Source organism: Syzygium oleosum, unplaced genomic scaffold (assembly GCF_021117445.2).
Source record: "Syzygium oleosum isolate NSW1041296 unplaced genomic scaffold, Sole_v2.1 Sole_v2.15, whole genome shotgun sequence".
In the NCBI taxonomy this organism is placed as follows: Eukaryota; Viridiplantae; Streptophyta; class Magnoliopsida; order Myrtales; family Myrtaceae; genus Syzygium; species Syzygium oleosum.
In genome coordinates, this window is record NW_026607499.1 from 5313501 (window position 1) to 5453939 (window position 140439).

Below are 140439 nucleotides of genomic sequence, written 5' to 3' on the forward strand. Positions count from 1 at the left end.
TTGCATGTATTTGCAGTGAGGATTAGTCGAATCGAATATTATGATACCTTATGTCATATAAGAAGAAAGGAAGGGGTCTTAGCTACGTATTACTAATGTTCAATTCATAAGGGATATTTATTTTTATTTTTTTGAAAATGAAAATGTATATTGATATCAAAAAGATTATTTAACTGAACTTCCGAAATGTCAATTTTTGGGTAGTTCTTTCGATTGGGATTTGATTCTTAATGCGAAAAAGTAAATCCGGACTATACTTTTTAAGGTTTTTTAAGGTTTGTTGCAACTCAATCTCAACTTAACTTGGTTTTCAGCGTGCCATCCTAATTTAAAAGGCTACTTTGGTGAATATCGGAACGCGAAATGTGAATTCACCGATAGAATGACAGTTCACTTTTTCGCCTTCAAATGAGAAATAATTCATTAACAAAAAAAAAACAAAACAAAATATTACATTGAAAATGTGACGAAATTATTGGCTGTGACTCTTACATGCAATAAAATGTCATTCACACCAGAATTTACTCGGTACTACGGGCCCTAAATATCTAGATTCGACTGCGCAAGAACCTGTGATTAATGATCAAGCCAAATGGATGAGATTATTTGAGTGATTATTGGGGACAAACGGGGTTAACATAGCCCTTGCGATTTGTAAACCTTCTCTCTCATTGGCTAAAGGGCCAAAGTCCAGCTTTGGGCTTTGCAAAGTAGGAGTCCATGTATGCCCAATTTGCTTTGCAAAAGCCCAGCCAAGTTGGGCTTCTGGACTATATTTGAATTATGGTAAGACGGGTTACAGGTATTTAGCTCGTCAAGGATTTGGGTTATGTGATTTGCTTGTGTGACTAGGGTTGGTTTGGGAGACAGAGTGTCTGTTGTTCTTTTGGTTCGAGCCATAACTTCTCGCTAGGGGTAAGAAAAAGGAATTGCCCGACCAGACCGAACCTGTCGGTTCTGGACGGTTTTCGGGATCGCCGGTCCGGTTCTTGATTCCATAAAATTGGAACCGGTTGATTTCGGTCTGATTCCTAATTCCAGAGGTGGAACTGCCCATCCGGACCACCCGGACTACACCGATCGGTTCCAAGTTTTTGGATGGGAACCGGACCGCTCGAGAACCGATTACCCCTACTTCTTGCTCTTGTTCTTTTGCAGAAAGGACCAATCGGCTATGTACAAATCTTGGGTGACAACTAACATGAACCAGATCAAACAATATCTTCGACCCAGCATCACCGGGTCAAAACTTTAAAGGACCGTTCAACCTGATATGAGCTCTATGAATGCGAAATGAGTGAATCATTTAGTCGAAGGTGTTAGAAAAGGCAAATATTAATACGTTCAGATTATAGCACGCCTCAAAAATGGAGTTCAAGATGTCAAATTATCAAAGTCACGTTTCTCCATCAAAGAATGATTGGGGTGGCGGTCCATTTCAAGGACATGCTCGCACGAGTCATGACCATGTTGCACACATGTTCAATCCTATTACTTGTAGGATGTCGGTACCTCCAATTATCTTAAACCCTATTGCCATTATTCTTGTACTATTAATGCATATGGACATGGATCATACCTATCTAGGGATAAATTAAGAGGGTCATTTCCTTAGACCTAATTCCCAAAAAAAAGCACCAATTTTTCCTTAAGTGACAATTCTGGCCCGAACTTTTTTTTGTCTCATAGAAAATCACAAACTTTCACTTAAATCCCAAATATGGCCCGAACAATTTGAAAATTTCACATCAGGGGAGCCAGATTTGAGACTCGAGTAAAAGTTGGTATTTTTTATTGAAACAAAAAAAGTTCGGACAAAATTGTTACTCAAGGTAAAATTGATGTTTTTTTTTTAATTGGCCCCATTTCCTTATGATAACTCAATCGAATCAATAAACTAATGAATAGTTAGGACACAGGTCATCATAAACCTACATATTAATCTTTTCATTCTGGCACAGTTATAACATAGCTTAACCTCTTTTTTTTTTGGTATAAAACCGAGACACAAAATACTTTCTCATATTGCAAACATAAATTAAGTTTTATTTATTTATTTTCTGAATATTGGGGAATTATGTGTCTGCTAGATAATGTAAACGCTCACGTCGGCATGTAATATTCTAGAATATAATTGACCATGGTTGATAACATATAAAATCCTACTTGGGAACGTGTAACATTTATCATCACGAATTTGTTGTTTGTATACACTTTGGATCTTTAGTTGTTCATAGAGAATCGAATGACGAGTGCAAATATATTATAAATAAGGCAAACAAAAAGGGGTTAGAGATGAAGTTCGCCTAATAATAATAATAATAATAATAATAACAATAATAGATTGAACCAAGCCAATGAAACTGAAGACTCAATATTGTACTGTTTAGGTAACTAGAACCAAAGTTAGGCTCCGTTCGTTTGGCGGAAAATATTCTCCCGGAAAATATTTTCCGGGTTTTCCGGTGTTCGGGGGGCGGAAAACGTTTTCCGTGGAAAAATATTTTCCTTCCCCACCTTACAAAATAGCTTAAGTCTACGGAAAATGACTTCCGCTTCTTCAAAAGCGGAAATCATTTTGCCGGAGCTTCTTCCTCTTCTTCTTCACTAAGGTCGCCGGCCGCCGCCGCCGCCGCCGGTCGCCGGCCGCCGGTGCGGTCGCCCGCTGGGCTGCCGGCCGCCGGTCGCCGACAGCCCGCCGCCGCCGCCGCCGGACACCGGACGTTGGCCGTCGGTCGCCGGCCGCCGCTGCTTGCCGCCGCCGGTCGCGGTCGCCGGCCGCAGACGCCGCCACCCGCCGCCGGTCGCCAGCGAAAAATATTTTCGGAAACTTTTTCATATTGGTCGCCGAACACCGGAAAATTATGTTCCGGGAAAATATTTTCCAGGAAAATGACTTCCGGAAAAATATTTTCCAAAAGGAGAATATTTTCCGCCAAACGAACGGAGCCTTAGTGTACAAATTGATTCTGAACCTGGCCTAACGCCGTGGTTAGAATTTATTAGTTTTTGGACTCGAATGCATGCAATAAGGATGTTAACATTCTTTGCGAAATGTGATTTTCAATACTTGTTTAGTTATAGAAGTAAAATTTATCAACCAACCTCACACCATAAATCATTCGGGTGTCAAACTAGGAATCCCTCTCATGTATTCGAGTTAAATGTATAGGGGTAAGTATATTAAAAGTCTTAAAACTTGTCATAAAAGTGCGATTGAGTTCTAAAATTTGTAAAAAGTGCAATCAAATCCTAAAACTTATCAAATTGGTGCGATCAAGTCATTCCGTTTAGTCCGTGAAATTTGACTAATGAAAAATGCTGATGTGTTTTTTTTTTAATATTTTCTCTCTTCTACGTGACGTTAAGATTAACTTAAGCATTAAGACGACATTGTTTTGATCAAAATCTCATTTTTAATCTAAATTTTAGGTAAATTAGATTTAAAAAATGTAAAAGAAAACTAAAAGTTTTTTTTTAAAAGAAAAAAATATAGGTGGCGGACCTTCCGCATGTTGTCACCGCCCCAAATCAAGGAGAGGGCCACGACCCTCTCTCGATTTTGGTGAGAGCCAGCATGGCCTTGCCTATGATGGGTGAGGGTCGCGAGCCCTCGTTGAGGCGCTGGTGATCCTGCCGGGCATCACTAATGACCCACCAGCAATGATCCTGCTAGCCATTGCCGGTGGGGTGGTGGCACCTCAGCGAGGGCCCGGTGGCCCTCGCCCCGGTTTGGGCGTGGCTTGCCAGCCCTCACCCAAACCATGGCGAGGGCCGGCGACCCTCCGCCAGATCTAGGAGAGGGTCGCCACCCTCTCCCGGTTTTGGCAAGGGCCACCAAGCCCTCGACGAGGGTCACTGGCCCTCGCTGAGGCGCTAGTGACCCCGTCGACCATGGTCGTCGGCCCACCGGCTATGGGGCGGCGGCCACAGGCGAGAGGGAGGACTGCCTCCTCTTATTTTTTTTCTTTTTCTTTTTAACTTTAGCTTTTTTTAGTTTATTTTTTATGGAAAAAAAAACATGAAAGGAAAATAGAAAGATAAAAAATAAAAAAATTAAAAGACGAAAATGCCTTTGACTCAAGTGAGGTTAGGCTTTTTATTGAGATTGAGATAGCCACTTCAAACCTTTATTTGAAACAAGGTTCACTTCAGGTCCTTATTTGAGAAAATGATAGCACTTCAGGTACTTATTTAAAATAACATCCACTTCAGACCCTTATTTGAAAAAATGATAGCACTTCATGTCCTTATTTGGAATTTTTCCTTGATGAGGAGAATATAGAGTTTATAATTGCTTAAGTGTTTTTTAGTCCCCAATTGCACCCAAAGCAAATCAAAAGTGTGATCTCACAATCTCATAGAGAATTGACTAAGAAAACTCATGAAGAGAAAATCTGTTACTCACCTCGTTTGTTCTGTTGTATATGTTATCATAGTAGAATTTCATATATGTATATAGGTAAAATAGGAAACCCTTTTTATGAACCTACTCAAACTACGAAATCTACTCAAAATCGAGACATATTCTCGACCAGATAGTACTTCCTTTATATACTTATGACCATTGAGATTAATAAACAAGAGTAATAACAGCGTGCACAAAAAAGCACACTTAATATGAATGCACAAAAATCCATGACAATAGTGAAATTTGGCATAAGAAAGACCTGTTAAGATAGACGGAAGTTGTAACTCAGTCTCGTCCTATTTATCCATAAAGTTAGTTTGTGAGGTCAACGAATAAAATCATTTATATGAATTAGATGCACGAAATATGTAGAACTCTCTATATATACCATCATTTTGGCCACCTACACTAGGGTTTTGGTTCTCATTCTTACGTGGTACCCTGAGAATGATGAGATCTTTCACGGACGGACTATGTCCAAATTCCACTTCATCAAGAACTATTATCATTAATTTTGATTGCCATTTGCAGTGGGTGCCATCTGAGCAGCTTTGGATACTCTCTCACAAGAATTAAATATTAAATCAGCGTTATCACCCACTTCGCTGTTTTAGCTGGATGGTCATCCAGAAATCCTAGTAATCAAGTTTGCTAAATCACCCATCAATTATTTCTTACTTAATGTTAGAATATTCAAAGTTAAATCACCCCCATCATCTAATAATTTAAGCTTTTACTACAGTTGAATGTGGTCTTACAAAATCTTTCATAGTATCATAGCAAAACTTTCCGAGTTCAATTCTTCCATGGCCCCTTAGGGCCTGTTTGGTAACCGGCCAAATAATGTATGATTCTATTCTTTTGTTCCAGGAAATAAAAAAAGAACATAAATCCGTTTGGTAAATTTTTTGTTCCCAGGCACAAATTTATTCTCAGAATCAATTTTGAAATAGAATCAATAATAAAAAAAGAGGTTGATTCTTGATTCTGAGAACAAGAATAAAAAATGAAAAGAAATTTTTTTCTTCTTCTTCTTCTTCTTCTTTCTTGGCCTGTGGCCGATGAGGGCGAGGGCTGGACCCTCATGGCATGGGCGAGGGCCGCCCTTGCCCAAGCCGCCCTCGCTGGATCTAGCGAGGGCTGGACCCTCGCGGCCTGGGCGAGAGTCGCCCTCGCCGGACCCTCGCCCAGGTCGCGAGGGCGGCCCTCACCCAAGCCACAAGCCACCCTCGCTCAGGCCGCGAGAGTCCAGCCCTTGCCCTTGCCGGCGAGGGCAGCGACGCCCTCGTTGGCCCTGGCCTGTGGATGTTCACCGGCACCGGCGACCTAGCCATGGGCCAAGGAAGGAGAAGAAGAAAAAAAGAAAAGAAAAAAAAAAGAAAAATTCGCAGTTACCAAACGCATTTATATTCTTTTTCTATTTCAGGAATAGAAATTTTGGGCAGTTATCAAACGCTTTCAAATGCTTAGAAATGGTTTCCGGGAATGGAATAAAAACAATCATTTCTGAGAAAAAATTGTTTCCGGAAACAAAATGATTATCAAACGCACCCTTATTTGGCTCCCGTACTATATATTTTCGTGCTGAGTCTTAATTCAAAATTCAACGTTCGAGTGAGAAATAAGTATACTTTAAATATTAAATCATTATTTTGTCTAATAACATTGGACCCACGGAAATCTTTCACTAGATGCGGTATTTTGGTGAATCTATCTTAGGTCGCTAGCATATTCTCATCTTGATTGGTAGGAACATCCTCTCACGTCTTTCTTTCAAATCAAGTAATCAGTGTCCAAATTTTGTACTTGAAAACATCGTTAGCGTTGCATTACCAGATGATTTACCCACCTGATTAATTAACAGGTCAGATATATAGCCACACATTTCACACGAATATGAACCTCGAACAATGAAAAACATGTTCTTCATGCCACAGAACGACTCAAAGTCCTTTTCAAGATAGAAAGTGTAGGAAAGAATTTGATCAATCATCGTTGGCAATGTAGACATCAATTAATCATGTAATTCACATTTTCTTAATTTTGATAGTGATTTGCGCTCACACTGCTATACTAAGGTAATGATTAATTGCATTCTCCACGTGCGCCTTTTTGCATGGTCTCCCTTCTGCCATGTTCATATTGTCTTTCCTGGTTGAACATTAATTTGTTTTTATGTTCCTAGATTCACTGTTAATGAACTTTGACTTCGTCATTTGCGTTCAATTTCGGTCGGCCACACGAGTAAATAAATAAATAAGTAGAAAAAAGAAGAAGACATTTTTCGAGATACATCTCCTGATAATTATTTAAACTGTGACTCGAAATTGTTGCTTCAAAAGCGGGAATCCCTTTCACTCTCTGTCTCTCTCTCTCTCTCTCTCTCTCTCTCTCTCTCTCTCTCTCTAGGCATTGCTGGGTTTGGTTTGCACCTTTTTGTTTAATTCACTAATTAATTAATTAATTTAATTTGTTTAATTAATTCATGATTGCCCTAGTCTACTAGGGGAGCACATTGCCCTTGAGTTGACAAATGAATTCTCGATCACGTGAAAGTGATAGATTAATTTGTTCTTTTTGGGTTAATCATGTGTGTTTTTTTCCTAATTTAATATTCCCATCTTTTATGCATATTAATCCCGTTCACGTCGATGACTGGGTATCCAAAAAATCCTGATGTAATTTGCTTCGTAAATGGTTACTTTTAATGGATAATAACACAAACAGTTCCTGAATTTTGGCCCAATGTGCAATTTGATCCATTAACTTTTAATTTATCCAATGTAGTTCCTGAACTTTTAATTTATTCAATGTGGTCCCTAGACTTTTGGTACATATTCAATTTAGTCAATGGACTATATAAAAATATACAATATCCTAGAACTTGAATTAATGGAAGGACTAAATTGAACATTTTCATATACTTCAGGAACTAAATTGAACATGTACTAAAAGTCCAGGGACCGCATTGAACATTAGGCTAAAATTCGGGGACTATATCGAACAAATTAAAAGTTCAGTCATCTAATTATACATTGGGCCAAAATTCAGATATTATTTGTGTCATTTTTCCTACGCGTAAACATATCCTCCAATTATAACGTGGTCCCTTGGGTCATCTGTCCTTCTTTCTTTGTTAATGTTTCCATTTCTTTCCTCTTTTCTTTTGCTAGAAGTTAATAATGTTTCCAATGTCAGTCGTGCACTTTCCAATCGATTCTGTCTTTCTAGCTTGTCCAGAAAAGCAGAATACAACTTACTGTCCTCAGATGGAGAATTTAATAGGGGATATTATAATGTCGTAATCAAGCATCTAAAGATGTACAACCACTAAAAGATACAGGAGATTTCATTTCATTAATTTAACAGATTAAATATAGTATGTGCGGATGACGTCATTCGTAATTATTTGTGAATAATTTTGTCCTACATAACTCACGTGGCCTACTTTGAATTCTTTTCTCTTTTTTAAACTTATTTGATATGATGAGAATCTCAACATACCATATATAACTATAGAAAACGGCGCAATTGGGCAATGTGGTTTGAAATTGTGCAAAACCAATGTCAAATTGGCATTCAAGTTGAGTTTTATGATGAAAAAGAAGAGAAAGAAATAGTCAAATTTTGATTGCGAAGCATGTTAAGAGAGAAGTCATTTGACAATCCAGCCCATTTAACTTTATTTTTGCTGGATCAACTAGGGTTTTGTGGAGCTAGGCATCTGAGTCTTAGCATTTCTTATGATTATCCGTATTGGCAGGTTAGAAAGTCTTAGCTGGAGTTGTTAGAAAGCGAAAGCATAGCATACCTCTACCATATCTTTTTTTTTTTTTTTTGTCAATACTCCTCGTTCGATATAAGTCTGAGTCCTACATGGGAGACACAGAATCGATTCAAAATCACGTCTGACAAAGTAATGAGATCACACAAAAATAATTCGAAGATCAACATAGTAACAACACAACGTGCTGTCAAGATTATATTTTTCCAATAAGAACCCGTGTTCAATCCGTGAAAAACATGCCTCTCGCCATTTGTACAGAAAATAAGGTCGTGTATGAAACGCTGAAATCAGATGAAGAGCCAATGCTTTGTAACATCACTCGTATCATTTTTGCAACTGTAGAGTAATTTGCAATAATACAATGTTGGCACATTCTCTAATAGTTTAAATTATTAAGAAAAAGGGTTAATTTAACTTGGTATCGGAGCATATGTTAATGGTTCTTATCCTAGCACTCCCTCTCGATTTTTTCCTGCTTGTTATTCCTTTTTTTCTGATCAGCCATTATCCGTATAATTTGCTTCCATTCACAACCGTTCTTACGCGTGTAAGGACCGGCTTACAAGTGATCATTGTTGGCCCGTTCCCTACCAGTTTAAGTTGATTAGAAAAACGGTTCAGTCCAATTATAACGAGGAAACCTATCCAAATAACTTCATTGACTAGATAAAAACGCGAGCTATCGGAGTGGGTGTGTGACTAAACAAATTCATAAACCATCTTTTTAAGGATCCAAGTTGGAATCCCATAAAAAAAATTTGTATTTATGACGTATATTCGCATCACAAAACCATGTGACTAACTAGTAACAAGATAATATGGCTCCGTTTGTTTCGCAGAGAATAAATGATTTGGAAAACATTTTCTTTAAAAATGATTACTTATATCTCTTAAAATAATTAGTCGATGATTAATATTTTCATTCTCGATAACAATCTATGTCTAAATATTTTTGTAGACGATGAAAATATTATTTATTCATCCATTTTTATAAGCGGCATAATGGATCATTTTTAGGAAATTATTATCTAAAATTATTTATTTTCCGTGAAACAAATGAATCCTAAACGTGTCATTTTTTTTAGACCAAGAAACATACCAGTCTTTACCAAGGCAAACTAAAAGTCGATCATAAGTTGGTGGTACAAGTTGGACTTAACTTTGCCAACATAACCTAATTAGCAAGTGATGTTGTGCCTAACTTAATGGTGGACGCTTTATTCTATTTTACTAGATTATATGTATGTGAATTCAATTAAATAGCTTTCTAATGAGTTTAAAAGTCGACTACATGCATATTTTTGAAGGATTGACTTCTCTGCACCATCGGGAAACCTCCTTAGCGATGTGGCTCTTCAAATCAATTCAAATGATAGGAATACAACTTTTACCTAATGGAGCATCCCCGAACATTCTTTCCCCCAACAGATACAACAAACTCATTTAAGAATTCAATTTATCTGATAAATGGTCAATCAACACACTTGCGTGAAGATGGAACACTTTCCATAGAGCGACTATAGATTTGTAACAGTTATGTTATAGTATTTAAATATTAAATCATGCATTCATTCTAACAGCTTAAGTTTTTAAAACAGCTGGCAATGATCCCACAAAATATCATATGATATCAGAGCAAGATGTCCAAAGTTCAAATTTTTTCAGGGCGTTATTTGTCTCCCCAATTACATATTTGCACGCTTTAGATTTGGGTCAAAGTTCAGCTTAATCGTGAGGAAGAGCGTTAGAATGTTTAAATATTGAATCACACCTTCATCTAATCTATAATGCATAACATGAGACTTTGTCTAATGTAGATTTTAGATTAATTTCAACTCCTATAATATGAGTTCTCCACTTTTTGTCATAACCCATTTTTAACCAATGTAAAGTGCAAAGTATAAACTACTCCCACTACTCCCACCAGGATTGATATTCAAGATATACTACACTAGTGTTGTTTTTTGTTGTCCGGCGGATCGGTGTCATTATCTTTGAATGAACCTCACCGATCACCTTAAATTAATTACATAAGTCATTGCACTTAATTTCATTATTTTTTCGTACTTTAGTATTGTTTGATCAAGTGGTCGCATCAGATCGATTTTCTTGACCACATCAAGTTGGGCATATCTATCTAAACCTGTACGGGTGATCAAAAAGGAAAAAAATACGTGATTGATTAATATAGCAATTAAAGCATATAATGAGAGCGAATCAAATGAGGTACTGCCATTTCTGGTGATCTGCTCCTCCTGAAATCGCTCACACGTGTGTTGTCCCGCATTCCCATTTGCCAGATTTTCCTTCATTTTAATTTCTTGATGCATTAAACACTCTGGACCCACGTCCTCATCATCGAATTGTCACACCTAATCCTGCTCCCTCTTCTCAATAATGATCACTTTAACAAAACATAATAAAAACATTGTTTTTTTTTGTTTTTTTGGAGCATCATTTCAACTTGGCAAGTAATCCATGCCCATATTGTTGTCTTTCGAAGAAGTTTCGTAAGGTTTTACCAAGTCCATCCGCAACTCGGGTAAGCTCTCTTTGTTCGATTTTTATTTTGTCCCGGAAGATCATTTTTCAAGAGCAATATGAATAAAAAAAATGTTATTATGCACGCGATAAGGATTTACTTTTGGAATAGATGTAAGTAGTTGCAATTTTTTAATTTGGAAGGGCGTACATATTACGACTGTGTAATCAGATTGTTTATACCCGGGAACCAAATCGGACTGCCCTAAAAGCCGATTCAGTTCCAGATTCCCGTTGGAATCGGTTCGGTTCCCGATTTTAAGTGAAGAACCACTTAAGAATCGGGCAGACCGGATTGAATTTGGAACCTGTTCCTTAAAGCCTAAAAACCCTAATTTTTCGCTTGACAACTTTTTCTCAATCTTTCTCTCTTTTCCGTTCTCTTCAACTTCACTCAAGCACTTCTCTACTCTCTCTCTCTCTCTCTTTCTCACTCGCAACTCACCCCCCTCCTCGCTCGCTTGTAGCTTACCCTTGCTCATTCCTGACTCACCTTTGTTCGCTCGCTATTGTTTATCTTTCACATTGAACCGCTTTGTTGCTATATTATTTTGCTGTAAAAAATGAAACAAAAAAAGAAACACGGTTCTCGGATAGACCTTAGAACCGAACCGGAAAAACAAGATATATTTTAGATTCGGTTCCAGGACAAACATGGTAGGTTTCAGGTTCTAAAACCTGAGAACTGATTCTAACAGGGTAGGTTTTAGGTTCCAGATCTATAACCTATTCACGTCGAAACCGATCACCCCTAATATATATCAACATCTTGGCATCACATGTGTGATTTGTGAATAAATTCACATAAAATAAACATTTTTGCTTGACTAAAGAATGTTATTTGGCCTAAGGAACCGCTTGGACCGGGAACCGCTTGGACCGGGAACCGCTCGAACCTGACCGAACTGGCCGGTTTTAGGTAGTTCCATGGAACACCAGTTTGGTTCCCAATTCCATAAAATTGGAACCGATGTATTGCAGTCCAATTCCTAATTTTAGGTGTAGAACTATCCGCCAAAACCATCCGGACCGGACTAATTTTTTAAAAAAAATTTTAATTTCTTAAAAATCTGTAAATAAAAAAAATCCTCTCATATATCTTCCATTTCACAAAGGAAAGCCCTTCAAGGTTTGAACGAATATGTTTACTTATATACGTGAGTAAGATGACAAGAACAAATCAAAACACATAACAGTAATTGCTTATTCCAATCAAATTTTGCCACAAATTGAAAAAATCTTTGTAAAACCTATAATGTTACACGTAACTCATTTATTATATTTTTGTCTTGAATATTAAGGACAATAAAAAAATAATTGAACATGCCACCTCCAGGAATCGGATCGAACTAGTCAATCCAATCTAGTTCCAAGGGCCACCGATCTAGTTTTCGATTCTCGATTCTTGGACGAGAACATATCACTCCAAGTTTAGCCATTTTTCTCACTGTCTAAGAGAAACTTTTGATACCTTTTGTTTTCTTCTCTCCTCTTGATATCCGTACATATAACTTTCCAGCCCACTATATGCTGGTCATCACAAGGTACTCAAAATGGGGGTGATAGTGATTCTCCAAATAAAAGGTGTGATACCCCTGTGATTTGAACTTGTTTTGCCCATCCATCCGATGGTCAGAAAGAAACATGTACTTAATAATTAGAATACTTTCCCATTTTTGTCAGAAACGTGTCCGCAAGCGGCTGATTTCATATTTTGATTCTTATTCAGCAACCCAAAAAGCAAAAGAAGATTGTACTTTGTTATGAGGATTTGCAGTTTGAAGCAGAAAAGAGTGCAACGATATCTAGAACTAATGTGAGAACCATAAATCAAGAAGCAGATATATTTATTGACTCTCATTTCTTTAGTGGGACCAAAAGAAATGTGTGAAATCCAAAATTTGAATCTGCCCCAAGTCTATTTCAGCATAAAATGACATATTTTGATTTTCTACATGTGAATATGATGTGGGTTTCGACCAGCCCCCCAAATGTACAGTTCCAAAAGAAAAATATTAAACCTTTATTTTAATAAGCAGCAAACACTGACGTTATTTCTTGAGTCACATCTGTCTATCAAAAAGCACAAAATCTTGGAGCCTCAGGCCCATCAAAGATCTCATCATGCTCAAAATAAACATATCCGCAGCATCCCAATTATAAAAGAGAGAACATCTCACGAGAGAGAGAGAGAGAGGGAGAGGAGCTTCCCAAACATGAGTTATTTTACTACTACGATCCCATTTGACCAAACTGATGAGTTCTTCCAATGCCCTTCTTTTGATTCCCACCAACAACATCACCAAGTTGATGACTATGATGATATCCTATGCCAACTTTCTTCTCCTCCAGATGGGAACTTCTTCATGGGCGAGACGCTCGATGATCATGACCGACAGGGTAATAAAATGTCTTCTGCGTTCGATAAATCCATGGCTGGCGTAAAGCCTAATGTCAACACCAACAAGAACAAGAAAGTCATACACAGAGATATTGAGAGGCAAAGGAGGCAAGAAATGGCTACCCTTTATGGATCTCTAAGGAAACAACTCCCAATTGAATTTCTTAAGGTTAATTCTCCTGTACTCATTTTTACGCATTCTTTTGTTAAAGTTTGTGCAATACAGCAATCTCTGCTGGCTTTTGTGTGGAATTATACTGCCTTTTAATGGGATATAACACTTCTTGCAGGGAAAGAGATCTATTTCTGATCACATTCATGAGACAGTCAACTTCATAAGGCATATGCAGAACAAGATCCAAGCGCTAAGTGACAAGAGAGATGAGCTGAAGGGACTGTCTGATTCGGGTGCTCCTACAGATGCACCTGAATGTTCAAGAAATGCTTGCTCTCGGGATGACACTGTGATGGTCCAGCCTTGCATGGCAGGAGTCGAAATTCTCATAAACACCGCCTCGCAACAAGGGCTCCCTCTATCTAGAGCATTTAAAGCATTGTCCGAAGAAGGAGTAAATGTGATCAGCTGCAATTCGATGCAAGTGAGCGACAGGATTCTTCACTCCATCAAAGCCGAGGTACCTGTGAGCCCCGAGAATAATCCCTCAAAGATTTTGCTAATGCATATAATGCCAATCTTTTTAGGGTGTCATTTGGATTTTCTTTTTAACCACTAATTGATGAAACTGCTATGCTATATTGGGGTTATTTGTGCAGGTAACCAATGGAGGAAATAGCAATATGTCTGAGCTGCAACAAAAATTGATGAAGTTAACAACTTGATTGTTCTCAGATTGGACAGGAATCTTAGTTTTGTGAACCTTTCCTCTGGATGACATGAATCTTAAGTATGTCTTCATATCCTTCAAGTCCTTCTTCCAGGCAATTTTGGCCAGGAATTGGTAATGTTGGCGACGGTGCTTTATTAGAATATGTGAATGTAATAAATTAATTATTGCACATTCTTGGTGTACTCTATTGAGAAACGAGTGACGTTGCTGTGCTGAGTTGTCTTTCGCGTACATTTTGCCTGCCTATCACTTTGAATCATCATACACCATATGTCCGGAGTCGTGATTTTCATTGGTGGTATATAAAAGTTAATTAACATGGTCGTGGTATATGATAGTGCATCTGATAGGTAGAAGATATATATATGATCCTCCGCATGCATCTGATCTTAATTAGGATTTATATACATGCGAATGATTAGGATTGAAACACTATTTTGCTGAGTACTTCATTAGGTTTTGAATATTGGGCAAATGTAGCATTCACGGATTCTACTTCCTTCTTTTCAGCTGATTGAAACTGACAAACAGAAACAATTCAAGCAGGGAAGCATATATTCATGATATCTGATCTTATCGATCACATACATGCATAAGCATTAATATTTACTTGTTTAGGTCCATCAACTACTTAGGATAAATGAGTTTGTGTGCTGGAAATGCATGCTAAGACTTTGATTTTGGGTAGGCTTTTTCTTAGAGAGAGAGAGAGAGAGAGAGATTTTTCCTATTAACTCTTAAGCAGTGTACATCACTTGCAAAGGACATGTCCTCGTGATATGTCCTTTCGTATTGTAGTAGTTGATTTTATCTATTAGCATGGCAAATCTTTTACACAAGCATATCTTGGTAGAGGAATTGAAACAATCTTTCCACTGGGTTGAAAGAATCCATGTGCATCATCAGAACCTGGAATCGGTATATACTGAACTTGTAGTCGCCGAAAAAGTATGTTTACTTTTCCTTGTTGGCCGTCTCAATTTCGACTATTATGTGAATATTCTAAGATAATGCTAGGTATAGTAAAGATTGGGGAAATGTTTGTTTGCAAAACCTGAACAAAAAACATCCAGTAAAAGCCAAAGAAGAGACCGTGGTTAGTGAGCTGAGTTTACGCTCGTTGCGAATAGAATTTGGTGTTCACTGAGAGAAGGACTGTGTCAATGGAAGGTCGACTTTTTGATATTATTGCTGCAATAAGAGGGTATGTACATAAAAAATGTTCTTATTGGTTATTTGCGAAAGCGTGTGTGCAAGTGTGTGTGAAATATAACAAGGAACAAAGGCCATATGAGAGTGGATGCAATGAAGCACAAGGGAACAAAAATAAAAGGCTTTTATTAGTTGGTAATACAATTGAAGGAGAGGTTTTCCTTGTTTTTCTGATACTAGTTAGACGTCCACTAAGCCCTATATATATAGAAGAATTTCACCGACTTCAAGCACAACATTTTTTACTTTTCCACCGCTACTTCTTGACCAACTGAGACAGCTGCCCAACAACTAGACATTCGGTAACTTTTCTTTGCCTAAGACTCCTACAGTTGGCTTTTCTTGCTTCCCACGTGTAGAACTAGAGACATCAACACAAAATTAGTGAACTCCGGTCACTACTTTTGCCGCCCAAGCACTAGATTTTTTTTTTCAGGTTTTTTCTAGGAAATTGGATCAACATTTTAACACTCCTCCTTGATCCAATTTCGCGATACTCCAAGCATCCTTGGTAACATCTCGAACTTGGCTGGCAGTAGTGCTTTAGTGAATATGTCCGCGACTTGATCTTCGATCTTGCGATATTTGAGCTCGATTTCTCCATTATTTTGCACTCCATGGATGAAGTGATATTTGATCTCTATATGTTTGGTTGAAGACAGGATTTTTTGATATTGCGATCGCGGACTTGTTGTCGCAAAATATCGGAGTTGATTCTGTCTATGCTTCTCCAATGTCTTCTAGAATTCTTCGAAGCCATATTGCTTGACTAGTGGTCGTAGAAGCCGCGATGTATTCAGCTTCAACAGTAGATTGTGCCATTGAGTCTTGTTTTTTAGATGCCCAAGAGAATATTTCGGAGCCCAGTGTGAATGCATAGCCAATGGTGCTTATCCTATCGTCAGCTGATCTTGCCCGGTCACTGTCGGTGTAGCCAATAAGCTTAGCCGTTGCATTTGGCCGATACCAAATGCCATAATCTGTCGTTCCTCATAAGTATCTTAAAATTCTCTTGGCAGCTCCAAAGTGAATTTGACTCGGACTCTACATGAATCGTGATAGTAGACTTGTCGCGTACATGATGTCCAGTCGTGTAGCAGTGAGATATAATAGACTACCAATCATAATTCTGTAGAGGGAGGCGTCGGCTTTTTATGCTCCATCTTCCTTTAATAGTTTCTCATTTGTCACGAGCGGCGTCACAATTATTTTGCAATTATCCTTTCGCCATGAGCCTTGCTATATGCTTATGGATTGATCCACCTGCATTGAGCTTTGTCTTGTAAACCTGCTTGACGCCAATGATCTCTTTGTCTTTAGGGAAGTCGATGAGCTCCCATGTTTCATTCTTCTCTATCATCTTGATTTCTTCCTCCATGGCCTTAATCCAAACTTCTTGTTTGGCAGCCTCTTCATAGTTCTCGAGTTCTACAGCTGCAAAGTTGCATGTTTCATAGACTTTTCTAAGAGATTTTATCTTAGAATAGGAGATTCTGGAGTAGATTCTTCCTGCATCACTCTTGGAGAGGATGGTGGTGTTACATCGTGAGTGGTGGTATTCGGCACTTCACCTTCTTTTTGTGAGGTTGACTCTTCACGTGTTGACGGTATGTCTGGTAAGGTGACATACCTCTTCTCGATCTTTTATTCCTCCCAGTTCCAAGTAGTATTTTCGTCAAACTCGATGTCTCGACTAATCATCACCTTCTTAGTTTTTAGGTTGTAAACCCGATAGCATTTTGATTGGTCGCTATAGCCGAGAAAGATTCCTTTTTCGGTCTTCTCATCAAGCTTGCTTCTTTTTTGAGTAGGAATGTGGACGTAGCATATACAGCCGAACACCTTGAGATGCTTCACTGAAGGCTTTCGTCCGCTCCATGCTTCAATTGGAGTTTTATTTTGAACTGCTCTAGTTGAACACATGTTTAAGAGGTACACAGCCATATAGACTGCTTTTGCTCAGAACAAATTGGGAATGCCTTTCTCCTTTAGCATAGACCTTACTATCTCCATGACGGTTCTATTTTTTCTTTCTACTACTCCATTTTACTCTGAGGCGAAGCCAACAGTTAGTTGATGATGAACTCCTTTGTCTTCATAGAATTTATTAAACTCCCTGGAGTTGTATTCCATGCCTCTGTCACTCCTCAGTACTTTGATTCTGCGGCCACTTTGATTCTCAATGTGGTCCTTGAATTTTCTGAAAATAGAGAATACCTTCGATATTTCTCGAAGAAAGTAGAGCCAAGTCATTCTTGTATAGTCATCGATGAATAGGATGAAATATTTATTCTGACTGGGTGTGGGGGTCCACATTGGACCACACACATCCGTATGCACTAGCTCCAATGGCTTCTTAGCTCTCCATACACCAGATGGGAAGGACTGTCTTTGTTGTTTTACAAGCAGATAGCCTTCACAAACATCTGAAATTTCTGAAATAGTCGGAAAATCTCTTATAATATTTTTCTGATGGAGAACTTTTAACCCAGCAAAGTTGAAGTAGCCAAATCTCCGATGCCATAGCCATGAATCATCAAGTTGAGCTTTCATGGCTATATCTCTGATATATTTCCATCGAATAGGAACATTCCTATTCTCCATTTTAACAGAGGCAATGATATTTTTGTATTTATCATAGATAATGCGTGCATCTCCTCTAAAGTTTAGAGAATATCCACTTTGTATCATTTGGCCCACGCTCAAGAGATTTTGTGCAAGACTGGGGACTAGATATACATTTATATTTTGGGCCTTTATTTGTTTCAATAGCAATAGTGCCCTTTCCTTTGACATCGACTGATGCACCGTTGCCCAATTTCACTTGGGATTTCACCGACGTATCAATATCGGTGAATATAGATTCATCCCCCGTCATATGATTGCTACACCCACTATCAATGTACCACATATCATTTTGCTTGTCATTTGCCGCTTGGCCTACGTAGAATGTGTTGTCTTCACTTTCTCTTTCTTCATCATAATTGGCTCAATTATTTGTTTTCGAGCGACAATACTTTTCTACGTGGCCATATCTTTTACAAAAGCAGCATTGTGGTTTATTTTTAAACCAGCAATCTTTCTCCAAATGATTAGTGTTCTTGCAAATTCCACAAGGTGGATATTTTTCCTTTTGAGTAGTTTCTCCTCCTCTTCTATTTTTCCATGAGCCCCTTCCACCATTTTTAGATTGATGAGACCGCATGTTCATTTTAGACCGAAACGCACTTTCAACTTAATCTTCATCTTGTGCCATCATTCTTTTCTCATGTGCTTTTAGACAGCCAATCAATTCACTTATTGACAGGGTCGTAAAATCTTTAGATCCTTCTATAGTTGTCACAATAGGATTGTACTTTCTAGTAAGTGACACTAGTATTTTTTCTATTACCCTTTGATCAGTGATTTCATCTCCATAGGCTCTTATTTGATTAACTAGTTCTTTTAATTTTCTACAGTATTTTTAAACGGTCTTATTTACTTTCATTTTAGAATTCTCAAATTTTCTTCTCAGAGTTCGATACCAACCAAAGACGTGGCTCTGATACCACTATTGGTTATTTGCGGAAGCGTGTGTGCAAGTGTGTGTGAAATATAACAAGGAACAAAGGCTATATGAGAGTGGATGCAATGAAGCACAAGGGAACAAAAATAAAAGGCTTTTATTAGTTGGTAATACAATCGAAGGAGGAGAGGTTTTCCTTGTTTTTCTGATACTAATTAGACGTCCACTTATATAGAAGAATTTCACCGACTTCAAGCACAATATTTTTGACTTTTCCACCGCTACTTCTTGACCAACTTAGACAGCTGCCCAACAACTAGACATTCGGTAACTTTTCTTTGCCTAAGACTTCTACAGCTGGCTTTTCTTGCTTCCCACGTGTAGAACTAGAGACTTCTACACAAAATTAGTGAACTCCGGTCGCTACTTTTGCCCCAAGCACTAGATTTTTTTTTTTTTCAGGATTTTTATAGGAAATTGGATCAACATTTTAACAGTTCTAAATTTTCTTCACTGAGCAGTTTTCCGAGGAAGCGCTTGCACACGGGTGTGCAGACATACAATTTTAGGGTTAGAACTAGGGGTGTCAGAACCGAACCGAAAAACCGAATCGAGATACGAACCGAACCGAAAATTTCGTGCATTTCTGTTCGGTTTTGGTTTCGGTTCGGATCATCAAAATAAATCAATTTTTCTTTTCGGTTCGGTTTGGATCGGTTTGGATCGAACCGAACTAAAATAAATACTTCGGTTTAGGGCTATGTTGCCCTCTCTCTCCCCTTCTCTCTCCCCTCTCCTCTCTCTCTCTGCTTAATGAACTTGAAACCGAAAACTGATCCGAACCAAATCGATTTTTCGGTTCGGTTCCAATTCGGTTCGGTTCAAATTCAGTTCGGTTCAAGGAGGCACCCTTAATGGTTCAATTCGGTTCAGTTTTCTTGAAAAACGGAACCGAACCGAACCATTTACACCCCTAGTTAGAACTGTCCTGATCTCCTTCAATTTTTAAACATACAGAATGATGTGAGCCTCCTGTGTTCCTTCTGCATCTAAACCTAGACTGTAGATAAATAATGTTCTCTTACTACTTGTTAGTACCAAATTATCGTTCAGCGTGGTTAAGATGTACAGTCAAAACTATAAGGGCTCAGATCCTTCTTTGTCCATGTTTATATGCACGATTTGCATTAGGTGCTCAATCCATGGAGTTTAGAGAGTACAGCTGCATGAAGGATGTAGAGTTGATATAGGGTAGCATCTTTTTCTTTTCCTTCCAGCCATTTTTCAAAAGAAATTTTAGAATAATTCATTTATAGACACTCCACGGAAAAGTTTATTTCTTCACAAGGCAATACTATGGCAATGCGATCTATGTGCATTGTCAACCCTCCGACTCGATCACATTCCTTGCAATGCATTGTATCAACCTGAGTAATGTCTTAGGGTAGTTCTTACTAGCATTCCGGTGATCGGATTTTGTGGACTCAAGTTGCCCTCTTGGCTTTGATTCAGTGGGCAGACGGTCATTATACATGCAAAGCTGTTCGTGGTGTCCCATCAACTCAATATTAATTTCAATTGACAGCTGATCATATCCCTCCCTCCCCTCTTCTATGCATATAGCTTTTCGTGGCTTCTGGGTAGTCCCCAACTATATAATTTCATTATTTTAGAAAGATAAGCAATACACACAGACATGCACCAGCTCTATCCAGTCATTGCATGCCCGTTTCAACCTGTCATCATTTAATATATGATGATGATTGAATGATATTAAAACTCCTGGTTCGAACTTCCAGATTTCAGGAAAAGATCATGTATCTACATCACTGGCTGTGGCTGGCCCGTGGATGGGCTCGAAATGTGGAAGCTGCAAGAATTAATTTATGTGATGATTTCATTTTCTCATGGATTACCATATCTTTAGTGGGCCTTATCTAGCTTGACCAGTCTTCCCTTCTTGATTAGCTAGGGCTCGATCACGCACACTCGACAACGTGACAGATGTGGTCTCACTTTCGATTTCTCGTACATCCGCTACCTCTATATATATAATTTTCAAGTACAAGTCTAAGTTCACCGTTCTGATTCGTTCTAAGACAGATCATAAACTTTTACATTCTGATCCTTAACATTGATATCGTTAAATTCTTGGTTTGTTTTTTGACACTTTAAATTTTTACGAAAAATGATTTGTCTAATATGGTATCAGAGCATAGTAAATCGATGATTCAAATTTCGGCACTTCCTCTCAATTTTTTGCATCCTGTTATGCTACCTGTTTTTCTTGTTCCTTGATTATCTCGTTGATGTGTTACGTCTACATCGTATCTTACCTGCGATATGCTATACATACATAGTAGTCCCATTTCGCAACTGCTTAGAGAACATTTTTTTTCTGAAAGACGGTTTGAATAACATGTACATGGCTTGAATAACAGATAGAAACGATTATGTATGCTGTTAGTAAGTGAGATGGCCCCCCCAACTGCTTCAAAAAGTGGCTGTATCCGCTTTTGCTAGGGCACCACCACCTCCACAGCGAAAGAACCTTGAATTAATTGATGCATCATGGTTGTCGCAGATATGTCTCCTAAGGCATTTCTCCGAGCGATATGACCACCCTTTATATCGATTGTTTGGCAACCACCAGACACGACGTGCCCAGAATCAGAAGCGCAGGCGTTGCATCCGTCTTGTTATTCGGATAAGAACATGATCCGTTTGTCCATGCTTGCTTGATTTTCTGTCTCTTGCTCTCTTGTCGAGACATTATCTCCAAGCAAGATCCACCTTCATACCTTCTTGACACGATATGAAATGGTGTTGAGGTTGTCCCACATCAATTGTCAAAGTGGTTGAAAAGGGATTTGTTAAAGCACGTATTGATGCTAGGTATACAATAAGGAGGGATGGCTAGCAAATCCAAGTCTAAGTATCCACCCAACATGATACATAGGTTATTCAGCAACATGGATGAAATATATAAAAAAAACCATGCACTTGTCACTTATTTGTTTAAGGAAAATGGAATCAGGTCGACGTGGAGTTAATGTCCAAGTTTCATGTTTGATACTGATTGCTGATGTGTGACGTAGGCTTCCACGTGTCTTTGATTAGACGAAACCTAAGTGTGTTTTAAAAAAAGCACATAGAGTATGTCAAATTGGCCCAATAATAAGTACCGCTAGTAGGATCAAAGTAAAGGTTAAGAAAAAGGGTGCGTGGCCTGTTGATATCGCACATCCTTTCATCTTCTCACGATGGATTGGGGCTTCAGTTCCAGATGGAGGAGAGAAATTTGGTCCGCTGACCACAGGCTTTCTTTCTTTTGTTCTTTTAACAAGTAAAAAGATTGGTGGAGAAGGGTGATCGGCACCACTATTCCATTTGGGCCTTATCATAAAGTTTCTACCTTGTTACACAAAATTTGGCTTGAGTTATGACTACTTCATTCATCAACGTTATATGAATCGATCATCGAATCTCAATTCACGCGACAAAAATCAGGTTGGTGCCACTGCTCTGCGAACCATAGGTTTAGGGTATCCAAACAAGAAAGACAATAAAAACAAATAAATTCTCGTACTTCATTTGTTTCGCTAAAAATGAATGATTTGAAAAATATTATTCTAAAAATAATCGCTTGCATTGCTTGAAATAATTAATCGATGAAAAATATTTTCATTATCGATAACCATTTGTCTAAACATTTATATAAGCGATAAAAATATTTTTCATTCATTCATTTTTGTAAGTGATACAAACGATCATTTTAGGGAAAATGTATTCCGAATCATTCATTATTAACGAAAGAAATAGAGTCTAGATTACATGCGATTTTCATAATGCACTAATTACGCAACGAGAAAGATAGCACGTTGAAAATGGCAAAAAAAATTGGGAGGGGGGGGGGGGGGCGGGTGTGGTCGGGTCTATTGATGTTGTTACAAGAGGAATGAGAAAAAAGGAGAGACCGGGAACCGGACCGGTTCCCAATCGGTCTTTTTTTTTTTGTAATGGCTAAAGGAGAAGATTAAGAGAATATTTTTCAGGATGATTTTCATTGCTGTATATCAGTGGTATTTATAGTACATGTATAAGAATGGCAATAACTAAAAATATGGAGAAAATCTCAACTAATTAACAGCTATCTACAACAATGAGAAGGCTGAAATTATGAAGGATAATTTGAAATTTGAATTTTAAACTGATTCTCTTATACGCCCCCTCAAAATGGAGTTTCCGTCGGAAACGCCGATCTTGACTTGAAGTGTTTGCACGCACTGTTTTGATTGTGGCTTGGTAAGGATGTCCGCTAGTTGGTCATGTGTGGAAATGTGAGGGACTCTCAATTATCCATCTTTTACGAGCTCACGAATGAAGTGGTAATCAATTGCAATGTGCTTCATGCGAGAGTGGAAGACCGGATTGGCACACACATAAGTAGCCCCAATATTGTCACAGTATATCGTGGGTGTTTCAAGTGAGTGTATGCCCAATTCGGTGAGCAAGTTTTGAACCCAAAGTAATTCCGATGAGGTAGCGGCAACTGCTCTATATTCGGCTTCTGTTGATGATTGGGCAACGGACCGCTGTTTGCGGGAGCTCCAAGAGATAGGATTGGCGCCAAGATAAACAATGAAGCCGGATGTGGAAGTCCTGTCATCATAATCACCAGTCCAATCTGCATCGGAATAAGCATGTAAAATGGGCTTTGTATCTCGCCCCAAGTGAAGCCCATGGAATAGGGTACCTTTAAGATATCGAAGAAGGCATTTGGTGGCAGACCAATGATGTAATGTTGGCTTGTGCATGAACTGAGATAATTTGTTGACAACGAACGAAATATCGGGACGAGTGATTAGGAGGTATTGAAGGGCACCGACGAGGCTCCGAAATTCAGTTGCGGATATGTACCCCGAATTATCATGAAGTGTAAGTGTATTACCGGTTGCCATTGGAGACCCAAGATCCTTTGCTTCGGCCATTTTATGCTTTTCGAGTAGATCCTGTATGTATTTATGTTGCGAGAGTAAAAGACCCTTCTTTGTGGGAAGTACTTTGATTCCAAGGAAATAGCCTAAGGTCCCCAAATCTTTGACCAAAAAACGCTTGGATAATGTTGCAATGAAATCATTAAAAAACCGAGTGTTGTTGCCCGTAATGACAAGATCATCAACATATACCAAGAAATATGCCTCTATGCCATTGTGTGAGTAGATAAAAAGGGAGCTACCGGTCTTGGAATTATTAAATGAATTGGCTATTAGAAATGTACTTAACTCGTTATACCAGGCACGAGGAGCTTGTTTGAGCCCATAAATAGCTTTCCTGAGTTTGCACACATGGTCGGGTTTTGCGGGGTCTTTGAAACCAGGAGGTTGTGCCATAAACACTTCATCTTATAGTATTCCTTGCAAAGACGCGTTGTTTACATCCATTTGGCGTAGTGTCCAATTTCGAGTGAGTGCCAGAGTGAGAATGATGCGGATTGTTGTAGGTTTGACAACTGAGCTAAAGGTTTCTTGGAAGTCAATTCCCGGTCTTTGGTGAAATCCTTTGGCGACAAGACGCGCCTTGTATCTCTCGATTCTACCGTCGGATCAACGCTTGATCCTGTAGACCCACCTACAACCAACAATATTCATGGAAGAATTCTTTGGGGTTAGTTCCCAAGTTCCATTTCTAATTAAGGCATTGATTTCCTCGGACATAGCGGAGCACTATTAGGGATCACTCAAAGCTTGAGTAAGTCCACTTGGTTCATAGGTTTGAGATAGAGGATGTTTTGTGGTGAGTGTATGTATTTGTTTAGTCTTGAAAATGTTGTTTTGAGAGCGTGTGGTCATGTTATGAGTGCGGGTTTGGCAGATTTGGGGGTGGTTCGGTTAAGAGTGTGGAGCTAGTTGGTGAGACATTAGTTCCGGTGGAGATGCTGCTAGTTGGGTGGTGGTTGTTACTTGGTGAGCTCTAAGGTGTGACGTTGGTGGTACATGCATCAAATAGAGGTATGTGTGCGGTGTTAGAGGAGAGATCACTTACTGAGTTATCTGGTGGGTTGGCCGGCAGAACTTGCGTATCAGCTGGGTTACTAGAAAGAGTCCTTGTCACGACTGATGGCGTGTTCGAAGCAGGAGCAATATATGGCACAATGGGCGACTGAAGAAGAGGAGTTTTGACCGAGAATGAGGGGGAGGACTTCGGTAAGTTCAAAGAAGGGTATGGGAAGACGGTTTCATCAAAGACAACGTGACGTGAGAGAAATATTTTTTTGGTAGTAGAATCAAAACATTTGCACACACTTTGAGTTAAAGAATAACCAAGAAAAATACATGGGTGGGAGCGTGGTAAAAGCTTATTTTTTGTGTATAGCCGAAGCCATAGGTAGTAGAGGCATCCAAAAATTCGAAGTTTTAGGTAGTTCGGGGGTTTGCCGAAGAGGCGATGATATGGAGATTGAAGATTAATGAATCTGTAGGTAGGCGATTTATAAGATATGTGGCGGTTTGGAAGGCGTAGGTCCAAAAAGTGGGGGTAGGCCGGCTTTGTGTAGTAGAGTTAATCCGGTTTCGACGATGTGTATGTTGTGGGGTGTATAGAGGTGTGGTTAGATGTGAAATTTCGTGTTTTGCTAAAAATGGTTTGAGTTTAATGAATTCCCCACCCCCATCAAAATAAAGAGTTCGTATTTTTTGTTGAAATTATTTTTCGACAAGTGTTTTGAATTGTTCAAAAATAGGTGCAACATCGGATTTGTTGTGGATGGGACAAAACCAAATATAACGAATGAAATTGTCAATACAAATAACATAATAACGGAAACCATCAATAGATAAAATAGATGCCGAACCCCAAACGTCCATGTACAATAAGTCAAGTGGATGTCTACCTTCAAAAGTAGAAGAGTGAAATGGTAGTTTATGACTTTTATTGCAACGACAAGAAGTACATGGTAACTTATTTCCTAGACTAGACTCATTTGATGACGGAAGTGAAAAATGCTTAATGGTATGATGTAAAATATGGATGGATGGATGACCTAATCTATTGTGCCATGTAGTTGCTCGTGTCCGCTCACCAACCAAAGCTGTGTGTGAGACATGTGGCTGCCAAGAGGATGGCGGCAAACGATAAACGCCGTCTCTAAGTTCCCCTCGAAGTAGAGTCACCCCCGTGCGAAGTTCCTTTACCAAAAAATGAGAGACAAAGAATTCAATCGAGACTCGGTTAGTACGAAAAAATTGTGAAACCGAAGTTAAATTTTTGGTTATGTGAGGAGTGCGTAAAACATTAGCCAATTGAAAGGAAGTATATAGGTAATTTAATGTGGTAGAACCAATGTGAGTGATACTCAAACCTGAGCCATCGCCAATGACTATCTCATTCGGACCTTCATACTCGCTATGCAGAGATAAATTAGCAAGATCACTTGTAACATGATGTGAGGCTCCCGAATCAATCAACCAACCCGCTTCTCGGGTTGAACTTGGGCCGGCTACAACATTTGCAACCGGAGCACGGACTGTGTCTCGAATACGGAAACAATTTTTGGCGGAGTGTCCCACACTATCACAGTATTGAAAAACGGGCCGAGAGCTATTTTGCCGTAGAGACCTTGAGTCACTGCTTCTATGATCTCTCCGACGGTCTGAATTGCGGGTGCCAAGGGAATTTCTGGAGTCTCCGGCAGGTTGTCCAGAATGTCTAGAACTGTTCCATCGACATAGGGCTCTCGGACCTCGAGCCTTCCGAGTGCTAAAATTGGCTGTTACCGGCAGGACTTCAGCTGCTGTTTTTTCATGTTGAAGGAACATTTCATGGGCGACTAATTTGTCGTAAAGTTCCTCGAAAGTGATTGTGTGTTCACGAGCATGAATTGCTGCTGCGATTTCATGGTATTCCGGTCCTAATACCCGGAGAGCATGGATGACAAGGTCATCATCATGGAGAGGTGAATCAATCATTGCCAACTCGTCTACAATAGATTTTAGTTGTTGTAAAAAATCAGAAAAAGAACGAGAGTTGCGTTTAACCGTTGATAATTGGTCCTTGAGATGCAAGACACGAGATCGAAAATTTGCTTGCGTAAAGTGTTGTAAGTTTGTTCCATGCACTTTGAGATGTTGCACAAGAGGCAATAAGGAGAATGATGGCTTCGGAAGTGGAAGCAAAAATCCCGTTGAGCAAGAGTTGATTTTGTCTAATCCAACGAAAATAGGCGGCATTTGGGACTATTTGATTGCCGCAAGTGATCTCTTCCGGTGGGCAAGGACGTGTTCCATCAAGGTCATATCTGACTAGCAAGGACATGAATTGAGCCCTCCAAGAAGCATAGTTGATGGAAGTCAGCTTCATGGGAAGTTGCGCACCAGTAGAGATTGCAATGAGTCCTGTTGAAGTGGTTGCAGGAATTTCGGGGAGGATTGTTTCGGAAGTAGAGTTTGTGGCAGTCATTGTTTCAGAAGTAGAGTTTGTGGCAGCCATGGCTAGGAGCAGACACGGGATGAGAGAGGCTCTTAAGAGCAGATATGCTCTGATACCATAAAGGAGAAGATTAAGAGAATAATTTCCAGGATGATTTTCATTGATGTATATCAATGATATTTATAGTACATGTACAAGGATGGCAACAACTAAAAATATGGAGAAAATCTCAACTAATTGACAGCTATCTACAATAATGAGAAGGCTGAAATTATGGAGGATAATTTAAAATTTGAATTTTAAATTGATTCTCTTATAATGGCCATACGGAGAGGAGGAATAAAGGTCCCTCCTGACTTCCTAACATTGAACGAAATTGTTAATCAAGACGTGAAGAGTTTGCTAATGATGTTGCAATGTCTCGCCACCAATGCCTAACCATCTGGGCCTATAAATCAGAAACCAATATTTCCGAAAGTCTCTATGCTCAACGCTAAGAGGGACCAACATAGAGCGACTTGACTTAATTTGGCCATCACCTACTCAAGCCATCGGCGTTGCTCACTTGTTCGGCTCTTCTCTAATACACATTGATGCCATATTCACATTTTATTAGTTTTTTTAAAGAAATAAAAAAAAAAAATATGTAGTCAGTCCGGTCCGATCTATCCGGTTCTCCTTTGGAACCAGGAACCGGACCACCCAAACCCCGGTTTCACTTTTAGGAATCGGAAATTGGACTGACACTCTCGATAACCGAACCATACCGGCCAATCTGGTCCGGTCCGGGCGGTTTCCGGTTTAGGCGATCTGTTTTACACACCCCTAATCGAAACAGCTACAGCGAATTCATGATGCTAGTTAAGGCCCGGCCAATTGAGGATCCAAATGCCTTCTTCTCGTGGAACAAACGGATCGGCCTATTTAGCCCGTTTAAGCCCCAAGGGTCTTTTGTTTGTGTGTTGGGTCGTTGACTTGAACAAGAATGGCAATTCTGAATCCCATCTTCTCGACCTGACAATCCGTGGCATTTCCTCTCATTTCGTATTAATCTGCCTAAACTATTCAAAATCACATCAAATCATGTTGACTCCGATTCAGCACTCTAGAACTGATGAATTCGGATTGTCCATCTGGAATACATGTTACCCTCGATATTCTATGCCAGAACCGTATTAGATAATGACTTATTTGGATGACTTCTCTTTCCCTCGTCAACGAACGTAAATGTTATATGATTGTCACTTGTCACTTGAAACTAAGTCATGATTTTGGGATGTGACCTTCGAACTTGACTTACTAAGGAGCTACTCATTACAAAATAAAAAGTATATGATAATCCGAATAATTTTGCTTCGGAGATATACCGCCCGTCTAATTCATCTAGTATTTCGGTTCATTATACGGTGGAATATTACCTAATTTGAATTTACGTGTTAATATACCGATTTATTTGGACTTTTATGCCTAAAAGATTTATCTCTAGTTATAAAAAAAGGGGGGTAAAGCGGATGAAGATATCATCGCAATTAGGGATGATTGGTTCCCAGGGCGGTCCTGTTCCCACCCAGAAACTGGACTGGTGAGACCGGTTCCTCGTTCTCTGGAACTGGGAACCGGACTATCTGGTCCTAGAGCTAGATCGGACCGACCGATCCGGTTCCCAGTAAGGTAAATGGAACCGGTGGCTCCCCCACCATCGTCACTAGTGGAGCACCTCTCATGCTTCCAAGCCGAGCCACTCCTTTCAACATTGCTCATGGTCGTCTTACTCATTGCCCGTCCAGATCTAGCCTTGTCCGTGACTCACAAGGCAGCTCATCCACATATTTGGCAAGCCTAGACGATGGAGGAGTGGCTCAGCTTGGACGAGCCACTAGTCCAGCCGTGGAGTTGTGCCTCCAAATATAGCCTGCGAACTTTTAGATGGTGGGTCATCCATGGTTGCGAGCAACAAGGAAGAGGGCTCGGCTTGGACACACGAGCTTGGACGACTACGCCAGTGACTTCGTTGGTCCAGATGTGGAGTCTGCAAACTTCCAGATCTGGAGCTGGCGACGACGGCTCCTCCACGGCTGCAAGCAACGATGGAGAGGACGGAAGGGGTGGCTCAACGACGGAAAGGGCTCGGCCTAAACGATTGCACCGGCGATTTCGCCGGTCCAAATGTGGAGTTTGTGAACTTCCAAATCTCAAGCTGGCAACAACGACTCCTCCATGGCCGCGAGCGACGACGGAGAGGACGGAAAGAGTAGCTCGGCTTGGACGAGCGACGCTAGGGATGACTGTGGATGAACAGATTTCTCTGGGCAATGAAGCGAAGAAACTATCTATCTAGACAAGAAGGCAGGATGGGAATAGCGAGTAAGAGCTTTTAAATTTATAAGAAATGAAAAATAATAATTGGTTTGGGTGGTCCTTATGGGCAATTTCACCCTTAAAATCGGGAACCAAATCGAAATTCATCATTTTTTATGGAATCGAAAATCGGACTAATGACCTTTGGAACCACCAAAATGAATCAGTCCAGTCCAATCGGGACGGTTCCTTTTTCTCCCTTAGGTCGCGGTTTGGACTTTAGAGGACATGGAAGATTCTTCCAAAGGGTCATTAGATTCGACAGGAGGACGCCCGCCCAGCTCAACCTCGGGCCATCATTGTCGCGGAGTTTTGCACCGGTCACAGTCTCACGCCGCCGACCGATTTCACTCTCCCACCCACCCACCCACGGACCCCTTTGGCAAAAACACAAATGTCTTCCCTGCCCGAACCCGGCACCGAACCCGGGTCGGGCCGTCCCGACGTCCTCGTCCACCGCTTCCGATCCTTCGATCTCCCCTTCCACGCCTCCCTCAACGACCACTTCACCATCCTCGACCCGTGGACGGACTCGCCGCCGGACGAGCCCGCCCACGCCTTCCTCGCCCGCCGCGCCGGCCGCGCCCGCGCCCTCGTCTGCGTGGGCCCCACCACCCTCCCCGCCGACACCCTCCGCCTCCTCCCCTCCCTCCGGGTCGTCATCGGCACCAGCGCCGGCGTCGACCACATCGACCTCCGCGAGTGCCGCCGGCGCGGCATCGCCGTCACCAACGCCGGCGCCGCCTTCGCCGAGGACGTCGCCGACTATGCCGTCGCGCTCCTGCTCGACGTCCTCAGGCGGATATCGGCGGCCGACCGGTACCTCAAGGAGGGCTTGTGGTTGAAGAGTGGAAATTACCCGCTTGGATCCAAGGTGAGCACCGGTTCTGTCGGGCAAATTTTCTCTCTGGGTACTTTTTTGTTGGTTGGTATCGATTGAAAGCTTTCATTTTTGGGTGTATTTTGAGGTTGTCATAAGTATTGGCTGTTCAACATACTATCTCGTGTTGAATCTTTAGGAAGAGAGTGAGGTAGTTGAAGCCAGTTCATTCAATCCTGTTCTATTTGTTCTCCTGATTTTCTTTGGTGTTCAAGCAGTGAATTCAGCTACGTAGTTGAAGATGCACGAAAAAGATAGTGTTTGTCTGCGTTCCATCAAGTACATATGGACCAGTATTGCGGTTCGGATGCTGCTTGGGAACATATATGTTGTCGATGAAGGCGAGTGTAGATTGCCGTCGGGCAGTCTAGTTGTGTGCCTAATTTAGTCTAGTAGCGCGAGTTTACGCAATAGATTTGGTTACTCTGGTGGAAGGGTTTTGCTTGAAATTGGCTGGTTAATGGGAAGTTGAATTTGTTGAAGTAAGTAACTAGGTGTGTTTAGTTTTCATACTATGATCCGCTATAATGTTTGTACTTCTAATGTAGAATTCAGGGGCACTGGCCATGAGCTAATGCAGTGACGAAATATTCATGGAAGAAGATCCTCTGTGGCGATGAAGAGGATACTAGTTGATGATCAGTCTGAGCCAGAGAGCTTTAACACTCTTATTACTGAAAATAAGCTGTTGAACGCTGGCTATTTTACTACTATGGATCTTATTGTTAGGTCTGATGCTGAGTCGAGAGGTTAGTCAGGGTGTCTGTGATTTGTTGTATTCTTGAATGCTTTTATCGCTCGATTAGATAGTATGTACATCTGTGGTACTTTCCTTTTAGGAAGTTGATCTACATGCAACTGGAGATGTAGTGTTAAATGTAACCAACAGGAGGTCAAATTCATGAGCATGAGAACAGAAATTTGGCCACTGGTTCTTCTAAATGAAGATTCGGGTGGTTATGTGAAGATTTTATGATGAGTATTGCTGAAAAGCGTCCCATCTCTGGTCATTGAGTAGTAAATTCGCTGCTGTTTTCTGAGGATGTCGAATCTAAACATTGAGACTGAGTCTTACCTTCGCTTACAGTTTCTTTTCAACTCTACCGTGCCTTTCTAGTTATGTCTTGTACAAGTGAAACTGATTCTTCCAGCTGCATTTTACGTTTCATGAATATTTACTTTTTAAGATGCTGAGTGGATTATGACTGTGCTTGTATTGTTACAGTTAGGAGGAAAGCGAGTGGGAATTGTGGGACTGGGAAACATCGGTTCCCAAGTCGCCAAAAGGCTACAGCCCTTCGGCTGCGACATTGCCTACAACTCGAGAAGCAAGAAGCCATCATTTCCGTTTCCTTACCACGCAACCGTCCACGATCTCGCCGCCAATTCTGATGTCCTCGTCTTGTGCTGTGCGCTAACAGAAGAAACCCACCACGTGATCAACAGAGAGGTCATGACCGTTCTGGGAGATCGAGGGGTCATAATCAACGTGGGGCGAGGCAGTCTCATTGACGAGAATGAGCTCGTGCAGTTTCTGGTGCGAGGAGAGCTCGGCGGTGCGGGCCTCGACGTGTTTGAAGACGAACCGAACGTGCCGAAAGAGCTGTTCGGTCTGGACAGCGTGGTGTTATCTCCGCACCGCGCTGTCATCACTCCGGAGTCGTTCGAGGCAATGCGGGAGCTCACCGTATCGAACCTGAAGGCTTTCTTCGTGAACGAGCCCTTGTCATGCCTCGTCAGGCTCGAGTAACAAGGAGGCGGCAGCCCATTCTCATGGGTGAAGAGATGTTTGATTCATAGGTTCCACAGTCTCTCATTTGTACTGCTTTTAGGGGGGGAAAAGAATAAAGCAGCATGAGCTGTATCAACGTTTTGTTGAACAGCAACATCTCTCAGATGATTCTTGGGAATGTTTGGAGGGGGGAAAATTGCTTCCTGGCCCTCGTACTTTTGGGTCAATCCCCCTCTATCTGATTAGTGTCAGAATCCTATCTCAATCAGCCCCCACAGTTGTAAAATTATCTCAATCTGGTCCCTTTGAACCAACGGCTGTTTAAAATTATTGAGGTTTGCCTCAGTGGCCATCTTTCCTACTTGAGAAGGAGGAGGTGGGGAGTCTGATTCTCCACTTTCAAAGGAGTTAGGGATGTGGACGTTTAGTTTCAGATATGGTTTTCGACTCCTAAACTCTGCAAGGAGACAGTGCAAAAATCTGAAAGTAAGTTGGAAAGTGAGTTGAAAATTAAAGTTGAACAGATAAAAAAAAAAAACTAAACGGTCTTTTTGAATTCTCATATGACAATTTGAGCAGGGCATAGTGAGTTAATTCGATTTTCCATGGAATGATATGCACTAATGTTTATAATATAATACAAATCCGACTTAATTACTTTCATTGTTGGCGATAATATAATTTGATTATTTATATGGAAATGCTCTTGGTGGTTATATCTTTTGGTGAAATTACTGTTGTTCTTATTTTTTTCTCTTTTGATTTGTTTGCACGCAATGTCGTTTTCTAGTTAAATTCAAACGGAAAAATGTTAAAAACAAATGACGAGCCGGCTGACGTAAAAAGTCCCCTTTGGTCTTTGACAGCTGTGATAGCAACATCATATATTATTATCCTATTAAATTTAATAATATTAATGACAATAAAAATCCAACATCAACCATGAAAACTACAAGTACAGTCGAATCCGAAAGAGCTATAGTCTAAGGGATAACGACACGAACAATTCTCTAACTTTGGCCAAATGTGTAATGTGATTCCTGAATTTGTTCAATGTGATCCATGAACTTTAACTCAATATACAATATCATCCCTGAATTTTTAATTTATTCAATGTGGTCCATAGATTATAGGTACATATTCAATTTAGTCCCCGAATTATATGGAAGTATTCGATGTTATCCTTCTATTAATTCAAGTTCAGAAATAATATCGAACATTTTCATACCGTTCAGAAATTAAAAATTTAAAACTTACATTCAATAAATTAAAAATTTATAGATGATGAGGTCACATCAAATAAATTTAAAATTTAAAAAATATATTATAAATTAAGTCAAAATTCAACCGAAAGTCCAATAAATTTGCGGCGATGGGTACGAGTCGCGTTTCTTCAATGCGATCATCGCCCCTCGATTCTCACGTCCCACCACCATCAGTCGGTCAACGATCCAACGATGGACACCAACTCGCCCCAGAACGACGCCGTCCTCCTCCCCCAAGTCCTCCTCCTCCGCCCCTCCGCCCTCGCCCTCCCCTTCGCCGCCCGCCTCCGGCCTCACTTCCGCCTCCTCGACCCGCTCGACTCGCCGGAGCCCGCCCACTCCTTCCTCTCCCTCCGCTGCCGCTCAGTCCGGGCCGTCGTCTCCTTCTTCACCCCCTTCCTCCCCGTCAGCGCCGGCACCCTGGACCTCCTCCCGTCCCTCGAGCTCGTCGTCGTCTCCAGCGCGGGGCTCGAGCACGTGGACCTCCCGTACTGCCGCCAGCGGGGGATCGCCGTCACGAACGCCAGCGCCGCGTTCCGCGAGGACGGGGCGGACTACGCGGTCGCGATGCTGATCGACGTGATGAGGCGGGTCTCGCACGGCGACCGGTTCGTCCGGGCCGGGTCGTGGCCGGTGCAGAGGGAGTTCCCCCTCGGTTTCAAGGTCGGTCAGCTTTATTCATCGTTAATCATTCCGGTGATGTTGGGCTGAATACCAAGTTCGTAGTTTTTGGAGATTTGCAAAGTGGTCCCTGTAAACTTTAGTTTTAGCAATTCTAGTCCTGCACTTTCCAACACGCTTTCAAGATGTGAAAAATGGTACTTTGCTCGATTTGGAAATAGTTAGCTCGCTAAGTTGCATAGTAATTAACATAGTGACTAACAAGACCCTGGTCGAAATCTCGTATCTTGTTAAGGATATGTTCGGATTCGGCATCATACTTATGAAAGAGTGGCTGAAATTAAAATACATTATGGGCTAGAGAACTGTTTCGTGATATCGATAGGAACATTAATCGAGCGATCTAATCAAGATATTGTTCGTCACTTTGGTGGTTTGGACATGATTAGATGAGCAGACTGCCGGGTAGCGCCTGTTTAAGGCGAGTTAATCGGGATTCAACGGATGTGAGGGGGGATAAGTTAGAGAAAGTTTGAGATTTTTATCACATTGTTAGTTTAAGCAGTGATTAAAACTTCTATTATGATTCTATTTTATGGCTGCCGCGTCTTCATTAGTTGTATGGTGGAAATAGCCGGTGAATATTTGCGCTGTTGGTATACCGGCGACCTAACTGAATCTGGAGATGTTATGAACTTCTCTTCGGCACAAGGATAGGATGTAAAGATGCGAGGAAGAAGGGATTGGCGGACAGTTGATGAAGAAGGGATTGACGGACAGTTAGTCACCGAGTGAAAATAATTTAACGGGATTCGCCAGATTTGATGTCGCGACCAATGTTACTGCAGTTCCCTAGAAAGGTAATAAGATTTGGTGAGCCAGACTACTTATGCTGGGAATGGCAGTCCTTCCGGAGTAAAATGACAGTGATCCGTTCTTAGCTGAATTGCCAGGAATTTGTCATGAGTGCCGGTTCTAGTTCCCGACACCGATATTTCATGAGGTTTTAGATCCTGTGGTGTACGCTAAATGTAGCCTATATGATTACATAGATGCATAGAAAAGCAGGTGAATGGTTAGGTGTGATTAATTGCAGATGGTCTGAAAGTGATAGCAATCTCTCACATTTAAGTCCTCAACGACTTCTATTGCTTTGCACAAAATGGAGTATTCTGGAATTCACCTAGCCGAATGTCAAACATTGCAGTTAGGGGGAAAACGGGTCGGCATTGTTGGGCTTGGAAGTATCGGCTCCGAGACTGCGAAACGGCTGGTAGCTTTCGGATGCAGCGTCACCTACTACTCAAGAAAGGAAAAACCGCACGTTCCATATGCTTACTACGCGAACGTCCGTGACCTCGCGGCCAATAGCGACGTTCTTGTTCTCTGCTGTGCGCTGGCGGAAGGCACTCGCCACATCATCAACAAGGATGTAATGTCGGCGCTTGGTAAACAAGGCATAATCATAAACGTTGGGCGCGGGGCTCTGGTGGACGAGAAAGAGCTGGTGCAGCGCTTGGTGCGAGGCGAGATCGGTGGTGCCGGCCTTGATGTGTTTGAGAGCGAGCCCAAGGTGCCGGATGAGCTGTTTGCGCTGGACAACGTTGTGCTCTCTCCGCATCGCGCCGTCATGACTCCGGAAGCTTTCGAAGCAGTGCAGGAACTCATAATCGATAACTTGAGAGCTTTCTTTTCAAACGAACCTTTGAGGTCACTAGTACAATATGAATGATGGGGCAATGTTGTGAGCACAATTACGAAGAAATACTTTCTTTCCCCAATTTTGTTGCAATAGCCGACGGGAGTGTATCTGCCATTTATTTTTATATGCTTGAATAAGGTAGCATTATATCTTTGAAACAAAGTTATGCGCTATTTGAGGCCATTATTCTTTTTCATCGACGACGAGCCCTCGATGTATGTCCCTCCATCACCGGCCAAAGTGCCGCCAGACACTTATGAGTTGGAATATATTTTCTGATGCTGGATCTGAAATATGCGTCAGAGCACTTGTTGTCCTTAGCCTCCTAGAAAGGTTCTTACTACAGGTGACCCTCTTTTTATTTTACTGCAAGTGGGGTGTGTTAAGGGAGTTCAATATACTTTAGGTCTTTAAAATCTCCCAGAATCTCAGTAAAACAATAATTTCTCTCACCCTTGTTTAATAGGAACAACATGGTCACTGACAAGTTACTGATTGCTGGAATTTCTTCTGTAATCCCTGTAATCTGTAAATGTCATTCTCGATATTAACTATCCCCGCGATAAAATTAGGTGTTTCTCTAATTTGAGGAACCTGTAGATGATGCCTGGTTTAGGCTATGGTGTAATGATTGATTGAACACCATTAGGTCGCGTCTCTTGCTTATGTTAAACAGTCCCTTTTCTCTGTGTGATGGAAGGTAATCCTCGAATTTTCCATAGCAAACAAGGTGGGACTAAAATCAGATGAGAAAACATGAATCTTATTTAACAGAATCAGGTCAGAAGACCAGATCAGCATTTCGTGACACAGAACATGATAAATCAACTGACAAACGCATAGAAAAAGTTTTCGTTTTTTAGCTAATGTGACCGAATCAACACGAGACAAACAGATGCCGATCATTTCGATGCGTCCTGGCTCTTCCTGAAGAGCTTGTGCTGGATGTGCTGAGCAAATGTGCGGGGTGGGAACAGCGCAGGCTCTGCCTCGCTCACCAGCTCGGGCAGCGGCTTGAGAATGATCTTCTCCTTCGGGGGCTCGCAGAAGACGGCCCACGAGATCCTGACCTTCTCCTTGTTGACCAGCCCGCGGTGGAGGATGCTCTTGTACTTGCCATTGCTCAGGATCTCAAGTGTGTCCCCAATGTGCATGATGATGGAGTTGGGGACACATTTGGCCGTGACCCACTTGCCCTCGTAGAAGAGCTGAAGTCCGGGGACCATGTTGTGGAGGATAAAAGTCAGAGCACTCACATCCGTGTGAGCCTCAACTCCTAGGGCTAGCTCTGGTTGGGGGCATTTCGGGTAGTAGTTGATCTTCATCTGAAGCAGCATTTCCTCTAGCCCGCCGACTTCCTCCTCCAACCTCCCTACTTCAAGTCCTAGACCAATTGAGAGTGCCGATAGGATTTTGGTCGCGAGCTGTCTCAGCAGCTTGGCATACTCGCTCGTCACAACTCTGCACATCGACAGGCGACAAGTAACAAGTTAAGCGTGCAAAAAGGATGCCGAGAGCGACAAAAACAGCACTAGCAACATTTTCTGATTAGGAACTAGAAAACTCCCATTGAGAGCTTAAAATTTCCCAAGTCACAGTTTTGCCAAAGGAAAGGACCATGCATTTTTCACCTGTTCATGACTAAAGTCGCCATTCAATTTATATACCATTTCTAATTACTTGTTGCCTTTTGCGCAAATGAAAGATTCGACTTCACTCACGTGTAATCGCTTGGGGTCTTGGGCCAGATGGACATGTCGCGCTTGTCCTCAGGGTAAACGAGGTGGAAGAAGTAGTCCTCCCACTCGAGCCGCCCACTGGCGTTGTTGGCAAGCTTGCTCCCGTAGCCCTGGATCATCCCGGAGCCCTGGTCGTTGGCGTGCTTCTCCTTCTCCTCGATTGGGAGGTTGAAGAACACCTCCCCAGCCTTCTTGACGCGCTCGATCAGGTCATCGGGGATCCCGTGGTTGACAAGGTGCATGACGCCCCAGTCAGCGGCAACCTTCCTGAGCTCCTCGTGGCATCTCTCCCTCACCAGGGGGTCTTCGGACTCTATCTCCTTGAGGTCGATCGTCGGGACCTGATGGCCCTCATGCTTCTTCTCCTCCTCAAAGACGTCGCCAATGCTTGCGAGCTCCTCCTGTGGCCTCACATACTCCTTCGGGATTGCCTGAATGCCACTGCTCGACAAGCTCTCAACTCTAGGAGCCAAAACACTCACCATCTTCTCTAGTAAAATGAAAAAATGGGGTGTTTGTATTCTCTCTCTTTTCTCGGCACAATGTTGGAAACGCCAAATCTGATATGTTTTTTTTCCAGCTTCTAGTGGGGTTTATATAGGGGATGTCAATCTAAATCGGAGAGCATTGAATAGAGATAGCTAACAAAAAAAATCATAAAAGCAATAGTGGAGAAGTGTCTTGATAATTCTTGTGAAATGTGAGAGCCAGAGCTACCAAAACTTCGAGAGAGAGAAAATGTCCTTAATTTTCCGGGTAAGTTGTACACGTGATGCCTCACACCGGACCCAAATGTTTTAAGAGTCTTAAGGGAGGGTCAACGCTGTGGGAAGTGAGCTTGAATGGCAGGTCGAAGCATGGGAGAGAAGCAGACACCAACCGTCACTGACATGACTCTTATGGTACGGGCAGACCTTCGGTTCTCCTCGAGAGAAGATGGTGAAACGATGAGAAATCCGCATGATTTGACAGTAAAGAGCACACAGTAGTAAAGAAAACTTCATATGTTGTAGTCTTAATCAGTAGAAACAGAGCGCACCCTCAACGATAGATACCCAGCTAAGGTCGTCTACATATTATTTTTGGCTCTATGTTCATTGTCTGCACCTGAGCATGGTTGATCTTGTAGTTTAACACTGTCAGAGAGCATATGATCCGAGTAAATGTTTGTTCATCAAGTTGCTAGGTCTATCAGAGCGAAAATGTAGGTGAGAAAGTGACGAGCAATGTGTACTGTCTCCGAATGAGGTTTTGAATGACACCGTCAATGGAATTGCACTGCGTTTCCCATCGTCTCTCTCATTCTCTCTTTCCTTTTACTGTTGACTTTAAGACCCGCAGATAATGCACCAGAACCTGCATGGAACGAGTGAAAAAGAGGCAAAAGGCACTCGTTCCAGATTCAACAAAGGTGAAGCCACCTACCCAGTAAAATGCACGTTTCATCTAACCCATATCGCTAGTCAGTTTCACGGTGGTACCCCCAGAAAAGATAGCCCACAGCAACACTCCAACACCTCAGAATCTTCCCGGGCTGAATTCATTAAATTACTGAATTCCGCATCCGTCAGCCACGGAATTCACAGTTTTTCAATTCCATATGTAGCGGGTGAAGTGACCAGAACGAGCGGCGGCTCGTCCTTCGAAGCTTTCTAGAAGCTGTGCTCACGATTCCTTACGAAACAACGAGATCGAGAATCAAATACCAGTGCGTGCAAGAAATTAACGACGGGTCTTGTTTCATTATTTGCATGGTAATGGTGAAATGGGCGAGGCACGCGTGTCATGTATACATGCTCTGAATACTAACAATGATAATAGTGCCCGAAAAATTCGTGGTCCCTTGCCTTCGAACAACCGTGAACATAGACGGGACCATTTCTATCTTTTTCGTGAAAGGGACATACATCTAATCCGTGCGACATGTAAAGAGCTCATAGATTTTTACTTGACTATCAACCATTTTGTTTAATAGAATGAAGCGCGGTGAAAACAAGAAGAGATTAGGTTAATAATTTAAGCACGTTAGTTAAAAATCCTAGTTAATTAAGGTTGCACGGGCTCATTTGGAGATTGCCCTCAGGAGTACCAATTTATATATATATATATATATATGGCAGGTTCCCCTTTTTCATTCTCCCCGAAAACGAAACTCTACGACGAGATGGTACCACAATGCATTAAATTTCGTTTCGTTTCCATATGGAACTTCGCAATCATAGCAGCCACTGAAATTTTGGAAGCAAATTTAGACATGACGTTCATGTGTTCCCTGTCATTCCCATGACCACACCTTTGCTTGGCCAGAAAGTTCGGAACTCTTACGAGGCAGGTGAGCTGACCGAGAGATGTAGAGCACGAGTCACCAACCACATCCGTCCCTCCCTCTTTCGCCGAAGCATTGGAATGAAAACAAGGGGCATAAGGCAGCAGTTTTTCTTTCTGTAGGCTCGAACCCTAGAACATGTTGGCAGTGTGCATGGGGAAAAGGGTCGGTTTCAATAGATAAGCCCTTCATCAATACAATCTGCAGAAGTCAAAATAAAATAAAAAAGAAAGAGTTCAATTTTAAAGAGCTAATCTATGGGCCGAGAACACTGTTTTCCCTGCAAGAAGCTGGGGAAGAGACTCGGTCTCTTTCCATCCGAAACACCTGAATATAGATACGTGGGGAAGACAGCATTACAATATCCGGAATCTTGAATTTCAACAATATGGTGACAAGTTTAGACTCAAAAAGAATGTGGTGACGAGAAACTAGAAAAATATAGGAAAAAAACAAAAAAACAACGTAAGAATCTCTCATCCGCAAGTCCGACGAAGGAAACCAAACCAGTCTGGTTGAGGTGGGTGCAACAAAAGGACGTGGGCAAGTAAAGTTGACCTCGGAGGAGCTTTGAGAAACTGTCAATTCTACGTTTCTTGTTCCTACGCCTACATCACCGGGATGGCCCCGGATATTTTTTAGAGCGACCGATAGGATCCTAGACAGTCTATCGCCGTACGCTCACGGGAACTTAAGATGGCCGGTGCTACAGGAGTAAGAAAGTCTTTCAATAAAGAGATGTAAGATCATAGGTGATAGATTCTAGCGGCTTTTGTAATTAAGTCACCGAACCTCGACCGATACGGATCATAGCTGTACTCAAGTTCTATTCTTTTTCGGAAAAAAAATATCCAAAAAGCCATAAATCTATTGTACAGCGATCAATTCAATTTTAAACTTTTCAATTATGCCAGTTTAGTCATAAACATTTTCACAACTTGTCAATTAAGTATTAAACTTTTTAATTGTATCAATTTAGTTCTAAACATTTTAATGATTTGTCAATTTAGTCCTAAACATTTTGACGATTTGTCAATTTAATCATCTCTATCAATTTTGACTGGAAATCGCCAACGAGGCCATCTAGTAAGCTTTGGTTGTCCTACATCGCACGGTTGGCATTGACGTGGCCAATTTTTGTAATTTTGTAATTTTTTTTATTTTTTTGCCTTTTCTCTTTTGTTATTTTTTCTTTTTCCCTCTGTCGGGAGTCATCGATGGCCAGCGGCCGAGGGTAGCCTTAGCCTGGGCGAGACTAGTCTAGGCAAGGGTCACCTTTGTGGGCCTTGTGAGGGCCGGCGGAGGGAAAAAGGGGAAAAGAAAATTAATAAAGAAAAAGAAAAAAAATCACAAAATTAAAAAAATTTATAAAAATTGTTCACATTAACACTGCCCGTGCCATGTAGAATGGCCAGGTATGGCAGGTACTGACTAGATCGCCACGTTAGTGATTTCTAACCAAAATTAGCAAATTGTTAAAAGATTTATGACTAAATTGACAAATCATCAAAATGTTTATGACTAAGTTGGTACAATTGAAAGGTTTAAGACTAAATTGGCAAGTTGTCAAAAGGTTTATGACTAAATTGACACAGTTGAAAGTTTAGAACTGAAAGGCTACCGTATAATCGGTTTATGATTTTTTGGATAAATTTTATCATTCTTATTCTAATCATGTATCACGTTCACAATTCAAGGATAATCTATTTATTCTTTTCCACTTTTTTAATATTCGATGTTGACACATTTGCAACCACATAAATATAATTAGGTGTGCTAACAACGAACAATTTGATTGCATTAATTGTGTAAGTTAATTGACATTGATTGTACAAATCACAAATCTGTGGACTTAATTGCAAAAAACTATGGGAAAATTCCAATTAGTGTCATTATTTTCTCAAATAATGGCTTGTATATTGTTTCAATTAGGGGCTTAAAGTGCCGTTATTTTCTTAAATAAGGACCTGGAGTGAACCTTTTTTCAATATCAGTCTCAAAAAAGAATTTGACCTCATTGGCTGGTCAAGAGTTTTTTCGTCCTTTACTTTTTCATTTGAGAAAATGACGGCATTTCAGGCCCCCAATTGAAACAAGGTTCACTTCATGCTTTTATTTGAGAAAATGAGGAGATTTCGTATCCGTATTTGGAATTAGAGGAACCAAAAAAAAAAAAAGATTCTCTCTTTTGAGAATTCAAACATATTGCTCCATACTCCTTACCAAAAAAAAAACATATTGCTCTATATATATAGGCCCATGTATGCTTTCCATTTTTTTGGGGAAGAAGGCCCATGTATGCTTTTTTTTTTTTTTTTTTGGGGGGGGGGGGGGGGGTGGCAGAAGGCCCATGGATGCTACCAAGACCAATATTGCACGTAGGATCTAAGATCAAATCGAGCCCAAACTGCTTGAGCAGCTTAAGTCTACCGATACTAAATTCAAGTCGCTTGCGAGCTTAATAAAAAATTAATGTGTTATATAAAATGCTAATTTATAATATATCAAAGTTTTACACTTTTCGATCAAATTAAATAGGTATCATGCTTCTATTGAGATTTTAAGCACAACCCAAGAGTTTAAAATCTATTTTGAATTCTTTTCCTTTTGGGATATGTGTATTGCAAGATCTAAAACTTATCATGAAAGTACAATTAAGTTCTAAAACTTGTAAAAAATGCAATCAAATTCTCAATCTTGTCAAATTGGTTCAATTGAATCATTTCGTTAACTCTATCCAATTTTGATAAACAGAAAATGCTGACGTGATTTTATTTATTATTTTCTCTAACCTACGTAGTAATGACATGGCTAAAACAACATCATTTTTTGCCTAAATCTAATTTTTAATATTAATTTTATTTAAATTCAATTTAAAAAATAAGCTAAATTTTTATAAAAAAATGGGGGAGGGAGACAGTGGTGAGGGTTGTAGCTCTCGCCACTGCCGCCCCTTGCAAAGGTGGGGGATGGCCAGCGACCCTCGCCCAATCTAGGGAGGGTCGCAACCTTCCGGTTAGCGAGGGTCGCCGGCCTTCTAGGTGAGGGTAGAGCAACGAACCTTGTTTATTTTCAAATTGAATTTAAATAAAATTTATATTAAAAATTAGATTTGAGCCAAAACGATGTCATTTTAGCTTTATGTCTCATGATTACCCACGTCATCGCCACGTAGGAGAAAGAAAATATTTTAAAAAGCTACATCAGCATTTTCCGTTAGCTTAGTTGGACGGAGTTAACGAAGGAACTCTATTACATAAATTTGATAAGTTATAAGGCTTGATTGCGTTTTTTACAGGTTATAAGAATTAATAGAACTTTTTTGACAAATTTTAGGATTTTTCACTTTCTTTTTTCCTTTGCACATAAAGAGGCCTATCACACGTTGATCCAGGTGTCGTCCGGTTGATGGACGTGGTCAATGACATCTGTCCACGTGTCCTCCTCCAATCGAATTCCAGATTCTTTAAAATCACAAACGTGGAGCACCCAACGTGAAGACATGGCAGCCCGAGGTTAACTGAAAATTACCGTTTGGTCTTTTGAAGGCAAAGGGACAAAGTGCCGTTGCATTTACCTCCACACGTTGCTCCACCACCTTATCTTTACAATCTGTCTCGCTTTCCCTCCAAACATCAGCTCAAGAAGCACGAAAAAAGATAAAGAAAACCAGGGAAAAAAGCAAAATCACCCAAATGAATCGGCCATCAATTAACACTAATCTACCTTGTCTGTTCAGTTTCTTCGCTTCACACCATATACAAGCCGAGCTTCTCCCTTGATTGGTATCGGAACATGGCGACCACCAAGTTGGGGGCTACCCTGACATGCCATCGTCTGTTTGCTAAGCCCGCTAGGAAGCCCTCGGTTCCTTTGGCGCTCTCCGTCCCCAGAGCGGCGGCATCGTGTTCTTCTTCCTCTCCGAGGGTCCGAGCATTCGATGGACGGCAGTTGTGGGTCTGGCGGCGAGTGCTCGTGATCGCCATGAAGGCTACTGCTGATCAACAAGGTCGGTATGGTCATAGACTCCTTTTTCCCATGACGTGATTTTGTGCCTGAGTATTTTGAGAGTTGTAGTGTGATTTACTGATACAACTGTTCGAAAATTTTTGCCCGCGACAAATTTAGTCGGGATCATGCCGAAAATAGGAGCCGTGAGGCTTTCCATCAGAGTTCTAGGATGTGGACTCATTTTGCTTTCCGTTTAGAAGTCGGATAGCTGATGTAGATGATGCAAATCGCCCCATTGTCTGCTGTCATAAGTTTTCTGGAGCAATTGGTCGCACACTTTTAGAGATTAGCGAAAGTGAATTAATTAAGTCCTCATGATCTGATAAATTTCTGAGATCAACATATTGGCTAGTTTGTTCTGTCTCATCCTAGAAAATCATGTTTGCTGAAACTGGAGTCACCGTGAGTCAATCAGGATGATAAAGGCTTCCAGGGCGTAGATAAATTTTAGCTTGGCAATGTCTGATTATGGTTGATAGGCTCTCGTTTTGACTTTTGTGCATTCTCAGGCAAGGTAGAAGAGGGAGAATCCGATGTAGAAGATAGCAAAATTCTGCCATATTGCAGCATAGACAAGAAAGAGAAGAAGTCCATCGGTGAACTTGAACAAGATTTTCTTCAAGCATTACAAGTACGGAAGAATCCGAGTACCTTTAATTTTCTTTTTTTATCTCTGTGAGACCTATTTTATATGGTATGCATTGTTTCACCGGATACATACACTATTTGCTGTTATACAGTCATTTTACTATGAAGGGAAAGCGATCATGTCGAATGAGGAATTCGACAATCTCAAGGAAGAGCTCATGTGGGAAGGAAGCAGCGTTGTCATGCTAAGTATACTCCGAAATGAATGATTGAGCGAAACATTTCAACTGTTGCATAACCATCATATTGTTTGTCAAAATCTATCGGATGCACTTTCTCTGACTTCTTCGCATCACGTGTAATGCAGCTTCTGATGAGCAAAAATTTTTGGAAGCTTCAATGGCCTACGTGTCTGGCAATCCAATTATGAATGATCAAGAATATGACGACCTGAAATTGAGACTAAAGGTCGCTATCATATTTCTCAGTTTGCAATGCGATTGTAGATGCTAGTAACATCAGCTTCTCTGTTTCTGAGGATAGATAGCCATTAAGATTGCACATTGAGCGAGAGAACCAGTGCAGCATATCTGACAAGCCATTGACGTAGCCTCATTCAATTAGCATCTGCACCATCTTGCTCGAAATAGAAATATGAACATCCATACCACAGACAATATGTTATATACCTGTTTGGACCATGTACTGTGTGAGGAATGCGAAACTTGCCTGCTTATTCAACAAAAGCCACATGTTGGGGTGATAATCGAGATTAAGCAAAACTTCATGTGCTGTATCCTTCCTTCTTGTCCTTCCAATAAAATATGTGCTTCATCACCTCTGATTTTTGTAGATTGACGGGAGCGAAATTGTTGTCGAAGGCCCACGATGCAGTCTCCGCAGCCGAAAGGTTTGTTTTTTTTTCTGTCTCTCTCCTTTTTGAGTACTCGGTCTATTTATTCCTCCAATAGGCTCAGACATTACTGATTAATCCTCCCATGATAGGTCTACAGTGACCTTTCTGTTGATTACTTCAAGATGCTTCTGTTGAATGTCCCAGCAACTGTTATTGCGCTAGGACTGTAAGTAGAATTTCGTTTCACCAACATTTGTTTGTAACCTGAAGATCATTTCACGCTATTACCTTTTTGCCAACCAAGTTCATTTTCCTCCTAACCTGCTCTTTTGTGGTCTTTAAGGTTCTTCTTCCTGGATGATATAACTGGATTTGAGATTACATATCTTTTGGAGGTAATCAGGAATTGTTTCTTTTTGTCCCTTTTTCTTTCTAGCTGTTGAACTTTTGAAATAGCTGCTTGCTTTTGTGGACTTGTAGTTCGCACGTCTCGATTATTTTTCCGTTCGCAAGAGCTTGATATTCGATATCTCACAGCTTCCATGTTGTGACTCCATATTACATACTTTTTTCTTCACTCCTCCAGCTGCCAGAGCCGTTTAGTTTCATTTTCACATGGTTCGCGGCTGTGCCTCTCCTAGTTTGGCTGGCTCTATCGCTGACGAATGTGATTGTGAAGGATTCGCTCATCTTAAAGGTCAGGCTTCATCATAATTTATCACTTACATTTTCAGCAATCTTTATAGTGGAACTGTACTTAAAGATTATCGAAAATTACAGGGTGCTTGCCCCAACTGCGGCACGGAGAATGTCTCCTTCTTTGGCACCATATTGTCCATCTCTAGCGGTGGTACAACTAACAATATCAAATGCTCAAAGTGAGAAGAAATTCTCTCGACCTGAGGCATTTTTTTACTGCATCTTTCAATCAATTCTCCACTGTTTTTCTGATTAAGATATTACTAGTTCTCTATGATCCGTACTGGCATTTTAATTTATCCCTTTTTGCTTCAGCTGCAGAACTGAATTGGTGTATGACTCGAAAACCCGGTTGATTACATTGCCCGATGGAAGCCAAGCTTGATGAGAGGTATATAACTTAAGCGCCCAAGCTTTTCATTTATTCCCTGTCAGGTTTTCTGAGGGAAGTCCGCACTGTAATGTCATCACAGAGCCTCCCGAACCCACCCGCTCATTCTTCATTGTCATTCCTTTTTGCATCAAAATCAGATAGTAGTGCTCATGAGTTCCGATTCCCTCATTATTGTGCAGGGTTAATTATTTCTCAGATGTACAAGAGGAATGTGCCAATGTGAGATTCGCATTCAACATGTACCATGTTATGACATGCCGAGAAAATTGCTGCTGCGTCATGACCTTGGTTTTGAGGAGAAGGAAACAAGACGGTTGTACAACATCTGTTTATATAACAATAATCAATTGCAAGTGATGTTAATACTTTGGAATTCCAGTTACATGCTGCCAGTAAATACCCATGACAGCATCTTAATTAGTATTGAGAAAAGAGCGTACAAATGTTCTTGTGGATGAAAGATCATGTAACTAAAAGTTTTCATAATTCAGCCACAGTTTGCCATAATAATGCTTCAACTTCTTGCTTTCTCTTTGGGACTTCGGTACACAGTAGTAGCTTTGTTACATTGCACTTTGTGCAGATTACAGGAAGGTTCTTGAACTTCAGCTTTGGGTTTCCCTTTCTTATTAGCATGTCTTTGTCTAATCACGATGAAGTTCTGAGAAGAGAGTAAAGAATTTGACTGCTACTCAATCTTCTGTCAGAGATCAAATTTTATCAAGATATGGAAACCTAGATGAAGCCAACAATAGTTGATGAGAACAGCGTAGTCCCGTCCTAACTGGTGGCTGTGGCCGAATAACTAGCTTCTACTTTTCGACAATGATTTCTCTTTCTAGTTCCCGGCTTTCGGCGTTGGAGACTTGTGATTCAGTATCGAAAACCACTTGAAAAGCTGAACAATTTAAGCAATTGCCACGTTATAGGATACATTCACTTTCTGTTGCTTGAGCATAAGCTAAGAAATACTAATAGCAACTTTGAAACTTTCTTTTTGGGGTTCTGATCATGTTCCTAATTTTTGCCCCTTCTCGCACCCTAAACATATTCATTATAGAAAACTTGCGACCACGCCTTAAGGCCCTCGACCAAGATTACATTGAGCCACGCACGTTTGCTATCTCCTTTCTATCCCAAAATCTACCAAACCCATATAAGTCTAAACCATCAAATAGTTGACTCCAAACAATCAATATTCTAAGTACCATAGCCCAAAACCACATTCGGTTATATTTAACCGGCTTCCTTTTGACTTAAATACATGAGGCCAATTATCTTCGTGGGCATCACGAAGTTCGACACTTTCTTTCTCTACACCTTGCGTAGAACCAAATATATAAGAGGGCACCACTGAAATTGGGTTATGTGTTTGTGAGCTTTACTTTATTCTTGGTGGGAAGCTTTGTGTGGAGCCCAAGAATCAGCAAGAACAAACCATCCATGGCTTCTTTGATTCGCTCATTGAATTTATGGTCTTTGGCATTGATACTTGCAACTGTTGTAGGTGAATATGGTTCAGTTATGGGTGGTGGGTATTCTCCTAGCTCTATGAAGTTTCAACCTACCCAATGGTCTCTTGCTCATGCCACTTTCTATGGGGACGAGACTGCCTCCGAGACTATGGGTACGCTTGTTGTTCATGTGACCACAATTTTAATTAGTTGCTTTTATAGATTGTATTGCCTTTTTGCAATGGCCTTCTTTGTTGTGTCCATCCTCTCTGGTCGAGTATTCAAGTATTTTTGTATGTGATTTCAGAGTATATAACATGAAGTACATAATGCATTATATAAATCAACCATGCCTTCATTTCCAATTTCCAGGAGGGGCATGCGGGTATGGGAACTTGTTCAGCAACGGGTACGGCACCGCGACGGTGGCGCTGAGCTCGACCCTTTTCAACGACGGGTACGCCTGCGGGACATGCTATCAGATCAAGTGCGTACAGTCGCCCTGGTGCTTCAGCGGTTCGCCTTTCACCACAGTCACGGCCACCAACCTCTGCCCCCCCAACTGGTCCGAGGACTCCAACAACGGCGGGTGGTGCAACCCACCCCGCGTCCATTTCGACATGTCCATGCCTGCCTTCATGAACATCGCTCAGTGGAAGGCCGGCATAGTCCCCGTCATGTATAGAAGGTACACGCGAACATTTTTCTAGCCTCTCCTTAGTGCATGGCAAGAATTATACACAGCTTGTAGTTATAATGAACTCTTGATGACACGCATGTGACAATTCGCACTTGGGCCGCACTCAATACCCGACCGAGGTGTCATATCCGAATCCATTTACGGCTTATAATAACTAAAGGAAAAACTGTGGAAATAATTGCAGGGTACCCTGCATAGAGCAAGGAGGGATCAGATTCCAGTTCCAAGGGAATGGTTACTGGCTCTTGGTATACGTGATGAATGTGGGAGGAGGGGGTGACATCGCGAGCATGTGGGTCAAAGGAAGCGAGACAGATTGGGTGAGCATGAGCCACAACTGGGGTGCTTCGTACCAAGCCTTTGCAAGCCTTGGAGGCCAATCTCTCTCCTTCAAGCTCACCTCCTACACCACCAAAGAGACCATCATTGCCTACAACGTTGCTCCTTCCAACTGGAACGTAGGGCTGACTTACCAAGCCGCTGTCAATTTCCACTAGAGAGAGAGAGAGAGAGTCAATATTAATTATATGCCCCCTTTGCTACTTTTCTTTCTTTCTTTTTCTCTTTTTTAATCTAATCCCTCCCTCATCTTTCTTTTCCTGGAGCAGTCGGTCGCCGAAGGGATTTTGCGCGGCCAGCTTTGTAATTTTTGTTATGTCAAAGGAGACTTACTATCTGTCTGTAATAGTTTCTATAAGCATGTGTACTGCTTGATGGAGGGGTTTAACTGGGAAAGAGAATCCATTTGATGACTCCATAACTTGAACACTTCTTTCAGATGTCCTCTTGGCAAATTCATCATCTCGCTCCGGCAAAATTATTCTAACTATCCTCCTTGCTGTGTAAAACAAGTTTGATGGAAAGAGATCACTGAATAAGAACTTTCGGATGACTGACAATATTACTACTTCGATGTTAGACATAAATGTGAAACTTTTGGGTCTCCTGAACAGGAGCCAATTGGAAGGGCCATGCGAGGCAACATGAGACCCACAAAGGTTGGTGTAGTGGGGAACATTTTTATCAACTACATATGAAGTGTGGTCTCCTACCTTTTCCTTAAGCATGCCAAAACTCTTTCTCTTTGGTTTCCAATTTTTTCTTGATCATATGAACTTTCATCATCTACCCACCTTCCCAATCATTGCTCTCAACATGCTCCACTAACCCCAAATTTGAAAATTCCTTCTTTTTTCTTCTTTCTGGGAATTCTTTAGACAAAGTAAAGATTTGTCCCTGCAGAAACTTCACCTTGCAAGAAAAAGGTCCATGATTGAGAAGAACTCAAGCTACCCATGAGAGAAGCAAATGACTGCATCATGCAGTGAGGTAAAAGGTGTGACCTTTAACAACTGGAGAAAGAAAAAACTGTACAGAGCTTTTTACTTTCCTGGAAAAGTTGCTGAGAAAACGCAATCTGCATAATGAAGGTAGTGTGGTGGTGACACCTACTTTTTAAGAACCTCCAATGCCAAAAAAAAAAAAACTTGCCAATTACCAGCTGATTCATTCATCCATCCTCTCCCTGTAAGGAGAAGGTAGGACCCTGTCAGATCAAACCTTCTAACTTCGACCTAATGAGAAAACATGCCTGTCTTTTCTGTCTATCCAAAACAAGATTCAGACTTTTTCTGTTTCTTTTCTCTTGACTTGCTTCACTTTCAATCAACCAAGTGTTTCTGCATTATTTCCCTCAACCAGTGCAGGCTCTTTTCTCTTTGCAACTTCTCTCCTTCTATCTATATCTACAGAAGAAGTTGACTCTGAGAAGGTTTTCTGGACCTGTTCTAGCACCGCTGCACCAGTACTGATAAGTGATCAGTGATCACATACTAATTTTAGAAGCAGAAGAATCTAACACTCTTTTTTAGCAGTCTCTCATCATATGATGGGCTCTCGTTCTTCTCTCAATTTCTTGCTTCTTGTCCTGGCATTAGCTTCACCACAAAAAGTCCTCGCTCAAGAGATTAAATCGGCGCGTGTCCTCGATCTTCTGATCCGTGACTACACGTTTAAATCCAGCAGCCAGCAGATCAAGACCGGAGTGATACACACCGTGAACCTGCCAAAGAACCTCTCAGGCATCCGAGTTGACACCGTGAAGTTCCGGTGCGGCAGCTTACGCCGGTATGGCGCACATGTGAAAGAATTCCACTTGGGCATCGGAGTGACGGTCCAACCATGTGTGGAAAGAGTCATGCTGATCAGGCAAATCTTGCAAAACAACTGGTCTTCCATATATTACTCCAACTATGACTTATCTGGGTACCAGCTAGTTTCTCCAGTGTTAGGCCTCTTAGCTTACAATGCCGGTAGCCACGGAAATTCCAACACCGCTGATGCGGCGTTCGAGCTTGGTATCACAGCTGGAGAGAAACCCATCACAGTGAACTTCACTGGCATTGCCACGCCGGATCACAGGCCCAGAGTCGTGCCGATGTGTGCCAACTTCGAATCCAATGGGAAGCTGACATTGGCCAATCAGGTCGCGCCTTCCGTCTGTTTGGCCACAAGGCATGGCCACTTCGGGCTGGTGACCGAGCTGCCGCCAGTGCAGATGAGGAAGCAAGTGAGCAAATGGAAGGTGGCGGTCGGGGGATCGATTGGGTCCATGCTGGGGGTGTTCCTGCTCAGCCTGCTTCTCGTGGCATTGTTTGTGAAGGCAAAGAAGAAATCAAAGCGGGAAGAGATGGAGAGGAGGGCTTATGAGGAAGAGGCACTGCAAGTTTCAATGGTTGGCCATGTAAGAGCACCAACTGCTGCTGTCACCAGGACTGTGCCCATCATTGAGCATGAGTATGCTCCTTTTCCTTCTTGATCAAAAGTTCGAAATTTCAGACATTGCCAGATACCCATAGCTATTGCTTCTTTGTAAAATTGATCAGCTGACAACAAAATAGGAAGGTGCTAAGAGAATTTTTGGAAGCCGGAGCTCAAATTTTCGCAGGCGGTCCCGTGTACTGTGTGAACAAAGAGAGGAAAAAAAAGCTCTGTTTCTTGAGCTGAATGTATTCATCGACCTTTTGTCGTCTGAAATTTGGGGAGGGATAGTCTCTTACCCTTCCTGCTTCACGTCTCTGGGGAGCAATTGATTCTAGTCATTGCTACTTTGTTTTTGTTATTTATCGTTTTTGTTGTCTATCTGTTAGCATGGCGAGATTAAGCCCAGACTGTTTTTTCTTCTCCTGATCTCCAGACACATCATATGCTATTAATACATACATCATGTTTCAGCAAATTCATGAACCAGGTGACCTGGGATTGCGACTGTTCTGTGCAGTTTGGTGAATTAGTGGGGGATGTGTCGCAGAGATTTCGACGACCCGAGCTAGTCACCGGGTAGGCTTGTCATGACAAGAAAGGCGTAGATCAGAACGAATGCTCGGCAAGAGCGTGACAAAGTAGCGAGCTGCGCCTTGCATTCGCAGTCCAAATAATCGCACACTCTTGTTGACATAACGGATCTTTCATTCTGAAGTCTTCTGGTGTGAAGAAGTTTCCTGAGATACTATTTTGATCTGCCATGCATCGATTCATGGCCAATGGGTCGATCGTCGAGGCTTTCTCGGATTTATACCCGAGAATACTAATTATGGTTCTTATTGAAAAGTATTCTAATAGATGATTTGCATAGCCCATGCTGGAAAATGTCATCTGGACTTAGCAACAACACCCAAAATTACCATAATGCTCTGAATGGCATTGACTTCGTCAATTCCACATATAAGAAACTGCAGATTGAGTGCACCCATTCAACATTTATCATTGTATTTGACGTCGAAGTGAAGACATACTTACATGAATTTCGTGCTACTGCTACTGCATGTACAAAATCTGTAAATAAAAGATTACACATCGATCTCCATGCTTTTTAAAGGCGATCGATCTTAGCCTCGGTATTTGGTTTTGTGACGATACCGGCCCGTGTACCATTCATCGATGAATATCGAAGTGTTCGTCGTTGCGTTCCACTCCGAACCCGACGTAAACGTCGAGTCGATGCTCATTTCTACTGTGCAGCATGTGTCTGAGCACAAGGCTCCGTCGTCGACATCAAAAAACCTTTTTCGTCGAATTCTGAACGATAATCTGATGAAAGAACTCAGCTGTCGTCAAGAGATAATCTGAGAACTCGACTACAACAGAAATTAATGTAAGAACATCAACGGACTGGACTTCCCCAAGAACAGCAAGGATTCCAAATGCGATCCAACAGAACTTTAATGGTCAATCATCAAAGCCAACGAAGTTTTACGTTATGAGAACTTGTGAATATGTTTGGTAACTTCATAAACCGCATTAGTGTTCGGTTAAGAGTTACCTCATCAAAGAGAGGAAGCCGAAGCTTCGACAGAATTTTCGTTTTTTATTTTAACATGCTGGTGCTTGCTCGCTTTGCCCCTCTAATTCCCTTCTTTATTTTTGTTTTCTCCAAAGAGAGGAAATACCCTTTAAATTTTTTATCAGATCCCGAAATCTAGATGAGAACCGAGATGAAACCTTTGAAAGATCTGTTCAAGTCCAAAAGTTTTACGTCACGGGAACTTGTGATTATGTTCGGTGACTTCCTAAATGGGGTTGGTAGTTTATGGTGCTAATAATTGCCAATCAAGTAATCCGTATATTCATCCATCCATCAGGAGCTCTATTAGTAATGTACGGTATAAAATTATGCTGTTTGGGATACGGACGAATACATACCGTCGTTTTCCTCAAGACGATATTATCGCGATTTTACAGCAATTGCATTATAGAAAGTTATGCTTCCGTTTTATGACAGGTTTATTTATAGTACAAAAAACTTGTAGAAACTTCTCATCTAATAATGGAAATTTTCGCTACCCAATCCGTGTTTCCGACAAGGAGTCGCAACAAAACCAGATACATTTCGACCGATCGGAAAAGAATACAAAGAGAGCGAGTTCAAAAGCGAAATATTTTACTAAAAATATAACGCGGCATGCGTTCTAGATGCGTATAATTCTACTCGCTCCAAAAGAAGGAACAATTATTTCGCAAGAAGTATTGTTGGAAAAATCGTATATACGCATGTATTTTTATATAATAATAAAAAAAAGCACGAGTATTTTACCGGTACAAAGAGACGTCCCACCATGTGCTCGAGGAAATCCAGGTACCGCCACGACAAAACCCGACGTCGTAAGCTGCCTCCGAGGTCCTGCGGAAAGACGTTTCTGCCCCCGGTCGGCATCCGAATTTCCCAGATCTCGCCCCCACCAGATTTGGCGCAAGAAAAACCTACTTTTTCCCGGGAAAGAGAGCGAGAAAAAAGACGAAATTTTTAACACTCCCATCACCACCAATCCACCAAGAAACCGCGACAACTCCACCGTCAATCGCCAAGAATCAAGAATCTCCACCGCCGCTCCTCCTCCTCGCCCGCGTCTCTCTCTTTCGCATCGAATCCTCCATGGACGGCGGCTCTGCACCGCCGTCGCAGCCGCGCGCGCAGCTCAACCTGCCCCCCGCCATGGCCCGCGGCGCCCTCGCCCTCGAGACCCTAGCCCCTCCTCCTCCTCCTCCTCCCCCCCACTCCGACCACGTGAGCCGCATGATCAACTCTGCCCACAGCCAGTCCCCGTCGCGGGCCATCTACTCCGACAGGTTCATCCCCAGCCGATCCGGCTCCAACTTCGCCTTCTTCGGCATACAGCCCTCGCCCTCGCCGCGGTCGGCGGCCAGCTCCTCCTCCTCCTCTTCCTCCAGCTCTTCTTCCTCCTCCTCGTCTCCGGCGGCGGCGGCGGAGAGCAAGGAGGAGGCCTCGTCGTCCGCGTACAATGCGCTACTCCGCGCGGCGCTGTTCGGCCCCGACACCCCGGAGAGGAAGGAGTCCCCGGCGGTGGGGCGGAATATCTTCCGGTACAAGACCGAGACGAAGCGGTCGCTGCACGCGCTCTCGCCTTTTGGGTTCGAGGACGCGGGGAATGTGGTTAGCCAGAGCCCCGTGAAGGCCGCGAGGAAGGTCCCGAGGTCGCCGTACAAGGTGAGGGAGCTTTCTTGATTGGTTCTTGGAGGGGCCCTTCTTGTGATTCAGTATGGTGTGACTAGGAAACTTGTTACGGTAGTTACTTTGGCAATAAACAAAGGAGGGTATGGACGAAACCACGGAGGATTATCTATTCACACGGAAAATTGCTAGTTGTAGTTCATGGATTTGTGGAAAGAACCTCGTTTTGGAGCGGGAGATTTTGAGTTTCTTGGATTGACTTTTGATGATTGTGTGTTTGTTCTTTTAGGTATTGGATGCGCCTGCATTGCAGGATGATTTTTACTTGAATCTTGTGGACTGGTCTTCGCATAATGTGTTGGCCGTGGGGTTGGGGAATTGTGTCTATCTATGGAATGCTTGCAGCAGCAAGGTGAGTCTTCACACATTCTCTTGAACTGTGTTGATAATCCCTCTATTAAGTTCGGATCCTGCCGTCATAATGGGCTCCAAGTTGTTGTTTGTCGATTAGGGTGTGTCCTTACTTCACGTGTATGTTCTCGCAGGTGACTAAGTTATGTGACTTAGGGATTGATGATAGTGTTTGCTCGGTTGGTTGGGCACAGCGCGGTACACATCTTGCAGTCGGAACTAGCAATGGAAAACTCCAGGTTAGAACTCTCTGCTTTCTGAAACTTTCTTCTGCTTAATTGGAAGGGCTGGGAATTTTAGTGGCTTAGCTTGCTGTTGGTCAGTCAAATTTTGGGAGCTTGCATTTGTTTCTGCAATAGACTCATGAGTAGGTGGAGTTTGAGGGATGGATTTAGCATGTGCTTTAGTGGTTTTAACTAGCTCAATCAGTTGTAGGATGGGTGCTACGCTGGACCTCCAACAAAGATGCTGGGCTTGCAGGATGGACTTTGCCTTTAGTCTGACTTGGTTTTTAAGATTTATCCCATTGATCTGGATAGGATCCTTCATCTTCTTTTTCGGGCTTAACAGGGACTTCAAGTCTTTCTAGCTATCTAACTCCATGTACTTGTAGTTGTTGAGCTTGTATATTGCTGTCAATGATACTCTAACCAAACCTTACATCTAGCTCCAGAGGCCAGCAGAGTTATCAGAAATATAACTTTGGTCTCCGGTACCAGTACCACGTGTTAATTGTGTTAACGCTTTAGCTGGGCATACTTTATGGACAAAGGAGCATGAAACTTGTGAGAATTAGATGGATTTTCAAAACCAAATGAACGGGAAGCACTCATATAGAAAGCATTTATCAAACGTGCGCATGTTTCTTTGAGATGATTGATGCAATCGGCATTGATTAGATTCTTCCAAGAGTGTATAGTTTCGTTTGAGGTGTTCACCAGAACCTCAATGTCATGCCCATAATTGAATTCTCTCTATCAGTCTACCTTGCACTTTGCTATTGTTGCTAATACAGTTTGAAAACCTCGCAAAAAGTAACTATAATGAAGCTATTGTAATTGAACAACTAAATATTATAGCAATATAGAGATGCAAGGCATGAGTAGTTTGGATAAACTGATGCTATCACTCCAACAAGAAGCTGTAGCAAGGAAAGAGTGCTTGCTCCGTTTTCTTGTACTGGCAATAGTTTACCTCGGCTTATTGTTTGGCTTTGCCTTTTTTCATGGCATTAATTACACTGGAGTTGGTAGAACTTCAGAAGTGCAAAGAAATGCATTGCTGCTTAGGATGTGATGGATATTGAGTCCATTCAATGACCCAGATGTTTCGTATATACCAGCTAGTAGATTCCGTCATTCTTTGACTGATTGTCATATTTTGAGTACAATCCCATAAGGTTGGCGGATTCTGCTGAGGCAGATACAAAAAACTTTTTAGCGATGACAGACGTGCTGCCAGAAAATAGAAGGAAAAGGATGGCGACAGCTTTGATTATTGTCCAGTTCAGCTGCTCTTGAAAGGAACACTATAGGATTCTGCAGTAGTCATTTAAGCTCTTATCAAGTTAGGAAAAATTCATCTCACGGTCTATGTGACTGACTAGAACATACGAGAGGCTTTTTGCTGAGATGATTTACTGGTAGATAAGTGAGTCACATATTTTTGCCATTCATTCAATTGTCTAAATGCATCAAACAGAATTTTCTCTTGTTCAATGGAATGATAGTTTAAATTAGTGAGTCTCCTTAATTCTTTCCATTATCAACGGAATAACTGGATGACTCCCTTTGTTTTATTGTAAATTGGTTTCTCTCATGATTAGTTTTTTGCTTCATAACCTGTTCCACTAGGACAGACTAGTATTTTCGCTTTTGTAATTTTATAACGACTTCTGCATAGGTATGGGATGCATCACGCTGCAGGAGGGTCAGAACTATGGAAGGCCACCGATTAAGGGTTGGCGCCTTAGCTTGGAGTTCATCACTGCTGTCTTCTGGTAGCAGGGACAAGAGTATTCTTCAAAGAGATGTACGTGCACAGGATGATTTTGTCAGTAAACTTGCAGGACATAAGTCAGAGGTCAGATTTTTATACATTCAGAAGTTGAGATCAATTAAGTCTATTGTACTTATGGACATAGTTTGGAGTATATGAAACCTCTTTTCTTTTTCTATTTTCTATTATAAGCCTGCTATCAGAAGTGCAAGATACCACCAATATAAGAGGCAAAAACCTTTGGGTTTTTTTACACTGTAATAGACTGACTAGACAGAAAAAATTTCAGTCTGCCTGATTATTCTTTTCTGATGTAGGTGTGTGGACTTAAATGGTCTTACGATAACCGTGAACTAGCATCTGGTGGAAATGATAACAGAGTGAGTTATTGCTTTTTTCTTTTGTCTTTCTTTCTTGTCACTTTTTTGTGGTGATTTGGCTTTCTTCTGTTTGAGCTACATTACATTTACCTGCTGGTCTCCTTTACAGCTTTTTGTGTGGAATCAACATTCAACACAACCTGTGCTTAAGTACAGTGAGCACACAGCAGCTGTAAAAGCAATTGCTTGGTCTCCGCATCTTCATGGACTTCTTGCATCTGGCGGTGGTACTGCAGATCGTTGTATTCGTTTCTGGAATACAACCACTAACTCACAACTCAGCTGTATTGACACTGGCAGCCAGGTTAGACATGCTTTTACATGCTATTCTTGCATTGTCATTTGGTCACCTGCCTGTTTGTGTTAGCTAACTTCATGTGGATGACTGTGTGGTTTTAGTTGTAGGTTTGTGCTTTTACTTATCTGCCTTTGCCATGTCTCTTTCTTCTTGGTTGTGGACTGCTGTCTTCCTGTTGGTTATGATTGATTCTTGTAGATCTGAATATGGGTCATTTAGTTTATCAAATTTCTTATGTAATGTGGAAACAGAATTTGATTTCTTTGCTATTGTATAAGGGTTTACATTGTAGAATGGCCTCTTGCACACAGAAAAAGAGAATTTACTCCCTTGTGTCTTGTCACCTCTCACAGGTATGCAACCTTGTGTGGTCCAAGAATGTCAACGAACTTGTCAGCACCCATGGTTACTCTCAAAACCAGATAATAGTTTGGAGATATCCCACCATGTCTAAGGTATGGAATCACACCAATTATCAATTAGTCAAGTTTCTGAGTTTCTTCTATATTTGAGAGTCCCTTTCCTTTTGTAGTTGGCAACGCTTACAGGACATACATACAGAGTACTTTACCTTGCTATTTCACCAGATGGACAGGTGATACACTTCACATCTTATTTTATACTTTTGTTATTTTATTCCCAGAATGGGCGCACCTTATTAATGCAATATCTTCTTCTCTTCCTAAATTGCTGATTCAGACAATTGTCACTGGAGCTGGAGATGAAACGCTTAGGTTTTGGAACGTGTTCCCCTCTCCGAAGTCCCAGGTAGGCTATATTCTTAAGATTTTGTCAGAATTTGATGTACTGTCTTAGCACTTGTTAAACTATTCTTAGCCTACCTCAGATTAGTTCCTAGAATTGATGGCCCAAATCTAGCAGATAGTCACATTTACACGTTTTCGTTGCTCCAATAAAACAAGGTTAACTTATTCAAGAATTCTGTCCATTGGCATGCCCTGACCCATATACTCTTTACTGTGCCATGAAGCCTGGCGTATCACCTAGTCTTTAGCTAAGACTTTCTTAATTAGCTAACTTCGTGTTCGGCCTATTCTTCTCACTAGCAAACATCGATTAATCTACGTTTTTTGTTGTTGCAGAACACAGACAGTGAAATTGGGTCCTCATTCTTTGGAAGAACTACAATTCGGTGATCAGACAGTGTGCTCTCCGTCTGACTTATCATTCTTTCTAGTTCCTTGACTCTGGAAGATGCAGAATGGCATATTACACATCATGGATTGCAAAGATTATCCAAGAAAAGCAATTCCACGAAAATTGGCGGATTTGCAGGGTTCTCTCTAGCATAAGATGTGAATAGGAGAGACTAGGTTGTCTCTTGTCCTTGTCATCCGATTAGTTTCATTTATCAATTTCAGTTCCAGATGTATAGTGGGAGGGGTTATGTTGTCTCTTGTCCTTGTCATCCGATTAGTTTCATTTATCAAATTTCAGTTCCAGATGTATAGTGGGAGGGGTTATGTATTCCTGTTAACCACTCCCTTCAGCTGTATATTATTATCATAGGGATTATAGGGTGATTTAAACTTTTCACTGTGCAGACAGTTCTCATAATTCCCTCCATGTAAACCCTCTTGTCAAGCTTCAACGACGATAAATGGTTTTGATTTCCTGTCTATACATCGTTGGTACTTGCCATGAAATAACTCAGGGTTTGTCGAAGAACCTCATGGTCGAGCCGCTACTTCTTGGTATTGCTTTCCTAGGTTCATGTGCTTGTACTTACGTTTGGCCACCTCGATCATATCATGTCGACTGTGACTGCAACTATGAAGACTGAAGATGAATGACTCTGTTGTTATGTATGCTAATGGAAAAGGAAGGAAAAACGCTGAACGGTCGGGGATTCTACCATTCCAAGAATTTCAAGATGCTCAAATAGCAAGTGATTTGATACATGGTCTGTGTTGAGAGAGAGAGAGAGAGAGGAAATGACGTGCCTTGTTAATATACAGATTATCAGGCAATCGAGCAACAATAAGCAAGTACGCACTCATCATGAAATAAAACTTTAATGAACATGTTCACTCAACTTATTTTGCCTCAAGATCGAAGAAGAAAAGAGCAACCGAGGAAGCGTTTCCCCGGTGCTATAGTCATTATTTGGAGCAATCACGGTATAGGTGACGAGAGCAGTTCATCTTTTTGGTGGTCCTATAAACAGCTCGGTCTCGACGTCCATAGTCTCCGTGCGGATTTCTTCACGAGGTGGTTCTCTGGAGACCGGGGTCAATCCTCTGCCACATTCAATCTACAATGGACCAGAGAAAATGCTTTCAGTAGTCATTCAAATTTAACCAAGAATATCTAGGACCTACCTTAAAAATGCGTATTGAAATATCGAGGAGTAACCCAACTAAATCCCCATTCTCCGGGACTACACTGAGCTCATCTACAGAATTGTCTGATTAGTAATTGCATACACGGCGTCACACGGGAGAACCAGATTCGATGCCACAGATTGACTCGAGGTGCAGACATCTTATCTATGCAATAAACATTTTCTGTTTGTCTAGCTAGATTGATAAAAGAGGATAATCTAGAGAGGAAAAGCATTAATCACCTCTTCAAGTAGCTTTCTCTTTTCTTCAAGTAGTTTCCGCTCCTATAGAAAGTCCCGAGAGAGATGTTAAACAATCACTAATCCATACAACTGGGAGACAGTAATCAAAGACAAAGCACGTCCATGTGCACAGGCAGTGTCATAGGGATCTTTTACCTCTGCTTTTAGCCGCTCAATTTGCTCCTTTATCAAATGGTTCTGCATGAGATATAATGCGAGCTTTAATCAACCGCTAATCACCGGCGATCTTTTTTGTTCGGAAAAAATGGGACAGAAGAACATGGGAAATGAAATATGGCGTCGGAACAAAGGGAAACAATTTACCTTTCTTGCCCTGATCTTGGTGAGACTTCTTTCCAACTGGTTTTCTGTTTGTTGGAGCTCCTCGATCGAACACGAATCCAGACCCTCTCCTAAGAGTCTTCTGTATTGTCCAATGCAGACATATGTACAGTTATACAGATCTAAGGGACAAGATTGAGCGTTTCCAAAAATAATGTAAGCCCGACTAATGATACGGATTGCGATCCGTTCTGTCTGCCGCGTGAACTATTCATTTTATTGACAAGTTTACGAACAAGATTTACGAAAAGCAAGATACGAGAGATCCGGACCTTCTACACACTTCGAAATGCTCGATCTTCTTTTCCATATCAAGAGTGTTTCCCTTGGAAAGCTGCATGTCAAGCATGGTGACTGTCACTCTTTGCTTCTGGTAGAAAGCTTATAGATTCCATGATAGTGCTCTCAGTATAATGGGTGAATGGTGATGACAGAACATACACAAGCGAATAAACCCATGCAACACAAATCCCCTCTCTCTCTCTCTCTCTCTCTCTCTCTCTCTCTCTCTCTCTCTCTCTCTCTCTCTCTACGCAAGATAATACTCACCCAAGTGATTAACTCTCCAAAAATTAGAAAAATCAGAATTCTAACAAGCTAGTTTATTAAGTCTATTTGCCACCCCAAAAAAAAAAATAAAAAACTTCTCAGATAATTTTAGGGCGCGTCTATGTGGCCTCTGCCTAGGTTATATAAATATTGTATGTTGATGTTTTGGAACTCTTTTTGTGTCATCGAGATTTGAAAATCAGATTGATGAATTACAACTATAGTGAGATTTTGTATTTGGTGTCAAACTCGTGTTTCTTTTTATGTACACGATCTCAACTCTCTCTAGGGTGTTTATTTGAACGAAAGTTTTTTTTGAATTTTAACACACAGATTTGATGTCAGTGATGAAAAGTATGAAATGGTCATATTAAAAGAGTACAAGGATAAATAAAACGAAAGTGCAACATTACAATATATTGAAGGCTTCTTTTCTTATCTGAATAGTATCCCTCCATAAAAGAAGAATGCACCATGATCACTGAAACTAAGTAAATATTGCAATATGATAGTTGAACTTTAGCTTAATAATTCAATAAAACTAAACTTCCATTTCTTTGTCATAGATGTCCATTGACCAGAATTTAGACATTTTGCTGGTTATTGCTAACGTGAAAATAATGTAACTGATTTATAATGCATCTATTGAAAATAAGTGAGATAGTCAGTGCATTGGTCCGATCAAAACCAAAATCAAAAGCAAGTGCCCCAATATGAAATCTACTGCAGTTTACTGACCACTAATAAAATTTTACCCACTAGTTTGAAATGTGGCATCTTGGCTAGGAGAGAAGGCACTAGTCAATTCATAATGACTTTATAGCTAAACAGAAAAAGTAGTTAAGCGTGATTCGCGACATCATCATAAAATTTCTTAACACGACTTTCATGGAAAAAGCAAACTTTTACTAAAAATACATATCTCGTCTATACAGAGCACAATCTGCACAAGTTGTGTTATTTAATTAAGCATTAAGATGTGTGCATGATAACTGCTATCATCCCCGCAATTCATAGTCATACACCATCAAAAAATCATATCCCAAACCCTAATCCAATCGTATAATATATGATCTATATGGATATTTCAAAAAAAAAAAAACCCTCCCTAGTCTTTTCCCCAATAACTTTGCCTCCTCCAATTTAAGGCTTGTTTACTGTTTTTACACGTTTAATTCTGTTATTTGACTCAAGTTACACCAATCACTATTGTAGCTACATTTACAAACTTGTCATTTTTTCTTCCAATATACACATATATACTACTTTTCTCACCGTCCTCACCAAAAAGTCCAAATCCACAAACCATAAACTCTCTCATTTAAGTCAGAACTTGGCCAACCACTAGTATCGAGGCGGCTAGCCTTAAAGTTACCTCTAATGACCCCCGCTAAGATCACTTGAGTACGTGGCTCGATTGACTCCAAAGTGTCTCAAGTCTCGATTGAGCAGTCATTTTCTAATTAACGGATCCCCCTTTAGCACATTTCACATTTGCAAATCCTCCCCTCCCCCCGACTATTGAAATTATCAATTGTTCTTTGTGTGACTTAGTGTTTTTTATTTGAGTAATATACTTACTTTTCTCCAATTAAATTACCAACTAATTTTGAATTAAAACTCTATTTGAGTTATCTACGACATTTGTTAGGTCAATTTGAAACTACCGAACTTTATAACAACTTATGGAGTTTTACTTGAGTCACTTGCCGACGTTCTCAAATTATTAACTCATGTACTAAGTTACTAATCTAAAGTTGAGTTACTTATCAATTTTTCTTCAAATTAATTCCTAACTAGTTTTAAGTTACCAACTCTTATCCAAGTCACTACTCATCGTGTTATTGGGTTATTTCCAAAATAACAATTTTTATAAGAACTTACCAACTTTAATTTACCTCGCTTAACACCATTCTTAATATACCGGATCTTATATCAAATAACAACCTCAATTTTTTTCAACTTTAATCTGATTAGAGCATCAACTAATTTTAGATTATCAAACTCTTATTGGAGTCACTTATCCACATTTGTTTGGTCAATTCGAAATTACAAATTTTTTTATAAGAACTTACCAACCTATGTTGCATAATGTGCCAACTTCTGAAGTTACCAACTATTTTATTAAATCACTAACCTTAATTCAACTTATTTGCACTTATTTACCAACTAGGTTTAAATTATTAACTCAAGTAAGGATGTGTTGGAAAATTACATCAAGCGCTAAAAATTAAACTTTTTAGCACTTAGGGTAATTAAGTGTGTTTTGTAATCACCAACTACGCACAACTAATTGACTGGTGAAGTAAAAAATCACTTAATGTAGTAAGTAAGGATGGTTTAGTCAATTGGTTAAGCAATAAATATACAATGAAAAGCAAAATCTTACCGGTTCTAATGCTCAATACTCCATGCTTGTTAAAAAAACATTGTTTTTTTTTATTCAATTTCCATCTGTTATCGAACAACCATTTATTTTCATTTTCAGTCCTTAAAAACTCACTTGACATTAAGTACTTAAAAGTACAACAAATATTTCAATTTTATTAAACAAGCCCAAGCGACTTGAATAAAAGTTTCTCAAGTTACGAACTCTTCATCATTCGTTTTCTAATTACCAACGTTTATTTGGTAGTTTCCCAATCACCAACTTTTATTTCTGGTCAAAAGTATTTCTGGCAAGTCAAAACCAAATATATATTTGGATGGACACACCATCTCAAAGACATAATTGGTGATATGGAAACTTCTCTTATGCTGATATTCAAGTTGGAGCATACCTGCATAGGAATTTCAGCAGTTTTGGATCCCATGTCCTTGGCTTTCTTCTGATACTTTTCTATTGTCTTGCTCAAGCTGCATTTCCATAGTATCCCGCAAGAGCGGAAGTGTTATTTACAATCATAGCTAGAACATACACTCAAATATAAATGCATGAATTTCATACTGAATGACGGCCAAAAAGCAACAAAATTGTATGTTCGACATACATCATCTAAGAAAAGCAGGGATTATAGCTATAACTGCAAGAAATTTCAGGCCATTTTGCTATTAATCAGTCTTAAGACTCAAGTGCCAGAGCCATTAGTTACCTTGTTCATTAGCTCTATGTCATGACAGTACTAGCTTAGTAGCTTTGCTTTTGAGTTTTGACAACTCCCTCATATGGAAAAGGAACGTATAAGCACCAGCTAGAAGAAGATAGCGTATTGATGACAATCTATGGATTATCATCATGAACACGGACAACCGGATGGGAAATAATGTTATGTTACTTCTTGATAGATCAGAGAATATCAAAGATGCAGAATTCTCAAATTAAATAGCTCACCAAATTACAATGATACCCACACACACATTAATAAACACATGTATCTATATGCGAGCGCACGTGTACCTTACGACAAAATGCCTCATGTAACTCTTATTTAGTATGAGTCAACTCAACACGACTTTCTACTTGAGGTTGACTTTGTTTCAAATACTCAAAGCTCGATATCAGACTTCAGCTCAGTGACGCTTTATTTTCGACCTCAAGCTTGACTCTAATTAATTTTTATATGTTTAAACTTAACTTGATAAGACAAATTTTGATGAAAGCTCGAGTAAAGCTAAAACAGAAACTCAAATCTGTACCATGAAAAGAAATATTATGTCATCGTTAGTTCCTTACAATAATGTGGTTATAACTTATATATAGATATAAATCAAACACTCTATAACTCAACTATGAATAAATTAGGTTGACGAGCTGCTCGTCTGAAGTATTTCAAGCCTGAGTACGACTTAGTAGGATACATTGATTATTCAAACTGGACTTGAACGCCAAAAAATAGAATTTATTAAACTCGGCTAGTCTCTCAGTCTCATATGGCTTGCTCATTTGCGTCCCAAGTTTTTATTGTCATTCTAAAAACTAACTCTAACTCTCGCTAGTTATGCCCTTCAAATCCATCCACTCGCATAATACATGACAATGTACTCATTCAAGTTCAATTTATTCAATAGAGAAACTTCTGAGATTGGTCCAAGGAGGACAATAAGCTAATAGGTGACTGAAGAGTCAGGTAAACTTAATAAACACAAATCAGAGAGACGTTAACTACGATACTCGATCTTTCCAAAGGAAAAAACTACAGTATACAAAGAAACTGATAAACACATATATAATATTTATTGATATAATATGGAGATCTTCGGCAAGATATTGAATCAGCTAACATACATCTCGACATCATTGAAATAATTCCACCATTCTTACAAGAAAATTTTGTTTAAAAAGCTTTTATGGGCTCTAGAAAAGGTCATGAAGAGAAGTGAACCTAAAAAGTCATTTTTTGGGTTACATTAGATGATCATATTAACCTGTGTAAAGGCTCAAATCTCCTTTTCAGATACCACAACGGTACTTTTCAAGCATTGCACCGAAGAACCCGAGAGCATGCAAGCTGAAACATGCATGAAATAATACCTTGTGGACTCATCGAGATTAATTTGCATGTCAGAGAACTCAGAACTAAATTTTCGTTGTTTGACATTACTCACTGAAAACCCCCTTGAAACCGAAATGACCACTGTGCACTGCAATTGTCAAAACTCGAGTCTTCACTAGAGTTTTCCACTGTACAGTCAAAAGGAGAGAACTAGAGAGTCTCTACATAGCTTGGATTTCTGTAGCTTGCGCTGAGTAAGTCGAGGATTACATTATATTATGTGGTCACAAATCAAACACATAACCCCCATAAGCTAATCGCATAAAAAACAATGTGCACAGATTATTTATATGGATTCGGGGGTCTTTGTAGGGGTAGAGAGAGAGAGAGAGAGAGAGGTTCCACTCTTTTCAAAGGCAATATAACAATAATCATGGAAAAGTTAATAGCATATACAGTATTTATTGGCAAACACACCAGGTCCATCTACTTCGAGAGGCCCCCAAAGTAAACAGACCTAAGATTCCAAGTTCATTGTCATTTTCTAAAAGTTACTAATAAAAAAAGTCGTTATCACCGGCTAATTATACACATACAAGGGTGGCACAGTTTTTGGAGATTAAAGGTACAAAGCCTTGCACTGCCATAATTTGGAGAAACGAAAAACAAAAACAATAACAATAACAAAACCAAAGAGCAATCATTTGCAATGCCCCAATTGGTAATACGGCCTCTGACTTCCAAAACCACTTGACTGCCTTGTAGGGTATACACTGCTTCAATACTCTGATGCAGATATGCCGAAGATATTTTGTAAGTACAGTTTAAGCAAGTCACAAAATCCTATTAAATTAAACTCGAGCATACCCCCAAGTGAACTTACGAGTCATGACTGACTGACTGACTCTCTCTCTCTCTCTCTGTAGGAGTTAAACATATCGTTCAGGACCGTAACCGAGTTATCTTTCAGCGTTTCGTGTCTTGTAACTTGTCTCGAGTTGTGTCAACTGTTCATGTCTCATATCACCAGTCCGATGTGTCAATGTATGTACGAGGCCGTGAGAAATTTGGGCATTGAACCAAATAAGGACCCATGCACACACAATACAACGATAAAAGAAAACTGCCATTCTTGTAAGTGAAAGCCATAAATTTAAAAAAAAAAAAAAGCATTTTTGAACCAAGAAAAACAATCCATCCAAAGTCGAGTCTCCCTTTCTTTTCTCTACCCAAAATCGCATTCAATAGTCATCACCAGGGAAAGAACACTCAGCATTCGAGCTATACCAAAAAGGAAACCAAACGGAAGAGAGAGAGAGAGAGAGATCAGAAGGAAGCACTTTTGACAGCTAGAGCCTGCGTCAAGCCTGTGCACATAGTACTTGCCTATTTTGTGCCTATCCTCTATTTCTGGTTCATCATCCTTCAACTTTTTTTCGGTCTCATTTTACCTCCATCAAATGATGATGATTCCTACGAACTGGGTCCAACAAATTGAAAGCCCCCAGTCCTACCATTTCTCCCACGTCACGATCCATGATTCCTCGTGAAGCTGCTCGCGAGATTAATGCATTGGTTAAGCACACACCAAGATCGTCGAATCGAAGACCCGGATACCTATGCTACTCGGGGCAAAAAGAAAAGAGAAAAAAATCCAGCGGTTTCAGCATGGAAAGAGAGGCGAACAAATCGATCGATGTACCTGGAGCTGGAGAACTCGTAGAGCTTGCCCCTCGGGGAGAAGATGATGAGTGCAACCTCGGCGTCGCAGAGGACGGAGAGCTCGAAGGCCTTCTTCAGCAGCCCGTTCCTCCGCTTCGAGAACGTCACCTGCCTGCTCGTGTCGTTCTCTATCCTCTTCATCTGCGTCTTCCCCCTCACCATCTCCCTGCCTTCCCCCCCCCCCCCCCCCCACCCCCTCTCTCTCTCTCTCTCGCGCTCGCTCGCTCGCTCGCTCGAGCCAAGGAACGGAATCGAAGAAGGAGCTGAAGAAAAAAAAACAACACGCACCACAACACCAAGCGCAGCGCTGGGGTGGGGGGTCGGCGGAATCAAGAGCAGCCCGGCCGCTTCAGAGTACCCCAACCGGAAGCGGAAGCGGCCAAAACAAACGGAGGCCTCCCGGATCAGGCGACGGCGACGGCTTCGGCGATCGGCGGAGAGACAGAGACAGAGAGAGAGAGAGAGTGCTTGAAATCCGGGAAACCCTAAGGGGGGGGATTCGAACAGGAGGAAGCTGAACAGAAGAGAGAGAGAAAGAGAGGAGGAGGGAGAGGTTATGGTAGGAGCTGGAGCTGGAGCTGGAGCTGGAGCTTGGAGTCTATAAGAGAACCCTAAAAAGGGTGCGGGGGGGAGCGAGGAGGAGATGATCTCTATCTTCCTTTCTTTCTTTCTTTTTTTTAATCTTTCTCCTTTTGGTAAGGCCACAGCCAAAACAGGCAATCCCAGAAAAAGAACAGAAACACGGAATAAATGCTCCCTCCCTTCCCCAGTATTTCCGTGTGCGTGCGTGTGTGGGATGCAAATATATGTCGCCGACGATGTGGCCACACTTTATTTCCTTTTCTTTGCCCCTCATTTCCTGCCCCCATTAGTGGCTAATAATTCCATCAACCGGTACTCTTTTTTATCTATACGCAAATGTATATAGACACACGAAGCTAGCACGTACGTATATGTATATGTAGATGTATATGTATATCGAAAATGCCTAAGAATGAAGTGGTAGAAGATGGGTTCGGTTCTCGAGATTATTGAGCGGAAGACCGGAGACCTTTCGTAAGTTTCTTCTGGCTTTTTTTTTATGGATACCCACCACCAGCGTCACGGGAACCCGTGGCACGCTCGTAAATTAATCGCCTCATCTTGTGGCACCGAGTCCTTCGAGCCTATATAAAATGGGTTTAAATTCACGCCGGCGCCTATTTCTTTCCTCGAGTTTAGCATCTCTCGAAACACCAAATCTTGTGCTTTTTTTATCCCCCACAAATGTTTTCGGATTGTGATCGAGTTCTCTTCTTTTCAAGCAATAAGGACAAGTGTGTAAAATTTCATATAGGTAAAAATAGCTTTCTAGTCGAACGGTAATTCATTTGAATTCGCGATAAAAGAATTGCGAGAATTTAATTTGTGCCGCAACGTTTTTTTCCTTGTGGAATCAATAATCCTTTTACGGCGTCACCAAGTTAGAAAAAAAAAAAAAAGAGAGGATGATTAAATGAAAAATTAGACGGGGCTTAGTTTCAGATTACCATGCGACGGACGGTGTGGATCATAGTACTGAGATCTCGTGGAAGTTACCATCTTCTCATGGCACCTATTGTCTTGCGACACGTAGCAGCATTTTTCTTTTTCTTTTTCTTTTTCCGCCCTTTCCTTGAACGGAGCCGAGCCTTTGGAGGCACGGTGGCCGAGAAAATATTAGGTGAGTTGAATATGCCACGTGGGATGGTATAACACTCCATCCAATAAATGCCACGTGGCAAGGTGGGTCCCGCTATAAACTTTTACTCTCTCCCATCTGTCTCTCTCTTCTCCGTTACTTCTCTCCCTGCACATTATCTCCCGGCCGTTAACCTCTCCGTCTCACCCACTTTTCACCATCTTCTTCTTCTTCTGGTACACATACCAGAAGCACACCACCGCCATTATGGACACACAATGCAGAAGTAGAACTTCATTTTTGTTTCTTCTTTTATTTTTGGGGCCATAATCTCTGCATTGTGGCCGCGAGCGACGAGCGGCCATGGCTCCAGATCTGGCCAAACTTCCAGATCGAGCCGTCCCGTCCGGCGTTGCTCGATGCCAACGACGACCATGAACATGGATGAGCGTCGTCCATGGCTGGCCGCGAGCGTCGTCCATGGTGGATGGGAAAGATGGATACCCAAGGAAGTCAATAGCATGCCCGAATGATGCAGACAACGGCCATGGATGAGCGTCGGCGTGCTCGTGAGCGGTCGTCAATGGTTGGCTGGTGACACTGCAATTCAAGCGCGAGCGTCGTCCATGGTCTTGAAACGCAAAAAGAAACGGAAGAAAACAGTGAAAGAAGAAAGAGAGTAACAAGGGAGAGAGAAGATCTGAAAGTGGAGGAACGGGAGACTGCAAAATCTGACCGGTGGGCCCTGTTCGCCACGTGTCATCAGTCGAATGGTGTGTTGCATAGCCTACGTGGAGTGTTTAACTCACCTAATATTTTCTCGTGGCCTCTGTACTACCCGTCTCGGAGGAATCCCACCTGGCAAGGCTTCGGCTGACAACTTTTCAGTCCCGGTAACCCTCGGGGCGGCACGGGGGGAGGGGGGGGGGGCCGCGTGATACTGATACCCCGAAGGCGGTGACCGTTCCTGTCGGTATCCGGTGAAACCCAGACAGGCACCCAACCTGAGGAGCACGTTGCAGGTTGGGTTTCCGGGGGCGCGCTTTTTCTTCTGCTTTTTTTTTCTTTTTCTCTTTTTTCTCCCCCGCTTTTTATTTTTCGATGCGAAAAAGAAATAAATAATAATTAAAGAGAGAGGGGGGTAGAGCAGATTCGCCACCGGTCCGTACGGAAAAAGCCGACGGCCACGTCCCAGATGCGCGTCCGTACCATCGTCTCGGGGGACCGGGGCCAATCGGGTGCCGCCACGCGTCCCGCGCCCCTGAGAGAGATCGGGTACCGTGTCACGTGGGCTTGACATGTGTCATGTGCCGCGCACCAGCGGGGCTTTTCCTTTTCCCTGGTCTCTCTCTTGTCGCATTTAAAAATATTCTCGGTGGACCTTTCGGGGATGTCTATTTTTGTTTAGCATTATTAATTCTTTTCAGTTTTTTATGCAGGAGCATCTTTTATTTTATTTTATTTTTTGGTTTTTAGTAGATGGGATTTTTTTCTCTGAGAGCACTAAACGTGCTGAAAACTCAGGACCACAAGAGGGTACGTCAATCATTTTCCTATTTAATTGTTGAAGCCCAAGATTTTCTGCATCGAGAGTGACTATTTTCCGTCCTTTTTTTTTTGTGGTCTTTTCGTCGAAATTGGTGACTGACTTGACATTATCAATTCGTACATTGAAGATCGTAATTTATCAGTAGGTCATTTTCTATTAATTAATTTTTTTGGTCGAAATTTTCTATTAATTAATTGGCTTTGCCAAGTTCCCTAGACATACAAGTATGTTTTCCAGTGAAATAATTCATCAAGTTAGTCATAATCTTATTAATTCATTTGTTTTTTTTTTTTTGCTGTAGAGATCGCTCCGTCGACCCAATGTGCTTCACTCGAATCTAGCTAGCGAAAGCACACCATTTACCTACTTTTGTATTTCATTTGCTATAAATTAAGAGACTGCTTAGTATTGGTTTTTTTCGACTGTAATAATGGGATAAGAAATATTTTGATGCGATATTTGGAAAGCTCCTCGCAAGTGTGGCATCTTTATAATAATTTTTTGGAAACTAAGTGACCTGGTTCTCAGGCGATATAACTTTAAAATATATTACTAAACACATGAATTATAGTCTTTCATGATGTATTTTATAGCTCAGCAAAGCTACTAAAAAGCAAGGCTATATCAGACGGGCACGAAGTTTACTAGATATTCGAAATGTAGTGAAATCAACAATTTGAACATCATTTGATCCACACATACGTTGTGCACTTCGACTATTTATAGCCTGAATAATAATAATATCTCTTTGCCCTTAAAACAAGAGAGTTGTTAGTACGAGACAAACTTTTTCTATAGGGGCACAAACTTCAACTCATAGCCAAGAAAATTACAATTGACACGATACTCAAATCATAAGTGGATATTTCTTGCGTCGATTTGTTTTTTATGGTTTTTATGCCGGTATGAATAGGTACTTATAAAGTATAATTGGTTACATCGTATCATACGATGTTTGGATTTAACTAAGAGCAAAAGCCACCAAAAATCCTAAATTACGCTCGTTGTGATACATTTACTTTTAAACTTTTGTTTGCAACGCAAAAAATCCCAAATTGCACTAGCGTGATACATCTACCCTCCGTCAAAATTCTATTAATGAAAATCGTTAAAAAATCTGCCTAAATAGACGCCAAAAAGTAAATAGTGTTGACATGGCGCCCGCGTGACTTAAATGAATTAAAAATGAAATTGTTTTGCCTGAAAAATCATATAATGAAACCTTGATAGACAATGAATATGCTACATAGGTACAAATTTGAGGTTTTTTATATCACTAGAAAAAGTTTAAAGCGAATGTGTCACAGTAGGCATAGTTTGGAGTTTTGAATGATTCACAGTAGGCATGATTTAGGATTTTTTGTGATTTTTCCTTTTAACTTAATCAGAAAAGAAACAACTTCTTTAGGAAGGGGAATGTGCGAAAGCGTCCACGATCATCAAAAACTTGATTCACTATAAAGTGATCGGTTGCACGCTTCGTGTCGTAACCCACATTTCTCACTCTCAAATATTCTCAAACTTAATATATTCGTCTGGTCGTCACGTTTCCACTAATCTTAATCTAAGATGTAAATTTCACTCAATTTTATGGTAACAGAAAGCTTCTCTAGATATTCTCTAAATATAAATTGAACTCCCGTCAATTCATTCTCCACTTAGGGTGCATTTTTTTCTTAGATAATGAATGATTTGGAAAATAATTTTCTAAAAATGATTACTTGTATCGCTTACAAAAATGAATGAACAAAGATTATTTTCATCATCCATGAAAATGCTTCTACATATATTGTTGTCGATAATGAAAATATTATTCATTAACAAATTATATCAAGTGATATAGGCGATCGTTTTTAATAAATTTATCTTTCAATTCATTCATTTTTCGCGAAAATAGACGGAGCCTTAATGACTGAATATAACCCTTTTTTTTCTTTCTTTCTTTCAAACTCTCTTCACTTCCACCAATTGGAAGAGTGCGAACCGGGTCAAAGTTACTCGATAGGCCAAGTTCTTTTTATCAAGGACAATTGCCGGCGGGTAAATGCTAAGAGAAAAGGTCATAAAAAATCCTAAACTAAACTATGCTCATTGTGAGATTTTTCCAAACAATTGTCATTAAATAAATATGCCACGGTAGACATAATTTAGGGTTTTTGGTGACTTTTGCCCAAACGCTAACTGCTACTATTTTTAGTCAAAGAAGATTCCTCTACTTATTTGGAACTCAGGCCTTATGCCAAATATGACCAAGGATGCGTCAGGTGCTTTTCGTACCGGAAGGCGGGTGCCTTCATCTTCCATAACGTACTTTTTTCTGCTTAAATAACAACAATCAAAGTCGAGTAGCAATATTGTTTTGGCAAGCTGTTAATTTTGTCGGGAAAATTGCAAGTATCGTCCTACCCTCCTTACATCTCCATACATGCGATTGCAAATATTAAATTTCAAGCATACGATTAATTAAATTGCTTTTGTTTTCCCAAAATATACCGTCCTCCTCATTGGATTTCACTTTTTGGTCATATATTTCTTGTATGCACGAGAGCAAACAGGTCTTTGTAGGTTAGGGAGATGCAAATTGTGGATTTAAGTTGAGGATGGTTTTATATTTATCTCTAATTTTCTTTTTGTGTACAAGACAGAGAAAAAGGAATTATTGCGATATACGGGTAAGTTCTCCGCTCAAAAAATTATTAAAAACCCATATGAAGGTTAAATAACCATTTTGTGCAACATCTTTCCACTCTATTAAACTAAAATCAATATATGTCGAGCACGGATTATTAGACCCAATCTAAGTCAATTTGATCTTTTGGTGTCACGACTTAATGACTTTGTTTTGTCCAGGATCGCTCAAGCTTGTGCGCTGCTAAAAATTCTCGAGATAACAAAAGTCCATAATGCCCATCACCAAGAGATCGTCAAGAGAAAATTCAAGTCCGAACCAGTCAACGCATATAGTTGGACCCACATTCACTTAAAAGCTTAAACCAATGAATTATGGGCCAATTGAAATATATTAGTTATTCCATACCACACCAATTTTTCAATTTGGAACTTTTAAACACAATTCAGACGTACATCTCAATATACCTAACTCAAGCAATGTGGAAATTCTCACATCGTATCACCCTTTAAGGCGTGATTCAACAACTGAGCATGAGTTATAAATGGGTGCGATGCTTGAGTAGGTTATACAATCAATTCGAGATTATCCTTTTCACGTGCAAATCGATAATAGAATCTGACGAACTCGGCTCTGATACCATATAAGAAAATTCAGCCTAAAAACTTAAATTGATAGGTGAAGGGAGATCATGTGTATATAAAGATATACAGCAAATGGCTTTTGAATTGGATTTCAACACCATGTTAGAAGATCTCTCTGTCTCTCGATGGCCCATGCCACACCACTCAAAAAGTGGGAGCCTTGGAAAGCTGAACGTGAGTGGCGTGCCCGAAGTCTTGAGAACAGGCTCAGTTCAAAGTGGCTGCTTTGAATTTGTGGTCCCTCGTGCCTTTTGAGTTGAGCTCTCTGTCCCATTCAATCCCTCTTCCACCCCCTCATCGGTCTCCCGCTCAAAATGAAATTTACTTCCCCTCGCCTAAACTCCAGATAATATATCATACAAATCGACCACAACCCCACGAAATCAACTGTAATTCCCTTTCGCGAGGCTCGTCAAGCTAATCCAACTTTTAGCGTTTTCTCGACACGAGACGGACGTGATTGACAGGACGAGTCTCAACAATGCTTTTGAATTCTCCCCCTGAGCTCGCGGGTAGATTAATTAAAGTTTTTAGCTCCCCGAGATGACGACGAATCTTTATTTGCACAAGCGCCCTGCGCCAGATAGCACAAGTGGTAGCAAATTATAACGAGGGCCGCATGATTTGTATTTTAGTTATATGGGAAATGAACCCTTGAGAGAGGTTGAGAGGTGGCGATCAGGAGCTGAATTAGAATAGAATCATTACTCGCACTCGGGTCGAGCACGCACGCAGCAGACGACCATCGTGTCTGGTGCAGCGTCACTTTTGCTTGTGGTCCAGGCGTAGGAGGAGGTTGGGAGGTCTTTAAGCGTCACTTTTGCTTGTGGTCCAGGGCGTAGGAGGATGGTGGGAGGTCTTTAAACTGGCCATTAAATAGGCCATAAATCAAGTCCCTCCCATGTGTGGCAAGCATATATTCTCTGTTTTGTACTGCTAAATGTAGAGAGAGAGAGAGAGAGAGAGAGAGAGAAGGTGCCCCCCCATCAGGCTATGAGTTGAAGTTTTCGTTGATTCGACGCACGGAAGAAAGACAAAAAATTAATGGCAAGACACAGCCCCGGACGCGGCCACTCATTTTTTAGCGTCGTAACGTCACGGAAACTGGAAAGTTCTTGTCTAAAACTGCGAAGAGGCCAGGGAGCCCCATCAATATTTGCCTCACCGACGCATTAGAGACCCAAAAATCATCTACCAAATGGAGATACACGCCCAAAGGAGTGTCTCGGGTGAATTTGAACGTGTACCACTAAGTCCCGGCATCATCGGCCGGACGGAGAGGAGTCGGTTTTCTTGAGTTCGCTTGCACAATCCAAACGGAAGATATGGTCTTCCTGAGTACTAGATTCATTGGGTTTGGACCCTTGCTGAACTTTACCATGGAAAGCTTCCAATTTCCTACCACCTCACAACTACAGCACGCCCCTTCAAGGTCAAAAGGTTCGACTCCCTATCTGCAATGTGATCCGGCATGTCGGATGATCACAGGAGTAACAACGATCACCAACTGCATTGCTAGAGAAGGACTGGCTTTTATGAGATGATCCTATCTGTACGTGGGTCGTCTTCCCTTTCACTCGAGCCTTTGGTTCGTTGCACCATCCTTCAATGTATCAGGGCTCTTCTTCAATAGCTTCTCATGCATGGGGTCACTTTCCTACAGTCCACTAGTTAGTGGGGCTCTAGCATCAGTTCCAATGGTCTTCTCTTCTAACTTCCTTTCAAGAGCACTTATGAACCAAAGCGGGATTCCCATATATGTTGCTTTGTGTGCAACACTTATTGGAGTTTTTCGAATCGATATACTAGACATATAGGTTCGATCAATTAAACAAGTGATTGTACTGTGCCTGTTTGATTTGTTGGGCTCGAATCACTCATTTGTTTATGGGAAAATTTCACGACAAAAGAAAATGCTTTTTGAGAAATCTTTTTTCAAGAAAATGTTTTCCCCTTTTCTAGTCAAGAACTCATTTTCCTTACTCTAAGCATGTATAGTTTCTTTCACCATAAATGATTTTCCGTTGACCGATCATTTTCAGTTAACCCAATGCTTGAAAGTTTGGAAACCTAAACTGCGGAAAATTCATTTGCTTTGTTCAATCATGGGCACGGTGTAGAGAAGACGATTTTTTCTCACCCGATGCTCGACTCGAGTTGGTTAGGTTAGACAAATGATCGGGTCTGTTCGGAAGTCACCTAGTTACTATGATGATTTTCTCTCTTTTTTTCGTACTTATGCTTGGACATGCTTCTCAAACTCATTATCAGAATTTTCATACCTTGTTGAAAAGGGCTATTTGAAAAAGTTAAGCTAATCATGCATCGCGTAATTTACTCTGGATTCCGTCTATATGTTAAAACACACCTTAGCCATATTCCGCGTCCATGAGCATTTACGTCGACTTTTCCCTTCTACGATCGACGATTCAAATTCTTTCATCTGATGGAATACTTAGGGCGCGAATGAAAACCATTCTCTTCCTCGGCCCAATTTCTGGCCAAAAATAGAAAAATCTATTCATGTTCCCTAGATGAGTTTTTAAGCAAAAAGTAGCATTTGATAACGTCACAAAATTTTTGTTCCCAGAATAGAAATTAGTTTGATAGGTTATTCTTAAATTACTGTTCCTGGTGGATGGTGGTGGGCGGTGGTTGGCGGTGTGGGGGAGAGGGGGCGGCGAGCGATGAGCGTGGGTGATAAAAACAGTTGTTATTTCTGTTTCTGTTCCAAAAATAAAAAATTTAAAAAATAAAATCTACTTATCATTTCTATTCCAAACCTAATTCTAGACTAAAAATTTATCCCGAAAATAAAAAAAAAATGAAGTTGCGTTGTCAAACGGATTTCTGTTCCAAATCTCTTCTCGGGAACAGAAAAATAGAAAAACAGAGAAACATAATGGTTGTCATTCGCGCCCTTAACGTCTTGAATTTACCTTCTCGAGTGGTCGCCATACCAGATTGAGGTTGAATAGAAGATGTTAAAATGAAGTTTTTTTGGGGGGGAAGACTTGTGCGGATAGTATTTGTGTATTTAGGTTACCAAATGAGACATTTGATAAGTTTCTTGGGCCTGTGAATCCTCCATCTCACAAACCCGGCCTAACTGATGATTCTGCCTAGGAAGTTGCCTCTGTTCCCTCGGCCCAAATTCACGGGTACTTTTAACTTTTGGGTTTGTGCTATTTTTTGGCCCGAAAAATCTTTTTATCCCCTTATTAATATAAACTCAACAACAGAGCCTGTCCCTCCGCCTCCATCACCTCAACACCACTGCATAATGAAAACTCAGAATCAATTTTAAATGAATTCTCGGACTATTCTGGTGGCACTCAAAAGCGAAAACCACCATTTAACCCACCTTCGCCCAATATCTAAACGTAGCCCGTCGATCGTCAAATAAATTATCGAAATACTTCAACGGGCATCACCGGCCAATCTAACTAAACGGGCACGCGCGTCACGCATTCGGTCGAGTACATTCCACGCCGAGGCCGAGATGATGCGGATCCTAGCACGGATGGTTTCGTCCACATTTCGAGACTGCCCCTTCGGAAATAATTGTGCAGGCGGTCTACATCGTCCAAGCTTTTCCTGAGACCGCCATTTTGTACGTATCGCTCGTGCGTTCCTGCTTGATGGGTACTTCGCGCAAGAATCATTCTCCCACCGGCGCCACCACGGATGAGACAAAGACCCGCACTTTCCCCTGTATATTTGCTCTTGACCTTACGCGAGCGGATGGATACTTCAGAGTCATCGATCCCGCACGCTTCGGACACGTTTGTGTTTTTTTCTGTAGCTTTGCCTCCCGCGTGCTTCGAGACACACTCGTGTTAAAGTATCTAGAGAAGGGAAAGAACACGGTTTGTGTAATTCCGATAGCCGTTTTGACTCGACCCTGTTTGCTCGTCGAGACATGTTGCCTTTTGCTTAGCGGACAAGGAAAGCATAGGTTCGATTTGATGCGCGTGTGCGAGTGATGCAGCCCACTTTGTAATTTCACTTGAAATTTCATGCAGGGGGGCTCTAGTATCATATGTTTGCGGAGATGAGGAGAGTAAGAGAAGCCTGTAATGCAACGGATCCGGTGCTTCTGCCGGCAGGAGTAAGTCCATTCGGAATTTATTGAAAAATGAGGGTAAATCGTTCCTTCGGAGTTAAGAAAAAGATTGAAATCGAAGAATCGAACTTACAATTATGTGTCATGAAGAAGAAGATCGATATCTCGGAGCAAGCAATGGAAGCTCTTTCAACGATACCGGTTTCGGGTCTAGCTATAAATGACGAGACCGGTTCGTCCGGCCCATATTCACGCATAATATGGAAGATTTAAAACAAGAAAGAAAATGATGGAAGAAAATGCTTCTTGTTTTAGTAAATCATAATTAAATGAGATTTTCCCTTTTTGGAGCACAACATTAATGAGATTTTTTTCAGGCCATAAAATTAAATGGGATTGAAAAGTAGGCTTGTCAAAAGGGTCATGAAACCATTTATCAACCCGTATTTAATGGACTAAATTGTTATATATGTTAGTTATATACAGTAAATGGGTTATAAATAGATTTAAAATGATGAAACCAAAAATAATACAGGTGTTAAATTGATTCACAACTTCTTTAGAAATAACCCGCATATATGACTATCTCTCGCCCTCACTTGCGCTCACTCTCTCTTCGTTTTCACCTCGGTTTGGATATGAATTTCCTAAATTTGATTAAATATGGAAGTGTTTTTGGTAATATTGGTCGGATCATGTTGGGTATGAATCAGGCGCGGGTCACTGGATTTATAACCATACAAAAACGGATCGAAACAAATCACATGTATCGATTTGGGTCGGACCATTTTCATTAAGATCAAAACATGATCCGACCCCTTTTCACGGGTCCAATTGAAAGAGCTCCTTCGTTGTTGCCGGATATCCTCTTCTTTTTGCCCCTTTGTTCCTTCAAGTGACCCCTCTCTCTCTCTCCTTCCTCCCTTCTCCTTCCTTCCCTCCCTCCCCCCTATAAATCCTCCATTTCGCCCGGCTCAACGACCTTTTTTTTTTCTTCCCTCTCGCGCTGGTTCGATCGTTCCGATCCGGTCGTCTTCTCCGCGAAAGAGCCTCCGATTCCTTGACACCGCCATGGCGGCTCCCGCCGCTCCGCCTCCTCCCTCGGCTTCTTCGCCGCCGCCGCCTCCGTCGTCTGCGGCGGACGAGCGACCGGGACAACCGGACGACCAGCCGCCGCCGCCGCAGGAGCAGGAGGAAGAGCAGCAGCACCATCAGGTTCAACCTCCGGATGCGGCGGAGAAAGAATGTGTCCACAGGACGAAGCTCGTCCAGTTCCTCGGCCGCTCCACGCCAATCATCCTCCAGAACGATAATGGCCCTTGCCCTCTCCTCGCCATCTGTAACATCTCCTCCTCTCCCCTCCTCTCTCTCTCTCTCTCTCTCTCTCTCTCTCCTCTCGTCCTCTTTATCTGCGGGTCTCTAGGGTTTCGCCGTTCTCCGGCTTCCAATTGATGTTTCTGTCCTTTATTTGCTCGGTTCGCGATTGGTATTTGCGTTGGGGATGAAATCGAAGCGATTGCCTAGCTTCTGTTTTTAATTGCTGCAATGTCAGCCGTGGCAATCATGGATTATAACTTCGTCTGGTCGAGAAATCGGGTGGTGTAATCGGTACTCGAACAAATACGACGGGTGTTTGGTGTCGGTCACGTTCGGTTCATCGTAATACAAGTTCTCTTAGGTCATGCATCTTTTGGGCGCGTCGGTGATGCGTAAAGAGTTTATTTGTGGGTGACGGTGACTCGGGGAATGTTCTTAAATGGGATCGTATGCAGGTAATATTCTTCTGTTGCGGAACAGCCTGAATTTGAGTCCAGATACAGCTGAGGTTTCTCAAGAAAAATTGCTGTCTTTGGTGGCCGAACGACTAATTGATTCCAACAGCAATATCAATGTAATGGCCTAATCTTGTCCCCTGGAAGTGTGGAGTGTTTCTCTGGTTATGATGGATGTTAATCTTCTATTCTTTTTTTCCCCTCTTTGGAAATGTTGCAGAATAAGGATGCTGGCTATTTTGAAAATCAACAACAGAATATTGCGGACGCTATTGATCTGCTGCCACGTCTTGCGACTGGCATCGATGTAAATATAAAGTTCAGGAGGTTGAATTGGCTTTATGACAAGTATTCAAGTTTTAGCCTGGATCTTTATGCTCTTATAGGTCTTGAATAGAGTATATCTCTTGATTGCAGGATAGATGACTTTGAATTCACCCGAGAATGTGCAATCTTTGATCTGCTGGACATTCCACTCTATCATGGTTGGATTGTCGATCCCCAGGTGCTTTAACATTTCGGTTTATGTGCTTTTATGCCAATGCCTCATCACTTATCTAGGAGTAAATTCTCAAGTAACTCGTGAATGTCTGCTTCATCTGGATGAAAGTGTTTGTCCTCATTCGCTATTTATTATCAAAATTGTTGACAGATACAGTATATATGTGGTTTTCAGTATCGATTGTGGAAACTATCCGTCTTTTGAGGAATTTTATTTGGATTATCAGCAGTTTCTCTCCAGGATGATGTATAACTTCTGCTTATTTGGAAATTTGATTTATTTGAAAGCCAACTTACGTTGCTTGCTGATTGCATGGGGAAACAGCTGTGGTTTGCTCGATGATCAAATGTCTGCCAGGTCTCATTGCATTGCATTTAAATTCTTCTTCGGTAGAAGTATTTTCTATGATCTTGCTCTGTTTAGGTATTTAGTACCTTGCATAGGCAGGCAAACCACTGTGGTTGCTTGATGATCAAATGTGTGCCAGTCTCATTGCATTGCATTTAAATCCTTCTTGGGTAGAAGTATCGTCTACGATCTTGCTCTATTTTGGTACTTAGTGCCTTGCATAGGCAGGCAAAAGAAGTGTACTTTCTTTATTAGATTTATTGATTTTTGTTGATGTTGAAATATAGAGTTCGAGAAAATTCCCACTAGTGTTAGTTGTCTGTAGCTCCCTCCTGTCAAGTTATTCTAACTATGCTTTTGTATCTTTCTTTCTACATCTTTCTTAGGATGATGATACTGCGATCGCGATTGGATCCAAGTCATATAATGCCCTTATGGGTGAGCTTGTTGCACTAGATACAAGAATGATGGATCAAGAACATAAGGAAGACAGCGGAGAAGATTGTGTTGATTTTGCTGCTGCAGCTACTGCAGCCCTTGGTGTGCCTTCTCCATCCCTTTCAAAGGTCAGCTCATTTGATGGTTCTCCGCGTTCAGTGTCTGATACCCAGATATCGAGGAAGGGGGATGTTGAAGAAGAAGCGGAGCTGATGAGAGTTTTAAAGTTGTCAGAGGCTGAAGGAGCTAATTCATCAATTAACTCTCTCATTGCGGGTAATGGCACATGCAATATCTCTAGTAACTTTGACGAAGGTAGTTGTCCCCAGAAGTTTGTACATGCAGATGCGCTTGGTAGATTACAGGATTCAAGTGGAGTTGAAAACATCTCTTGTCAGCCGAAACCACCTCTCATGGTTGCTGATATGACACTGATTGATGAGAACTATCCAGTGATTGCCAGAACTTGTCTGGGGGAAGTAGGTCCTCCATCCTTAAAGACAGATGTAGCAGACCACATTCATCAGTCTAAACATGCAGAAACTGGGGTGGCTGCCATTCAGGATGACTTGATTGACCTGAGAGATGTCGACACTTCGGTCCAGGTTGAAAAAGCTTCTGTATTGTCTCCTATTAAACTGGATGGCACTATGGACGAGAGTTCGAGTTTATCTTTGCTAGTAAATGAAAAGGTGGAGATACTGGCTTCTCCAGTTTATACTGTTGAAGCAGCAGATCGTCAGACTGGATGTGACGCAGCGAAATTTTTGAGAGTCTCTGTGCCAAATGTCGATTCAGATTCCTCTGGTGGCAAATTGCAGCATGCAGATATTGCTGAACCTTTTACACCCAGCATAGATGGTAGTGAACCCATATATGAGGGAGAGGAATGCATTTTGGATTCTGGCACAGCAGCCTGTGAAGATAGAGAACCCATATATGAAGGCGAGGTGGTTCTTGCTAAACAAGCTGACAAAGCAATTGTAGATGCCTATGATGTCAGTAGTAAGGATGAAATGACCCCACAACAGGGTAAGAAGTTTTGTAATCAACTGGACGTTCAGTTTACTATCAACTTGTCTTGATGCTATATCTCTTTCTGTCAAATTTGCTTTTAGGGGAATTAGTGAGGAATTTCTTGAAGAGCAGCGCCAGTCAGTTGACCATCTATGGGTATGTTTATGAATTTGCTATCCTCCATCATGTTTCTATCAGTTATAGAAAGTTGTCCAACATTTTGGAATATGAAGGCACTCCATAATAATACTTTATGAACAATGCAGCCTTTTTTGTCTACAAGATGGTCTTAAAGAGCGAGAGCTTTGTGTGTTCTTTCGTAACAATCATTTCAGTACCATGTTTAAGGTCAGTCATGGGCTTCGTTTTGTATCTCTTGTATGTTTTCATTGTTACTGTGAACTGTTGGACATGGCAGCTTTTTGTGCCAGATGAGAGAAATAATCTCTTTTTAATAAATTTTCATGTCATTTGCAGTATGAAGGTCAACTATATCTATTAGCTACAGACCAAGGTTACATAAATCAGCCTGATTTGGTGTGGGAGAAATTAAATGAGGTAAGTAGCCTGTTTTCATTGTCATCGATGAGGAGAACTTTCGTCAGTCTGTTCAGATTTCATCCTTTTCCCTGCTTGAAACTGAACCTGCTTTATCGGGTTTGTGGTTTTTCCAATGAGTGTCAGTATTTGAATTTTTTAAGTGAATCCAAGGCTAGCTAAGGCCATTTAATCTGGTCATAGGAAAAGGTAAGGCCATTTAATCAGTGCATCACCTATTCTTATGGTGGTAACTGCCAAATTTGGTTGTAAACTCAATGATTTTGAAACAGGAGTGAAATTTGTTTCAAACAGGATTAGTTTTCTAGTTCTTCTTTTTGTCTGTAAGCTCACTTGGTTAAGAGAAATGGACTTATTTCAAGTTATGGGATTTTCTTCCTTTTTATGCACAACTGTGCATGTCGAATGGGGAAAAGATATGTTATGAACAAGAAACGTGGATTGATTAATGAGAATTACAGTCTTAAATTATGCAACAGCTACTTAACATGATGGAATTTTTTTGTAATTTCTCTCCCTGCCCAAACCTTTATTTTTGCCTTACAAGTATTACATTTCTTACTTGATTTGGCTCAACCATGGACATGTTCTGATATTCTCATATCCAGATCCAAACTGAATGAGAGTACTATCCAAGTTTTTAGGAAAGTGAATAGAGTACCTTTTCGAGTTTACCAAATTATCCCACTTATGGGTTGTGGGATGGACTTCTCCTTGGAACTCTAATTTCCACTTTGTGAAGCTTGAAGTATTTCCCCCTACTCTCGCAACAATTTATACTTGACCTCACATGCCTTCTTTGTTGTTGCGTTATACAGCATTTTGTTACTGTTAGTCTTTCCTGCAAATAGTTACTTTTAGATGATTTTTCAATCATACTGTATTTTATATATTTTTTAGACTGAGCTGATTATGTTGCTTTTTCCTATGTGGATGGTTTGCATTGATGTTTCTTTTAAGCACTTGCACTGCGTTTTCAGGTCAATGGGGACACCTTGTTCATGACCAGCAATTTTAAGGAATTTAAGATGGAAAGTCATACAAATGATACATGGGATGAGCATAATGCCATGGCCAGCACAGCTGTATGTATCTATTTTTATCTTATGTGCTCTGAATTTTGCCATAACCTTTAACCAATATTACCCTCCTGTGCTGCAGGACTATCTTGCCAGCATCGACAGTGCAAAACATGCAGGCTTGGATATGAAGTAAAATATCCTAACTTAATGGATTCTTATCGTTTAAATAGTTCGGATGGATTGGAGTAGGTCGATTAATGTTAACAGTCTTAGTGGATTTTGCCAAGTGACATCAGTAGTCTTATTGGCACCACACCGTGTGAAGGAATCGTTTATTCTTCGGAAAAGCATTCTCATGCTCTCTGCATAATGCAACACTGTGTTGATAATTGGCTAGGATTTTTTAACTATTTGGAGTTCGAAGATATGTCTCTTCAGTTTGAGTGTTTCTCGTCCATTAAAGCCTCTTTCTCTTTGTGCCACATAAATTAGATACATTTTGACTACTTGAGCCTTTTGCTAAGAGTGCAAACACTTCTATGTTGTAGTTCCGACCTTCAATTGGCAATAGCTCTGCAGCAACAAGAGTTTGAGCAACAACAACCACAACCACAACGCAATAATGTGCAACAACAGTCAATTGGTGCTTCAAGGCTGATCACTGGTCCCCAGGTTTGCTGAAAATCTTGTTGCCATGTCTTATTTGAGTAATCTTGTTAGCTGCTTTTAATATAAAGTTCTAATTGGAGATATACTTACTTTTTCGTGTCATTGACCATAACATAATGCCCTGTTGGCAGTTCCCTGCTTTAAGCAGTGTCTTTACTTGAGGTCATTAGTTTACCGGGTCATCCTGCACAGTTGCTTGCAAAAGTCTCACAAGCCAGGTTTTCTGTGTGCCACCTTAAAGAACTCCATTCTTGTTGTTCTCCAAATATGTAATGCATGCAGATAATAAAAGGAAGCACACATTTGTCGAATCATAGAAGTTAGATGTAGAACATGGAACTTCGCTTGTCATCTTCAAGATCAACTTTACTCTAGCCTGATGGCTTTGAGAACTCACCGGGGACCGACTTAGCTTTAGAGTAGCGGCGGCTCTTGCCCTTGCTCATTTTGTCAAAACTCTGGAATATGTTAAGTTTTTTAAACTATTACTAAATTACTTTTGGCCTAAAAACAACTCGTGCCCCCATTAAATTTCTCAGATATATATAGCTATGTGAAAAGTAAATTTTTTTCGTTTTAATTTGCCCCCACAGATTGGCTAAAAAACAATTCAAGAATTTTGAAAATGTAGTAGTTATAGACAATCAAACTCATATTACTTTAAGTGTACTAGCAATAAATTCCTAAATGATCAAATGTTGTCCCCACTAAGAGAAACTTTTAGATCCATCCCTGTTGCTCACTCTTAAAACCCAAGTCTGGGTTAGAAAGTTGGCAGGGGAGCTTGTCATGTTCAAGAATTCGTTGAATTTAAGGATGAGCTCAAACTTCTTATGTTTTGGATGGTTCTTCCATATTAGCTAAATATGACAGAGCAACTTATTTTCGGAGGTGTTGGGTTGGGAGTGACGGTGAGGGTGGAGTGGGCTGCTTGTTTAATCTAGTTCCTAGTTCTCATTTAGGTCAATTCTTTAAGGTATCTCATGGAGTAGCTCTCTGCCTTGACCTCCTACTAATATGTGATAATATTTTGCTTTCAGGATGACTTCTTGAAGATGATAGAAGTTAAAATATTGGTTGTGATACAGCCGAGAAACAAACTTGCAAAATACATGTGTAGTTGTTTTGAGGAATTTTTAGTCTTTGTTTGTAGTTTGCAGCTGCATGTAAATAAAGGATAATGACTTGTAATCTAAGTAGCACCGACACCGACATGAGACACAACACGACATGCCGACATGTCATTTCTCAAAAAATAGAGAACTCCGACACGTAGGGACACGTATATTAAATGTATATTTTTATATAAACATGATAAATTATCATTTTTATGATTATTTCAATCTAATTAATATAATCAAATCCACAAAGAAATAAATAATTAAAAAAAGAGTGTCGGACGAGTGTTGGCGTCCGACATGGACACGGAGGCCTCCAGAGAGTGTCCGCTCTTCCTAGCTTTTAATGCAATCTAGTAGTGTTCATTTAAGACTTTTCCCTTGGGTGTGTAACTTATACCAGCCATTAATGGTGCTCTACAGGTGGGAAGATATGGAGGGAGAAATCCATCATCTTCGAATAGGGCTGATGCAAAATCAAAGGATAGATGTATCATTATGTGAACAGCGTGCATTGTAGGTGAGTTCATGTTGTAAATGGTTTGCCTTGTTCCAATTGTATGTGACGATATTAATCAACCTTTCTGGAAATATATGTGGATTTTCACTCAATCTTTGATTTTGTACTGTAAATAGATTTCTAGGACTTGCATATTCTTTTAGCAGCCCAGAAGCTTTGATTTTGTCATTTCATTTGTAATGAAGCATCACATGGAAATGAATAAGTGGATCATCGCATAGAAAGGGAATACGTGAATAATACGGGATTTAAGGAGATTTTGATGGAGCTGTGGGACTCAAGGTTGATAGTTTGGGAATGCATGTTATATAGAGGTGAGAAGTTTGGAACGGTACTGCCATCTATACTGCAGTTGGAAGTGGGTTTTCTTTCTCCTGATGATCTGTTTCAATGCCGGCCTTGTTTTGTCATATTGATGTCGACAAGGATTGTGAGCTTCAAATTCCTTACATGCGTGTTGCAGTGTTGAAATTTGGATCTCTCTGCCAGTTTGACATCAGATGAATGGGGTGTGATGCTTTCTTTGTCGTTTCATGTAATAAAGAAATATACAGTGTAAAAGGGCCAAGTTCATTTTAGTTGAGGAAGCTGCGTGACTGTGTCTGGTGGGCAGATTCACTTTGCTGGAAACTATAATTTATGGCCCTTTAAGCTGGGTGGCTTTATCCGGATAGGTAAGTAACTGAAGATTCAAGAATGATTTTTTGAGAAGATTGTTTTTTATACTTAATGAAGCCTCTCTAACCAAATTTTAAAATTTTTGTACCTAATACAATTCATTTGAATTCTTTGATGTTCTTCCGGGTGAAATCTTCTTGTCGCTGCTGTTGTCATTGTTCCCCGCTCTGCTGTTGTTCACTCATGTGACTTCGATGGAGCCAGTTTTGGTTGTCGTAATGTCCCTATTACCCAATCTGAGTGGGGAAAAGAAGGTTGTGAACAGGACTTCATCTAATTGTTTCCATTACTATGAAAACAACCTTTTGCTGCTAATGTACAACTAAAGTCCCATAGAAATGACTTGTCACTCGTGAAGTTGTGAATTTTTCTCATGGCTTCCCAAGAAATCTAGCATACCGCGATTGTTCAATCTGAGATTGACTGCTGCGAAGGACCTCACTCTGGTCGAGAATCATCAGGCCCTCTAAGAAGTACTCTCTTTTCATAGGAGGCTATGGATTTCAGTCATGCACGTTAGCGAGAGAACCGGGGCGCGCTCTTTAGAACTCACGTAGGTTAGAGCGGGGAACGATTACGGGAGGATGAAACTCGAAACTGCATGGAGGATTCCCAATGCAAATCAGCTTCGTGATTAGGGAGGTTCTGGTGGTGCTCACTGTGCATCCTGCACAGGCGCTAACAGCTCCTCCATGGAGGTGCTTGATCGGTGAAAGAGATTCATAGTCCTTGCCATTGCCATGCGCTCTCTTTTTGGTCAATGTATGTCACTCTCTCGTCGCATGTGCTGATATCTAGCTATGGAGCTAATCCCTTTAAGCTGGCCAATGAAGCTCGAGTTCCAAAGTGACCCCCTATCGACCAATTTTCATTTTGAATCATGGCACGCCACATCATATACCACACAATAACACCAATTGTCCTTTAGTGTGAAAAAACTTTCAATTATTCTTTGCAGATCGTCTATACCTACCAACGTTCTCCGATAATGCTCTTTCTTATATCTATCTTTTCTCTTTTTTTTTGGCTTCTGGTCATACTTGATTTCATAATTGGCGCTCCACTAACTCTCACGAATACATGGAAATAGTTTCATTCATATGAATTACCATTGAATAGTTAGTAACACTACTTGGAGCAAAAGAAGCACTCAGCATCTTTATGGCCTCATCCGTCCTAAAATCTGTCGTCTTCTTTTCAAAATCCCCAATTTTATCTTAGATCAGTACTTCGCTAGTTGCAAAGGCTTCTTCAAAGAGCGCGAGGTGCTGAGAAGGACTTTGAGACAATAACAAATGATCTCGAGCCCTCTGTTACTCAAGTGTCAAATTCTCCGACTCTGTTGAATTGATCACCAAGGGATGCGGCCAAAGACCTGGTACCAACAATGGAGTCATGAAGTCGCAAGGGAAACTGGCTTGAGGAGGACACGGTGGCTGTCGGCGGTGGCCAAGGGATGAACTCTTGGATCAGCGCTGGAGCGAACGCCGAGATGGGGAATTAGTGTGGACGATGGCGCTTGCGTGTGCTATGTCACAAGACGTTGATCCGGAGTGGAGATGCTCACGAATTAGTGGCAGTTGACGGGAAGACACCGCAAAAGAGGGAGCCGTGGCTTGACTTGATAACGCTAGAACGGGAGTCAGGCAACCTACAAAGAGAAACCGTGCATAGTGATGGCCACAGGGCAGCAACCAAGGGCGTCTGGACTGGGGTAGGTACCAACGGAGCTTCCTTGAAACCTCTGGCCGTGCAAGGTGGAAGAGCAACAACAGGCCAGTGATCGACGGCGAAGCGCGGGACAACCAAGACAAGATGAAGAAAGAGAAAAGAAAGAAAAGAAAAGAAAAACATGAAACAAAGAGATAAAGAAAAAAAAAATAAAGAAAAAAATGTACTTGGACGAGAATGAACGTGGACGTGTACAAAATTTGGTTAGTTGGTAAAGCAAACCTTTATTTGAAACTAAATTGACCACTTTATGCCTATATTTGAGACGATATCCATGTTGGGCATTCTTTTGATAATATAACCCCTAGAGTGTAAGAACTCATCAAGACAAGTCAAATCATCACGACATCTCAACACGTGCATTATTGAGGATTGGTCACAATTACCTTCTAATTCAAAACATATTAACAAATATCAACCATCTAAGTCAAAAGTACTAAGTAGATCAATCTAACTTAGCCCCTAAAATCACCTTTAAGGCAAAATAAACAAGAACAAAAATCAACAACTCTCGATCTTTTAACAAAACTGTTTTAATTAAAAGAGAATAAAGTCCACTAAATCACCTTGTAAACTCTTGAAAGATGGAATTTTGAAGCTTTAACAACACAAGATTGGAATCTTTACTTTTAACCGAAGGATCGAAAAGTGATAGTAGGAGAAAAAGTGACAAGTGATCTCTTTTTTCTATGCAAGAACGAGTTGGAATTCTTTTGAAACTTGAAGACATAAGAAGATGGCAATTATACAGCCAAGGGAAATGAATTAAGAAGATTATTGTAGGAATACCAAGAGATAATAACTTATTGGTGTTTAAAGGAAATAATTACTTGAGGTTAAAAAATGTTAGGCGGAGATTGCAAGGGATGTGCTCAAGTTAGAAAGTTACAAGTGACATAATAATATGGTTCAATCCAATTATATGGCCAAGGGGATAAATTTAGATAACCAAGAGTTACCAAGAGGTAAGAGTAAATAACCAAGGTTAAAAGTAATGATGGCTTGAGGTTAAAAATATTTGGTTGAAATTGAGAGAAGAGTTATCAAATTAGAAAGAGATGAATGGCTCAACTATGTGGTTCCAAAGTAGGTATTTTGTTAAGTTACCAAGATATAATAAATCATTGCGTAAACAAGGAAATTAGTTTTCCGTCCTAAACACTGATAGGTCCAAAAAATATTTTGAACCCACTAAAGTTGTTAATGAAAGATATTGGACACTAGGGAAATCTCAACCCAATAAATTTGAAACTTGAATATTATCAAATTCGTAATTCGAAGAATATGGTAGTAACCGTCATTCTACACCATTAACGTACATGTTAACATCTATTAATGTAATCTAAACGCATTAAACTCTAGGCAATTACAGTCGTGGAAAATCATCTTTCGCACCTTCTACCTCACAAAATTAATGACCGACATGAGATTCCACACGTACCTTCCAAAACTTGAAGCTAAATAATACTTAAACGGTATATCGTAAAAATTATTACCAAACATGTCACATATAATTTGACAAACTTGGCTCTAATACCATATTAAAAAGTCAAGCCAAAAAACTTAAATCGATAAGTGAACGAAGACTGCATGTGTTGGAATATATACGGCGAATGGCTTTGGAACCGGATTTCAACAGTGTTAGACTCTCTCTCTCTCTCGATGGCCTATGCCTCACCACCCGAAAAGTTCAAAGTGGCTGCTTTGAGTTTGTGGTCCCTCGTGCCTTTTGAGCTGAGCTCTCTCTCCCTCCAATCTTCTTCCACCTCTCATCGGTCTCCCACTCAAATGAAATTTACTTCCCATCGCCTAAACTGAAGATAATATATCATACTAGTCGATCACAACCGACAAAATCAACCATAATTCCTTTTTGCGCGGCTCGTCAAGCTAATCCAATTTTCGATATTTCTTGATACAAGATCGATACGATTTGATAGGACGAGCCTCAACGATGCTTTTGAATTCTCTCCGAGTTCGTGGGTAGATTAATTAAAGTTTCTAGCTCCGCGAGATGACGACGAATCTCTATTTAGCCATAAATAGTTTTCCGATAACCAATCATTCTCAGCAAAACCAAATGGGTGAAAGTCCAGAAAATGGTACTTGACTAAGGATGGTCCTGGTGGACAATTCCATGCCCGAAACCGGGAGTTGCCCACTAGGAACTGATTTTGAAAAATAGGAACTGGGAACCGCCTGTTGGTTCCATGGATCCATTCGAGTGGAACTTGACCGCTGGTCCCATGGAAGTGCACTGTTCGGCGTGGTTCGATTTGACGCAAAACTAAACTATCTCTAGCTAATTTGGTTTGGAAAACAAAAGAAAGCATGAGTAATTACATTCCACACCATTAATACAAAAGAAAGTTTGTACTAGCGGCTTTATACACCATGGATTTTTTTTAGATAATGAGTCGTTATAATCCTTAAATCAAAGGTAGTTAAGGTGGCTTGTATAAAATATCATGTTTACACTAGCGAGATAGATTCTCTTATTCAAAGTTGGGTTGGACCAGTCGTGTCGCCTCCTTAATTTAATGGACCAAACTTAAAGTGACTGAGGTGCCTCCCTCCTCGTCAAAGAAACAACAACCAAAATGTTCTTGGCCCTACTCTCGGAACGGTGATCGTCCGCCATCTCTGCATATCTCTTGAAGAGCTCGTCCATCACCACCAAAATGCCTCCATCGAAGAAGTGAGACTCCAGCGTCGACTCCACCACCGCCCGTACCATCTTCACCACTCTCTCCCCGCGAGACGTGAGTAGGATTGTAAGGTAAATGGCAAAAATGTTTTTACGAACTAGAATTTTCAATATATATAAGTTCAGTTGGGCGTGGAATTAGAAACCGAACCGATCTTCCTGGGAACCGCCGGTTCTAGATCGGTCAGATCCAGTTTCGAGATGGTACCCGATTTCTTTACACACCCCTAGTTCACTCTGCCCAAATTCATGTCTACTTTTTAACTCGTGGGTTGATAATCCAGCAACAAAACAAAGCGGTTGATAATATGAAAGGAAGCCTTCTCCAAAGATGCAAATGCAGTCGGCGGATCGTCAACTTTTAATAATTGAAAATTTTCCGGCGACCTTGAGGATCCTTTCTAGAAAGTCACCGGCCAATCTCCTACCTGCTCCCACCATAGATAAGGTGAGACAAAACCGCTCTCGTTCCCTCACTCTCCTTCCTTCCCTCCCTTTCCCACTATAAATCCTCCATGTCGCCCGGCTCAATGACTACTGTAATATTTTGGTATTTAAAAATAAAATAGAAAAGGGGTTGAAAAGTCAATAAAGAAGCTACAGTGAGCTTTAGTTTATAAAAGGGGGATCGAGAGCTTTCGGGAAGGAAGGAAAAGAAGGAAAGAAAAAAAAGAGGAAAGAAAAGGAAAAAGGAAAAGAGAAAGAGTAGGGATTTTGCATGTAATCGCCACGGACGCCTCATCAAGCCGATTCGACTTCGTATCGCAACGTTTGGTAAGTGTTTGCGCCTCTCGTTCATCCAATCTGAAAAGTTTTTCGAGTTAGGGCTCATATTTCGGAGTTATGTGATATTCGAGCGGCGAAGTCCGATTTTTGAGTCGTTGAGCTATGAATATATATAGAAATGGTAGTTTGGGATGTCGTGGAGCCGTGAGATTTTACGGAACTCGATTTAGACTTATGATTTGCCCGAAACGAATTTTTAAAGTTGAGCGCGCGTAGTGAACAGTGCGCGACCAGCGGTTTTTAGGCCTATTTTCGTCGGTTTTCGGCTCGATTTTAAGACGGCCAAGTTGGCGTTCCTGTAGTCCTTTGAATGGGCTTTCTATTGACTATAAGCTTGCTTGGAACGAAGTTTCGTGAAGAGAGTTATGGCGCAACCAAATTTCGCGTTCAAGCTCCGCATTGCAGATGGCTTTAACTATTCGCTTTGGGTGAGCGATTTGTGAGCGCGTTTGAGTCTTTTTGGTTAGCGTCTAAGCTTGGTTTAGTCGAGTTGTTAGTGAAATAGTGTTTTACTTGGTATTAACGTCGATTCTCGTTTAATTGATAGGATTACGAGATCGTCGGTTCGAGTAAGCGTTGTTTGATTTTTGGGCATTCCTTGGTGAGTGGTGCTATCTCTTCTATGAAATTCTAAATTCATGTCTTGAAAGCGAAAGAGACTCGATATATAATGAATTGTGAAAGAATATATTTATTACATAAAAGTATGAATCGGGCATTTACTACATTTTGGTATTTGTAAATGATTTAAGATATGCTTTGGGAATTGTGTTGCAAAACGAGATATATATATTGATTTGAAATGGGTATGTGAAATGCATTATGGTTTGAGAAACGAGTTCTCGAATGATTTGAGAAATACTTTACAAAAATGATACATATGTGTATTGCGTTACGAACTAGTTTATGAAATGAGTTCGGAAATGATTCAAGAAATGCTCTACGAAATGTATTTCTGGCAGATGAGCCGTGTTGTGAGAAAGTTAATTGTTTGGTTTATGAGATTGTATTCTGGATTGGATTTCTAATATTTGATGATGATTGTTTGATACTCAATATGACTGTGAACCCATTGAGGGGTTTGGGGGTATGCATACCGGGTTTAGGATATCCTTTTGGACCGAGCCACCGGCTTTGTAGGTGAAGACTTTGCCAAGGGGGAATCTTGGTAGCCTTGTCACAAAGCTTTGTGTCGTGACCATGGTTTGATATTGAGCAATAGATTGATCGATGGAATGGACCATCGATATGTGATGTGATATGAGATTCATCAATGGAATAGACCATTGATATGTGATTTGAGATTAGTCAGTGGAATGGACCATTGATGTGGTTTTTAATAAAGATTGATCAATGGACTTGACCATTGATATTTATGATGATTTAAATGAATATTTTCTGAATTGTATAAAGTCTTGTTGAAATGAAACAACTCTTATGTGATTCGATATGTATTGACTTCTGAAATTCTGGTAAAACTTTACGCATACATGCATAGTGATTGCTCGATCTGCTTAAGAGATATGCACTACTTACTGAGCTGTGGTTGCTTACCCCTCTCTTTCCCTAATCTTTCAGGTTCCTTGGCTAGTAGCCAATAGAACGATTGCGATGTCGTGGGGACTTTTGAGAGTTGGTTTCCTTATAGTTTGAGGCTGCGTCCTTCGGTTGGAAGGACGGCCGTGTCATCCTCCATCCTGATAGGTTTCGGGGTGTAACAACTACTGTCCTAGCTCCCTCCTCGTTCCCGTTCCCGTTCCCGTTCCCGTTCCAACCCAGTCGTCGTCTTCTTCTTCGCGAGAAGCGCCAGTCCTCAACGTCGCCATGTCGATTCCTACTGCTGCTTCGCGTGCGAGGGAAGGACGAGTGTTCAAGACGAAGCTCATCCAGTTCCTCGGTCGCTCCACGCAAATCATCCTCCAGGACAAAAACGGCCCTTGTCCTCTCTTTGCCATTTGTAAACATCTCCTCTTCTCTCCCCTTCTCTGTCTCTCTCTGTCTCTCTCGTCCTCTTTATTTGCGGGTCTCTTGGTTTTTGCCGTTCTCTGGCTTCCGATCGATGTTTATGTCCTTCGATTGCTTGGTGGTTCGCGGCTAGTATTTGCCTAGCTTCTGTTTTTCGTTGTTGCAATGTTAACCGTGGCAATCATGGACTATGACTTCGTCTGGTGTAGAGAAAATGACGAGGGGAATTTGGCGTCGTTCACGTTTACTTCATCATAATACAAGTTACTCTTAGCTCATGCATTTTGGTGGGTGCGTCCGTTGTATGTAAAGAGTTTATTCGTGGGTGACGGTGACTCGAGGAATGTTCTTAAATGGGATCATATGCAGGTAATATTCTTCTGTTGCGGAACATGCTGAAGTTGAGTACAGCTGAGGTTTCTCAAGAAACATTGCTGTCTTTGGTGACCCAACGACTGATTGATTCCAACAGCAATAATACTGTAATGGCCCTTTCTTGTCCCCTGGAAGTGTGGAGTGTTTCTCTGGTTATGATAGATATTAATCTTCGTTTCGTTTCTTTTCCCCTCTTTGGAAATGTTGCAGAATAGGGATGCTGGCTATGTTGAAAATCTACGACACAACATGGCGGACGCATTTGAACTGCTGCCACGTCTTGCCACTGGCATTGATGTCGATATAAAGTTCAGGAGGTTGAATTGACTTAATGACCAGTATTCAAGTTGTAGCCAGAATCGTTATGCTTTCATAGGCCTTGAATAGATATATTCTCTTAATTGCAGGATACGTGACTTTGTACCCACCGGAGAATGTGCAATCTTTGATCTGCTGGACATTTCACTCTATCATGGCTGCATTGTTGATCCCCAGGTGCTTTAACTTTCCGGTTTCTGTGCTTTTGTGCCAATTGCCTCGTGACTTTTTTAGGAGTAAATTCTCAAGTAACTCGTCTGCTTCATCTGGATGAAAGTGTTTGTCCTCATTTGCCGTCTATTATCAAAATGGTTAACAGATGCGCCGGCATATGCGTGGGTTTCAGTATCAACGGTGGAAACTATCTGTCTTTAGAGGATTTTTATTTGGATTACGAGCAGTTTCTATCTAGGATGACGTTTAACTTCTGCTGATTCGGATTATTGATTTATTTGAAAACCAACTTTAGGTTGCTTAATGATTACATGGGGAAACCGCTGTGGTTTGCTCCATGATCAAATGTCTGCCAGTCTCATTTCATTGCATTTAAATTCTTCTTGGGATAGAAGTATCGTCTATGATCTTGCTCTGTTTTGGTACTTAGTCCGTTGCATAGGCAGGCAAAAGAAGTCTGTACTTCCTTTACTGGAATCTAGAGTTCGAGTAAATTCCCCCTAGTTTTAGTTCTTTGTCTCCTCCCTCCTGTCAACTTATGCTAATTCTGCCTATGCCTTTATATCCTTCTATCTACATCTTTCTTAGGATCGTGATATTGCAATGGCAATCGGATCCAAGTCATATAATGCCCTTACGCGTGAGCTTGTTGCACGAGAACTAAATATCCCACAACAGAGTAAGAGATTTGGTAATCAACTGGACATTCAGTTTACTATCAACTTTGTCATGATGCTGTATCTCTTTTTGTCAAATTTGCTCTTAGGGAAATTAGTGCAGAAATTCTTGGGGAGCAGCGCCGGTCAGTTGACCAATTATGGGTATGTGTATGGATTTGCTATCCTCCATTTTTTTTCTATCAATTATCTGTTGGCCATCTCATGGGTATGTGTATGAATATTCTATCCTCCATAATAATTCCTTATGAACAACGCAGCCTTTCTTGTCTGCAACGTGATGTTAAAGAGCGAGAGCTCTGTGCGTTCTTTGATAACAAACATCTCAGTACCATGTTTAAGGTCAGTCATGGGCTTCGTTTTGTATCTCTTGTATGTTTTTATTGTTACTGCGAACCGTTGGACATTGCATCTGTTTGTGCAAGATGAGAGAAGAAATCTCATTTTAATTAATTTTCGTGTCATTTCCAGTATGAAGGTCAACTATATCTGTTAGCTACAGACGAAGGTTTCCTAGATCAGCCTGATCATGTGTGGGAGAAATTAGAAAAGGTAAGAAGCGTGTTTCCATTGTCATTGACGAAGAGAACTTTCATCAGTTTGTTCTGATTTCATCCTTTTCCCTGCTCGAAACTGAAGCTGTTTTTTCGGGATTGTGGTTTTTCTGGCGAGTGTTTTTATTTGGATTTCTTTAGTGAATCCAAGACGTAGCTAAGGCCATTTAATCTGGTCATAGAAAAAGGTAAGGTCATTTAATCAGTGCATAACCTATTCTTATGGTGGTGGTAACTGCCAAATTTGGTTGTGAACTCAATGATTTTGAAACCAAGGTGAAATTTGTTCCCAACATGACCAGTTTTCTAGTTCTACTTAACGTCTGTAACCTCACGTGGTTAAGAGAAATGGACTTATTTCAAGTATTGGGATTTTCTCTCTTTTTACGCACAACTGTGCACGTTGAATGGTGCAAATATATGTTATGAACAAGAAATACAATTTGATTGATGAGAATTACAGTCGTAAATTATGCCACAGCTGCCAAACATGATGGAATTTTTTTTTGTAATTTCTCTCTTTTTCCAAAGTTTGATTTTCCCTACAAGTATTGCATTTCTTACTTGATTCGGTTCACCCATGGACATGTTCTGATATTCTCATATCCAGATCCAAACTGAACGAGGGTGCTATCCAAGTTTTTAGGAAGCTGAATAGAGTACCTTTTCGAGTTTACCTATCCCACTTATGGGTTGTCGGATGGACTTCCCCTTGGAACTCTATTTTCCACTTTTGAAGCTTGAAGTATTTCCCCCTACTCTCCCAACAATCATTACTTGACCTCACATGCCTTCTTTGTTGTCGTGTTATACGACAGTTTGTTACTGTTAGTCTTTCAGGCAAATAAGTTAATTTTAAAGATGATCATTTAATCATACCGTATTATTATTATATATATTTTTAGGCTTAACTGATTCTGTTGCTTTTTCCTATGTGGATGGTTTGCATTGATGTTTCTTTTAAGCACTAGCACTGCGTTTTCAGGTCAATAGGGACAACGTGTACGTGTCCAGCAATTTTGAGGAATATAAGATGGTAAGTCATACAAATGATACATGGGATGAGCATAACGCCATGGCCAGCACAGATGTGTGTATCTATTTTTATCTTATGTGCTCTGAATTTCGCCATAACCTTCAACCAGTATTACCCTCATGTGCTGCAGGACTATGTTGCCAGCGTCGACAATGCAACCCATGCAGACTTGAATGAGTAAAAACTCCTAACTTAATTGGATTCTTATGGTTTTATAGTTCAGATGGATTAAGACTAGGTCGAGCAATATTAACAGTCTTACTGGATTTTGCCAAGTGGCATCAGTGGTCTTGTTATTTGCACCACGCCATGTAAAGGAATCGTTTATTTCTTTGGAAAAGCATTCTCATACTCTCTGCGCAATTGTAACACTCTGTTGATAATTGGCTAGGCTTTTTGAACTACTTGGAGTCGTGGACATGTCTCTTCAGTTTGAGTGTTTCTTGTCCATTAATGCCCCTTTCACTTCACCCCACATAAATTAAAGGGATAAAATGTATTGAAAATCCTAAAACTTGACTTGTCACGAAAGTGCAATTGGGTCCTAAAACTTATCTAATCGATCCAATCAAGTCATTCCCTTGACTACACTATTTGAAAGTTTTAGGATTCGATTGCATTTTCATGACAAATTATAGGATTTGATTACACTTTTTGAAAGTTTTAGAATATTCGAATGCACTTTTACGACAAGTTTTAGGATTAGATTGCACTTTTTAAAAGTTTTAGAATTCAAATGTAAATCTCACGATAAGTTTTAGGATTTCCGGTGCACTTGTCCCTGAATTAAATACCTTTTGACTACTTGAGCCTTTTGCTAAGAGTGCAAACACTTCTATGTTGTAGTCTTGACCTTCAACTGGCAATGGCTCTGGAGCAAGAAGAGCGAAAGCAACAACCACCACAACGCAATAATGTCTAACCACAGTCAATTGGTGGTTTAAGGCTGATCTCTGGTCCCAGGTTTGCTGAACATCTTGTTTCCATGTCTTATTTGAGTAATCTTATTAGATGCTTTTGGTATAAAGTTGGGTTGTGCAACTGGACCGGTTCTACCTGGGAATCGGACTAGACCGCCCTAAAAGCCGATCTGGTTTCCTTGTGGAAACTGGTCCGGTTTGCGGTCTCAAGTGAAGAACCACCCAGGAGCCGGACCGACCGTACCGGTTTTACAAAGTCTAAAAACCCTAATTTCTCTCTCTCTCTCTCTCTCTCTCTCTCTCTCTCTCTCTCTCTCTCTCTCTCTCTCTCTCTCTCTCTCTCTCCTCCTTGCTCACTTGCGGCTCGCCATGGCTCATTCGAGCCTCGCAACCCTTGCTCGGTCTCAACGAGCTCTCACTTAAAACTATGGTTAAGTGATTAACTATGTTGTTTGTTTTGTTTTCAGGTGGTTAGAATTTGGAGCTATATTTTTATGGATGAATGAGGAATGAAGTTTCATAATTTATGTGTTATGTTACGTGTTTTGAACATTTTATCGTTTATGATTGTACGTGACTATGTGTTCATCTTATGGATTGTTGCTTTTGGCGAATAAGGGATTTTTGTTGTTCATCTTTTGCTTTGAATCATTTTATTACTCATATTATTTTGCTGTAAAAAATGAAACCAAAAAAAGGAACAAATGAAAAACAGGTCTTGGTAGACTTTGAATCGGACTGGAAAAACATTGAAGGTTCCAGGATCGGTTCTAGGAAAAATAGAGTAAGTTTAGGTATTAGAAACTGGGAACCGGTTATAACAGAATAAGTCCTACCCACGTGGAATGGATCACCCCTAATATGAAGTTCTAATTAGAGATATAAGTACTTTTTTGTGTCATAGGCCATAACATAATGCGCTGTTGGCAGTCCCTGCTTTAAGCAGTGTCTTTACTTGAGGTCATTAGTTTATCGGTTCATATTGAATTGTTGCTTGCAAAAGTCGCCCAAGCCAAGTTTTCTGTGTACCACCTTAAAGAACTCCATTCTCGTTGTTCTCCAAATATGTTACGCATGCAGATTATAAAAGGAAGTACACATTTGTTGAATCGTAGAAGTTAGATGTAGAACATGGAACTTTGCTGGGAAAATTATCTAAAAAGTCATAAACCTATTGCACTTTTGCCGGGGGAAGAACAGCAGAAGTGTCAAAAGTTGTGTATGGAGCTCACTTTGGTGCCAAAAGTTCCATTTGATTCACTTTGGAGCTCACTTTTAAAAAATTTTGGCACTTAAATGATCCAAATGAAACTTTTGGCACCAAAGTGAGCTCCGTACACAACTTTTGGCACTTCTGCTGTTCTTCCCCCCACTTTTGCCAATTGAGTCCTAAATATTTACACTTCTTGCTAATTGAGTCCATCCGGCCAATTTTGACTGGAAATCGCTGACGTGGACGCTGGCCGGCTACATGGCGCTGACGTGGACATTTTTTAATAATATTTTAATAATTTTTTGAATTTTTATGGTTTTTTTCTTCTTCTTTTTTTTTCCTTTTCTTTGTTAATTTTTTTTTTAGAGTTGGCCGGCGGGGTGGCCAGCAGACCCTTGCCGGCCGCAGGCGAGGGTAGGCCGACCCTCGCCTGCCAACTCCAAAACACCCATAAAAAACACAGAAAAGGAAAAAAAAACCATAAAAATTTCTGAAAATTATTAAAATATTATTTAAAAGTGTTCACATCAGCGCCACGTGGCCAGCCGGCGTCCACGTCAGCGATTTTCGACTAAAATTGACCGGATGGACTCAATTGGCAAGAAATGTAAAGGTTTAGGACTCAATTGGCAAGAAGTATAAATGTTTAGGACTTAATTAACAAACTTAAAAGGTTTAGGACTGAATTGGCAAAAGTACAATAGGTTTATGACTTTTTGGACAATTTTCTCGAACTTTGCCTGTCATCTTCAAGGTCAACTTTCCTCTAGCCCGATGGCTTTGAGAACTCACCGGGGACTGACTTAGCATTAGCGTAGCGGCGGCTCTTGCCCTTACTCATTTTGTTAAAACTTTGGAATATGCTAAGGTTTTTAAACTATTACTAAATTACTTTTGGCCTACAAACAACTCGTGCACCCATTAAATTTCTCAGATATATACAGCTATGTGAAAAGTAAATATTTCCCATTTTAATTTGCCCCCACAAATTGGTAAAACAAACAATTCAAGAATTTTGAAAGCGTAGATGTTATAGACAAACAAAGGTTATATATTATTTTCTTTTTTTTTGGTACTTTTAAGTGTACGAGCGGTCGATCATTAAATTCCTAAATGATCAAATCTTGTTCCCCCTAAGAGAAACTTCTAGATCCGTCCCTGGCGCTCACTCTTAAAACCGAAGTCAGGGGTTCGAAAGTTGGCAGGGGGGCTTGTCATGTTCAAGAATTCGTCGAATTTAAGGATGAGCTCAAACTTCTTATGTTATGGATGGTCCTTCCATATTAGCTAAATATGAAAGAGCAACTTATTGTCAGAGGTGTTGGGTTGGGGGTGAGGGTGGAGTGGGCTGCTTGTTTAATCTAGTTGCTAGTTCTCATTTAGGTCAATTCTTTAAGGTATCTCGTGGAGTTGCTCTCTGCCTTGACCTCTCCTACTAATATGTGATAATATTTTGCTTTCAGGATGATTTCTTGAAGGTGATAGAAGTTAGACTATTGGTTGTGATATGGCATAGCTGAGAAACAAACTTGCAAAATACACGTGTAGTTGCTTCTGAGGAATTTTTAGTCTTTGTATGTAGTTTACAGTTGCATGTAAATGAAGGAGAATGACTTGTAATGCAATCAAGTAGTGTTCATTTAAGGCTTTTCCCCTGGGCGTTTAACTTATACCAGCCATTAATGGTGCTTTACAGGTGGGAAGATATGGAGGGAGAAATCCATCATCTTCGAACAGGGCTGATGCAAAATCAAAGGATAGATGTATCATTATGTGAACAGCGTGCATTGTAGGTGAGTTCACGTTGTAAATGGCTTGCCTTGTTCCAATTGTATGTGACGATATTAATCAACCTTTCTGGAAATATGTGGATTTTCACTCAATCTTTGATTTTGTACTGTAAATAGATTTCTAGGACTTGCATATTCTTTTAGCAGCCAAGAAGCTTTGATTTTGTCGTTTCGTTTGCAATGAAGCATCACATGGAAATGAATATGTGGATCATTGCATAAAAAGGGAATACATGAATAATACGGGATTTAAGGAGATTTCAATGGAGCCGTGTGACTCAAGGTTGATAGTTTGGGAATGCATGTTATAGGCTCTTATGTTATACAGAGGTGAGAAGTTTGGAACGGTACTGCCATCTATACTGCAGTTGGAAGTGGGTTTTCTTTCTCCTGATGATCTGTTTCAATGCCGGCCTTGTTTTGTCATATTGATGTCGACAAGGATTGTGAGCTTCAAATTCCTTACACGCGTGTTGCAGTGTTGAAATTTGGATCTCTCTGCCATTTTGATATCAGATGAATGGGGTGTGATGCTTTCTTTGTCGTTTCATGTAATAAAGAAATATACAGTGTAAAAGGGCCAAGTTCATTTTAGTTGAGGAAGCTGCGTGACCGTGTTTGGTGGGCAGTTTCACTTTGCTAGAAACGATAGCTTATGGCCCTTTAAGCTGGGTGGCTTTATCCAGATACGTAAGTAACGGAAGATTCAAGAACGAGTTTTTGCGAAGATAGTTTTTTATACTTAATGAGGCCTCTCTAACCAAATTTTAAAATATATGTACCTAATACAATTCATTTGAATTCTTTGATGTTCTTCCGGGTGAAATCTTGTTGTCGCTGCTGTTGTCATTGTTCCCCGCTCTGCTGCTGTTCACTCATGTGACTTTGATGGAGCCAGTTTTGGTTGTTATAATCTCCCTATTACACAATCTGAGTGGGGAAAAGAAGGTTGTGAACAGGACTTCATCAAATTGTTTCCATTACTATGAAAACAACCTTTTGCTGCTAATGCACAAGAAAAGTCACGTTTAAATGACTTATGACTCGTAAAGTTGTGAACTTATTTCATGGCTTCCCAAGAAATCTAGCATACCGCGACTGATTAACTGCTGCTAAGGACCTCACTCTGGTCGAGAATCATCAGGCACTTTGAGAAGTACTCTCTTTCCATAGTAGGCTATGGATTTCATTCATGCACGTAAATGAGAGAACTGGGGCACGGTCTTTAGAACTCACGTAGGTCAGAGCGGGGAACGATCATAGGAGGATGAAACTCGAAACTGCATGGGGGATTTCCGATGCAAATCAGCTAGGGGATTAGGGAGGTTCTGGTGGAGCTCACTGTGCATCCGGCACGGGCGCCAACAGCTCCTCCATGGAGGCGCTTGATCGGCGAAAAGAGATTCATTGCCATGCGCTCTCTTTTTGGTCAATGTATGTCGCTCTCTCGTCTCATGTGCTGATATCTATCTACGGGGCTAGCCCCTTTAAGCTAGCCAATGAAGCTCGAGAGGCCCAAAGTGGCCCCCTATCGACCAATTTTCTTTTTGAATCATGGCACGCCACGTCATATACGACAATAACAACAACAAAAGCGATTTTGTCCACTAGTGTCAAAAACTTTCAATTATTCTTTGCAGATCGTCTATTCCTACCAACGTTCTCCAAGTTTTCTCTTTCTTATATCTATCATTTCTCTTTTTTTAAGCTTCCGGTCATACTTGATTTCATAATTGGCCGTCCACTAACTCTCACGAATACATGGAAATAGTTTCATTTATACGAATCACCATAGTATAGTTACTAACACTACTTGGAGCAAAAAAAGAAGCACTCGGCATCTTTATGGCCTCTTCCGTCCTAAAATCTGTCGTCCTCTTTTCAAGATTCTCAATTTTATCTTAGATCAGTACTTCGCTAGTTGCAAAGGCTTCTTCAAATAGCAATTTGACGGCGCGTGAGGCGCCGAGAAGGACTTTGAGGCAATAACAAATGATCTCGAGCCCTCTGTTTCTCAAGTGTCGGATTCTCGAACTCTGTTGAATTGATCACCAAAGCCCCAAGGGAGGCGACCAAAGACATGGTACGAACAATGGAGTCGTGAAGTCACAAGGGAAACCGGCTTGAGGAGGACGCCGTGGCTATCAACAGTGGCCATGGGATGAACTCTTGGATCGGCGATGGAGCGAACACCGAGATGGGGAATTAGTGTGGACGATGGCGCTTGGGTGTGCTATGTCACAAGACGTTGACCCAGAGTGGAGATGCTCACGAATTGGTGGCGGTTGACGGAAAGACCCTTAAAGGAGGGAGCCGCGGCTTGACTTGATAACGCTAGAACGGGAGTTAGGCAACCTGCAAAAGAGAAACCAGGCGTAGTGATGGCAACAAGCAAGGGCGTCTGGACTGGGGTAGGTACCGCCGGAGCTTGCTTGAAACCTCTGGCCGTGCAAGGTGGCAGTGCAACAACGGGCCGGTGATCAACGGCGAAGCGCGGGACAACCAAGACAAGATGAAGAAAGAGAAAAGAAAGAATAGAAAAGAAAACCATGAAACAAAGAGAGAAAGAAAAAGAAAAATAAAGAAAAAAATGTACTTGGACGACAATGAACCTGGACGTGTACAAAATTTGGTTAGTTGGTAAAGCAAACCAAATTGATCAAAATGTTGATGTCTTCACTATGACGCATCCATCCAAGTGTTTTCAAGATCTTTTACGTCATCTTGAGTTTGAGTAAAATGTTAGAGATATATCTAGGAGATTCTATACATCTTTTTTGATTTTGCATATCTCTTAGGATTATGCATTATCTTTTTTTGATTGTGTTTTCTTTAATTGATCAAGTTTGATTGTCAATGATATTGTAATATTCTGTTACTTTATCAATAAAGCCTATAAATATGCTCATGTATTGTTTATTATTTCACAATTCTCTTTTCCGCTTCATTGTATATGATATGATGGCAGCTCAACAAATGTTGCCAATTTCAACAAGATTGGTATCCTATTTGAGAGAGAGAGATACCTAACTCTAGTAATCATATGGGGTCCTATCCTTATAGGAGATACCTAACTCTAGTGATCTAACTATAAGTGCTAAACTGTATGATTGACACACAAAATTAATTGGATTTCATAACAATCAATTATACAAATTAGCACTTAGAGATAGATTACTAGAGGTAGGCATCTCCTACAGAGGATAGGGTCCCATATAATTTTCTTTTAGCTATAGAAGCCCCTCTCTCTCTCTCTCTCACCCCTGCGACACGCATGTATGAACCGGCGGTTTCGGGCTGGTTCCGGTTCCGGCTTAGTTCGGAACCGATCGGTAAAAATTAAAAAAATAAATTATGAAATAAAAATAATAATGAATTATCAAATTATGAAATAATGAATTATTCAATATAAAATGTAATCAAAATGTACATTGTAATCAAATTTGGGGAAAAAAAGAGAGAAAAAAATAAATTTACAGTTTTTTTTTTTTGGAACCGGGCCCGGAACCCGGTTCCAAAATTGTTGGAACCGGAACCAGGCCCGTAGGCCACGGGCTGATTCCGGTTCCGAACTGCGAGCTCGGTCAACTAGCCAGTCCGGGGTTTGACCCGGGCCAGTTCCGGGCCAAAACCGACCCGTGATCATGTCTACACGGGGCAGCTATCACAAGGATTTGTTGTTTTCCATGTCAATCTTTTTCGTTTCCATTCATGATGAGACGGAAAGGTTTCATTGACCACGTGGGAATGTCGGCGGCGTCCCTATCCACAGTATAACACATCCGTAACCTCAAGGGAATTTAATTCCCTAAAAGGTAATATTCTTATTAATCATTTTTATGCACCTGGCATTCTTTGGAGACTCGGACATTAGATTGAGAAAAGCAAAGGGAACTTGAACGAGAGAGCTTTGGTTGGCTATCACCAAAAAAGATTCTAGTGGACAATGATGATTCATCTCTTTCTCCACGTCAACTCCAGCAGGGACCATGTGACATTTTATGCGAAGAACCTCTTTCCTTATCGTGTAAAGAAAATGGTAGAAATAATCTACTTTTTACACAACTCAACTCTGCTTACTATAACATGGATAATTAAGTTTCTGTAAATTAACTAATCATCAAGATCAATAGTGTTAAAAGTAGTAATTTTCTATCCAACTTTGCACTCCCTAATTAAGTAATGTTAGGATGCAAACAAGATCGCTGAAGAGTGGCGGCAGAAATTACATGATAAAGAATCGAGTCATGACAGGAGTTCACGCAATCCCAACTTTAATAGTCCATAAACTTTTAATTGATTGAAGATATGTGAATAAAAAGACACCAAAGCCACCGCCACCGCCACAGCCAACCTCCTCCGCTACCTCCTCCACCGCCACCGTCACCCACGCCTCCTCCACCATCGCCATTGCCACTGCTCGAGTCACCACCTCCTTCGACACTCCCAACACCCTCATCTCCTCCACCGCCACCTCCTCCAACACCACCACCACCCACGTCTCCTCCACCACCTCCACCCCTACCTCCAACACTTACTCCACTCACGCTACCTCCACTAAGATCTCCTCCACCACCGTCCCCGCCACTGCCCCAATCACCACCTCCTCCTACACTTGCACCACCTACGTCTTCACTGACATTTTTATAATTAAATGAAAAAAATTGGAAATAAAATTTTGGTTATTCGAAACTAAATTGACCACTTTATGCCTTTATTTGAGACGATATCCATGTTGGGCCTTCTTTTGAGAATATAACCCCTAGAGTATAAGAACTCATCGAGACAAGTCAAATCATCACGATATCTCAACATGTGCATTATTGAGGATTGCTCACACTTACCTTCTAATTTAAAACAAATTAACAAATATCAACCAACTAAGTCAAAAGTACAAAGTAGATCAATCTAATTTAGCCCCTAAAATCACCTTTAAGGCAAAATAAACAAGAACAAAAATCAACAACTCTCAATCTTTTAACAAAACTAATTTAATTAAAAGAGAATAAAATCCACCAAATTACCTTGTAAACTTTTGAAAGATGGAATTTTGAAGCTTCAACAACACAAGATTGGAATCTTTACTTTTAACCGAAGGATCGGAAAGTGATAGTAGGAGAAAAAGTGACGAGTGACCTCTTTTTTCTATGCAAGATCGAGTTGGAATTGTTTTGAAGCTTGAAGACATAAGAAGATGGCAATTGTACAGTCAAGGGAAATGAATTTAGAAGATTATTGTAGGAATACCAAGAGATAATAACTTATCGATGTTTAAAGGAAATAATTACTTGAGGTTAAAAATTGTTAGGTGGAGATTGCAAGGGATGTGCTCAAGTTAGAAAGTTACAAGTGACATAACAATATGATTCAATCCAATTATATGGCCAAGGGGATAAATTTAGATAACCAAGAGTTACCAAGAGGTAAGAGTAAATAACCAAGGTTAAAAGTAATGATGGCTTGAGGTTAAAAATATTCGGTTGAAATTGAGGGAAAAGTGTTCAAATTAGAAAACGACAAATGGCTCAATTATGTGGTTCCAAAGTAGGAATTTTGTTAAGTTACCAAAATATAATAAATCAGTGCGTAAATAAGGAAATTAGTTTTCCGTCCCAAACACTGATAGGTCCAAAAAATATTTTGAACCCACCAAAGTTGTTAATGAAAGATATTGGACACTAGGAAAATCTCAACCCATTAAATTTGAAACTTGAAAATTATCAAATTTGTAATTCAAAGAATATGATAGTAACCGTCACTCTACACCATTAATGTACATGTTAACATCTATCAATGTAATCTAAACGCATTAAACTCTGGGCAATTAAAGTCGCGGAAAATCATCTTTCGCACCTTCTACCTCACAAAATCAATGACCGACATGAGATTCCATACGTATCTTTCAAAACTCGAAGCTAAATAATACTTAACCGTATATCGTAAAAATTATTACCAAACATGTCACACATAATTTGACAAACTCGGCTCTAATGCCATATTAAAAAGTCAAGCCAAAAAACTTAAATCGAGAAGTGAACGAAAACCGCATGTATAGGAACATATACGGTGAATGGCTTTTGAATCGAATTTCAACAGTGTTAGACACTCTCTCTCTCGATGGCCCATGCCTCACCACTCGAAAAGTTCAAAGTGGCTGCTTTGAGTTTGTGGTCCCTCGTGCCTTTTGAGCCGAGCTCTCTCTCCCTTCAATCTTCTTCCACCTCTCATCGGTCTCCCACTCGAATGAAATTTACTTCCCATCGCCTAAACCGAAGATAATATATCATACTAGTCGATCACAGCCGACAAAATCAACCACAATTCCTTTTTTGCGCGGCTCGTCAAGCTAATCCAATTTTCGATATTTCCTGATATGAGATCGATACGATTGGACAGGACGAGCCTCGACAATGCTTTTGAACTCTCAACGAACCCGTGGGTAGATTAATTGAAGTGTCTAGCTCCGCGAGATGACGTACGAATCTTCATTTGCAAGAGCAACCTGCCCCAGATAGCTCAAGTGATAGCAAATTATGATGAGGGCTTCATGATTTGTATCTTGGTCACACGGGAAATGAACCCTTGAGAGAAGTCGAGAGGCTGCGATTAGGAGCTGAACTAGGATCATTACTCGCCCTCGTTGTAGAAGACCATCGCGTCAGGGGGTGCGTGCCCCGACCGATATTACTTTCTACAGTGTCAGCCAATCTCCCACCTACTCCCACCATGGATAAGATGAGCTAATGAGACAAACCGACCATGTTCTTCAAGTGACACGCAAAGAACTGCTCTCTCTCTCTCACTCTCACTCTCACTCTCCTTCCTTCCTTCCTTCCTTCCGTCCCTATAGATCTCCTCCATGGGGCGCTGCTTGTTCCCGTTCTTAACATCGCCATGGCGATTCGTACTACTGGTTCGCCTGCGGGGGAAGGACGCGTCTTCCAGACGAGGCTCATCTGGTTCTTCGATCGCCTCACGCGGATCATCCTCCAGAACGACAACGGCCCTTGCCCTCTCGTCGCCATCTGTAAACATCCCCTCTTCTTTCCCCTTCTCTGTCTCTCTCCGTCTCTCTCTCTCTCTGTGTGTCTCACTCTGTCTCTCTCGTCCTCTTTATTTGCGGGTCTCTTGGGTTTTCGCCGTTCTCTGGCTTCCGATCGATGTTCATGTCCTTCGTTTGCTTGGTGGGTCGCGGCTAGGATTTGTGTTGGGGGATGAAATCGAGTCGATTGCCTATCTTCTGTTTTTCAATTGCGGCTATGTCAACCGTGGCACTCGTGGACTATAACTTCGTCTGGTGTTGAGAAATCGGCGAGGGGAATTCGGCGTCGTTCACGTTCGGCTCATTATAATACAAGTTCTCTTAGCTCATGCAAATATTTTTTTCTTTTTTTTGGGTGCGTCCGTCGTGTGTAAAGAGTTTATTCGTGGGTGACGGTATACTCGGGGAATGTTCTTAAATGGGATCATATGCAGGTAATGTTCTTCTGTTGCGGGGCATCTTGGACCTGGAGCTGAGTGTAGATGAGGTTTCTGAAAAAAGATTGCTGTCTTTGGTGAAGCAACGACTAATTGATTCCAATAGCAATATCAATGTAATGGCCTAATCTTGTCCCCTGGAATTGTGTAGTGTTTCTCTGGTTATGATGGATGTTAATCTTCTATTCTTTTTATCCCCTCTTTGGAAATGTTGCAGAATAAGGATGCTGGCTATGTTGAAAATCAACAACAGAATATTGCGGATGCTATTGATCTGCTGCCACGTCTTCCCTTTGGCATCGATGTCAATATAAAGTTCAGCTGGTTGAATTGGTTTTATGACAAGTATTCAAGTTTTAGCCTGAATCGTTATGGTTTTATAGGTCTTGAATAGATATGTTCTCTTAATTGCAGGATAGGTGACTTTGAATTCACCCCAGCATGTACAATCTTTGATCTGCTGGGCATTTCACTGTATCATGGCTGCATTATTCATCCCCAAGTGCTTTAACTTTCCGGTTTCTGTGCTTTTGTGCCAGTTGCCTCGTGACTTTTTTTGGAGTAAATTCTCAAGTGACTCGTGATTGTCTGCTTCATCCGGATGGAAGTGATAGTCCTCATTTGCTGTCTATTATCAAAATGGTTAACAGATGCGCTGGCATATGTGTGGCTTTCAGTATCGACGGTGGAAACTATCTTTCTTTTGAGAATTTTTATTTGGATTACAAGCAGTTTCTATCTAGGATGATGTTTAACTTCTGCTGATTCGGATTATTGATTTATTCGAAAACCAACTTTAGGTTGCTTGATGATCAAATGGGGAAACCGCTGTGGTTTGCTCCATGATCAAATGTCTGTCAGTCTCATTTCATTGCATTTAAATTCTTCTTGGGATAGAAGTATCATCTATGATCTTGCTCTATTTTGGTACTCAATCCCTTGCATAGGCAGGCAAAAGAAGTCTGTACTTCCTTTACTGGAATCTAGAGTAAATTCCCCCTAGTTTTAGTTCTCTGTCTCCTCCCTCATGTCAACTTATTCTAATTCTGCCTATGCCTTTATATCCATCCATCTACATCTTTCTTAGGATGGTGATACCGGAATGGCAATCGGATCCAACTCATATAATGCCCTTGCGAGTGAGCTTGTTGCACCAGAATGGACAACTCCACGACAGAGTAAGAGGTTTTGTAATCAACTGGATGTTCAGTTTACTATTAACTTTGTCATGATGCTATATCTCTTTTTGTCAAATTTGCTCTTAGGGGAATTAGTGCGGGAATTCTTGGAGAGCAGCGCCGGTCGGTTGACCAATTATGGGTATGTGTATGAATTTGCCATCCTCCATTTTTTTTCTATCAATTATCAGTTGGCCATCTCATGGGTATGTGCATGAATTTTCTATCCTCCATAATAATTCTTTATGAACAATGCAGCCTTTCTTGTCTACAATGTGATGTTATAGGGCGAGAGCCTTGTGTGCTCTTTGATAACGAACATTTCAGTACCATGTTTAAGGTCTGTCATGGGCTTCGTTTTGTATCTCTTGTATGTTTATATTGTTACTGTGAACCGTTGGACATTGCATCTGTTTGTGCCCGATGAGAGAAGAAATCTCTTTTTAATTAATTTTTGTGTCATTTGCAGTAGAAAGGTCAACTATATCTATTAGCTACAGACGAAGGTTTCCAAGATAAGCCTGATCATGTGTGGGAGAAACTAGAAAGGGTAAGAAGCGTGTTTTCATTGTCATTGACGAAGAGAACTTTCATCAGTTTGTTCTGATTTCATCCTTTTCCCTGCTTGAAACTGAAGCTGTTTTTTCAGGATTGTGGTTTTTCTGGTGAGTGTTTTTAATTTGGATTTCTTTAATGAATCCAAGACATAGCTAAGGCCATTTAATCTGGTCATAGAAAAAGGTAAGGTCGTTTAATCAGGGCATAACCTATTCTTATGGTGGTGGTAACTGCCAAATTTGGTTGTGAACTCAATGATTTTGAAACGAAGGTGCAATTTGTTCCAAACAGGACTAGTTTTCTAGTTCTACTTCACGTCTGTAACCTCACACGGTTAAGAGAAAGGGACTTATTTCAAGTTATGGGATTTTCTCTCTTTTTATGCACAACTGTGCAAGTTGAATGGGGAAAAGATATGTTGAACAAGAAATGCAATTTGATTGATGAGAATTACATTCGTAAATTATGCGACAGCTACTAAACATGATGGAATTTTTTTTTGTAATTTCTCTCTATTTCCAAAGTTTGATTTTCCTTACAAGTATTGCATTTCTTACTTGATTCGGCTCAACCATGGACATGTTCTGATAATCTCATATCCAGATCCAAACTGAATGAGGGTGCTATCCAAGTTTTTAGGAAGGTGAATAGAGTACCTTTTCGAGTTTACCTATCCCACTTATGGGTTGTGGGATGGACTTCCCCTTGGAACTCTATTTTCCACTTTTGAAGCTTGGAAGTATTTCCCCCTACTCTCCCAACAATCATCACTTGACCTTATTACATGCCTTCTTTCTTGTTGTGTTATACAACAGTTTGTTACTGTTAGTCTTTCCGGCAAATAAGTTAATTTTAAGATGATCATTAAATCATACCGTGTTATTATTATATATATTTTTAGACTGAACTGATTATGTTGCTTTTTCCTATGTGGATGGTTTGCATTGATGTTTCTTTTAAGCACTGGCACTGCGTTTTCAGGTCAATAGGGACAACGTGTACGTGTGCAGCGATTTTAAGGAATATGAGATAGTAAGTCATACAAATGATACATGGGACGAGCATAATGCCATGGCCAGCACAGATTTATGTATCTATTTTTATCTTATGTGCTCTGAATTTCGCCATAACCTTCAACCGATATTACCCTCGTGTGCTGCAGGACTATGTTGCCAGCATCGACAATGCAACACTTGCAGGCTTGAATACGGAGTAAAAAATCCTAACTTATTGGCTTCTTATGGTTTTATAGTTCAGATGGATTAAGACTAGGTCGAGCAATATTAACATTCTTACTGGATTTTGCCAAGTGACATCAGTGGTCTTGTTATTTGCGCCACGCCATGTGAAGGAATCGTTTATTTCTTCGGAAAAGCATTCTCATGCTCTCTGCATAATTGCAACACTCTGTTGATAATTGGCTAGGCTTTTTGAACTATTCGGAGTTCGAAGACATGTCTCTTCAGCTTGAGTGTTTCTTGTCCATTAAAGCCTCTTTCTCTTCGTGCCACATAAATAAAAGGGATAAGTGCACTAGAAGTCTTAAAACTTGTCGTGAAAGTACAATTAAGTCCTACAACTTGTCGTGAAAGTGCAATTGAGTCCTAAAATTTTCAGAAAGTGCAATCCAGTCCCAAAACTTATCAAATTGGTCCAATCAAGTCCTTCTGTTAATTATACTCTCCGAAAGTTTTAGAACTCGATTGCATTTTCACGACAAGTTTTATGACTTAATTGAACTTTTTGAAAGTTTGAAGATTTAATTGCACTTTCATGACAATTTTGAGGACTTCTAGTTCAGTTATCCCTAAATTAAATACATTTTGACTAACTTGAGCCTTTTGCTAAGAGTGCAAACACTTCTATGTTGTAGTTTCGACCGTCAATTGGCAATGGCTCTGCAGCAAGAAGAGTGGGAGCAACAACCACCACAACGCAATATTGTGCAACGACAGTCAATTGGTGGTTTGAAGCTGATCTCTGGTTCCAGGTTTGCTGAACACCTTGTTGCCATGTCTTATTTGGGTAATCTTATTAGCTGCTTTTGGTATAAAGTAGGGCTGTGCTACTAGACCGTTCTATCTGGGAATCGGACCGGACCGCCCTGAAAGCCGGTCTCATTTCCCAGTGGGAACCGGTTCGGTTCCCGGTTCCAAGTGAAGAACCACCGGGGAACCGGACCAACCGTATCGGTTTTTTTTTGGTTGAGACCATACCAGTTTTATAAAGTCTAAAAAACCCTAGTTTTTCTCTTGGCATGTTTTTCTCTCTCTTAATCTCATTTCTCTCCAAGCCTCCTACCTCACTCGTACACTTCACAACTCTCTCTCGCAACTCACCCTCCTCCTTACTCGCTTGCGGCTCATTCGAGCCTCGCAACTGTTGCTCGTTCTCATCTCACTCTCACTTAAACTATTGTTAAATGATTAACTATGTTGTTCGTTTGTTTCAGGTGGTTGGAGCAATAATTTTTTGGATGAATAAGGAATGGAGTTTTATAATTTATGTGTTACGATACGTGTGTTGAACATGTTATCATTTTTTATTGTACGTGACTATGTGTTCATCTTATGGATTGTTGCTTTTGGCAAATAAGGGATTTCTGTTGTTCATCTTTTACTTTTAACCATATTCTCGCTCATATTATTTTGCTGTAAAAAATGCAACAAAAAAAAGAAACAAATGAAAAACAGGTTTCCGGTAGACCTTGAACCGGAACCAAAAACCGTGGTAGGTTCCGGTGCAAATAGGGTAGGTTTAGGTATCAAAAACTGGGAACCAGTTATAATAGAGTGGGTTCCATTGGAATCTATCCACGGTGGAACTTATCACCTCTAATATAAAGTTTTAATTGGAGATACAAGTACTTTTTCGTGTTATTGGCCACAACATAATGCGTTGATGGCAGTTCCCTGCTTTAAGCAATGTCTTTACTTAAGGTCCTTACTCATTTGTTTATCGGGTCATATTGCATTGCCGCTTGCGAATGTCGTCCAAGCCAAGTTTTCTGTGTGCCACCTTAGAGAACTCCATTCTCGTTGTTCTCCAAATATGTTAACGCATGCAGATTATAAAAGGAAGTACAGATTTGTCGAATCATCGAAGTTAGACGTAGAACATGGAACTTCGCTTGTCATCATCAAGATCAACTTTCCTCTGGCCTGATGGCTTTGAGAGCTCACCGGGGACCGAATGAGCTTTAGAGTAGCGGCGGCTCTTGCCCTTACTCATTTTGTCAAAACTTCGGAATATGTTAAGGTTTTTAAATTATTACTAAATTACTTTTGGCCTAAAAACAACTCGTGCCCCCATTAAATTTTTCAGATACATACAGCTATGTGAAAAATAAATATTTCCCATTTTAATTTGCCCCCACAAATTGGTAAAAAAAAACAATTCAAGAATTTTGAAAGCGTAGTTGTCATAGACAAACAAAGGTTATATATTATTGTCTTTTTTTTGGTACTTTGAAGTGTGCGAGCGGTCGATCATTAAATTCCTAAATGATCAAATCTTGTACCCCTAAGAGAAACTTCTAGATCCGTCCCTGGCGCTCACTCTTAAAACTGAAGTCTGGGGTTCGAAAGTTGGCAGGGGGCCTTGTCATGTTCCAGAATTCGTTGAATTTAACGATGAGCTCAAACTTCTTATGTTGTGGATGGTCCTTCCATATTAGCTAAATATGAAAGAGCAACTTATTTTCAGAGGTGTTGGGTTGGGGGTGAGGGTGGAGTGGGCTGCTTGTTTAATCTAGTTGCTAGTTCTCATTTAGGTCAATTCTTTAAGGTGTCTCGTGGAGTTGCTCTCTGCCTTGACCTCTCCTACAAATATGTGATAATATTTTGCTTTCAGGATGATTTCTTGAAGATGATAGAAGTTAGAATATTGGTTGTGATATTGCATAGCTGAGAAACAAACTTGCAAAATACATGTGTAGTTGCTTTTGAGGAATTTTTAGTCTTTGTATGTAGTTTACAGTTGCTTGTAAATGAAGGAAAATGACTTGTAATGCAATCAAGTAGTGTTCATTTAAGGCTTTTGCCCGGGGCGTGTAACTTATACCAGCCATTAATGGTGCTACAGGTGGGAAGATATGGAGGGAGAAATCCGTCATCTTCGAACAGGGCTGATGCAAAATCCAAGGATAGATGTATCATTATGTGAACAGCGTGCATTGTAGGGGAGATCACGTTGTAAATGGTTTGCCTTGTTCCAATTGTATGTGACGATATAAATCAACCTTTCTGGAAATATATGTGGATTTTCGCTCTATCTTTGATTTTGTACTGTAAACAGATTTCTAGGACTTGAATATTCTTTTAGCAGCCAAGAAGCTTTGATTTTGTCGTTTCATTTGCAATGAAGCATCACATGGAAATGAATATGTGGATCATCGCATAGAAAGAAAGGGAATACATGAATAATATGGGATTTAAGGAGATTTCGATGGAGCCGTGTGACTCAAGGCTTTGGTAGTTTGGGAATGCATGTTATATGCTCTTACGTTATATAGAGGTGAGAAGTTTGGAACGGCACTGCCATCTATACTGCAGTTGGAAGTGGGTTTTCTTTCTCCTGATGATCTGTTTCAATGCTTGGTCTTGTTTTGTCATATTGATGTCGACAAGGATTGTGAGCTCCAAATTCCTTACATGCGTGTTGTAGTGTTGAAACTCGGATCTCTCTGCCATTTTGACATCAGATGAATGAGGTGTGATGCTTTCTTTGTCGTTTCATGTAAAAAGGAAATAGACAGTGTAAAGGGCCAAGTTCATTTTAGTTGAGGAAGCTGCGCGACCGTGTCTCGTGGGCAGTTACAGTTTGCTAGAAACAGTAGCTTATGGCCCTTTAAGCTGGGTGGCTTTATCCGGAAATGTAAGTGAAGGAAGATTCAAGAATGAGTTTTCACGAAGATTGTTTTTTGTACTCAATGAAGCCTTTCTAACCAAATTTAAAATTTATGTACCTAATACAATTCATTTGAATTCTCTGATGTTCTTCCGGGTCAAATCTTCTTGTCGTTGCCGTTGCCATTGTTCCCTGTTCTGCTGCTGTTCGATGGAGCCAGTTTTGGTTGTCGTAATCTCCCTAATACACAATCTGAATGCGGATAAGAAGGTCGTGAGCAGGACTTCATCAAATAATTTCCATGACCATGAAAACAACCTTTGGCTGCTAATATACAAGAAAAGTCCTGTAGAATTGACTTGTGACTTGTAAAGTTGTGAACTTATATCATGGCTTCCCAAGAAATCCAGCATACCGCGACTGTTCAATCTAAGATTAACTGCTGCAAAGGACCTCACTCTGGTCGAGAATCATCAGGCACTCCGAGAAGTACTCTCTTTCTATAGTAGGCTATGGATTTCATTCGTGCACGTTAATGAGAGAACCAAGGGTGCGCTCTTCAGAACTCACGTAGGCCAGAGCGGGTGTGGAGGATGAAACTCGAAACTGCAGTGGAGTATTCCCGATGCAAATCAGCTACGGGATTAGGGAGGTTCTGGTGGAGCTCACTGTGCATCCGGCACGGGCGCTAACAGCCCCTCCATGGAGGTGCTTGATCGGCGAAAAGAGATTCATCGTCCTTGCCATTGCCATTGCCATGTGCTCTCGCTTTCTGGTCAACGTTTGTCACTTTCTCATCTCATGTGCTGATATCTATCTACGGGGCTAGCCCCTTTAAGCTAGCCAATGAAGCTCGAGAGGCCCAAAGTGGCCCCCTATCGACCAATTTTCTTTTTGAATCATGGCACGCCACGTCGTACACGACAATAACGCCAACAAAAGCGATTTTGTCCTTTAGTGTCAAAAAACGTGGAATTATTCTTTGCAAATTGTCGATGTTAGTGGATTGGAAGGCGATTGTGTGAGCAAGCGAGGGAGAAAACCTTCTCTTTTGGATAAGTGGGCTACCCTCTACTGATTAGCCATGGGATAGACTTCGGTGAACTACAGAGAAAGATGGAAGAAGTGAGAAGAAAAACCATGAAAAGGAGAGGACTATCAAGCTCAGGAATTGCGGGTTCGTGAAAGCAACTGAACTCTTTCTCTCTCGCTGTGTGTATGTGAAAGGTTTAAAAAATTTAGAGATAATGACATAAATGGTTCATGAACTTCGTCTAACGTGCAATGTGATTCCTGAATTTTAAATTTATTTAATGCGGTACCTGAACTTTAGCCAAATGTACAATGTGATCCATGAACTAATAATTTGTTCAGTATGGTCCATAGACTTTTAGTACATGTTCAATTTAGTTCCTAGACTTTATGAAAATTGAGCATTTTCATACAGTCTAAGAACTAAATTGAACATGTACCAAAAATTAAAAGTTCAGGGATAACATTGGGTTAGAGTTCTTGAATTACATTGAATAAATTTAAAGTTCAAGGTTCACGTTGTACTTTAGATTAAAGTTCAGGGACCGTTCCTGTCTATTATTAGAAAATTAAAGGTTATTCGTTAATTGGGCCACTAATCCTCGGTGTGTGTGCTCTTTTATTTGGAGATTTTTCTAGTCCTTGCCAAGAGGGACCGCTCTTAACAAAGGTCGCAATCTCAAGGACCTACAACGCGACAAGGCTACAGCTGTGATGGTGACCCCACTTCTATTCCCACCAACGTTCTACAATTCTCTCTTTCTTATACTTATCTTTTTCTTTTTTTCTTTCTTTTTTCTTTTTTTTTTTTCTTGCTTCCGATCATACTTGATTTCATAATTCGTGCTCCACTAACTCTCGCGGATACATGGAAATAATTTCATCTATGCACATCACCACCATTATATAGTTACTAACGCTACTCGGAATTAGATTGTTTATGACTCATTCGCCGGGTTTCAATTTAGATATTTTGACCGCTCGACCAATTTTTCGAGAGCTTCTTCACCGAAAAAATTAAAGGTCATGGAAAATTTTATGAACGATTTAGATATTCGTGTATTTCGATTAGATTTTAGATGTTTAGCATATGAGAAGTGAAAAGCCGTACATTTCACAAAACGAAAAACAGAAACGGAAAATTGAAAAGTAAAAATCCACTCCAAACTTATGATAGATCCGCTCGTTTTGAATAAACAACGAAGTAGACATTGCAGTCCAATGATGGGTTGGGGCTAATGCAATTCAAAAGAAAATGATTTAATTGACAAAACTCATGCTAAACTTCACGCCAAGATAAGCAAAGCTGGTTAGCTTTGTCGCAACATCTTTGCAAAAGAAAGAGGCTCAACCCAACCCTTCAAAATACCAATCAAATTTGGGGCATGGGCTTGGTAAGATGTTCTTTTTCTGAATTAGGAGAGAAATTGCAGCAAAAAGAACAAGGCTAGCACTCAGAAGTTCTGACTTTAGAGATTAGCTAAAGAGGCTACTAATCCCACAAGGACTAATGTATAGTGAAATCACCTCCACATGTGTGGGAGGACTCATTCGAGAATCGGGAACGATAAGCCGTTCATGGATGTTTTAGTTATTCGGTCACAGCGACGTTGACTCCATACGAACATCTTTTTCTACATAGTGCGCAAAATCGCAGCTCATATCGGGCAGATAAATCTCCGATCTCATAAGTACCCCATGCAATGTCCGCGACACTAACAAAGTAAGAACTCAGAAAATCAGGATGAACAATCCATGCATACATATTCCGTTTACTTAAGAGGACTAAAGATAAAACCAAGTAAACCGTTGCAAATAGCCCTCAAAACGGGGTTGATTGAGAAGCCACTGTTTTTCCCTCGATAGGAATATTATATTGAGCTAAAAAGAGAGAACAAGAGGTTTCAACTTGGAAAATAATTTCGCAATTCATCTGATGAGATCGAGCTTCCTAGTGAGGACACAAGACTTAAATGCCGGACAATCCAATATTAAAACAAAGAAAGATTTCGTGTATACAAAGCAGCAATCCCACGTGAAACAAAAGAAACCTAAAGAAGTAGTTCGAGTGTTTTGCTTAAATCCAACTCCAGTGGACACCCACCACACCATGTCTTCATCCCCAACAATTCTCAATTTTGTCACTGATGATCTCAAGAAATTGTGCTCCAACATTGGTCCCACCGTCCCTTGGATACAGCGAGGCGATTTTCAATTTAGCCAATTTAAACCTCCGTTCTTTTAAAACATCTTGATGAAAAAACTCTCCTTTTTTTTTCGTGAAATCTAATTTTGACAGTACATTTCGAGTGTGTTGGGAGGCGGTAGCGGACACGGAAACCGAGTTTATGTGCTTGATAATCCTTTGGTCATGAGTTCGAATCCCCCCGCCCCCCCCCCCCCCTCCCGATCTTAGGAAGTCTCAATTCGTTTATGGTGTAGGTCCGGCCCATGCAAGGGACATGCAATAACTCCGGCTTTGTCCCATTGCATTCGGTTGTGCGCCGGTGGTAGGCTCGCTAAAATATGGCAATAACTATGACTCAAACTGAATATTTCAAAACTCCTATATCAAGATAATCTCTTTTTCTTTTTTCATGGAAAAAATAAGAGCCCATATTTTCTAAAAGGGTTAATACCTATTACACCTGTGATAAATTTATCAAAAGCTAATTTTTTGACCACCAAAAACCTAAAATCGGTACACTTGTGACAAATTTACCCTCCGTTGGTTTCCGTTAAATTAGATAAATACCACAAAAAATCACAAACTGCAAACGGAGGGTAAAACCCCAAATTGGTGCACCCGTTAACTGCCAAATGTCGTCGAACTCAGCAATTTGACAATAAAAATTTAACAAATATTAATAAATGATAAATTTATCATATATGTACCAGTTTAGGATTTTTTGTAGTTAAAAAATTAGTTTGGAGTAAATTCGTCACAGACGTTTCATTTTGAGGTTTTTCGTGACATTAATCATTTTTAAAATTCGTCTCGAAGGCTCTCTTAATATTTGATTATCCCGTGAAATATATTAATTCCTTAATGCCGACAGAACCAAAATGAATGAAAAAATAAAAACAAAGAGCACCCCTATTCGTGCCCTAAGAACCTAGCCGTGCGGAGCAATATTCCCACGGGGCCGATTGGACACATGCATGTATCGGATCACCCATTACATCACATCGGACGCAAACGTGACCGCGATCAAACGGTTAACAGGAACCCATCAGACGTCAAGGTCAGCACAAAAGATAAGTACCTTAAATCGAAGGGACCCCACCGCCAATGGCCGCTCGCCACGTCACCCGCTGCGCAGGGTGGGGGGGTTGGGTAGGTGGTCACTGTGTCCAAACAAACTTCTGGTCTGTGTGTCCTGTTTTCCTCCCTATTAATTTAATTTGTTATTTTTCCGGCCCTCCTTTTGTAATTTTTTCCACGCATTTTTTTTATAAAAAAAATTTTGGGTTTTTTTATTTTTTATTTGATTTTTATTTCAAAACACCAAAATGCATGTAGAAAGAGACACCAAACTGTAAAGGCAAATCACCAGCCGAGGGTGGCGGAACAGTGACAGTTCAACCCTCGGCCGACTTTCTTTAATTACAAAAATGTTCTTTGCCCAATAAGATTTATTAAAAAGAAATACAACAAACCCTATTTTGCAACAACAAATTTGGATGCAGAGCGTACCCTAACACAATTGCATGAATTTCTTATCATGATTCCATACCGGGTGGGTATCGCATGCATTTGTCATGTGATTTTCTCATTTACGGTAAGTTTGTTAATGCGTTATTATTACAAAGACGATTAATTAGGCATGTGATTTCCCGTCAGCTAGCGTGTTGAATCCATTATCCGTAAGACTTTCGTCATATTTTCCAGGGAAATTACTTCGCTCACGAATCGTCGTGTAATCAATGACATGAAGGGTCGTGGCCAAACGAAAATATTTATCCATTTGTCTTGAAAAAATGTTACTACATCCGATAGAACTTTTGGATTTTAGACTAACACCTTCTTCTACTATTACATCCTTTAGAATTTTGGAGAAATTCATTGATACTCACTTGCAAGCCCATTGCCTTATTTATTGCCTAGCATCTCAGATAAAATTGTATTACGATGATCGACAAATAAACGTACAGTAAGTTAAGGGTTATAATAGGGAATTTGATTCGCCAAAAACATTGTCATGTAATATACAAACCGAGATATGAAATTCGCCGCTATTTATTATCGATTTCGTTTTTCTATTTCTTCCTTTCACAATGTTTGCCCTCAGAAAACACAAAGAAAAAGACCCGAGCTAGTCGACCGGGCCACAAAATATTTCTATTTATTACAATTTCATTAATGGAGGGTACGAAAAAAAGAAAGAAAGACGGGTCGATTGCACTTACCCGGAAAAATTCATTCAAATTACACGATTTTATGTTGTAAATTATTTTAAAACATTTATATAATAATTAATAAAGTTATGGGGCACGACCCACTTGAAAGAAAAAACAAGAGGAAACTTCCCTAGGCGAATGGTAAAAGGGGCAGTGACCTGCCTGCCTGCCTCCTTCCATTGACAGGAGTGCTTCATTAAGGATGTGTCCCCATCACTGACTTGAACAATTTGCAGCTTTACAAAGAGAGAAGAGAGAGAGAGCAACAAACAATGGATGAAAATAAGAAAAATAATAATAATAATAACAATAATTGAGATTGGCACCAAACAATTATAGAAATTTCTTATTTATTAGGAAAAAAAAACAGGGGAATTTTTATGCATATTATTCTTGAATGCTAGGTTCCTAAGCTTAGTACCTACCGGCCTACTGGCCCTATCATCTGCACAAGCTAAACCTATCTTTGATTTCGATCTACACCATTGTAGACCTCGCTAGATTGCTATGTTTATAAAGAAAGAAAAAGAGTGCTCAGCTTTTGTTTTTTCTTGTTGCATCATGACCAGATTTTGTGTACCAAAAATCCATCAAAGACAATTGGTGCTTAGTGATCCAGAGAGCGCGACTTGTGTCGCTTTTGTATGATTTCAGAAATTAGGGTTTTTGTTTGGTTTAATGCCAGACGCCCAAAATATTTCACGATATAAAAATATAAATATGCGAAATCATCATATATTCTCATTGTAAATTTTGGAAACTTTTAATTTTGAGATTACAAGGGCGGCTGAGTTTGTGGAAAACGGTACATTTATGTATGTTGAATCGATTTGAAGTTGTACGCATTTTAAGCATGCAATGCTAATATAAGAAAAGAGTAATTGTGCATATGGAGAGATAGATCTACCTAATTCATTAAACCCCGATTGAGGTATGAAACTCAGAAAGACTACGTCCTGTACATGCATAAAAAGAAAAGAAAGAAAACCCATCAAACACCCAAGCTAAGTTAGTGTTGACTGTCGATTTAAAAAGGAAAAGTAGAACCATAATACACCAATAAATAACCCCAGATAATATTATATATATCTGGGAAAACAAGGAAAAAGCTAGAAAGCCATCCAATGGTCAGGCAGCAGAACAGCTTTTATCTGTGAGTTTTCTGCTTTCTTTATGTGTACCCCCCTTCCGTTCCTCTTCTTCTCCTTTCGCAATAATGATGATTCCGTAGCCCTCCTCCTCCTTCCTTCTCAAACTACAAACATCAACCCCCCCTCCCTCTCTTCTTCTTCCTGTTCTTCTTCTTGTTCTTCTTCTCTCTCTCTCTCTCTCTCTCCCTCCTGCTGTGGCATATTCTCTCTCTCTCTCTCTCTCTCTCTTCCCTTGTGGAAGCGAAATCTGTGCAAAGCGCAGAGGGTGCTGCAGAAAGTCTTGCATCTCTGATCCCAATATCGTCTCTGCCTCTCTCTCTCTCCTTCCCTCATGCGCACCCTTAACGAGAAAACTGTCTTCTTCTTCTTCTTCTTTTCATCATCGTAATATTCACTGTCTATTCTCAATATACTTCCCCAACCCCCTCTCTCTCTCTCTCTCTGTGGTCCTCTCTCTTTCTTCAAAACCCTCGTCACTCCTCTTCCTTGCCACAAATAAAAAGTACTGACTTTCTTCGCAATACCCTTTAAGGCTTTCAATTCCCCCTATCTTTCTTTCCACTGGTGGCTATATATCCTCCTAATACTTCGACTAAATTCTCTTGTACTCAAGCATACACAACAAGTACCATAGCCCACCAAATGCAAGGGCCCAACTTGGCCATGATGGGGGGCGGCGGCAGCAGCGGCGGGGGCGGGATCGGCGCCGGGCTGAGCGGTGAGGCATCGTTCTTGGGCGATCAGCAGCAGCGCCAGCTCAAGGCGGAGATCGCCAACCACCCGATGTACGAGCAGCTGCTGGCGGCCCACGTGGCATGCCTCCGCGTCGCGACCCCGATCGACCAGCTGCCGCTGATCGACGCGCAGCTCACGCAGTCGCACCACCTCCTGCGCTCCTACGCCGCCTCCTCGGTGCAGCACGGCCGCAACAGCCTCACTCCTCACGACAGGCAAGAGCTTGACAATTTCTTGGTACGTTCTTTTCCCTCCCCCAAGAACAAACCCTTGTAGTTTTTCTCTCTTTCACTTGCGGAAATGAACTCGTAGTAGTCACTAAAATTAGCTTCTCTTGGTTTTGCTTTTGAATCTCTACTTCTTTGAGAGCTTATGGTTGGATCAGGGTTATATTACATCTATGATAATCAAGAAAGTGCTCCCCAGAAAATCCAATATGGAAATATACTACATATATTATCCCTTCATCAGCGTTTCTATTGTATGTGCTCCAGTTTAGTACTTTTTACTAAGAAAAAAATGGGTATCCAATTTGAATTTCCTTGAACAAAATTGGATATTTTTGTGGTAGGCACAATATCTGGTGGTACTATGTAGCTTCAAAGAGCAGCTTCAACAACACGTTAGAGTCCACGCCGTTGAAGCCGTCATGGCCTGTCGTGACATCGAAAACACCCTCCAAGCTCTCACTGGTATCTCTCTCTCTCTCTCTCTCTCTCTCTCTCTCTAGATGATAATTTTCTTTTTTTTCTTTCTTCTTGATTTTGTTCTAGGGTATAATTAAGATGATATTTTTAGAGATGCTGCTTAGATGTACACACCTATCAAGTCGCTTTCAACGGTTGTCTAAAGCACCACGTAATTGGAATTATCGCAAGAGAAGGGCTGGATCGGGCGTTGATGCATGCGCTTTTCAGACAAAACTTTGGTGGGTGAATATGAGGCCACGCCTCTCTCATCAAATCAGCTTCTTAAACTAATCTAAAGAAGAATCACCCATCAGCCCATTAATAATAATAATGATATATAAACCAATCTTTAGTCGTGACTTGTGCTGGTGTTCCTCATCAAGGGGGCATTACTTAACACCTGGTTAATTCAAACAAGATTCTAATCACAAGAAGGTGTGTGTGTGTTCTGGTTCTTTCGTTGGTTGATTGATTCGTTTGTGGACTTTTTTTTTGTTATTTTGATACGTTTGTTCGGTAGGCGGAGGGTTTGAGTGAGCAAGTTGATTATGCAGATATGGTGGTTTTCTTGTGAGTTTGGGGAATTGTTATTAAGAGGAGGTGGGTGTTGTAGGACCGACCTTAAATATCTTTTTTTTAGTGTATAGCTTTTGAATTAGATGGGAGTTTAAGGAGTTGGTTCATGGAGAGTTCGGTGGAGGTTGTACCCCAATCCCCATCACCACCATGCACCAACAACCGATGAGGTTGCACTGGAATAATGTTTGGTCGCTACATTGTTAATCAATTTTCATGGTGATGCTAACTTCCTGTTGAACTCATAGGAGATCATGCGTGGTATATCGTCGTACTTCGTCGGTGGTTGAGAAAGTATTCGCTAAACTCATTTGCCAGATCAAGCAAACTATATATAAAGAAATGACGATATACACACTGGGAACAACATAAAATACGTGTTTCGACGTATTTGCCGCATCATATCCACCGTGATGTGTTGGGAAGTATGCTTGATATATATCATCGGTATGTGGTCTTAGATTGATCTCCAGGTTGTGTTTAGATCTCTAGTTTTCCAACTGAAACTCTCAGCTGGTTGAGTGCTTGTACGGATTATACTAAAGCCATCCTGGTCTCACATAGGCAATTTGTAGAGATTACACGACCTCAAGTACTTAGTATCTGATGATCGAATAGGCAGTTTAATCGCCGTATTTAATTATTTGTTGTAGGCAATGCTTGGTGTAGTCGGTAATGAAATAGTAGTCATGATCTTATAAGGAAGCAAATGCATTTTAAATTGCATACAAGTTAATTAGAGTTTTAGGACAACATGGGAGCATGTGAATGTCAAATGCGAGCTATTGGGAAGAAGAAACGACTTTCAAAATAGAGCATATGTGCTGTGTTTATGAATTGAACACCCATATTTTACATTGATTGTCGTGGTTTTCATGCCACACCTAGTGCTCAATGGAGTGGACTCACTCAACAAGGCATCTTTCTGTAAATTGGAATTATTTCAGGAATGAGTTTGGGCGAAGGGACCGGCACGACGATGTCGGATGATGAGGATGAGTTGCAAATGGATTTCTCGTTGGATCAATCCGGTGCTGATGCTCATGACCTGATGGGATTCGGTCCTCTCCTTCCAACTGAATCAGAAAGGTCTTTGATGGAGAGAGTTCGCCACGAATTGAAGATCGAACTCAAGCAGGTATACAATAGTACTCTTTCAATAAGGAACCGGCTCCACTTATTTCCCTATCTTTGTTTGCTTAGTTCCGATTCCAACAAAGGACATCAGTTTGTTTTCTCTTTTTTATAGTGCACAAACATACTTTGAAATCGTTCACCTTTGCACCCTTTTTAAACCTTTTTTTTTGCCTCAAGAAATAAGGTTTTTTTTTGGCCACTCCTCTTTTATAATTTTATTAAAGTTATATATTAAAAAAAAAAACATACTTTGAAATCCAAATCCAGCTTTTTTTACCAATAGGAACATCATAAACAGTGAAATTGGTGTTGATTGGTCTTTGCAGGGTTTCAGGTCAAGAATTGAGGATGTTAGGGAGGAGATACTACGGAAAAGGAGAGCCGGAAAATTACCTGGCGACACTACTTCTGTGTTGAAAACTTGGTGGCAACAACACTCAAAGTGGCCATACCCAACTGTAAGCAAATGATTTTTTTTTTCCTTTTATTTATCCCTCGAGTTCAAACATGTTATGTTGTTACGCTGTCACGGAATGTTAAGGTTTTAGGACAAACGGTCATCATACATCTTACCACATGTCGGAAACTCAAATGTCGATGTTTCTTCTTAGAATCATCTTGCCAGTTTCTCCTGCTATCGTGTGTTCATGCCTCTCAACCTTGTGTTCGATGCAACTAATCAACGTCATGTCTTTATTTGAAAGGCCCAATTTTAATTGTGAGGCGGTGAATTAACAATTAACATGCTTGATATATATGTTTCTTTCCAGGAAGATGACAAGGCGAAACTCGTGGAGGAGACAGGGTTGCAGCTGAAGCAAATAAACAACTGGTTCATCAACCAACGGAAGCGAAACTGGCACAACAATTCCCAATCTGTCACCTCCTTGAAGTCCAAGCGCAAGAGGTAGGCGCAACGGACCGACATGCTCGTCTTTGTGCCACTAACTGAAACGCGAAACTTATAAATCAGTATTGACTCTGATATAACCTTCTGATCGACTGGGGGTATACGTTATAACTAGAGCTGAGCACTTGTGGTGGTGGATCAAGCAGTGATGGTAATTAGATGATTCATTATGGGGTTAGTGCCTGTAACAAATTATGCAAATTCCTGTAGATTACATACACAAAACCCAGAAAATTGATGTCTTTTTGTTTGGTTAGAAGTGCTTCTGTTGCCTAATCTCTCTTGTATTTAGGCCCAAAACGAACAAGATGTTAATTTGTTTTTCGTTTTGTAAAATTTTGGTTTTTTTGGCGGTGATTCAAGCTGCAATTCTTTTCCTTCTTTTTTTTTTGCCAAAGCATTATCTCTACTGATGCAATGAAACAAACTGGAATGACGGACGACCATTCAACACCTCAGAAGCAACTAGCTTTCTTGAACAAGGTTTCCAAACAAAGTAATCCTTAGCCTTCTGTTCTTCTTTTTAGCAAAATAAAAACACAAGCAAGAACTAGAGGCTTACAAAGCTCTGACTACATCCCGTAATTCCTGGACTCGACCTTATGATTGTGAACGCAAAGAATTCACAATAAAGATAGAAAACATCCCTCATTAGTAACCGCCCTTTCGCGATCCTAATATGGATTTTGGAAAACTGCGCGGTCTAACACTGAATTCTACATGTAAGGTATATGGATTTCATTGATTTTCACGATTACCCGTGAGCAAGGGTGCAACAAAATTCGCGGAATGAGATTAGAAAGCTTGGGTACATGTGAATGTGTTCCTGAAAGTAGCAACAGAATGTTTGGTAAAAAATGCGAGCTTTCAGATCAAGACGTAGAGGTAGAAATGGCATTTACAGATTCTCTCATGGTTCAGTTATTGATTTATAGGTCTGCATCAGTACAAGGATATGGTGGATCTTAATCCTGCGAAGATACCTAATAATTAATTTAAATTAAATCTCGATTATCGGTTTCTTGACGAAGCTTATTGTGCTTAATTCTAATCTCATCTTTTCCCTCAACAAAAACTTAATATACACGACATGATGTGAATCTTCCGTCCCTCAACCAAGTGAGAAAAGGGATTGACCTGGTCTTGCAACTGTGCCCAAAAACGTAAAGCGAGAGACAAGACACGACCGACAGAATACCACGATTGAAAAGCCACATGTTATTCCAGCAGGAATGTGCTAAAACTCTGTCACCGCTTAGTGCAAGTACACACGTTGAGTATCAAGTTTTTTAATGATTAGCTCAAACTTTTAGAATAGTTGAAAAATAACTGCGGAGATGAGACGCTTGAATTGTGTTTTGGCGACAACCCCTTTGGATGCATCAGAGATATAATCTTGTGAAATATTATTAATGCAGGTCAGGTAAAATTTGCATGATCCTGGCTAATCCAATCATTAATGCTAAACCCTTTTCTCACCGGTTCACTTCCATGCAGATGCAATCAGAAGATGATCAATCACCTTCACATTTTTTAGCTGATTATGAGTAGGTCTTTCGTGCGATATGAACCATTTACAATGTTAAACTTGTCGGAACTGCTACGATTTCCCGGCGACGTCCACAGATGGACACTGAAGCACGCGATTTTTGGAAACTCACTTTCTGAATTATTAAACAGAATGCACTTGGAAATTGTAGTTATTCAAATTCGGGTCCTTTTCCATCGTTGAATGATCTAATCTTCACCAGTTCAATCCCTTCAGTACTAATTCTACCGCTATGTTAAACTACTGGGTATCTAGACAAAGACTCGCTATTAACTTATCCTTGGATAATCAGTACTAAGCACATTTTGGACCCTACACTTATATAGCAGTTGATATTCAGAGAGAAAATGTTGGAAAAATAAGGCGTTTCATAGCGTAAATAAAGGGCCACGCCGAGGCGATTGATCGAGATGTCAGAGATATGTAGTTTTACGCTTTAACGACATAACTTAAAGAAACATTAAATTAAAAAAAATAATAATAATGCCAATGACAAAGACAGATCACTTCCAAGTTCCAAACAACTTATTAATGATCAAATCAATACAAATTAAGAAGATACAGATACAAACCAAGAGCCGAGGCTAATTAATCTTGGATTCCCGGCAGCAAGAGGAGCTTGGATGATGGATGCACGCTATAATGCGGAAAAAACCCGAGTAAAATTAATATTGACGCAATACCCCAAAGGTAACTTAAGACACAAGCATCAAGCTCCACCCGTTTTCTGATTCGGCTTGAACACATACTTAATGAGGGCCTCTTTGATGGGCAACAGCTCAGGGAACTCCCGCTTCAGCTTAGTCGTGTCGAGCTCGTTGTTGCTTCTGGGAGCAACGATCACCTTCGCTTGCTCCTCGAGAGTGAAGTTCTTCCAGGTGAAGCTCGGGTCGATGTACTCGCGGTACATCTCGAGTATCTCGTTGTGGCTGACCACTCCGGGGTTCGTGAAGTTCCAGATTCCAGTGAGGTTTCTCTTCGCCATCTCGATGGAGATGGGGAGGAGCTCGTCCAAGATGGTCATCGAGTTGGGGATGTTGACCACTTTCTCGTAGCGGGTGATCTTGGTGATGAAGTTGCGGGGGTTGGACAGGTCGGACGAGATTGGCATCCGGACACGCAGGGTGCAAACATTCTCGTAGTTCTTGAGCAACTCCTCAACCTGATGTTTCACAGAGGAAAAAAAAAAAACATAATAAGAATTCGCTATGACAACCGCTCGCCTTTATCATGCAACTAAACATGCAAAATGCAGGGGCGTCAGGGACATGGCAATAGCAAAAAGAAGGAGCTCTCACACGCAACATGACGCACGCATTATTCATGAACTGCAAACTCAAACAAGACTATACGAGGTACGTTATGAATGGAGATCAGAGGAAGACCACATCAGAGCATCATTCAGTCACTCATCTAGTATTGAGGGGGGAAAAAGCTTCATATGAAAAGCATCAAAGAACCGACTCTCCTCTCTTGGGAGCCAACAACAAACAAAATGGTCTGCAATTTTGAAACAGAACACAGAATCATTTAGGCGATGTACACACATAATGTAGTTGAATGGACTATATTTGGTAGCATCTGAACAGATATGATGTAAAGCATCCTTATGTTATGACGCAAGTATCAGAATGGATCTATCATTAGATACCACTTATTTACAGATGCATTCATCAGATACCGCACTTCACATAACTCAGAGATAGCATGATTAACAAGGCGGAAACTATCACATTACTTATCATAGTTGAGCAGGCATTTGTTTCGTACATCAAGAAGCAAGCGAGGAGATCCAAACAGAGGACATTCGATGCCACGCAACATAGCCTGTACTAACATTAGCTCGTCTCATCTGAAAGCTCGAGAGGGCAAACTGAAGCATAGATCAATTGTCTGAGCGGTTGTTGACCGAAACAAGCACTTCAACAATCGCATTTCCCATCAATGCACCGTATCGGGTCGTAAGTTTCTATCATAAAGCAACAGAATGCTCGAAATTAATTGCAAAATGAACCAAGTGTTCGTGATTTACGATTGAAGGAACAGACAAAAAGAGCATGTTTCTTGAACACCCCACAAAAAGAAATTAGACAAGCCCCTAAATGCAGATCAAGGAACACCAAAGCCAGATCTGAAACAACACTTACGCTCCAAAAGATATGCAATTTATATAACTCACACATAACCAACATAATCACCAAATCACAGACTGAACAACAACAACAACAACAAGAACAACAAGAAGTAGAGAGCACACACACTCACCATTGCCTTGGTCTTGGAATAGAAGGACCCCACGAAGTTGGGGGTATCCTCCTCCTTGAACCCGACGCCGGACCCGAGGAGGTGGCCGGCGTCGTACTCGAAAATGCAGCCGGTGGCGTAGTTGACGACGATCAGGCCCCGCTCGCGGCACACGTCGGCGAGGGTGAGGGTGCCGACGACGTTGGTCCGGACGGTCTCCACCTTGTGGGACTCGCACCAGTCGACGTTGGGGCGGCCGGTGACGCCGGCGGCGTTGAAGACGTGGGTGGGGGCGGCGGCGGCGATGTCGGCCTCGAGGGAGGCGCGGTCCTGGAGGCGGCCGGAGCCGTAGGCGTAGGCGATGGACTGGGACTCGCAGAGGCGGCCCAGGACGCCCCCGATCCAGCCGGTGCGCCCGTAGATCAGGAACTTGAGGGGCCCGCCGCTCGCCGGGCCGCCGTTCGCCGGGAAACCCATGTTCTCCTTCCCCCCCGCCCTTACCGACCCGCCGGAGCGTGGGATTCGAGATGGGATCTCGAAGCAGAGGAGCGTGGGATTTGGAGTGTAGGAAAGAGAGAGAGAGAGAGAGATTTAAGGTGGGAGGGTGAAAATGGCGTTCGTGTAATAATGAGTTGCGGAGGGTTTTTCCTTCTTTTTGTTTTTTCGTTTTTCGTTTTTCGTTTTCTTTTTTTTTGGGGTGGGGATTCGGACAGGGACAGGTGGGTGATGCGTCGACTTATGTTTCGTACTCCGTGACGAAAGGAAGTGGGGGTCGCGATTGAGGGCGGGCAGCCTCACGTCTGCCTACGGTTTGGGTCGTATAAGTGCACGAGTGATATTTAGCGGGAAAATGACGTAAACGGTCCCTGAACTTTGATTTGATATGCAATGTCATTCTTAAATTGTTAATTTGTTCAGTATAATTTTTGAATTTTTTGGTAAATATTCAATCTAATCCCTTAAATTGTATGAAAATATCAAATGCTATTCTTCTATTAATTCAAATTTAGAGACAATATTGAAGATGTAGTTCATGGACTAAATTAAACATATACCAAAAGTTTAGATACCATATTAGATAAATAAAAAATGCAGGGACAACACTGTATATTGGGCTAAAGTTCATAGATCACGTTGAACAAGTCAAAAGTTCGGGGACGACCGCACATTTAGAGAAAATTCAGGTATTATTTGCGTTATTTTCCCTTATTGTATTACTGAAAAAGACGGACAAATTATCAGAATTATAATCCTTTTTTGGGCGTTAACATAACGATCACATATCAGTTACGGAATGTTCGATTTGAGTGAGCTATAACTACTCCGCTCTACTCGCGATCGAAAGATTTGAGGTCGGCAAACCTATTAGCGCAATAGGTTGAAATTTTCTCCTCATGGTTAATGCCGCAACTATATAATGTAACGTGACATGATTGGAGATTTCCTGACGAGGTGAATCGAACTCGTGATCTCGTAAAAAACGGATAATACTTTTGACACTAAACCATTATGAACTGACATTTTCTTGTCTACCATTAATGATGAGTTTTTTTTTTTTTTTTGGTGGGATACTATTAATGATGATTAAGAGACCGCCTTTTTGTCACTGGTCAGTGTTCGCGGCCCGGGGACCACGCTTTACTTAGACTTTTAAGTCCGAATATGAACGATGTGAAGACATGGAATATCATTTACACCATTCTTTAGCGGCTTATTTAGGATTAGCACTTGGCACAAAATAGCGGCATCTACAGATTCATTCACTAACACTATAATAAATTAACCAACGTTCGACTAAATCGATACGGTTGGCCATCTTCGATGAAATCTTACGGGCGTACCTAGTAAAATACCAACCTTATATGGAATTTATCGATCTCCAATAAGATAGTATACTACCAATTTCTTTTAATTTACCAACGCGCCAATAATTGATAAATCACCAACTTTTCTAAATTTTACAAGCATAGTTAGCAACTTACTAATATTGTAATGGACAATTTCGATTTTTGCTTTTTAAGTCTTAATAATTTATTATATTCTTAAAATTCGAACCTCTGCAAGCCTCCTGGGGATCCAATGCTTGAAGCCCGATATTCAATCCGACATTATCAAGGGCCCGTTTGTTTGTGTTTTTCAAAACCCAAAAACCAACTTTTTACTATCCCACCAAAATATAAATATTATTCAAATTTGGAAAAATTAAAATAAATTTATATGAATCTACATGTCCACATGTATGCATTATAAAATTTTCGAGTTTGAGGGCTAAAAAAAAACAGTTCAAAATGCTCTGTCGTAAGATTTACATATATTCAAACACGTTCTGAGAAAATTAGGCGAGCCTGAGGCAATTCCAACCCCAAAATAGGTCCCAACTAGCTGGACCAATTCGCATTTTCTAATAGAGATAGGAAAAAAAATCGGTTAGCCAACGTGCAAGATTCATTTATATTTTGTTTGATTAAAATAATCTCACGAGTAAATATAAATTTGAAAATTCGACATTATCACACTTCTTACGCATGTCTACATGTATATTTTTTTTTTTATCTTTTGCATTATTAAGTCAAAACATTGTTTTATCTCCCATCTTATTCTTTCTGAAAAACCTAATAAATAGACCATCCCCTTTAGTAAAGCTAACTGACAATCAATCTCCATACATTATCAATTATCTATGTTCATACAATAACTACTCATTTTCTTTCTTGAGGTAACGCTATACAAGTCTATTCACCTTCGCCTATTGATTTATTGTACAGGTGGTGTTCATTCCAGCTTTCACACACCTCGACTAGTTCACCTCCCTAAGCAATATGTCGGGAGCACTCCCCCACATTGATCCGATACATTTAGGATTTTACTCTCGAAGTGCTCCCAACAATGCTTGAACCCAAGATCACAAGGAGAAGAGTAAACTCTCTTACCATCTGAGCCGGCATCTTGTTGGTAATGTCTATTCAATTTGGCACACATGCACGATGTGCTAAATACCGATATACATTATCACACTTTGTAGGGATGGCATTCTAAAATTTTCAAAAAAGTTGGTAACTTCCTAGTTTATTGGGATGTTGATAAATTCTTCCTAGAGTGTTGGTAGTACATTAATCACACTCGTGAAATGTGAAATAAGTCGGTAACCTGCTAATTTATTTGGAAATTCGTAAATTTTTTTTATGAGGATGGTATTCACTAACCATACTTGTAAAAATTTAAAAGAAGTTAATAAAATTCTAATTTATTAATATATGGGATATCGGTAAATTCATTATAAGCAACACTTGTGAAATTTAAAAGAGTTGGTTACTTAATGACTTATTGGGATGTTGGTAAGCTCTTTATAGAGTTGTTTTGCCGGAATTTGACGCCGCGACAAAATATTTTTCTCCGAAAATTGTTCTTTAATTTTATTAGAAGAGACAGGTTCTGTTGCAACTTCAGACAAAGAAATATCATAGGTAGACAAGAGAATCGATAATTTCACTTGAAACGGAACTGTACGTATACAAATTGTGCCGGAATTTAATCGATGAGAAAACCTAAGAACATAATCACTTTAAACGGAACCAAAACATACACAAATTATGCCGGAATTTAATCAATGACAAAACCTGAGAACGTAAAAAGGCAACTTCGAAATTTAATCGACAACAAGGTACCCGGGATATACATCAAGGATACATACCGGAATTTAATCAACGACGCGAATCTAAAAACTACAGCAAAGAAACACGCCGGAATTTAATTGATGGCGCTAGTATTAAAACGATAACTATTGTGGAGGAATTGAAGATAACATATTTGTTTATTTGTGTGCGGGGCCTGTACAATGTGGCTATTAAAAGCCTACGATTGACGGCTATCAACGGAGGTTATAGATGTTGCAAACAGAAGTTACGAAGGGAGGTTACAAATAAATGTTACTAACAATTATACATCAACGGTTACATTAACTATCAGTTCCTTTGACTCCACTATTTCGACGGTTTCTTTAACTCCACCGCGTTGATGGTTACTTCTTTGATGGTTGCATCAAAGATTTTGACTCTACTTTTTGTCGATTCACCAAGTTGTCAATAATTATATTCATAAATGACCAAATTCTATTCTCATCGATTAAGTCCATCACATGTCGATAATAACAAAAAATTGGTCATTTTTTTGTGCAAACAAGAGTTGATATCTTATCAACTACACTTGTAACAATCTAAAAATTGTAAATCTAAAAATTGTAAGTCACTAATTTATTGTAATGTTTTAGTAACCACCACCACGGGCTAGCCACCCGCGGCGCCGGGATTCGAACACTCAACCTTTGGGGAAGGAAGGGGCCAAACCCCCCAACCCCACACCCGTAATTTTTGATAATGTTGGTAACTGAATTTACTTACATTTGTAAAGTTTCTGGGGAGCTAATTATTTACTAATTCATTTTAAAATCGCTAAATCCCTGATGATGTTGAGAAGTTATCTATAAGTTATTTGACAGTCAAGTTACAGTTCATTCTTAATTTACCAACGATCTTAGAAATTTCCCAACTACGAAAAGTTTTTTTAAAATTTTCCCTTTGACTAGACCCTAAACTCGTTCAAAATAAACGGAAGAACTCGATTTAAAAAATGTTTTAATCTATAAAACTTCAGTAATAAAATAATGAGTCGCCCTTGACTCCTAGTTAAATACCGACAGGTTGTAAGACACGGATCTCGCCGTTGAAAACGCATTTTTTTTAATTGATTCGGCGATTATATTATATTATATTATATTATTCGCATTATTTTTTTATTGATTCGGCAATTTTTATTATATTATATATATAATTCGTTTTATAGTGTACTGGCCATGTTCAAATAATTCCCATGATCCGAATAGAAATACATATATATATTAATGTCACGTATATCACACAAGATTCCCACATGTGACATGCACGTCGAGAAAAAAGAAAAGACAAGAAATCCAAAGATCAGAATGCTTATAGGACTATAAATTTATTTTTTTATCCCTATAGAAGAATAAATGCCATTAGAACATGACTTATTTAATTCTGTAATCAGGACAATTTATCGCTCTTCTGTAGATCTTCATGCACCGACAATAAATCACGAGAAATATCTATATAGTCTAATTTACTAGATTAGGCCGATCGCATTTTCAGAAAATAAATTTCGAAGCCGAGAAAAAGGTTGTATTCTTCGACTTAATTTAATTTTCAAATGCTTAATGCATAGAGAAAATTGCTGGACACTGCTATTTTGTGCAATAACTTTGGCAATATGAACATTAATATTCTCAAGAGTTCTGTCCCCCGTCCTAGACTCTCTCGGGAATGGTTGGAATGTTCAACCTCAAAATGAGCAGAAAATTTGCAGGTTGCGCAGGTCTTTTGCAAATCCATGAAGGTATGATACACGAAAAGCAGGAACAGAATCAGAGAGCCCCTCTCGATCCCCTTGGATTTTATATGCACAAAAGAATGACGACTGATCATAGCATATATGATAGTCGTGACACGCGAACGAGTGTAAGGCGAGGCGATCATAGGCGCCGCTATATTGTAAGGTTTTCTTGAATGGCAATAAATGAACCCAGTATGTTCCCGCCGACGTCCGGGAATGTCTCGCAACCAGGAAGTGACTTCACCTTTCCCATACTGTCAATCTGGAGCGGATACTTCAGGAGGTGGGCTTTCATTTCGGTTACCTCGTCAGCTACGTACTGTCTCCAGTTAGCCTCGCTCAGCGATCGTACCCTTCTCACGCAATCGACACTCTCCGGGCACTTGAAGCATTCTTCGAGGCTTCCGAGATGCTCTGCCCACAGGGACATTCTGTATCCGTGTATCTGCAATCAAATATGGGTGGATAGGAATGAGTTCCCAAAATGCCGAACTGAAAGAATCTCGGTGGCTACTATTTCGGTTGTGTCATTTAGTATGATTGACAAGCGGGACTTGGATGCTCCAAAATGTCTCCATTTTCTCAAAAGAACATACATTTCATGGGCATGTATTCAGATAAAGCCTATGATTTCGTCCAATATATAAAAACAAAGTGCAACTGTATTACAAACGAAACTACTGCAAGAATCATTAAATGGACCGACACTCACATGCCTGGACAACTGAAAAAGAGGCTCAAGAGCCAAGAAATGGAGCTCATACTTCTTTTTACCTTATACGAACAACAAAAAAAAGTTTGAGATGATTATCTGGAGAAAAAAGCACGTAATTTACCTGCCCTCGTGGAGCCAACTGTTTCTGAGTCCAGGTGTGCCGAGGTTGATATGCACCCATAGCTATTTCAGTGTCTCTAGTGCCCTCCAGGGATCGCTGATTAATATTCGCAGATCCCAGTATCACATACTCGTCGTCCACTATCATTCCTTTAGAATGGACGTAAATCATAAACCTCCGGTTCTTTCGAGCAAGTTCCTAAGTGAGTTGCACAGCACATTCAACCAAACCGAAGCAACATGATTTGAAATAATCACGGGGGACAATAAAAACCAAGGCATAGTCAAAATACATATTGGAGATTGGGCCAAGGCATACCTGAGCCGACTTTGCTCCATTTGCACGTCCCGACTTTAAACTGTCTTCTCCATCTAACACTTCACGGTTGCCGAGGCAGAAGAAATTCAAATAGTCTTGAGGTTCATATTTATTGTCAAGCCCAACCTCTTTTAGAGCCTTGTAGATTGTATCATACATCATTTCCATTGTCTTGCGCTGCAGCAACAACAAATGCATAGTGTAAAATGATTTTTGTTAATGTCCGGGCATAAAATAGGAATAGAAGAAAATTTTCCAACATAAGGAACTGCAACTGACCTATTATTATCTGAAAGTCAAGAGTAAATTTGTTATATGAAAATCGTATGAGGACGTGAGTGATCTAATTGATCAGTAAATTTTCACATTGACCAAGATAAGTTTATGAACATGCAAGTTCCTGACCAGTTTGTGGTATTCTTATACTAAAAAACAGGAAAACAATTCAAACATGGCAAGTAAAGGTGTTCATGTTCTTTTTGGGTCACTTTTGGAGCAAAATTTCAGATCACACAGAAGATATCAGCAGGTTAAGATCCAAAGTAGAACCCAACCAAACCAAAATGGTGAAGCAAATTTCATATAGTCCAAAAGTAGAAGACTTTATGTGGACCATGTGTAGAACTTTTTAACAGAGGAAATGACGATATTACAATGGATAGAAAGACTGCCACTTATTGGTATAATTTTCCAATGGAAAAAAGTGGCAAACAAATCAACTTGATTTTCCTTTTTACCTTTAACTAAGTTTGAACCAAACCAATAAGCAGACAGATTTTTCCGATTTTATTTTGTTGTTTGAATTTGCTTTCGCCTTTAACAAAGTCAGAACCAAACTAAGAGTTGAACTTAAGTTTTCGGTTTAGTTTTGTTCTTTGCTTTCGCCTTGTGTAACTGAATCCTACCTGCCAAAACAGTATTCTTTGAAGGGGGGGGCTTGTAGGAACACCTTCTGGCCACATTGGGATAACAATATACACAGAAAACCTCTCGTTTGCTCTTATTTTGCTAGCAATCTTAAGAGCTATCTCCATTGGTATTAAATTATTGGCACCTGCAAAATAAGCCCATAAGTTATCGAATAATGTCCTATTCTGGAGTTCAGAACTCATTTTATAAATATGTTTTCAAAATTACTACTCTCACTGAGTTCGTGCAGCTATGTTTTTGAATAACCAAATAAGGGGGAAAGTAGTTTATGTCTATTATCTGGCTGGAAAGATCTTGAGTGAGTAAAGCCTATTAATTACCTCTTTTGTTTGAAGAAAGGAACAATGTTAACAACAAACAAATTATATCAGGGACGAGCTCATGATGCAACATTTTTTTTCCGAAATGATGCACCTTATTTACCATGGTGATTCTACTTCCTTACCTATATCTTTATAAGAATCCCAGTTATATGATGAACCAAGGAAGTACTGATTCTCAATGTAAATGAAATGTTGTGCTGCACGGATTGCCTTGACATATGCTGTGTGTATGCTCATGTCTATCAACACATTCTTTCCACATACCAGGTTCTGTTACGAAGGAGAAAGCATATCAATTACTCGACTTTTATGGCATTTCTATGAACTTGGATCAATCATAGAGGAACATGAAATGACTAAGGTCTGGCTTGTTTCTCTAGTACTCACTCTGCTTGGAGCATCTTTAGAGTCATCAGGGAAGCCTTTGACTGAATTGGAATCAATCGAGCGGAAAATCTTCACTTTGAAAAGTTGAGTCAGCTCCGCAGAGAAAACTTGACAAGCATGGAGAAGAAAATAATCAATTTTTAACAGCAATGATTACCTGAACGTGCCAATTCTCTAGGTCATCTTCAATTGGCCAAGAAACATCTGAAATCCCCAAGATGTCGGGAATTCTTTCTAGTCTCAGAAGTTGATCATCATATGATGTCTTTAACTTCTGTAAACCATGTGGTTCTGAAACTTTTAACCAACGCTCCTCAAAGTTGGTGAGGATATCATATACTGCTGGTCCATCTATGCGGCAATGCAAATCATGCCATGGCTGCCTTGGGCAACCAGCAGAAGGATCCTGTTAAGGTTTTGGGTACAAGTGAAATGAGAAAACTCCTCATGCTTCAATCCTTCTCTTTTAGGTAAAGCATAATAAGGGCAGATATCAAGTTGCATGCCACATTTCCTACTGAAGAAAACCTTACATACCACATTGTCTTACTAAAGAAAACCTTACGTATGGTAAATTGTATAAAATGATTGGTTAAATGTTGACAAGTATGCAGCTTAAATTCACTTGACATCTTGTCGAGAAGATAAATCCCCATAATAAACACATGCCCGAATGTAGCCCACTATGGTTGAAAGGACGTTCTCTATATAGCATGTAATGTGGATGTAGATATCTTGTCTGGGATTGTGCGTGGACAAATGAAGCAGGACGGTGATACCTCAAACAACTGTGGGCAAGTCCATGTGCAATGAGTATAATTATTCATTACCGTGAAAGTAGAGTTGTGATAGTCGTCTTTGTGCTCCGTCTGCAGTGTCCGCATAGTTGGATGACTGGGAGTGTCATAACGACCCAAGCATAAATCTAGACCTCCAACAAATGCTACAAGCTTTCTTCTGTAATCCCCAGCATCAGCATCCACAATCACTGTCTTCTGATGATGAGTGTAAATGGTTCCTACTTCCTAAGGAATAAAGCCAAAAGGAATAAAGATCAGGAGGTCCAACGTAATTGCTGAAGCAAAAAAAAAAAATCTTAAAGAATATTTACGTCACGGCATCCATGGAAAACGAAATTAATGCAGGTCAATATCAAACACTATAGGAGACAAGATGCAGCGGCCAATTTGAATGTGGAAAAATTCCAGACAAATCACTATTTTCTGATCAGATAGAAGAAAAAATTGGCAAGAATATCATCACATATAGAGATTATAATTCTGAGTAAAAGTACACTTCGAGTCTTTGACACTAGTTTCGGATTTAGAAAGATACGGAGGCGATAATTTTGATATAAACCCAGATGGATCTTATTGAGAGTTATGTTTATGAACATATTAGAATGTTCAACATACTTCAAATGATATTGACAGATACAGCATTACCCAAAAACATCTAAAATTTACTAACTTCTTGGAGAAAGGACTCCATTCTGTCAGTGCCAAAACTTCTTTAACCCATTTTTGGTTGCATGGTATCTGCAATGTCTGATTCTTTAGACGAATAAATCTCCAGAGTCATAATACAACAGCAAAGAAGTGGTAACATGTTTTTAGCGTCATTTTGATGTTCTGCTTCTACATGATCAAGGGTTTTAACGTGCTTCCTGCTTTTGAAAAGCTACAAAGTCGAAGTTCTACTGGATTGTTAATTATATAATTCCACAACCAGACATTCGGTTTTCAGCAACAAAACTTTAAAACTCCTTTCTTTTCCAATGAATCTGCAGTATATGGTAGTTGAAGTTGAATGAAAACTTTGCTAAGAGAATGAACTTCCATAGATGGTTTTAGACAGAAACTTGAGGAGGGGTATACAGGCATAAATGGTGTTTTTGTCTCTAACCTGCTTTTTGACCCAGCTATGTCCTTTTCCAGCTGATCGAGGACAAAGTAGCACTTGCACCGATGAGTTCCTGAAGAAATGACGAGTCACCTCATCATTGGTATGCATGATCCCTTCCTATTTTGACGCAAGTCAATGAACAGATGAACCATAAGAAGTTGCAACATGAAGCCCTTGAAGTTTGGTGTAGCTATAAATCAATGTCATTAAATGTCAATTGAACATAAAACCAATCGACAAGTCATAAATTCCTTTATGCTTCTTACATACTTGTGCTTACGGAAGTTCTTATTAAATCAAAAAACAAGCAGTGTCTTGCTTTCTACATGAGTTGTAGATTCTAGATCGCTCAGAAGCTAACATTCAAATGAAACCCGATTGATGCCAGTGGTATCGCTTATGAGAGAGAGAACCGTGTTACTGAAAACACTGACAGGTCCAAATTTGCTGGCTTGATCAGTCAACTGTTCTAACTTGTGTTTTAAGAAGTTAAGATCAAATATCATGTCACATAAACTTCAAGACACCAAGGATATCAAGAATTCAGGAAGAGAATAATCTCTGACAGACATTTATATTCATAGCATATTGCGGTGTAATGGTGCAGCACAGCATAAATACCAAGACAGCATGCGAGTACCATAGTATGTTCTTGCTTGCGGCAAACTGACTTAGAATCGAATGGCATGACATCAAACATTTTGTAGCTCCTTACCGTTTTGTACCCCAGAATGCTGCGAGAAGTAGGATCATCCCACACTAGAAGGAGCACTCTGACACCTTCCTGTGACTTGGTTTTGAGTAGATCCCCTAATGTAACTGTTGCCTCATTGCCATCCCTGACCAGTCTAACCTTGTGGAACACAGACCATCCAGCAATATAGACTAAACGTCGGGCCTGACTAATTGCATTAAAGATATCTTGCCAACAACTCCTGTGGTTGTACTGCAAGTTATCGTCGAGCTCTAAATTAGGAAGGGAACCATCATGGACATGAGCGTCTTGATAAAGAGTAACCTTACCACCCTTTCTGAGAGGAAAGTATGTGTTTGGTACTCCCTGGTAATTAGGACCATGACTGGCTCCCTCACTATAAACGTCCACTTTATCTACCGGAGTGTACTGGATCGATAAGCTCAAGACAGCTCCGGTCTTGATGGGCTTCCCGTTATCGTTCAAGATAGGGAAAGTTCCTTCAATTTTTGTTCCCGACAATAACTGTTCCACAGGAATCCCCACTGCGCCTATTTTCTGGGAGCCGACTA

General features: G+C 40.5%; 14 protein-coding genes, 1 long non-coding RNA gene and 1 pseudogene across 18 annotated transcripts in view; 12 read left to right on the forward strand and 4 right to left on the reverse strand.

The window, feature by feature from the left end:
• The first annotated feature begins 12934 nt into the window (after positions 1–12934).
• Positions 12935–14219, forward strand: LOC115693317 (transcription factor bHLH120-like). The gene is made up of 3 exons (XM_030620282.2): positions 12935–13309; positions 13431–13775; positions 13915–14219. The coding sequence occupies exons 1-3, from the start codon at positions 12956–12958 to the stop codon at positions 13978–13980; spliced, it is 765 nt and encodes a 254-aa protein (XP_030476142.1). The 5' UTR covers positions 12935–12955; the 3' UTR covers positions 13981–14219.
• A 15572-nt stretch (positions 14220–29791) lies between these two features.
• LOC115693314 (glyoxylate/hydroxypyruvate reductase HPR3-like) lies at positions 29792–32447 on the forward strand. Its single transcript, XM_030620279.2, has 2 exons — positions 29792–30364; positions 31596–32447. The coding sequence occupies exons 1-2, from the start codon at positions 29885–29887 to the stop codon at positions 32118–32120; spliced, it is 1005 nt and encodes a 334-aa protein (XP_030476139.2). The 5' UTR covers positions 29792–29884; the 3' UTR covers positions 32121–32447.
• Positions 32448–33463: 1016 nt separating this feature from the next.
• LOC115693316 (glyoxylate/hydroxypyruvate reductase HPR3-like) lies at positions 33464–35852 on the forward strand. The gene is made up of 2 exons (XM_030620281.2): positions 33464–34030; positions 35196–35852. The coding sequence occupies exons 1-2, from the start codon at positions 33560–33562 to the stop codon at positions 35718–35720; spliced, it is 996 nt and encodes a 331-aa protein (XP_030476141.1). The 5' UTR covers positions 33464–33559; the 3' UTR covers positions 35721–35852.
• A 585-nt stretch (positions 35853–36437) lies between these two features.
• LOC115693313 (leucoanthocyanidin dioxygenase) lies at positions 36438–38066 on the reverse strand. The gene is made up of 2 exons (XM_030620278.2): positions 37412–38066; positions 36438–37151 (listed from the first exon to the last, which is right to left on the reverse strand). The coding sequence occupies exons 1-2, from the start codon at positions 37912–37914 to the stop codon at positions 36593–36595; spliced, it is 1062 nt and encodes a 353-aa protein (XP_030476138.1). The 5' UTR covers positions 37915–38066; the 3' UTR covers positions 36438–36592.
• Positions 38067–43377: 5311 nt separating this feature from the next.
• LOC115693315 (PGR5-like protein 1A, chloroplastic) lies at positions 43378–46833 on the forward strand. Its single transcript, XM_030620280.2, has 11 exons — positions 43378–43764; positions 44276–44397; positions 44507–44603; positions 44722–44822; positions 45208–45264; positions 45360–45436; positions 45554–45605; positions 45797–45907; positions 45991–46088; positions 46225–46300; positions 46483–46833. Exons 1-10 carry the CDS (start codon positions 43551–43553, stop codon positions 46292–46294), a joined length of 999 nt encoding a protein of 332 aa, XP_030476140.1. The 5' UTR covers positions 43378–43550; the 3' UTR covers positions 46295–46300; positions 46483–46833.
• LOC115693327 (expansin-A18) lies at positions 46558–49223 on the forward strand. The gene is made up of 4 exons (XM_030620304.2): positions 46558–46695; positions 47633–47930; positions 48130–48445; positions 48642–49223. Exons 1-4 carry the CDS (start codon positions 46558–46560, stop codon positions 48952–48954), a joined length of 1065 nt encoding a protein of 354 aa, XP_030476164.2. The 3' UTR covers positions 48955–49223.
• A 355-nt stretch (positions 49224–49578) lies between these two features.
• LOC115693336 (uncharacterized) lies at positions 49579–51695 on the forward strand. Its single transcript, XM_030620313.2, has 2 exons — positions 49579–49793; positions 50395–51695. The coding sequence occupies exons 1-2, from the start codon at positions 49766–49768 to the stop codon at positions 51273–51275; spliced, it is 909 nt and encodes a 302-aa protein (XP_030476173.2). The 5' UTR covers positions 49579–49765; the 3' UTR covers positions 51276–51695.
• Positions 51696–53754: 2059 nt separating this feature from the next.
• LOC115693323 (protein FIZZY-RELATED 2-like) lies at positions 53755–59156 on the forward strand. The gene is made up of 10 exons (XM_030620298.2): positions 53755–54461; positions 54715–54837; positions 54971–55075; positions 56739–56918; positions 57152–57214; positions 57324–57518; positions 57866–57967; positions 58045–58107; positions 58212–58280; positions 58616–59156. The coding sequence occupies exons 1-10, from the start codon at positions 53889–53891 to the stop codon at positions 58667–58669; spliced, it is 1527 nt and encodes a 508-aa protein (XP_030476158.2). The 5' UTR covers positions 53755–53888; the 3' UTR covers positions 58670–59156.
• Positions 59157–59390: 234 nt separating this feature from the next.
• On the reverse strand, positions 59391–67743 carry LOC115693324 (agamous-like MADS-box protein AGL14). 2 transcript variants are annotated; one of them, XM_030620299.2, is made up of 7 exons: positions 67126–67743; positions 63771–63849; positions 60714–60775; positions 60424–60523; positions 60256–60297; positions 60100–60141; positions 59391–59787 (listed from the first exon to the last, which is right to left on the reverse strand). In XM_030620299.2, the coding sequence occupies exons 1-7, from the start codon at positions 67305–67307 to the stop codon at positions 59674–59676; spliced, it is 621 nt and encodes a 206-aa protein (XP_030476159.1). In that variant the 5' UTR covers positions 67308–67743; the 3' UTR covers positions 59391–59673. The 2 variants fall into 2 exon arrangements, with proteins under 2 accessions (XP_030476159.1, XP_030476162.1); XM_030620302.2 differs by having other exon boundaries at positions 63771–63846; positions 67126–67742.
• Positions 67744–78601: 10858 nt separating this feature from the next.
• LOC115693322 (uncharacterized) lies at positions 78602–86260 on the forward strand. Its single transcript, XM_056318371.1, has 13 exons — positions 78602–79032; positions 79466–79584; positions 79686–79792; positions 79883–79970; positions 80702–81785; positions 81872–81926; positions 82037–82118; positions 82248–82328; positions 83309–83413; positions 83490–83539; positions 83899–84022; positions 85561–85657; positions 85843–86260. The coding sequence occupies exons 1-12, from the start codon at positions 78765–78767 to the stop codon at positions 85639–85641; spliced, it is 2244 nt and encodes a 747-aa protein (XP_056174346.1). The 5' UTR covers positions 78602–78764; the 3' UTR covers positions 85642–85657; positions 85843–86260.
• A 7053-nt stretch (positions 86261–93313) lies between these two features.
• LOC130140049 (uncharacterized) lies at positions 93314–97834 on the forward strand. Of its 3 annotated transcripts, none has more exons than XM_056318372.1 (11): positions 93314–93516; positions 93894–94006; positions 94110–94216; positions 94307–94394; positions 94980–95070; positions 95158–95212; positions 95329–95410; positions 95540–95620; positions 96608–96712; positions 96789–96835; positions 97505–97834. In XM_056318372.1, exons 1-11 carry the CDS (start codon positions 93384–93386, stop codon positions 97578–97580), a joined length of 978 nt encoding a protein of 325 aa, XP_056174347.1. In that variant the 5' UTR covers positions 93314–93383; the 3' UTR covers positions 97581–97834. The 3 variants fall into 3 exon arrangements, with proteins under 3 accessions (XP_056174347.1, XP_056174348.1, XP_056174349.1); XM_056318373.1 differs by having other exon boundaries at positions 96608–96658; positions 96768–96835; XM_056318374.1 differs by having other exon boundaries at positions 96608–96658.
• Positions 97835–99568: 1734 nt separating this feature from the next.
• Positions 99569–114761, forward strand: LOC130140050 (uncharacterized). The gene is made up of 3 exons (XR_008818056.1): positions 99569–100584; positions 100768–100864; positions 114263–114761. It is a non-coding gene; the product is annotated as an uncharacterized LOC130140050 (long non-coding RNA).
• Positions 107430–114727, forward strand: LOC130140048 (uncharacterized; annotated as a pseudogene).
• Positions 114762–121188: 6427 nt separating the features above from the next.
• LOC115693332 (homeobox protein HD1) lies at positions 121189–125632 on the forward strand. The gene is made up of 5 exons (XM_030620311.2): positions 121189–122200; positions 122535–122655; positions 124176–124366; positions 124692–124823; positions 125136–125632. The coding sequence occupies exons 1-5, from the start codon at positions 121871–121873 to the stop codon at positions 125274–125276; spliced, it is 915 nt and encodes a 304-aa protein (XP_030476171.1). The 5' UTR covers positions 121189–121870; the 3' UTR covers positions 125277–125632.
• Positions 125633–127327: 1695 nt separating this feature from the next.
• On the reverse strand, positions 127328–129686 carry LOC115693333 (bifunctional dTDP-4-dehydrorhamnose 3,5-epimerase/dTDP-4-dehydrorhamnose reductase). The gene is made up of 2 exons (XM_030620312.2): positions 129090–129686; positions 127328–127986 (listed from the first exon to the last, which is right to left on the reverse strand). Exons 1-2 carry the CDS (start codon positions 129543–129545, stop codon positions 127534–127536), a joined length of 909 nt encoding a protein of 302 aa, XP_030476172.1. The 5' UTR covers positions 129546–129686; the 3' UTR covers positions 127328–127533.
• Positions 129687–134328: 4642 nt separating this feature from the next.
• LOC115693331 (phospholipase D beta 1-like) overlaps positions 134329–140439 on the reverse strand; it is a 7134-nt gene continuing 1023 nt past the window's right edge. The window contains exons 1-10 of the mRNA XM_030620308.2: positions 139889–140439; positions 139174–139290; positions 138099–138293; positions 137426–137674; positions 137269–137337; positions 137004–137151; positions 136534–136682; positions 135629–135805; positions 135311–135508; positions 134329–134919 (exon numbers count right to left, since the gene is read on the reverse strand). The exon at positions 139889–140439 is cut by the window's right edge and continues 1023 nt beyond it. Of these exons, the coding sequence (XP_030476168.2) occupies positions 134626–134919; positions 135311–135508; positions 135629–135805; positions 136534–136682; positions 137004–137151; positions 137269–137337; positions 137426–137674; positions 138099–138293; positions 139174–139290; positions 139889–140439 (2147 nt within the window). The 3' untranslated portion in view covers positions 134329–134625. The remainder of the gene's footprint in view (positions 134920–135310; positions 135509–135628; positions 135806–136533; positions 136683–137003; positions 137152–137268; positions 137338–137425; positions 137675–138098; positions 138294–139173; positions 139291–139888) is intronic.

Bases quoted from the DNA above. Each gene is read 5' to 3' on its own strand.
- LOC115693317 (XM_030620282.2), top strand. From the start codon at position 12,956: ATGAGTTATTTTACTACTACGATCCCATTTGACCAAACTGATGAGTTC. The intron at 13,310-13,430 runs GTTAATTCTCCT...CACTTCTTGCAG, and splicing joins TCCCAATTGAATTTCTTAAG to GGAAAGAGATCTATTTCTGA. The intron at 13,776-13,914 runs GTACCTGTGAGC...TTATTTGTGCAG, and splicing joins TTCACTCCATCAAAGCCGAG to GTAACCAATGGAGGAAATAG.
- LOC115693314 (XM_030620279.2), top strand. From the start codon at position 29,885: ATGTCTTCCCTGCCCGAACCCGGCACCGAACCCGGGTCGGGCCGTCCC. The intron at 30,365-31,595 runs GTGAGCACCGGT...GTATTGTTACAG, and splicing joins ATTACCCGCTTGGATCCAAG to TTAGGAGGAAAGCGAGTGGG.
- LOC115693316 (XM_030620281.2), top strand. From the start codon at position 33,560: ATGGACACCAACTCGCCCCAGAACGACGCCGTCCTCCTCCCCCAAGTC. The intron at 34,031-35,195 runs GTCGGTCAGCTT...CAAACATTGCAG, and splicing joins AGTTCCCCCTCGGTTTCAAG to TTAGGGGGAAAACGGGTCGG.
- LOC115693313 (XM_030620278.2), bottom strand. From the start codon at position 37,914: ATGGTGAGTGTTTTGGCTCCTAGAGTTGAGAGCTTGTCGAGCAGTGGC. The intron at 37,152-37,411 runs GTGAGTGAAGTC...GTCGATGTGCAG, and splicing joins AAGACCCCAAGCGATTACAC to AGTTGTGACGAGCGAGTATG.
- LOC115693315 (XM_030620280.2), top strand. From the start codon at position 43,551: ATGGCGACCACCAAGTTGGGGGCTACCCTGACATGCCATCGTCTGTTT. The intron at 45,265-45,359 runs GTTTGTTTTTTT...CTCCCATGATAG, and splicing joins GCAGTCTCCGCAGCCGAAAG to GTCTACAGTGACCTTTCTGT. The intron at 45,606-45,796 runs GTAATCAGGAAT...TCACTCCTCCAG, and splicing joins AGATTACATATCTTTTGGAG to CTGCCAGAGCCGTTTAGTTT.
- LOC115693327 (XM_030620304.2), top strand. From the start codon at position 46,558: ATGCCGAGAAAATTGCTGCTGCGTCATGACCTTGGTTTTGAGGAGAAG. The intron at 46,696-47,632 runs GTAAATACCCAT...CACCTTGCGTAG, and splicing joins ATTCCAGTTACATGCTGCCA to AACCAAATATATAAGAGGGC. The intron at 48,446-48,641 runs GTACACGCGAAC...AAATAATTGCAG, and splicing joins GTCCCCGTCATGTATAGAAG to GGTACCCTGCATAGAGCAAG.
- LOC115693336 (XM_030620313.2), top strand. From the start codon at position 49,766: ATGACTGCATCATGCAGTGAGGTAAAAG. The intron at 49,794-50,394 runs GTGTGACCTTTA...TCCTGGCATTAG, and splicing joins ATCATGCAGTGAGGTAAAAG to CTTCACCACAAAAAGTCCTC.
- LOC115693323 (XM_030620298.2), top strand. From the start codon at position 53,889: ATGGACGGCGGCTCTGCACCGCCGTCGCAGCCGCGCGCGCAGCTCAAC. The intron at 54,838-54,970 runs GTGAGTCTTCAC...ATGTTCTCGCAG, and splicing joins GGAATGCTTGCAGCAGCAAG to GTGACTAAGTTATGTGACTT. The intron at 58,281-58,615 runs GTAGGCTATATT...TTGTTGTTGCAG, and splicing joins TCCCCTCTCCGAAGTCCCAG to AACACAGACAGTGAAATTGG.
- LOC115693324 (XM_030620299.2), bottom strand. From the start codon at position 67,307: ATGGTGAGGGGGAAGACGCAGATGAAGAGGATAGAGAACGACACGAGC. The intron at 63,850-67,125 runs GTACATCGATCG...ACTATGGAAATG, and splicing joins TACGAGTTCTCCAGCTCCAG to CAGCTTGAGCAAGACAATAG. The intron at 60,776-63,770 runs GTATGCTCCAAC...CTTGACATGCAG, and splicing joins CTGCTGAAATTCCTATGCAG to CTTTCCAAGGGAAACACTCT.
- LOC115693322 (XM_056318371.1), top strand. From the start codon at position 78,765: ATGGCGGCTCCCGCCGCTCCGCCTCCTCCCTCGGCTTCTTCGCCGCCG. The intron at 79,033-79,465 runs GTAACATCTCCT...GATCGTATGCAG, and splicing joins TTGCCCTCTCCTCGCCATCT to GTAATATTCTTCTGTTGCGG. The intron at 79,971-80,701 runs GTGCTTTAACAT...CATCTTTCTTAG, and splicing joins GTTGGATTGTCGATCCCCAG to GATGATGATACTGCGATCGC.
- LOC130140049 (XM_056318372.1), top strand. From the start codon at position 93,384: ATGTCGATTCCTACTGCTGCTTCGCGTGCGAGGGAAGGACGAGTGTTC. The intron at 95,071-95,157 runs GTAAGAGATTTG...ATTTGCTCTTAG, and splicing joins ACTAAATATCCCACAACAGA to GGAAATTAGTGCAGAAATTC. The intron at 95,213-95,328 runs GTATGTGTATGG...TGAACAACGCAG, and splicing joins GGTCAGTTGACCAATTATGG to CCTTTCTTGTCTGCAACGTG.
- LOC115693332 (XM_030620311.2), top strand. From the start codon at position 121,871: ATGCAAGGGCCCAACTTGGCCATGATGGGGGGCGGCGGCAGCAGCGGC. The intron at 122,201-122,534 runs GTACGTTCTTTT...TTTTTGTGGTAG, and splicing joins AAGAGCTTGACAATTTCTTG to GCACAATATCTGGTGGTACT. The intron at 124,824-125,135 runs GTAAGCAAATGA...GTTTCTTTCCAG, and splicing joins CAAAGTGGCCATACCCAACT to GAAGATGACAAGGCGAAACT.
- LOC115693333 (XM_030620312.2), bottom strand. From the start codon at position 129,545: ATGGGTTTCCCGGCGAACGGCGGCCCGGCGAGCGGCGGGCCCCTCAAG. The intron at 127,987-129,089 runs GTGAGTGTGTGT...GTGAAACATCAG, and splicing joins ATTCCAAGACCAAGGCAATG to GTTGAGGAGTTGCTCAAGAA.